Source organism: Panthera uncia (assembly GCF_023721935.1).
Source record: "Panthera uncia isolate 11264 chromosome D3 unlocalized genomic scaffold, Puncia_PCG_1.0 HiC_scaffold_8, whole genome shotgun sequence".
NCBI lineage: Eukaryota > Metazoa > Chordata > Mammalia > Carnivora > Felidae > Panthera > Panthera uncia.
Window position 1 is genome coordinate 47,882,254 of NW_026057586.1, and position 144,179 is coordinate 48,026,432.

The window sequence follows — 144,179 nt, forward strand, 5'->3', positions numbered from 1 at the left end:
AGCCAGGGAACATGCAGAGTCAAGAGGCAAAGAGAATTTGTGATAATTATAACACACAGTGGAAAACCCATACATAAACAATGGGAAACTGGTCGGATGTTGGTGGCCACCGACGCTGGCACGTTACACTGTGATCTTCCACTTAGATGCAAAAGCCCCTTGGCTCACCTGTTGCAGAAGCGAGTTTTCTACAAAGCCCCAGTTCTCCCAGGGCCCAGAAATGTGTCCCACATCAGCCTCGAAGCCTGCTCGTATCCCAGAGGACAGTGCTCTGGACTTAGCAGCTCCAGATCCCTTCTTCTTTCTGCCCGGAAAGGGCTGGTGGCTGCTGTGTGGGTGGGGGGGAAGGCCCCCCCTCCCCTGAGGGGCCATCAGGGCAGCAGTTCAAGGGGGACATCTGAGGGCAGCTGAGCAACGGCCTCCCGCTTTCTTAGCTTCTCTGTTTTGATCCAGCTTGAGGCAGGACGGCTGGTTGGGCTTTGGAATGAGACAGACCTGGATTTGAATCCTGCCTTTACCATTTCATAACCGTGTGCTCTTGGGAAAGTGACTTTCAGAGCCTGTCTCTCCCATCTGTGAAACGGGAGCATGACCCCTAATTTTATAGTTTGTTTAAGGGTTGACTAAGAACATGTGGTCTAAGTGCCTAGCACAGGTCTGGCGTGTGGAATCTGCTTGGTGAGTATGAAGTCCTCCCCGGCTCTGCCCCACCAGCCATCAGTGCCCAACGTCCAACCGCCTATCACAGTTCGTGACTCTGGCTTCTCATCAGTCCGCCCAGGCGCCCTGGTAAGGAGTCCCCAGTTTCATCCTGCCTGTCTTTGTGGGCTCCACTCCTAGGACCAAACAATGGCTCTAACTTGGCCTGCCTTGTCATCCAGGTACCTGCTGCCTTGGACTCCTCCACTCCAGGCCTGCCCTGGAGCTTGGCTTTTGAGCGTCTGCATTCAGGGGTCCCTCTGGAGATTAGTATCATGGCTCCTGGTAGAGGTGCCTTCTACCCACCCCCAGTAGTCCTTCCTTAACCTCTGGAAGCCCCTCGGGGGCAGGCTCTTGGGGTCCTCTTGTCACCCACAGAGCCCAATGTATTAAAAAATGGTAGGTGGACCCCAATGAAAAAGCAAAATGGAGGTGTGCTCACCCGTGATGTCCCCAAGGTCATGACTATCCAGCCCCCGCAGCAGCCCTGGGGAGTTGCCTTTAGTACCAAACTCTTCAGCCATAGGCCCAAGAGCCCGGGGCACAGACCTTGTCTGAGCAGCAACACCAATCAACATTAGAGGAGGCGATCTCCTGTGAGCCAGCTCCGATTTACAGTAAATGAGCTGTCGCTCTGTCCAGTTGAGATCTTTCTGGCCATGTGCATCCAGAGAATGTTAGAGGCAGTGGCTTAGGGAATCCAATGTCAAAAGTACCTTTCAGCGAGAGACTGGTGGTATGTTACTGTTGTTGAATTAACCATCTCCAGTGTCTGCCTCTTTTTCTATCTTAGATAACTCTGTATGATAGGTGGTTATTTTTTTTTAGACAAAAAGGTTTTCTGTGCTTATTTGGAACAGTGACTCTAAGACATTAATGTCTGTGGATCTTCATGGAATCTCGGGAAGCTGCAGATTCTGCCTTTGGAACAAGCCCCCAGGTGATGCCGATGCTGTGGTCCTTGGACCACACTTTGAGTAGCCGGACGGTAGTGGCGATGGTGTGTAGGCAAGCACCTTACTTGCCAGGGGAGTTTGCATGCTTCAGCCCTGTGTTGCAGACTTTCTGGAGTCTGTCCCTTTATGGGGTGGGGGCTCTGAGCTAGCACTCTAGCATTCCACAGGGAGGTCCTTTGGCAGCAAGATCATTTCTTTCACCGATCCTTGGTGTTAACGACACGTGACTCCGGATTTATAGCCTTGATGTTTCCTCTCTTCCCCGGCTGCCAGCACTCTCCTACCTGGCCCTGCCGTGACATGGCCGGCGTGGTCCTTAACAGCCCTGACAGCCTTCAGAAGAGAAACTCAAGACTACCCCTAGGATGCTCCCCTCATACACCCCATTCTTTGAAGGACTCCCCCCTCCACCCCATCACTGGACATGACTAACAGGTAACAAAACTACCTGGCTCAAATGTTCTCCAGCAGATTGCAAGGTGAGGGTGGGGGGCACGGCAGCTTCAGGCTCTGAGTCGTAGAGGTGGCCAGAGGGAGAGGCCTGCCGCCCTGAACCAGAGACGTCTGAAACAAGTCAGCAGCAGGGGCTGTAAGTTTTATTGTTTGCTGTTGGGGCATGAAGGGGACAGGACAGAGTAACAAGGAGATGGGAAGGGATATCCAATGTCACCTGCTCCCACATCAGAAGGGTAGGTAGGGGCTGTGGTATGGAGTGGTTTATGTGCAGTAAGGGACCACCCTGAAACGGGCCTGCTGGGTGAAGACCATAGAAACTGTAGTAGGGGGGAGGTTTAAGTTAAAAACAAGGAAAAACCCACAGAACGATCAGCTTTGCATTTGGCGTGTTTCCTGTGTCCATCTAGGTTTGACTGGGGGAAATGGAGGGAAAGGAGTGACCTCTGCCGTCACTGGGCTGGCTCAGGCCCCCCCCCCCCCCCGGGGGCAGCTGCTCTGGGAGGTGGGGGCCCCTCCTCCCCAGTGGCTGCCCTAGCCTGTCGGCTCGGTTGGGTTCCATCTCTTACCTAACAGTCCAGTCCGAGGAGAGGCCGGTCTGGGGGAACCACGTGAGGCAGGGCAGCTAGTGCTAGCCTGTGGGGCATGTGGCCGGGCGTGGCTTCCCCACAGACATTTGTGCATGCGGAGAGCTGGAGAGGCATCGAAGCAAGTCTGAGGAAGCTGGGCTGGCAAGGGCTAAACCCGCCCCTTGTGGTGGAGGATGAAAGGGCAGAAACTCACGGTCTTCTAGAACAGTCTGTGGAGTGGCCTCCTCTCCACACAGACTCAGGCTCCCTGACTCCTAGTCAAAGCCCTGGGATGTACCAGATTATGGGGGCTGCTCTGGCAATGACCATCCCTTACCTCGGTCTCATCCTCCTTTACCTCCAAAAAGCTCAGGTTAAGGACAAGCAAAAAGAAGCCTTTTGACAAAAATCTTTCCTTCTTAGCACCCCTCCCAACTAAATTAAAACTCCCCACTCAACAAATCCACAGGCCAAAATAGTTTAAAACTGTCTTAAAAAAAATGGACCAAGTTCAGCTTGCTAACTTTGCTAAAAACTAAATGGCCCCCCATTCAAAAATACTGGCCTGACTTAAGACACAGGAAGGACCTCGGTGGCATGTGTTACCCTATCAGATGTCCCTCTGTGCCTGGCAGGAGATTCAAGGCAGATGGACGGTGGGGAGCTCTGTGGGCAATTTTAGATCCTAGTGGCCTTGCTCCTCAGAAAGGCTTTCCATCTGCCAGGCACTCACCAGGGAGCCGAGCAGGTGGAGAGTCTGGGGTGGCTTATCAGAGAGCAAGTGACAGACACCAGGAGGGGAAGGTCAAGAGCATGTTTACTTCAGGTGACAGACGCTCCAAACACTATGCCTCATTCCCAGTTTGCTTCACGAACAGCGGGCGCCCCTTACACGTTGGCTTAGAGATCACGTTCGTCTAGCCCTGTCTTACAACTGAATCCAGCCAAGGAAATGCTGTGGCAAAGTATTTAGTACTAAGTTCAGTTAAATCTAGGACTCTGGAGCAGGGGAGTATTCAACCTGTTCTCTCCCCAGCTGTTCCTTGAATTCCTGTCCCGTGTGGCGATTTTTTTTTTGGCTCCGCTAACCAAAGCTGTGCCCGCTCAGCTCCCCTGTCACCCGTTCTCTGGGGTGACCGGAGAAGCTCCCACTGTGTGCACAGATGGGGACAGGGGCAGGGCATGAGGTGACTGGTGACATATGCACCTACACATACACACATGTATATAGAAACAAAATATTTTAATTCTTTTTACATGGCCACAGGCTTTCTTGTCAGGTGAACTCCAGCAGGCACCTCTCGTGGCTGCGAGGGGATGGTGTGGTGACGTCATCCCAGCCAGTCCGTATAAGCTACAGTCCCCATTCGGCACAGCCAGCCTTATGTGGCAGATACGTCGCTGCCTCCTCAGGTGACCGAACCACAGCTCAAGAGCAGTTTATCCCAGCGGTCAGAAGCCTCGAAACACCCATCATGCGTCTTACCCCTATTCTGGAATCTTATAAAACATTTATATATATATAGCACAATAAACGTGCTTATTATGCACTCTAACATAGAGTACAGGAACACACACCACGGAGCACAACCCCAGCCGTCTCCACGGTGGGAAAAGTGCGAAAGTCAAACGCATACACAAGGTGTGGCAGCAGAAAGGTATAGAGCACCACGCTCCATGCCTTTCCACATGACCCGACACCGCGAACTTGTCATCTTTGTCCCGTTGGTGGTAGGAGCAGTAACAGAAACTACGTCACCTTCTAAGGGCAGGGGATGCCAGACAATCTGGTGTGGAGCGGAGAGTGATTACGATCCAGAGCTGATCTAGAACTAACTGCTGAAGGTCAGCCTGGCTCACGACCCCAGGTGGAGGTCTGCTCTCTGGTGGGCGGGACCGGCTTTGGGGGCCGAGGGCTGACGTGATATCGGTCAGACACACACATTCTCACACTCACACGCTCCGGGGGAAAGTGCATTTCCAAGAGCTGATACGAAAATAGATTGGCACACTCTTTTGACACAGTGAGGGTATGTTTTCAAAGCGTTCCCCCAGCTGCTGCAAATTCTCTCCCCACTCTGCTCTAGAACTTTGCACTGAGTTGGACCAGGTCTGGAGAGAAGGCCCTGTACTGCACTGGCGAGGTCTGTGCATGCCCGGGAAGAACAGCAGGGAGGGGACAGCTGCAGAATGTCGCCAGGGGAAAGGCCCTGTACCATCTTACGCACGGTTCTCCCCTTCCCCCACTGAGTAATAAACTGCTCGTGGGTCATCCCAGCTAGCCAGACCAAGACTCCCTGAAAAGTTTCCGGTACTGCCCTACACGAAAACATGTGGAGAGGAAAAAAGGCTGGTATGTCGAGTTCTATTTTTGCATTTCCAGTAGTAAGTGCTGTTCTGCAAGCTCAGAGGAAGTGGTCCCTGGCCCTTCTTAGGGCCTGTGCTAGGAGCTCTGCACCAGGCGTCTGTAATGGGGCATGACCTCGTGCTCCGGCAGATGAAGAGCAAACTCCAAGGCCACTAACACTGGGAATTCAAAGGCAATCAGTTCTCGTCTATTCAGCCGGAACTTCTCTTCCAGTTTCTGCAATGGAATGAAAGGAAACCAAGAGCATATCAGCTTTGCAATCAAAGTCCTTGCCTTTCTCCACATGTAAGCTCTCTACCCACCAGCCAATGAGTGTTTACAGAGAAACCCATTACAGGCAAGACTGTGGAGGAAGAAAGGGAGGCAGGCTTCAGCTGTACTTCCCTCTCTCAGTCCTGGTGAAAGAATCGAACGTGCCCGAGGACCCACGGTCCCACGACTTCATTTACTCTCTCAGTAATCTTAGTACAAGATCAAGTACTTAGATCAAGTACATCCCACGACTTCATTTACTCTCTCAATAATCTTATAAGTTCAATGTGACATTTATGCCCACTTTACAGAGGAGAGAAAACAGGGTCAAGAGGGTAAATAGTTGAGCCTAAGGTGAAATGGGACAGTAAAGGCAACGCTGAGATACCAACTCAATTGAGATTTCAACTCCACCTGTTACAAGTAGCTTATTCAGGCTTAGAGGGAAGACTAAAAAGATCGCACATCATCTACAACAGGAATGACCACCTGGGAAGTTCAGGATTGGGTGGGCGGGCTCTATGTAGTTTGGTCCTTTCACACACGAAGACCCAAGACCTGTTGAGATCAGCTCCCTTCTAGGGTGTCACACAGCCTGAGTGTGTGCATGTGAACGGCCGGAGCACGCGGCTGTGTTTAGCTTGCACCCAGGGGCTCCCTGCTGCCACCAGAATACACACCATGAAGCACCTCAGCCATCTCCATGGCTGGGGGGGGGGGGGGAGGGGAGTGCAAAGGTCAAACACACATGGTTTGGCAGCAGAAAGCACCACGCTCCATGCCTTTCCACACAACCCAACACTGAGAATTGGTCATCTTTGCCCCATTGGCAGTAGGGGTAGAAACAAACTATGTCATCTTCTAAGGGCAGAGGATGCCAGACAATCTGGTGTGGGGCGGAGCTCAATCCACCCAGCTGTGGGCGCTGCTGGAGGAGAGATGAAGGAGAACGACCAGGGGAGGGTGGGCAGGGAAGGCCTTGTTTTTGCCAGGACACATTCTGCTCTGGCTTAACCGGTTTGGGCTTAAAAAACAAAACAAAACAAAACTCCCCCACAGAGCCACTGGTGGCCACTGATTATAACAGGGCTGGGACCCTGTGTCAAATTAACTGCTACTGCAAATGTCAAAACCACTGCCTGTATATCCTGCATGGACACACTGTCTGGTCTATTACTCGGCTACAAGTAAATGTACACAACCTCACACTTGTCAAGATTATTAGTTCAGTTAGTATCTATGTAAACCTGTTGATTCTCAGATTTAGTAACCAAAGTTCCCCTCCATGTTCCTAAAAGTATATACTATACAAGCTAGAGGATTATGCACCATTTCTTAGAAGCAGCAAAGCACTGACCTAAAGAACATTCTTTCTTCCACGGATGGATGAACGGATAAACAAAATGGGCAATACACATACAGTGGAATATTATTTAGTCTTAAAAAGGAAGGAAATTGTAACACACGTTACAAAATGGATGAATCTTGAAGACCTAATGCAAGGAGATAAAGCCAGTCACAAAAGACAAACGGTGTGTGGTTCCACTTCCGTGAGGTCCCTAGAACAGACTAGCTCAGAGAGGCAGAAAGCAGAATGCTGGTTGCCAGGGCCTGGGAGGCAGAGGGAGTGGAGAGTTATTGCTTAATGGGAAAAGAGTTTCAGTTTTGCAAGCTGAAAAGGTTCTGGAGCTGGACGGTGGTGATGGCCACAACAATATGAGTGTACTTAATACAACTCAACTGTAAACTTACGAATAATTAAAATGGTAAATTAAAGCAAAAAGAATGCTCTTTCTTATGTGGGGAATACCTACATTAGCTTCCTTTCTGCTCTCCTTTGCCACGGAGACAGCTGCACAACTAGACATAAAGGGCATCATGTTAGGCATGTCTTGTGTTTTCTGTATTCTGAGGTTTGACATCTGGGGCCATGCTGATCCTGGAGGCACGGCCACTTTCAGGGTCAGCCAATTCCTAGAGAGGATGAACAACCTGCCTGAGGGCACACCTTTCATACCCAAAACAACCGATCCAAGGCCTGCACCCCAACCTTCTCTGGGCCTCTATCCACCTGCCCTAATGACGCAGGGCCAGGAGGTAAGTAGGGCGGCCCCCATGCCCTAAAGTCCACTGAAATTAGTCTAGCTATCCAGTCCTAAGCCTGCTTAGGCTGCCTTGCCTGTTCCTTCCTGTGGAAGCCAGAGTGAAGACTCCTGCCCACATTATCCCCTTCTCCCTCCGCCTCCTAACCAACCCTGGTACTTCCCCACATGGCCCCCCCAAGGTATGCTGCCTACCCCGCCAAATGCATGTTGACACCCTATCCTCTAGCATGATATTAATCGGGAGGCTTTAGGACATGGTCAGGTTGAGGAGCTGATACGTGGAGTCCTCACAATGTAATTAGTGCCCCTGTAAGAAGAGACCAGGGAGCCTGCTTGCTCTTTCTGTGCAAGGGGAGGACACTGCGAGGAGGAAGCCATCCACAAGCCAAGGAGACGACTCTCGTCAGGAGATGAAGCAGCTGGCACCTTGGTTTTGAACTTCCCAGTCTCCAGAACTGGGAAAAACCAATATTTAAGCTGCCCTGTCCATGGTATTTTGTTATGGCAGATAGAGCTAAGAGACTTCTTTTGGGAACTGTGTAAGCTAACTTTTCAATGGCAACTGTCTCCTGATCTGTTGGCTTTACTATATCTCAAATTTTCTATGAATACACTGTATTTTAAAATGGGCATTCACATATCCATCTAAGATCAAGGTTGCTTTGCTTTGATGGGGCTCTCCTTTAAAAGAAGATACTACTGAATCAAACCCACACCCTTCCCCAAAGATGAGGCAACTAAGGCCACAGGAAGCCAAGGTCTGATGGACACGCTGTGGGTCACATTGCTCATAAGTCCCCTTTCCATTACAGTGGCTTCTGTGGCTTTGAGAATAATTTCACCCCTCATGGTGTCCAAAAATTGATTTTTATGGCCAGACCCAATATGGGGGGGGGATCTTGTCAAAGTGGATCATCCTTCTGTTCTAGGACAGCCTTAGATGTGGGGCCAGACATCTGCTGCAGGATGACCTCACGGCCCTGGTCTCGCAGTGGCTACTAACAATCGGAATTCTGGGCAGGATCATTACCAGGCTCTTCCCAGGTGCTCCCTCAGCCAACAGGACTCAGGTCACTTACGTCAATTAAATGCTTGACTTCGTGTTTTTTGAGGTCACTTCCGATTTTGGCTGCTAATAGTACACATGCTCCAGCACAAAGCTTCCGGTTCTGTTTGTTTAGCTTTCCCTTGAGAGCGAGCTTCTCAAAATAGACAAAGGCCATGGCCACCGTGGGCTCCTCAAAGCCGCAGTCCTCCTGGGCAAGCTTCCGCATCTCTCGCTTTAGACTAGAGAAAGACAGGAAGAAAGGAAGATTATTAGAACTTGGGAGTTTCAGAGGACCCCAAAGAAAAACATTAATCCATCCTGAAAGCATTTCCTTTTTCTCATTCCCAGAATGGTGACGTGGAATCGGACTAAATCCCTAGGAGTAAGAAAATTCCATTACATGTGGGCAACAGACTTAGGCTGCTGGGGCTCTTCTCTGCTGGTGGAATTGTATAGACGATGTCAGTAAGGGACACAGAGGACCCCAATGAACCCAGGTGGTGTCTGAGAGTCTCTGGGAACTAGGAGTAGAGCTACCCAAAGGGAAAGAGGAAAACTATGATGGGGAACTATGATCATTCCAGAGAGGCACTTTCAGAAATAAATTAGGTGCTTGGTATCAACTCTGCTGAGTATCAGTCACGTTCAAGAACCATGACAGAAGAGGAGTTTAGGCTAACAGCACAACAGCCAGTGTGCTTAGGAACGCTGCCCAGCTAACGGACAAAGTGTGAAAACTTTTTTTTCTTATGTCTCTGGCTTGGAACATGCCAGAATCAAATCAGTATTGGGAGACACAGCATGTAAATATTGGCACATACTCCAACACTGTGTTGGCGTATAGTCTAGCCCTCATCACTACGCGCACTGAAAATCTGTCCTGGCACGCAGATACAACATCAGTCAGCTCCTCTCCAGCCTGGCAGATGTGGGTCACCACAAAGTCAATCCAATCAGCTGTAGGGGAAATACAGGCCTGATTTTACTTTGGCTGTTTTACTAACTGCTTAAAGCTTAAAGGTAGGGCTTGGCTGTCAACTCTTGGGTGGACGACTGTGGGTGAAGCATTACCTCAAATGCTGTGATGCCTACCTACTCTTTTCTGTTTTGTCTACATTGGAGAAAACAGGGAGTGGTAGGTTTCCTATTCTGAGTTTTCTGTAACATAACTCTTACTGAACTGATTATTCTTTCACTTAAGGAAACCACCCTCAGATGCATGTCAGAGCTCATGTCAAGAGCTCTGCCATCGGTCCTGCTTCCCTTGGCTCTCACTCATGGAAGCAAGGGTCAGCCAGCATCAGATGAGCTTCTTTTTGCTGAACATGCCTGTGTTTTATTTCCCCAGAACTACAGGAAGAACCATCATACAAAGCGTGAGCTTAACGCATGCCAAGTGAGAGTCGGAATGGAAAGGAAAGTTCAAGTGGATGTCGATCCTCACATACCTCCTTATTTTGCTGAGTGTTAATTTAATGTGAGGAAATTTCTCCTTGAAGGTCTCATTCATGTCCTTCTTGAGATCTGAGGGCTTCACGTAGTCAATGACGGTGGTCTGTAACACATCAGACAACCTGGGTCACTCATTAAAATAAGGGTTCTGGGTGGCAGTTACGTATACGTTACAGCCACCTCACAACTTTTGACACCACCAAGCAATGGGGAAGCCAAGAGGAGAGCCACAGCATGGGCCCTGTTGAACCCGAGAGCCTGAATGGGACGTGGTCTCTGGAGGTAGATGGAATCCCTGTGACAACAGGACCTGGTGACATCTGAAAACACCGGCCTCGAGCCAATCAGGAGTCAGTGTCTGCAAGGAGTGGAGCCCCTCCTTCAGTTCCTGTAGTTCAGCCTGTTCGTCATACAGCACAGTGTTTACAGCATCGAGTGTGGACCCACACACGTGGGTTCAATCCACACTTAACTAGTCGTCTGGCTGTGGGACACTTCCACAACCCCAAGCATCAGGTTTCACATCTGTAAAATGAAAACGGCTAGCAGTGCCTACTTCATATGACTACAGGAGAAGTAAAGTGCTCTGTGCGGGGCATGGCATACAGCAAGCACTCGATAAATGTTAGCTGTTATTTTTTTAACTGTGGCAAAACATACGTCACGTAAAAGGTACCATCTTAAGCATTTAAAAGCATGCAGTTCAGTGGCATGAAGGACGCTCACATTGTTTTGCAGTCATCACTGCCATCCGTCTCTAGAAATTTCATCTTCTTGCAAAACCAAAACTGTGCACCCATTAAACAATGCCCTATCCCCCCACCCCCCACCCCAGCTCCTACTGGCAACCACCATTCTGCTTTGGACTGGACTTCTCCAGGCACCTCATTCAAGTGCGATCACACAGCATTTGTCCTTTTGTGCCTGGCTTGTTTCACTCACTATCGTGTCCTCCAGGTTCAACTGCAGTGCAGGGGTCACAATCCCCTTCCTTTTTAAGGCCGAATCACATTCCATTGTGCATACTTGATGTCAGCTATGGTTAACAGTCCTTTAAACCTTGGGTTTCCTCCTCTCCCCCCCACCCCACCCTTTTAGCAGGCTCCATGCCCAACGTGGGGATTGAACTTACAACCCCTACATCAAGAGTGGCATGCTCTACCGACTGAGCCAGCCAGGTGCCCCTCCCCTCCCCCTTCCTCATCCTATCCGTCCTTAAGACAGGTTCCTCCAAGCCTCTTCTGAGTAGCCAGGTCTTCCCTGCTCATCTGTGCTCTACACGGTTAACTCTGAATCAGACACAGTCTCTGGCTGGGTCTCACCAGCGTCACCTCATCCCCTCTCAGGAGCGTGCTTTCAAAGAAAGGGCAGCAACAACGCACGATGCCTCTCCTGGTTGGCCATAGCCAGAGGCAATAGCCTTCGCCAGGCAAAGCCAGAAAAAGAAGAAACAGATTCTGACAAGAAGGCCCGTTCCCATGGATGGCTGCTGCCAGCCTCTTCACGGGCAACAGCCTGGCCTTTTCCAGAAGATGCGTCAAAGGTTTCCTCAATGGTTCTAACAAAGGTTGGCAATTATCTGTAAACACCTCCATTCAGGAGATGCTTGGTTGGGCAGGATGTTCATTTTTATTTTCTTCAGGATTTTAATTTTTAAGCAATCTCTACACTCAGCGTGGGGCTCAAACCCTCAACTCTAAGATCAAGAGCTGCACACTCTATGACTGAGAGGGGCCAGCCAAGCACCCCTGGATGGACAGGATTTTAGCACGGGCACATGAAATGCCTCTAGTGTCAGTCAATAAGCAAGAGGAAACAAAGAGCAAGCATGTCCAAATTCACACTGATCTGAACGGCACCTTCTGAACAGCAGCTTTGGGGACTAAAAGCAAACCAGAGCAACAGTAACTCAAACAGTTGCACTGAACTTGTTCGGAACTTTCTCAAATTCTGGGTGGAAGTAGACTTGGGGCAATGCCCGGAGTCCTTCCTTGGAGCCATGTCTTTCTGGCCCTATCAAGAAGGCTCTCCCTCAGCTGGCCCGGGACATGCCTATCCTGGTAGCCACCGTGTGCACCTGCGACGTGCCAGCAAGGGGCAGGGGAGTGGTGATGTGGCAGCAGTGTGCAAACATACACATGCACACGCACTTGCGTGCAGCGACGTTCTGCTGAGCAGCGAGGCAGAGTGCACGGGACTTCATGGAGGCCACTTACTGCCAAGGTCTGACAGAGAACGCTTCCCCTGTGGCAGCCCTCCAAGATGGCTTTGTCATCCCGAACAAACATCTCCTCTGGGCCGAACAGGATGTAAGAGTTCTCACTTAGGAAACAGGCAGAATGGGGAACTACGTCTGACATTCTTATCTCAAGCTGGACCCACCGGCCAATCAGCCAATCCTTCTGTTTCCTAAATACCCAGCCCCCCACCCCTCTCTTCTACCCCTCCCCAAGCATCCTGAACTCTGCGACAGCCTCTCCTACTCTTCCTCAGCGGATGAAAGCTCAAGGTTTGCTGTGACGTAAGCAGGCTCAAGCAAAGACTCACGGGCCCTTGTTGGGTACTGAAGCCCTGTGAGCCCCAAGCAAGGATATCCTAGACTGGGAAGGGGTGGTCTGGATCCTTCTCTGTGGCAACCACAGCAGCCCTGCTTTCCTCGGTCTTCTATATAGATCACACAGCACTGCTTGCTCTCTCACCAGCAGAAAAGCAGCTTGTAGGTGCGTTCCAGCCACCTCATCTCACAGATGTGGCAGCAGAGGCTCAGAGGGGTGAAGGGGCAGGGCCAGCACTGGGAGCAGGGTCTCCCAGCTCGCCACACACACTGACTTCCTGTTTCCCTTCTCTATCGGGCCAAAATGAGAGCAGTGGACAGCCTGAGACTGCCAGCAGGTGGAAACGTCTGGGTGCTGGTCAGTGGCTCTGCCTCCAGCAAGCTGGGCAACTCTGAGAAAGACGTTTGACCTCCTTGGGCCTCACCTTCCCCTTCTCTGAAATGAGGGAAGAATACCTCCTGTGGCTGCTTCATAGGTTTGTTTACACTGAAGATCAAACAAAGAGAACAGAACGTACCTAAAGGACCCTGGAGAATTTTATTGAGAACACGGAAATGGGAGATGGCACAAAACAGGGTTCTGGTCCAGGCGCACAGAGTCAGGGTGTGAGGGTGGGGCCCTGGATCCGCATCACGATGTCACCCAGGTGACTTTCCTACGCATCACAGTCTCCTCCCCTGGCTAGCATCCAGGCCACTGTCCCAGTGATTCATCTTCACATACGCTGTGGCCTAGATACCCAGCCCTCTCCTGGGACATGCCTTTTGCCATACTTTCTACTCCTTTACAGCTAGGATTCCAAATACAATTCTGGTGCTTCCTGTCCGGTGCTCCGGCACGAGGAGGCAGCACTGAAGCTGAGGCCATGCTTCTGTTGATTCTGCTGCCAAGAAAAGTCATGGCGGGAGTCCTGGTTTCCCACTCTACCGGTGTAGACCACGGCAGGGCAGCACGGATCTGAAGCCAGGGGCAGTGGCAACTTCCTAGAGGTGGAAACACCACCATGCCTGAAACCAGCAGCTGGTGTAGCTTCCCAACCAGCAACTGTGGGGTGTGTGTGGGGGTGCTGATCAAGGATGAGGCAGGGCACAGCTCCCCTGCTGGCCTGGCTCTGCAGAGTGGGCTCGGGATCATTCCTGAAATCCCAGCTTAGGCTGTCTTGTCAGCCTCCACAGTGATTCTAGAAGCTGTTTAGTGTCCTGTGATAAATCCTTTTCTTTGTAAACTTGCTCACAAGGATGCTCTTCTTCGTAGTTGAACCATAACTGATGCACACACTACATGGGGTAAGGGCAGAGCTGCTGAGTCCTCTAAAGGCCCCAATGTCCTCAGTTCCCTGGGGCACTGAGTCTTGCCCCGGGCCCTCACACACCACTTTCTGACCAGTCCTAACTTTAGAAGGACCCCATGAAGACCAAGAACCCCACTCAGCCTGCAGCCCTGGGCCCAGTCCTTTCAGGGGGCACTCTTGTTTTCACAAGCAGCCCTGTCCTAGCTCTTAGGCTACAGAGCAGGGACCTACTTTTCCTGAGAGCAGGAGAAATAGACATGTGCATTTATTTCAAGGCTGGCCCTGGAGATGGGGGGGGGGCAGGGGGAGGGCCAGTGAGCTGATGCTGTGAATCCCCCGACCAGTGCCTGGCCCCTAGTGAGGGCAGCACACGGCAGCCACAGGGATGGCCAAGCCCTCGAGTTCATCTCCTAGAGCTGTAGAAGCGGCACTCCGTCACCCTGGTGGAGTTTCCAGCCATATGGCTGTGCCCTTGCCACTGTTCCCCCAGCATGGAGTGGAAAGCCTACTGGCAGCCTGGTCCTCCGCTTATTATTTGGCCATCACTGGGCTACTCTTTGGGTCTTTTCTAAAGTAGATATGGTGCATTTTGGGCTGGGGGATCTCTGCAAACCTCCACGTGTGTCATTTCCTGACCTCCAAGTGGTTGGCAGCCTCCAGGATAGTGTGGAGAGGGAAGATACGGGATAGACATGAGAGAGCTGGGCCCAGCATTTCCAGGGTGGCTGCTCTGACAAGTCCAAGGGCATCTGGGGAAGGGGATGGGCATACAGACTCCTGGAGGCTTCCTGCTGCCACACCTGAAGCAGGTGCCCAATGACACCGCCATTTCAGTTCACTTGCTTACATGGATGGCGGTGAGGCAGGCTGGCTTCAGGGGCGCTGAAATGCCTCCAAGACTCAAGACCGGTAGGACGGTGGTGGTAAATTGTGGACGTATCTGAGCACCTAGGCAGACTGAGAATGCAAAAGTGGTTGCATTAGTTTCCTGTGGCTGCTGTAACCAAGCACCATTAACTGCGAGGCTTAAATAACAGAAATTTATGGTCTCAGTTCTGGAGGCTAGAAGTCTGACATTAAGGTGTCAGATGAGTTCTGTTCCTTCTAAGACTATGGCTAGAATCCTTCCTTGCTCCTTTCCTAGCTTCTGGTAGTCCCAGGCATCCCCTGGCTTGTACATGCGTCACTACAGTCTCTGCCGATCATCACATGGGGTCCTCCCCATGTGTCGGTGTTCACATGGCTGTCCTCTATCTCTGTTTATAAAGACACCAAGTTGTGTTGGATTAGGGCCCACCTTACTCCAGTACAACTTCATCTTAACTAGTTTATATCTGCAAACACTCTATTTCTAAATGAGGTCACATTTTGAGGTACTAGGGGTTAGGGCCTCAACCTGTTTTTTGGGGACACCATTCAAGCCAGCGCAGTGGCGCTTCCTCATAATGGTGCTGCTACACAGCCTCTCTGTTCTTCCCAGGCTGGACGTAGCTGCCCCCACTGGCCTTAGCTCTGACCCAGGCAGCAGGTGTTTGTTGGCCTTGGCCTCAGTCTGAGGGAGTACTTTCCATGGCTCTCTCTTCGGTCTTACTTTTGTCTGTTTTTCTGAGCTGTGGCTCTGTGGGAGAAGATCACAAACTCTGGAGCCAGAACCCCAGGATTCCGTGAAACTGCTAAGTGTTCTCTGCTTCAGTTTCTTCTTCTGGCTTCTCCATCATCTGCTTTATGTCAACAGCTGCAAGGCAACTGGCCATCTGTAGGGCTCAAATTCAACTGCTTGGGGTACACAATCAGGGCAGCTGAGTGGGAAGCCCCCAAAGTGACCATCTGCTTCCAGACCCTTACATGCTGCACCCTTGAGCCCACTGCCCCATACTGGCCCCGCATGGACCAGACTCTGTGTATTGGGCAAATCACCCTGAGCCCAGGGCCGCTATGTCAGGCAGTTTCCAGAGGAGATGACGGTCCTTGCTGTCTTCAGCTCCAGTTCCCACTGAGAACCACTCTCTGGAATACAGCAGCCACAGTTCCACTGCGTGGTCCTGTCTGTCTTGGGGGGCCATAAGAGATTTTGATAGGCTGGACCTCCTGACCACCTGGAAGGCACCTCTCCTCCTTCCAGTGACAGAGGTGAGTGAAGGTGGCAGTACTGGAGGCTGAGATATGGGCATGGGGTTACAACGGGACCCCAGTTACTCATTCCTTCTGGCTTGAGAGACAATGAATTAAAAGTGAGGCCAGTGCTACGTACCAGCTCTCCTATGAGTCTAACTGTGTAAAGACTCCCAATGCCCAGGTTTTGCCAGCACACATCACTACAAATCAAAGTGCTAATAACCAGGCTGTGGTTCCTTCCTGGTCTGGGACAGACCAAGTGACCACTGTTTTCCATGCCACCTAATTCTAGGCCATAGGATTTGCCAGACGTAGGGCTCCTTGTGGCCCACTGCAGAGGCTGACAGCTGGGACAGGCTGCATGGCAGGCAGACAGCTCCAGCCCTGTGGTGCTTGCAATTTTGCAGAGAGGGCCATTCCACTCTTGGGATAAGAGGTAGCTTCAGTGCACTTTCATGCAACTGCCTGGCTGCAAGAAAGCTGTGTGTGCACAGCCACATAAAAGGGAAGAGAGGAAGGTCAGCTGGGAGGAGACTATCCCAGACGCAGAATGTCCAGAGACGCAGTTCGGAAGGGGCCTGGCCTGCTTGAGATAGGAGGCACAGTCAGGAAGGCTCAGTGGGGGGCTGACACCACAGCTCCCTTCTGAGATGACAGGAAAAGATGGTAAGACCAGAACTTAGTCATCTAGCTGGAAAAGTCTACCGTATCTATTGTGGGCATACTGAGACACCTTTTGCTTTTTAAAAAAAACAGAGATTGACTTATGTTAGGAGAGAGGGAAATGACCTTGACCCGCACCTGGCCCATAGCACCAGTCACAGCGCTGTGCAGTGGGGGCCTCCCAGTGGGGTTGGATGCAACGGGAGACAGTGGAGGCAGGCAAGGCAGGCAGGTGTGTGGGGGGGGTACATGTACCCCAATGACAATGCCAGAGAACAAAGAGGGGCTCAGAGCTGGTCTGGTTTCAACAGAAACAATATAAAAGGTGCTTCCATTTTGAACCTGAGAACTTTCTCCTTCCTTCTCTATCCTCCTGCCGTGCACATCTCTCCAAGCATTCTTACAAGCAGCTCTGAACAGATGTGGGCTTGCTGTAGACTCTGCTAAGGTTCCCCTCTGGGTCACAGGATCCCCTGGGGGCAGAACATTCCAAAGGAAGGATGGGTATCGGGCCGTGATCTCTGCAAGCTCCTTCCAACACCAACAGCCACTGCACGGCCGGCTGGGGCTATCCTGCCTGACTGCACTTGTCCCCCATCCATCGGCGCTCCGAGCTCAGCAGGGCACTGGGAAGCAGATGTTCTGTGCTCGCTAAGGTAATTAAGCAGAGTGGTGGCCCTCACCTAGATCAATCTAACCACGAACAGCTGTGCATTTCAGCTCTTCTACACATTTTTCCTTTTCCCTAAGAGGACAGTAAATCACAAGGAAAACTATGGGAATGAGCAGAGGGCTTTCGCAGCCCCGGGCAGCATTTGTTGCTATTTCTACCCATCGGATTCCAAATATATAATCCCGGATTTACTCTCCCTCCCTTCCCCTTAGGGGAGCAGCTCTTCAATTTCCCTCACCAAAACGAAACCGTTTGCAAATCAAGGAGAGAAACCACAGGAAAAACTGCTTTTGCTTCAGGGTTACACTCCTACATGGATTTACCAGGAAGGGCAAGGTAGGTATAGAGCTTCAGGTATTTGTCAAATACTTATATGGTACTATAGAAACTTCTAGAGTCCACTCACTTGAGAGGACACTGGGTAGGTGTGGCTTTAAGTTCACACACATACATAATGTATTTGGATGCACTTTTACTATTTTTTAAAATGTTTTATTTATTTTGAGAGTGAGCGAGAGCGTCTGCGGGGCAGAAACATAGGGAGAGAGAATTCCCAGCAGGCTCCATGCTGGAGATTAGGATTCTCTCTCTCCCCCTTCCCTGCTCATACTCACTCTCTCAAAATAAACAAACCTTAGGAAAAAAAAGATCGCAAAATGGGCACTAAACCTGAAATAAACACATGGAAAGGAAGCAGATGCTACAACATCTTGGTAAAATGTAAAGCTAGTATTTCATTTTGCATTATTTTTATAAGAAAAAAAAAAAAAGATTAAAAGAAAACCACAATACTGATGCATGCTACAGCATGGATACATGCTGAAAACATTATCCAAGTAAAAGCCAGACATAAAAGGCCACATGGTGTACGATTCCATTTTTATGAAACGTCCAGAATAGACAAGTGTCCAGAGACAGAAAGTAGATTAGTGGTTGCCCAGGGCTCAGGGGGGTGGAGGGTTAAGGGTACAGGGGCATCTTTTGAGGATGATGAAAATGTCCTGAAACTGATTATGGTGATGGCTACACAACATTGTGAGTATTCTAAAAACCACTTAATTGTACACTTTATTTAATTTTTATATTTTAGTAGGCTCTACGCCCAACATGGGGCTTGAATTTACAATCCCAAGGTCAAGAGTAGCATGTTCCACAGACTGAGCCAGACACCCCTGAACACTTAAAAAAAAGTGAATCGTAGGATATGTGAATTACATCCAACAAAGCTGTCACACACAACCCCTTCCCCCCAAAAAAAACCCTAAAACCAAAACACAAAATGCACCACATAATGCAATAGGGCATTTAAAAAGGCATTTTCTTTTGGGGCACCTGGGTGACTCAGTCGGGTGGAGCCTGCTTAAGATTCTCTCCAACCCCCCATTCTGCGCCCCTCTTCCCACCTCATGTGTGGGCTCTCTCAAAATAAAAAAAAATAATTGTATTTTAACACTTGCATCAAAAGCTGTGGGACAAAGATCCCACTGCTCAGCTTCTGTGCAGGTGCCTGACAGATTTTCCCTGGAGCTGGGGAAGCTCTAAAGCCCTTCCAAGTCTCCAGAAAGGCCTAGCACTTTGGTTATTGTAATGACACATTACTTTTCCTAGTGAGGGTCTCCTGAATTGAAGGAGCTTTTAAAGCACCTTGAAACCTGAGGGCCTTACAGGGAGGAGCCCCTGGGGCTCAAGCTACTTCATCTTCTCTATAAACCCACACTGCAGACAGGTAAGTAGGAAATCAAGACAGCTTGCAGTGAAAAAGACATACAGTGAAGGAAAGCTGGGCCAACTGCCTGCCACACAGAAGGCTGAATTCGTCTTCCTTTGATTGACTCTTTATTATCCACTGCTCAGCATTTCCTACTGTGCGGAAAAAGTTCTAAGACACATTCCCACAACACTGGGGAGGTCTGGGGGTACGAAGGAGGGGTTTTTCTGGGAGTATTTAGACTGTAATATTAAGTAAATACAGGCATAGGCACTTTATCAAGAAGATCAATCCAAGAGATGTCCTCTCAAGATTGATATAGATATCGTAAAGGTTATTAGTCGGTTTTTTTTCTGCTGTCAGAACAGGTCGAGAGGGACTTCTTCCTGAGAAAGGAAAAGGATCCAGAAATCCATTCAAATAACCTTAACTCTGTTGGCACTAGCTCAGTCAGCTCTTTTGCCTACTTTCTCCTCTTAATTGCTCTCCACACCCATAAAGGGAAGAAAAAACAAAACCACTACTGACTTCAGCTGCCAGGTTCTAATGATAAACAACCACTCTCTGGTGAAACTTTAATGACAGGCCAGGCGGCGCATAAGGCAGGAAGCCCCCGCTTCTGAGGCCTCACCGCTGCCCTCACCACACTGAGAAACACCATCATTAAGCTAAGGCCCTGTGAGAACCCACATGCAGCCAGGAGGCTCAACATACTTTCCTATTCTGTGGTCACCGTCTAGAAACTTTAGGGCCAAAACCACAGGCCCTACTTGTAGCTGAGACTTGGTTTCCAGAACTGCCCCAGGAATCTTTTTTTCTTTACTTCAAAATTTTCCCTTTGCCCTTTCATGGTGGCTAATAGTGGAAGTGACTTGCGTACATCAAGGTTAAAAACCAACCTAAGTCTATGTGTGAGGGCAGTTTTAAAGAGGTGCCACTTAAACTTTATATGTAACAGGCTTCTTTCTAGGCCTCAGGGAATTGTTTGCCTCTGGAACGCTTCCACTTTAAGACATGTCCCAACTGTGGCAACACAAGCAGCCTTTTTATATCACACTTAGAACACACAGGAATGAAAATATATGTCCAACTACATCCCGGCTCGTTAACATCACCTACATAATGACTCAGAAAGCCTACTCCTAGGTATTTATCTGTCCAAGAGAAATGAAAATATATGTCCACCAAAGACCTGTAGAAGAATGCTCATAGCTGCAATATTCATAGTGCCTCTAAACTGGAAACTATGGTATACCCATACAATAGAATCCTACTCAGCAATTAAAAAAAACAAACTACTGACACCTGCAACATGAGTGAATCTCACCTATTAAATCGTATGAAAGAAGATGGGCCAAAAAAAAAAGCACATAGTATATGATTCCACTTATTTAAAGTGCCAGAGTAGGCAAACTAGTTTATGGAGACAGAAGTCAAAAGAGCAGTTGCCTAGGGGCACTTGGGTGGCTCAGTCGGTTGAGCTTCCGACTTCAGCTCAGGTCATGGTCTCGCAGTTTGTGAGTTTGAGCCCCGTGTCAGGCTCTGTGCTAATCAACAGCTCAGAGCCTAGAGCCTGCTTTGGTTTCTGTATCTCTCTCTCTCTCTCTCTCTCCCCCTCCTCTGCTCATGCTCTGCCTCTCTGTGTCTCTCAAAAGTAAATAAACTTTAAAAAAAAAAAAAAAAAAAAAGCAGCTGCCTTGCCAGGAACAGGTGGGAGGGAGAACAGGATGGACAGGAGGGAACTAAGGGGAAAGAAATGTTCTATCTCCATTAAAGTAGAGGTTACAAAGATCATGGAACTGTACACTTCAAATGTGTACATTTGATCACATGTAAATTACACCTTCATATGAAAAGAGAAAAAAAGTTGGCTGCCACTGGATGTGATGGGGTGAAAGGTTTAGCTCATCACTTTCAAGGCTGCCTGATTCTGCAGAGGCCACACGTACATCTCAGACCCTGAATTTCCACAGAAACAGAACACTCCAAAACACTGGACAACAGTCCCTGGCTCTCCTGAGGACTCTGTTGGGCTGGTCTCACCTGAGCTGCCCTGGGGACCTCAGGGAGATAAGCATAGGCAGCAGGACCCCACAGGCCTTGGGAGTATTAAGGGAGATGGGCATCTTCCAGCAAAGGCCACTACAGGAAGCCCCAGAGAGGGGAGAGAGGAGCCGGGGTGCACAGACTTTGTACAGGTCTGACGTCCACCCGCCGGGGGTGCCCTGCCAATGATGAGGGTTCACATACCAAGAGGAAAGCTCCAAGGCTGGGTTTGTCTACACAGAGGGCCTCACACCCACCTACAGGCCAAGATGTGCCTCAGACCCTCAAAGAAGGTTTTCAACAGCCTGGGTCAAGTAACCCTATACCTCTGTCTACCCTGGTAGCCAGAGCCCATTACAAGCACAGTTCCCTGTGCCTGGGGTCGAGTAGGTATGGAACGTCTGTCAGGATCATCATCTATGGGCCTGCCTTCTCCACCTGTGCGTGTGTGGGAGTGTACATGTATGTGCATGTGCGTAGAGGGAAGGACAGTGACTTTTACTGTTAAAAATCTTGATTTTATACACTTGCTCTCTTCTACCCCTTCACGTGACAGTCTTGTGCATGGGCCCCTCCCATCAAGGCCTGGCAAGGCTGCTCCTTCTTACCCCTCACACTCCCCTTCAATGCTATGTCCTCAGGGGAGCCTTCCTGCAGGCCGGCCTCCAACCTCCACCCCCCAACCCTGCCCCCATCATCTCCTAACCACTTTTCTTCACCCTCCTCCTGACTGCAGTGACTTGTCTACTTGTTCACTGTCTGACTTCCCCACCCACTAGAAGGTTGACGAAAACACTATGTAAGGGAGCACCTGGCCTGACACATAATAGGGCCTCAGTCAGTATTGGCTGAATGGACAAATTCTATGAGTTCAAGCAAACCAACACGAATCAAAAACAAAACCCTCGCACTTAACTCGTGCAAGTTCGCTGCATGTGAAACAGCTCTATTCCATGCCTGCTTCTAAACAGGAAGTTTCCTGGGAGCCAGTCTGAGGCTCTTTGTAACACATGACATGCACATCAGTGACAGAGGACTATGCTGGAAAGCAAATGCCCCACATTTTATCAAAGTACCAATATCTGTGGCCAGAGTAGGAGACGTACATCTTATGGAGCTGACCAGGAAATGCGGCTCACAAGCAATTTCGTTCTCTAAAACGTGTACTGTTACAGGAAGCACAGGCTGTAGATTCAACGTGGTGAAATGAAAAATGAGCCAGTTGGGAACATAAAACAAGGAGGATAGGACGTATATGCTGACTTGGCGAATCATCTGGCACACCGTCCAAGGACGAAAAATCATCTGTGTGCACAGGCACGCAAATGTAGACTGTGGCCCAGAACCTTAAAGCTCACAGTGAAATCATTTAAAGAAAAGAAGATGTAGTACCAGCCTGACACCAGGCCTGTAGAAGGTCAATGTTATCACCAGACAGAACATGATCTAGAAAAGAGCTTCCTACCAAACCCCAAGGTCAATCAAAAATAGTGCCCCCCTCTTATTCTCTTGGTTACCTAGAAATCTGGTAACCTGTTGGCCCAAAGAACCATTTTCATGCCCTACTCCAAGGTCAGCAGTTCTGCCACTGACTGCTGAGGGACATGGGGGTCACGGGCCAAGTGAGAAGAGGACCAAGCCAGGAGTTCTAGCCTCGGCCCCCACTTCCTGTCTGGCAACTATGACAGCCTCACTCAAACTCCCCGAACCACAGTTTCCAGCCCCGTCACTTAGTGAATAAAAAGCAGTGAACAAAGAATCTTAGTCTTACACAAGCCATGACGTTTCAGTTGCTCCCTCCTTAACATTAGGGCAGTGATTCTGATAATTTATTACACACTTGTGGGCTAGCTTACATGAATAAACTCTGGCTTTGTAAAAGAAGTAAATCATCTTTTTTTTTTTTTTTTTTAAGTTTATTTTTAGAAAGAAAGAGTGTGAGCACGGGGGAGGAGCAGAAATAGAGAAGAGAGAATCCCAAGGAGGCTCTGCGCTCTAAGCACAGAGCCAACATGGGGCTCTGTCCCATGAACCGTGAGATCGTGATCTGAGCCGAAATCAAGGGTCAGAGGCTCAACCAACTGAACCATCCAGGTGCCCCAAGAAGTATATAATCTTAACAGGTCATAGAGTGGAATAAAAATTACACATGGCTCTGGTCTTGCTTTCTGTGTTTAGGAGGTGGGGAAAGAGGATGGGAGAGTAAGAAACGGGCAATTTTAAACTAAGTACCTCTGGTAATTCATTCAGACTCAGCACAGTGTATTAGAATAGGATATATGCTGGAAAGCCCCCGGGAAGGTCCCGAGTTCTGCCTGCTGTTCCTCTGATGTCAGCCACTTGCCAAACGTTCAGGGGAGAAGGAGAGGCTGGAGCGTGGAATGCTACTGCTGAGAACTCTCAGCTCAGAGCGCGTGTGCAGGGGCTCGTTCAGTAAATGGGCTCCCGGCCCTTGCTTTTACAGAACCATGAGCCCAAAACAGAAGAAGGACCCTCTGCTCGCTCCCGAAGTTAAGGCCGTGGAGAGCAACAAGGGTGGTGGAGGAACAAGGGAACCAGAGCCGGGTGTTGTGAACTGTGCCCGCCCCATCTGGGCCCATCAGGGAGGCAGCAGGGGCATTCCGGGTCAGTGCTCTCCCACCCGATGTGTGTGGCAGGCCTGGTGTGGCAGGTTTCCCACAAGCCCAGCTCTCTCCTCCTCCCACAGCTGCCCAGGATCTGCCGGCCGCTGAGCTGGGGCAAGTCCGCCCCAAGAAAGGACACACGACCCCATCAGGCCCCACTGGTGTCTGGAGAAACGGCAGCCCAAGTGGTGGGAAATGGTGGTCAGCCAAAAGCAGAAACCGAAATTACACAAAGGGAAAAACAGGAAGAGTCCATGAAGTAAAAATGGCAAGGGAAGATTTTGCATTTAACGCCCACATTGTCCTACCTTCACTCTCCCAGGAGATAATTCTGTCATCGGGAGCCCAGTGCCAAACGTTTGCTCGGAGTGCACATGGAGGCCTCCAGTCACCATGGATCTCCAGACAAAGCTGAGCCTGATGGGCCTGGTCCTCCCCTAGTGGGGCCTACGAATGTATAAGCTCAGTTGTGTCCCCTCAGAGGTGAGGTCCCCAGCACCGAGCTGGGGGCCAAAGTGGTGTACACAGGCCAGGTGACCAGCCCGTGCTGGTCCTTCCGTAAGCAGCTCACACTGGGGAGACCTCAAGAAGCTTCCCTGGCCAACCAGCGTTTGAACAAGCCCCCCTACCCCAGAGAGCAGCCATCTGTTAGGGTGAGAATATCACCTCCAAGCTACTCCTCAGAGGCAGAGGGGGTGAGCAAAACGGACTGTTTCTCCCCCGCTACTCACCATGTATGAAGGAAAGATCAGAACTCGCTTGTGCTTGCCACAAGGCCACTGGGGGTCATCCAGGAGATTTGGGTCATAGTCCGTGAAGTCTCCCAGGTCACTACCTAAGGATCACACACAAAATGATCAATAGGGGCCCCAGACTCTCAGAAGCAGAGGCGGGGTACAGGGGGAGTGCAAACGCCCAGTACAAAGTTACACCGATGCAAGGCTGGCCTCAGGCCATTTAGCCCAGAGTCACATCGCACACTCTGACCCGCAGGAGACGTCTCTACATGCCAATGAACTGTATCCCCTGCAAAAGGGTTCACCAAATACTTAACATTCCATTGTGACAGGTTTTCCACCTTAGAAAATTATGTATGAATCTCCCTGACCTGGGAGAGCACAAAACCTCAATGGGCGTGAAAGATACAGCAAGCAATGAGATCACAAAATGTGGCACTAAAAAAATGCATTTGCTAAACCTGCAGATCGAATTGGTACCTCCAGTGGTGCCATGTGAGCAGCACATTTGTGGTGTGAGCGCCTCCAGGCAGGCCACCATGTCTGTACAAACACAGACAAGAGCAGGTGCCAGTGCAAACAGCCGTACGTGGCCAGAGTCGGTGGATACACCAGGACAGTATGGCCAAGCTCAGCACCTGGGCAGGCCTGAGGAACTTGTGGCTCACCTGGAGTTTCTCCAAGAGTGGAAATAATACTGCCTCATACAGTTTTCTCCCTTGTTCACTTCTTACGGAGGTGTGGAGGCCAAGCTGGAAGCAAGCAAGCCTTCCTTCACAGGCCATGTTAGTTCACCCACCACGAGACTCACAAAGTTCTCACACCTGATCCTGTGTTTCTGGCCCATTAATTGAAAAAGCCAAATCTGAACACTGTGAAAATACAGGCAAGAACCAGGTTGAGATAAGTTGGTAGATTATCTCTGAGTGGTAGAGAGAGGCTGAAGGGAGCGGGGTGGGTCCAGCCATATCTGCACGATACAGCATATGGCATTTCTCCTTGTGGGAGCTTGAGAGTCAGTGGCTGAAATATCTCAATGGTGGGGTCCCCCTATGGCCTGGCTGCATGGCCACATGCATGGCCTGAAATCGGGCTTGCCCAAAAGTCATGTCACCCGTGGGATGAGCTCACGCTCCAGAGGCATGCTTCCTCCAGCCTGCACACAGAGAGACCCACACACACTGCGCACCGAGGCACCTTCCACCACGCGCTGCCCGGGGCCAGCCCGGCCCAAGGTTACCTGTGTCGAGGCTCCCCTGGGTGCTGCTTGCGCGTCCTATGGAGAGGCTGCGGTGGCTCAGGTTACGGAACTGGGAGAAGGAGGAGGTGGAGTCTATGGTATTTCTCCGGGCTCCGAAGGCATTTGTGGGTAACAGAAACTGGGTGTAAGAAACAGTCTAAAAGGTGAAGATGAAAATGGACAAAATGGATTATTCCCAGACAATGTTAGGTTTGCATCCTGACCAAGCTAAGTTATCACACCAAGTTCACATCCATATTCTTAGCTCTGCCCAAGGAGACCTGAAATTTGTTTTTGGCATTTATTGGTGCCAAAACCTAAACTCAACTGACTTAAGGCTAGGTAAAAGTTTAAATTTATTGTACTTTGGGTGAATGCTCATGTCCTATAACAGAAATATTAGTGTTTGGTAACCATCCCAGAAGCTGTTGGGATGTTGTGTAATACAGGAGGCACATACCACACATGGCTGTTTTTTTCTGAATAGCACACGAGTTTTAATAACCCACCAAGTACGGAATTCCAAAACACGTCAGGCTCCAAGAGTCTCTGATAAAAGGGCTGTGGCCTCCTGTACGTTCTTTTGGCAGATGCGATCTCTGATGCTTGTCTCTAGCTCACCTCTCTCATTCCCAGGTGAGCACTCAAACTTCAGGAATGGAGATGGAACAAGTGTTTTTTTGTTTCACCTGCTTGGAAAAGTGCACCTCATGCACGCCTACTTGTGGCTCGGGGCTGATGTCGTCTGGGTACAGTGGGGACCGGTTGTTCCGGGAGAGGGGCTGTGGGAGGTCATGTGCTGCCCCAGCAGCTTCAGCTACCCTGAGACAGCTTCCCCAAATACTTGCACTGTCTCCACAAACAGGCTTTTGAAGCGCTTACAAAGACCACCTGGATCAAGCACCAAAAGGTCAACTTCATCTTTCAACCTTCACTCCTCAGGCTTCCACCCAGCAGCTCACTCACTGGGTCGTGGACAGGGAGGAACGTGACAGCCCTCCTGCTAGGTGCTCACTATGGCTGACAGACTCAGCTGCTCAGGACCACAGGAAGCCCTCTTCCCCGCCCCTGCAAACTTTCTAGTAGCAAGAATGCTGCTGGCTGACAGCATCAGTTAATGCATGTTCAAACCACCCGTCACTCCATTCCAGAAGAGGCACAGGTGTGCTTGTCTGAGACAGTGGTCAGTATCATGGATTCCATCATAAACTGTGCTGGAGGAGAAATACGCGTGCTGCTATTTCATCACTGGCTCGGGGGTGGGGGGAGGCAGGGTTCCACATGCACGCTAGGGGAACAGGGATGGGCTGGCATCACCCACCAGGAAGGGGCCCCAGACTCGGCTCCTCCACCACGAGCAAGGGTCCCGGTCTGTCACGCTGCCTCTGCTTCCCAACCCTGGAGGTGTCGGCACAAACCTGCTGGGTGGAAGCCAGAAAGCCTTACCTTCCCGTCAGCTCCCAGCTCCACGCCTTCAAGGCCAATGATCTCTTTCAAGCTCACGGCACCTGTTGACTGTTTCCCTCCATCCAACTTCAAATCCCTGGGAAGGACAAGCCCAAGAAAAAATGCTTTGGTGTGTACCCAAAAGAGCCATGATGATGTTTACTATACACGACACCACAGTCACACTGACAAAAATGACCAAGCAGGCCCTGGCCAACAGCATGTCCCTTTGTCCTGCCTCTGAGGCCCATTAGCAATACTGAGGGCAGTTCTACCTTGGTTCATCCACTTTGACATAAATGAAATCCAATCAAACAGAAAGCCTGAAGATGAAAGTCAGTTTCAGAAGCCGATGGACCACTGATGTCCCTCTCTGCTGCACAAGGCCCCTTTGCTGAGAGTCATCCTACCGGAAGCTAGACAGCAATCTCTGGGTATGGTGGGACAATGGTTCTCTTGGGCTCCCGCTGCTGGATTCATTTTAAAGCTGGGGGAGACCTCCTCTCCTTGCCGCCCCCTTTTTTAGATGGGAGTTAATAAATTCGTGTCTAAACAGTTCTCATTATTACTGCATTAATGAAGGAATTAATGCCACCATAGTCACCCTAGCTATCTCACCAAGGGACCTAAGAAGTGAGTATTTTTCTGTAAAAGAATAATCTCCAGTATTAACAACAAGCATTTATACAGCACTTCCCAATTTACCAAGACTTGCACACACCATCTTTCATTCTTTAAAATGATCTTATTATAAGGTATTGCTACGATCTTATTTTACAGATGAGAAAGACGAAGCCCCCAGTAGGTTAAGTAGCTTGCCAAGACACAAGATAGTATGTTGTAGAGACTGGTTTTGCATCCAGTGTTGCTTCCAGTACATCACATTGCCTAAAAGATGCGAGACAAGCTGGCTGCGGTTATGCTCAGGCGTTAACTGCTCACATTGTCAAGGTCAGTCCCCCTCCTTACAGTAGTCCTCAGACTTGGCTGCAGATTAGAATCACCTGGAGTTCTCTGACCAACTACCACTGCCTGGCTCCCGTCCACAGACATTCTGTTTCAGTTGGAATGGGGTGCAACCTGGGTATCAGTTTTAAACACTTCCCACGGGATTCTAAAACACAGCCACATTTGGGAAGGACTTCCAGTTTCTGTGTCTATGGTGCTTGTTATACACAGCCACCTCAGGCTGGTAGTGTTCTTGCTGTGTGGCCTGGAGAGAAGCACCATATTCAGGGGCTGTCTTCCACAAACTAAGCAAGAGAAAAATGTTAAAGGCAAGACTCTCCAGGCCAAAGATCAAGAAATCAAAGAAAAAGAGAGGGAGCCGGGTGAGTGAGGGGAAGAGAGACAAGAGACGTCCCCTTCTGTGAAGGAAAACAGGCATTTTCTGATTTAGCTGAGCAATCACTAGCTCTAAAACCCTACCTTATAACGAAAGCTTGATTAACAGCTGTAAAAGAAATAGCCCAAATTTGCATCAAATATTGCATTTTTTAAATATTGCAGGGTACTTGGGTGGCTCAGTCAGTTGGGTGTCTGACTTCGGCTCAGGTCGTGATCTCACAGTTCGTGCATTCAAGCCCCACATCGGTCTCTGTGCTGATAGCTCAGAGCCTGGAGCCTGCTTTGGATTCTCTCTGACCCTCCCCTGCTCGTGTTCTGTCTCTCTCACTCTCTCAGAAATAAACATTAGGGGAAAAATTAAAAAAATATACATATATATACATAGGGGAATAAAGGTACTCTCCTTGGGATGCCATGGTATTGCCATGTTCAAAACTCTCTGGAGCCCCTTTGGAAATTGATAAAGTCTTATAAAAAAAAAAAAAAGGCAAATAACCAACCTTCCCAATCTTCAAGCTTTATATTTATATATATTTTTGCTCTGAACACTGTTGCTTGAATCAGAATGCCCCCTCCCACCCTCATACCCTACTAGCCAGATTTGACTGTAAATGACTTCGGGTAATTTCAGACCTCAGACTCACCCCTTAGGGATGGTGCAGAATTAGGACATTAACATACAGAACTGTAAACACTTTGTCAGAAGGTGCACATCATCCCGTCCTGAGCTCCAAAAATATTCTGAGCAATGGGAGTCCTTTCGGGATGTGCCTGCCTTTTCCCAGGGGCACCTTCTCTGCGGGGGGGAACATGCTCACTGAGGGCCAAGGCGTCCAGGATGATTTAGGTCACATCACTTTATAAACATGCTAAGCGAACAGTGACCTGCATTCTAGTCTCTGACCTCAAATCGGCAGCTGGAAGGACCAAGCAAGCAGGTGGAAGCAGAGTGGGGCTCAGCGAGGCCACCAGGACCTTGGGATGGCACACGCCAGAGACCACCTGCCCTTCTGCCCTGCCTCCTATGTGAGCCATCCAGGCTGTCGCTCAGGCTTCCTCAAACGATGGACAGAGATGATGCCTGCACTAACAAAGGGAAACGCCTACAGAGCAAGAACCTGAACCAGGCAACCAAGGCAAAAGTAGCCATGGTGGGCAAGGAGAAGGGATGGCTGCGGCAGCCCAGGAGGCAAGTGGGTACAAAGACAGCAGCGCCTTGTGTCTTATTAAAGGATCTACAGCTCGCTTCCGGGACTTCCTTCTTGCCTAGAGCACAACCCAGCAAGCACGTGCCTCAAATTCCCAACTCCCAAACAACTGTTTCCTTGTTTCTATTTTGCCAGACAGAGAATGTTATTTAGGGCTGAAACTAATTTAAAAGCAGGGCCTATCTTTATGGGGTGAGAAAACAGAAAGAAATGAGGATGACAAAACATGCCCATTTTAAGAGTGCTCTGGCTGCAGGCAGGGACAGAGGCTCATTCCACGATTGTATCCTGTCTACACCATGTCTGATGTGTAGTATTGACTTAAGAAGCCAGGCAGTCTGGCTCTTTGCTGTCTTACCAGTGCTCATTTATACAGATGGCATGGGACATGGCTGTCTATCATGTCCCTTAACATCAGTCTCAATTTGCTCACAGGCTCCTGATTCCCTGGACAGCCTTGCCTTTGCCAGCGGGCCCCCTCCTTGCTGTACGTACACATCCCAGTTCACAGAATCAAACCAGCCACGCTCAAACCACGCTCAAACCGCACTCCCCTTGCCGATGCCACCCCCAAGGGAAATGGAGCTACAACACACATTAAATTTTATGTGCTCACATAAAATCCAAGATCCCTCTTAGGAGATAAATCCCAAAACCCATTTAAAGATTTAAACAGGGATTCTTAGACCCAGTGATTATTCCAATACCTCAGGACACTCTGGACAACATGGGAGAGAGAGGGCAACAGGCAAAAGCCCCACCACACCTAACCACAGGAACCCATCTCTAGAGAGTGTGTGAGTCTGCTCACCATAGCCATCCCTGCCCACCACCCTTCGCTTGTTACCATTCTCCTTTGTCAATAACCAAAGCCAAGCAGAGTCGGAAAACAAGTCAGGAGAGTAGTAGATCCAACCTCAACTGTTCCTAGAAAAAACACACATTACTCACTGTAGACCAGCTCTGTCCAATAGCACTTCCTACAGTGAGGGAAACATCCTGTCTGCGTGGTCTGATGCAGTAGCCACTAGCTCTCTGTGGCAACTGGGTGCTTGAAGTGTGATGAGTTGACTGAGGAACTGAACTGTTTATTTTAGTTCATTTAAATTCAAATAGCTAGCTAGCAAGGGAACATGGCTAGCAGCTCCAGTACTGGACCACGTAAGACTTCCCACAAGTGGCCTGGCCACTGCCTCAGGATATTTACTTCCCAGGCCCCAGCTCACTGAGGAGAGATGGTGTCAGGTGTCCCAGAAGGGGTGGGAAAGAGGCAGGACCCTGCAGATGGGAGCCAGCACAGGATTACCCTCAGTGGGGAGGGAAAGGATTATGGGACCCAAGTTCAAAGGGGACCCACACCCTGCACTCCAGCACCTTGGGAACTGGGCTCCTGGCTGTGATCAGATGCACATCATATGTGGGGCACACAGCAGCACATCCTTTTGCCTCGAAGGCCATGGGGACGGGGTGATAAGGGTTTCAGCAACACCAAGCACATTCGCGAACAATGAGCAGTGGTGCTCCCCAAATCCGAGGCATTACAAAAGACTCTAGGTCCTTTGCACATCCTGGTGGGGAGAAAGGAGGATGCCCAGTGATAATTATCTTTTAATTTCCTTTCAGCCTTGGAGTGTGGGGGATGGGCCAGCTGTTCATATTAAGTAGATTTTTTTTTTTTTTTTTTTTTTAAGAAGAAATGAGGCATTTCCTGCACACCACATCTGGTACACTCCTATCTGCTCCATTTGAACTTCAAAACTTCACCCACATGGTAATAAATATCACAACCGCTCCAGAAAATTGATAGCTTCACGGCAGCGGTTGAGGGCATGCTTTCCCATTTTTTCTGGCTCAGGTTCAAGATGAGGTTGTTGCTAACTTCAGGACTGCCACTTTGGTGGAACTGAATTAGAAGCACACTCGTGCACACATCTGCTTGCATAGTGGCATGTCCATGGAACATGACATCCACATCTCGTGTAAGCGATTTCAATATGTTGGTTTCTTTTACTGGCTTTTGAATTTCTAGATAGTAAGACTCGTGGCAACTGACAAAAGACGGCTTTCACAAAGAGGCTGACAAACTTCTCTAGGTTCCTTAGCTAAGTGCTCTCGTAAGAGTTGCTGAAATCTTGTATTAACATGAGCCATACAAAAATGCTGTTGCTTGCCCGTTTTGACCTACGTACATAGCGATTTCACATCGTGCCACCTAATTTACAGACAAAGTAACTGCTCAGGACTCACATGTGAGTGTGAAGCAAATGAGAGACCTATGACCCAAGAAGCCCCACTGTTTGGGGAGCCAGGAAGAGTTGCCTTTCTGTAAAAGGAACTCTGAACAGTGTTGCTGGTTCATCCAAAAAGAATCTGTAAAAAACTCCAGTGAAAAAGAATTAGGCAAAAGTCCTAGGGGAGTAGTGATAAAATCTTGATGTTTTCTAAGATCATTGTTCTGAATTCTCATTAAAATGGTGTATGAAAACAGTCTGGCTCAAAAGCCAGCATGAACCCTCCAGTACCAGGAGACAGAACTGAATTAACACGGAGCTGCAGCTGTAAGTAATTAAAAGCAAACTGAAGTTGGACTTTCCAGTTTCTCTGAAAAGCCTGGAAGATTATTTTTCCCAGATACATCCAGAGTCCAAATATTAATTTACTTATGTTCCACCTCCTTCTAAAAATGGAATAGAGACAAGTTCAAATACCCTATATGGATACTATCCAAAATTGTGTGCATTAAGGTTTAAATGCTATAGCTTGCATTCAGAGATGAACATGGTTAGTTAGTCAGGTCATAGGAAAGGATCTCATGTGGGCAGATGCACTAACAGAGCCAGTGGTGAGGAACCACGGACAATGCAAGGGTCTGTTTTCTTCTCTTCCACAGGCCTGAGTGACGCTACAGCTCAGACCTACTTAGCTGTAAGAGCTCATTTCTCATCCATTCAAGTTTCTTTTGCAGAGGCTGTAGGCAACAGACAACACTTTGAAAACCCAGCACAAAGGTTTTCTTACAAAGTCTGGCCACTGGGAGTGGATGGGAGATGGTTTAAGGGGGGACAGGGCAGGGGCTCACAGAAGATGGGGGAGGGGATGAAAACAGAAGATGAAAATGCATCTGGGGAGACAGCCAGGCAACAGTTCTACCCTTCAGCAAGGGGCAGAAATATAGGTTGGTTCTTTGTGGAATGGAGCCCTATTCTTCACAGGATGGCCCCACAATTCTTTTAATGTAGCTCTCCTCGAAAGCCTATGACTTTGTGGTTGGAAACCCCCTGGACCTGTCTCTGTTTTGGCTCCCACAGCAAAGAGTGGATGAGTGTGATTTTGCAGTTGTGGAATCATCTGGTCAGAGCAGATGGCCAATCTAGATATCCTGGTGCCCAAAGGGGATTACCTAGGTTGTTATTAACCTCACAATGTCCCAAGTCCTGATTTCATCCCGTGTAACAGGTAAAATGATCTCCCATTACCGATGCTCACGAAGCAGTAATGCATGCAACTGATCAAACAAGATTCCTTGTTAGATAACAAGAAGTTCAAGGTTAAGGCCCTTTCCTAAAGGAGCATGTGATTAGCAAACCAATATTACTCCTAATAAAAAAAGATATGATTTAAATACTTAACACCTGGGAAGTGGAAATGTGTGCGTAATCCAATTAACTAGCTTCCAGGGCTTCCAGCTTCCAAGATGGCCCAACCTCCACTTGTGATCATTTCTCTAATGGCGCTCTAAACTCGAGACCTTGTAATGCCAGACAAAAACACCACTGGGCACTCGCTCTTTAAGGAACAACAACAGGTTGAACGCTTTGATGCATAAATAATTTAAAAACCAATTAAATATTAATAGGATTTCCAGATCCTTTTAAAAAAGAGAGAGATTTGCTGCAGAGAGTAAAGCTTGAAAGCTGGATTAAGAAATACCACTTGTGAGCTAATTTTAATTAAGAGATTACGCATCCGCTGGAACCCTGTGATATAAAAACATTTATCATCTTTTAAGAAATCCTATTTCTCACCTCTTCAGATAAAATACAGCTGCCATCTTGGATTGAGTCTGCTTACTTGTAGCAGAGCTGAACGTTACACCACCATAGTTCAGAGTCAATGGAACAAAGCCCAGGGCTGACAGGAAAAAGTGAAATCAAAGCAGCTTTTAGTCTACAAGTCCTGCCCCTGACACTCAGCACTTCACCGATAAGCCATCCCCCAAGGGTAACTGGCAGACAATGAAGGGGCCCTAATGTAGCTTACACCAAAATCTTTGTCTAATGGCAGCTCCTATAAACAGCCGGATAACGGCATGATTCATCCATGAGCTCATTCCAGAAGATGTCTGTGTGTGGGAATATGGTTGGTGTGAGCAAAGAAACACAATTTGTGAGTGTGTAATTTTCCACAATGAAAAGAGACGTTCTGGGGGAAACTGGGTAGGGAGGAAGGAGGGGGATAGGCCAGAGCCAGGGAGGAGGCTTTTAGGCTTGGAGGCCCTCTCTCAGAAGAAGTGGTTTTGTATGTCACAAAACAATCAACGCTCAGGAAACAGACCCAAGAAGATGACCTCATCTGAAATGTCCCCATGACAAAAGCTAAAGACATAAGCAAATATCACGTGGGCACTGCTATTTTAAAACATGCTCCCAGAGATACCTTGTGCTCCACTGGGAAGCCATTTGCTTTATCACATGGTCTCAGATACATCTGTAGGAGAATCCAGAGATTATCATTCAATCAGGTCTGGTTATATGAATGGGTCTGTTCCTACACACATCATCATCAAGCTGGAATCATCTATTTTGATTATTTTACATAACCCTGAGTCACAAGTTAACTGGATTCACTGCTACCTCCTGATCAGATCTGTACATACAGAAATACCTAATGATGTCTGTATGTTTCAGGAAATAAAGTACATCTGGGCATTTGTGTCAGTCCCCATATACAGAGATAGTCCTGGGACTGGCCCCCAATACAATGCCTGTAGTCTCTCACTCACCAATGGATTGTGTTCCAAAGCCTTTGAGTTGGCCGTCTGGAACTTGGAATGTATTTTCCCACAGACGTGATGTTACAAATGGAGATGGCCCACACAATGCTCTTTTAGCCTCTAATGTCACCAAACTAGCCCCATAGTAAGAGCAAGAACTCTGGTTGTAGGAGCAACAGGTCAGAGGGTGAAAGAGGGTGAAGAAATAGGAAAAAGCTGTCTCCCTCTTGGTTTCCTCATTTGGGACTAACCTTCAGTGACATTGTAAAGGGGGTCAAGTTTGCATTCTTTCTACCTCTCTCTCTGAACCTCCTTTTCCTTCTCAGGACCCCAGGATCCTTACTCCTAAGCTGTTCCAGTCTTTCACAGTCTCTCCCGCTTTCTACTTCATTTAAAAAAAATTTTTTTTTAATGTTTATTTTGTGTGAGAGCAAGGACAGAGAGAGAGAGAGAGAGAGAGAGAGAGAGAGAGAGAGAAAGAGGGAAACACAGAATCCAAAGCAGGCTCCAAGCTCTGAGCTGTCAGCACAGAGCCCGATGCGGGGCTCGAACTCACCAACCGCAAGATCATGACCTGAGCCGAAGTTGGAAGCTTAACCTACTGAGCGGCCCAGGCACCCCTCCTGCTTTCTACTTCTGAACCCATAAATTCCTTTGCAGCTCCTGGCCCCATGGTGATGGCAAAGCAGTCCAAGGGGACAGGGCTGGTGGCACAAATGGAGGGGCAGTGGTCTTAGGTAGAGATGTGGACGAGTGGTTTATCAAGTGGGGTCTGCCTACTTAAGAGAGTCGGGAAACTTGCTTGCAATTCATTTTGTAAGCAAAAGGTTGCCAAGCCAAACCACAGATCCACACGAAAAGAGAAGGCAGTGACTCATGTGGATAAAAGGCAAAAACACTCAGTCGGGCCTTGGCAAACTGTTGATTGAAAGAAGAAGAGCTGGTTTAAGGCTGGGACTCTTCCCAGAAAATAGTATAATTTACAAGCTTAATCTGAGAAGGGTGTTTACAGCTATGGGAAGGTTTGATGTTACAGTTATAGTGAAAAAGACGCGCAACATCTGTTCCTCTTCTCAGTGACCAGCTTCTGATAGCTTGTTCTGAAAGGTGGGATGTGGCAAAGCTTCTTCCCACCGGGAAGATCAAAACAAAACAATCAGCTCTTCATATTCCATACAAGCACATGCACTAGGGGATAAGAAAGAAAGAAAAAAAAGACTGGAAGGAAATAAACCAAAATGTTAATGAAGGTTTTGTTTAGGAGCTAAGGCTCAATAATTTTTACCTTCCTTTTATTTTTACATACATTCTAGATTTTTTAAAAATAAGCAGTTAACCACCGAGGAAAACAATTTAAAGACCAAATGAAAGCAGATCTGAAGATGAATCCCTTACGTTCGTAGAAACAAAGCGCTGATGAACTCATCACGAATCGGACTGAGATTTGCTGTGTTGGGGCAGATTTAGGAAGAACAATGAAACAGCTCTGTGACTGGACAGAACAGAACCAAAGTGAACATTTAACGAGTATCTACTACAGCCTGGCAGGGTGCTCAGAGCTTTCATATGTAATATTTCATTTAACACTCTCAAAACTCTAAAGCTGACATCATAGCCACTTTTACAGATGAGGAAGCCTGGGATCAGCAAAGCAAGTTAATTTGCAGGGACCGAGGATTCTGCCTGACCGCATCTCCATCAAACACAACCTATGCTCCCTGGCTTCAGATGCCCACCGGCACCAAAGGCAGGGATGTTAGATAAGGACTGTGGTTTTCCTAATGGGACCATGAAGCACAGAGTAAAAGTGAGTGGGATCCTCATTCTCACCCACTCTTCTGGAGTAACTCTGTGGTTAGCTATTTATTGGCATTTTGTGTAAACTTATATTGGAGGAGCGGTTTCTTCAGCAAAATGTCTGAAAACCACAGGACTGAACAGTCTCCAAGTTCCTTCTAGCTCTGAAGGTACATCTTTGGAGTTTAAGGGTGCTCCTTGCCATTGAATTCTGAGAAAAGGCATTACCTGGTGTCAGGTATCCTTTGGTGAGTTAGCCTGGGGACACCCAGAGAAGAGGCAATGCCCTTATGACCAGAAAGGGCTTCTACACCCTTACAAGTGGTTTTTGCTCACTAAACTCAGCCCGCAGGCCTGCTGTTATGAGTAAAAATCCACCCCTATTCATGATTAATGGAACTCAAATGCAGTTTACCTGAAAGGAGTTAGTGCAGCCTGTAACCAGTCTTCAATCTAAGCATGCCAGCAAATCCTGACATCTTCCTAACATGTGCACTTGATTAGACATGGCCATGCTGGTCCCCAGAAAAGGCCGGACAGTGAGGACCAGAGTGTGTGCACGCGCGCACGCGCGAAAGTGTGGGTGGTGGGGAGAAGGACCAAGGCAAGAGCTTCACTTTACCTGACATGGAAAGGGGCTCCAGAGACAAGAGGAAGCTCCCCACTGCCTGGGAGTACTGGGCCAGGGAAAACCACCTCCTTCTAACTCTATGCAAAAGTCAAACCAAAGATGTCCTTGGTTTAAGCTTTAAGCAAGAGCAGTAAACACAAAAGGAAAATCACATGTTGATCACGGGCTAGATAAGCAAGCCAGCTAAAAGCCAGGGAACTCTGATGGGGCTTGGGCAGACCAAGTGGGACATCAGCAAAGGGCCCTTGGCATTCTTGGGTTTAATATTCAGAGTGTTGAGTATCTGTGAGCAACTCAAGCAGCACAGCAGGAGTGATCCATGGTGTTGGTGAAGCCAATAAGAACTGCCCAGACTGCGAGGCTACCATGTGGAGGAGTCACCTGGCCGGGTATGTCAGGTGAGGGAACCTAGTTGGGGCTTAGCACCTGTATCCTGACACCTCTTTTGTCACTGTAGGCTTAGCAACTTTCATTGTGGATGTGGTCATCACCTGCAGAAAAGCAGGGCCCAGAGATCCATGACAGATCATCCTTGTTGGCACCTTCCAGGCCCCTCCTTCTCCTTGCCCATCCAGCACCACCATTTCTATCAAGTTGCCAACAGGGATGGGGTGCCAGGTGAGGACTCCAGGGAGTACTTGCTCCTGTTGAAGCAGCCAATCTGGCCATCGTTTTTTGGCACAACGATACATTCATAAAATTAGCCATTCTCAAAAGCCCAGAGACACAGTCCTCAGACATACTGTTTTTACTCATTCATTCAACAATTACAGAGTGTCTACTATGCACATTGAAGTGCTAGAGAGGCCTTGAGAACTAAGACACAACCCACACCTTCAAGCAGGATGAGGACAAATTACAAAGGAGTTAAAATATATTTGTTAAGTGCTATGACAGGCCTATAGGTACCATGGAACACAAGTGGGCTCTTAGCAGGGCTTTGAGATGGGGCATTAGGAAGACCGTGAGGGTGGCCTGAGAAAGCTGCCCGGAGGCGAGATCTGAGTTCCATCTCAGTAAGAAGCTTAAATGGGGTGAGAGGCAGGAAGTCTTTCAACCTTTGCACCAAATATATAAAAGCCCCAAAGGCAAGAAGAACCTGACACGCAGCCAGGCATCTTGTTAAGGCCAAGAGAGGCCATGGGAAGAAGGGTTAGACAGGAGAACTGAGGCCAGCCCAAGGCCCTCTATATGCCGACTAGTCTAGAAAATCCTGAGAGACTTTTAAGCAGGGGTGATAAGCTTTGAGTCAGAAAAATGACAAGTAGACAAGAGTAGAACCGTCCAGGGTGCAAGGGCTCCCACATATCTGACTATGGTTGGGTTTTTCTCAGCTGAATGATAATCACAGATGAAGGCTGGGGTCAGGAGACAGCAGCGGTGATGGCGAGAACTGAAGGGGTGGGGAAGGGAATGGGAGGCTGGGGCCCAGGGCTGGGAGGCTGCTTCCACCTGCGGGGTGGACATGTATGGAGTCTGATTAGACATGGTCTTCTCATTAAATTGAAAAAAAAAAAAACCAAAAAACAAAATGAAGGTGAAACAGACATCTTCAGATAAAAGAAAACTAGAAGCAATGGATCTGTATTACAAGAAATAGTACAGGAAGAGCAATTTCTTCAAGATGAAATGAAAAGATATCCAATGGAAAGTTTAGAACTTTGGGAAAGAAGGAATGCTGGAATGGGTTAAGTATCTGGGTAAATGCAAAAGTCTTTTTGGTCCTTTTGCCATTTTCCTCTATCTCTTTACAAATTACATGCCTGTTTGAAAACACTGAGAGCGTCTTCTTTCAGTGAAGCATGTTTGGGTGAGGGGGAGGGACCCCTTACTTCCCTGAGGGTTCCCTCCTGGGGCTGAGACCGGGTTAGGGCTGGAGTCCTTTGGTGGCCTCCACAGGTTCAGTTTGGCCACAGGTGGTTCTTCAGTGAGCCACTACGGCAGAGATCACCGACTGGCCCGCAGTACCCAGGAAGGCCAAACACTCCATTTCCCAGACTCTCGAAGGCAGCAGAGGCTCCACGGAGCAGAAGCCCTCATGTGGAGGCTGGAGGCGGAAATAACATTGAGTGGGGGTGGGGATCAGAACTTCTGGCAAGTGTAGGTGGAGGCATAAACAGCAGGGTTTTTACAGAAAGAAGCCCAGAGTGTGGCTGCATGTCTGTCCCAGCCGCACTGCCTCCTACTGGGCTGCTCTTGGGTGTTGTTACTGGTTTCTCTGTCTTCCGGGAACATTCTCTGAATGCCCCCTCCCCCCAATCCACGGCCTTCCCACAACAGTCAGTGAGGATCCTGTTGTCAGAGTGTACCCCACCCTGCACTCCACCCCTCCGTGCCCATCAGAGCCACTGTGAGTTCATGAGACAGGCAAGACTCTGAATTCTTAAACTAGAAGAGCAGGAACAAAGGACAGTTATTAGGAGCGCTTTGTTTATCTAACAGAGGATTTCCTCAAGTGTTGTACGTGAACAAACTCTGTAAATCAAATGGTATTTTAAGCAATAAGAGAGATTATTAAGAAAGCAAACAAGCTTTTCATTTTTAAAAAGCCTTGTCACCAACCCTTTTGCAAGGACGTGTTTGGTGCTGTGATACAGTCCTCGACTGTAACTACTTAGCATACTTTCTCAAAGAGAGGCATTTTCCACACAGGATATAGACAGGAGAAGACCCTCACCAGCCCCTAAATCGCTTCAGTGGTGGTGTTTGTGGGGTGACCTGGCCGTGGCTGGGTAGCTACCGGGGAGATGTAAGCAAGTAGCACTCAGGGTCATGACCTAGTGATCCCCACAGACAGCCAGGGTGTCCGCACCATGTCAACACCTGCATTACGTGACCCCCCACTCTCCACGGGCATTCCTACTCTACAGTGGACGAACACTCAGATGAGGGGAATTATACAGATTCTTTTCACCCAAGGCTCCACCCAAAGATGCTGGGGGCTTGGCCTTGGAGGAGCCAGGCTGCAGCATAAACTGGCAACCTCTAAAGCCTTCGGAAGGTCACCACCCACCAGCACGAAGACCACTGCGTCCCCAGGAGGTGGCTCTCCTGTGGCACATACACAGACCTCCACCATCACCCAGATACACACTAGACAGCCAGTGTCGCCCACTTGTCACTAGTTCCGGGCCAGCAAGTGCGGCCCCAAGCCACAACGGTGAAGAAAAACACACTTGGCTCTCAGCTGTGTGTCAGTGCTTTGGGACCCGCACCTATGGGGTCTGTCTGCCCCAAAGCAGAGAACACAGCACCTCACAGAGCCTGCAGCCTGTCTGCCCTCCCTCTTACCTCTTGGCACTGCTGCTAGGGCAATCTCTGCCCCAACCTTGTAACTGCAAACTGATAACCCCAGAACCCACCTGATGAGGCTGTCGCGAAGATTCAACGAGCAGATGCGTGATGGCACTCAGCACAGTGCCTGGGATACTGGAAGCATGACTTCTGCTTCAGCTCGCATTACTTTCTCCATCTTGTTCACACAAATGCTTGACCTCATCAGCTCTTCCTAAGAAAATAGGCTCTTTTCTCAAATACCTTTAGCTTACATCGAGGCAGGGAAAACAGCTTGACGAGTGCGGCAGCTGCTAAATAACCAGGGCAGTCCGCGTTAAGCAGAAGCTCTAAAAATCACAGTGAGTGGTCCTATTGTCAGCTTGGAAGTATAAATCTGGTGGCACGCAAAGTGATCCTAAACATTTCACACCGTTCTCAACCCTGAGCTGATTAAGCCCCTGTCCTTGTAGCCTACACCAGGAAACCACGTACCAAATAAAACCGCAAGGTCACCAGACCTGCACTTTTTTTAAAAATCTCAAATTTAAAAATATTGAATGGAGAATTATTCAGAGGGGAACTCCAGAAGCACCTGATCACTAGTGGATGGGAAGTGTGGATGGCACACCTCATTCATAAACTCCTCGTTCAACCAGACTTCCAGCTTCCACATTAGCAAAATTGACAAGGATGACAACGTGTGCAGGACCTTGGAAAGTCTGGCCAAACGTCCATGTTGTACTGAGACCTGGAGCGGCTGAGTGATGGGCCTGTGGCAGTGACATCCCAGGACAGCTCGCTTCTGTCCCTACCCCCTTCCCCTTACTACCTAGGTCTAACCACTTAGCTGTTGGTCAGCAACAGGATTCCCACTTGGTTGGGGCTTTACCAAATTCTTTCAACAAGCCAAGCATCACAGAGACTCCCCACCACATCCCCCAAAGTTCCTAAGGGGCCAGACCATCTTCTAACATCCTCGGAAGTCAATGGTGAGGCTGGAATGTCCTTCCCCACTTCTCTAAGACCTCACGCTTCTACGTCTTGATGAAGAGCTGCCAACTCTGGGGAGCATTCCGTGATCCCTCCGTCTGAATTCACTGAACTCCCTCCTCTATGCTCCAGCTGCACACTGCTTAGGACTCATTTCGTTGTTTGCTCTTGTGTCTGATGGTCAGTGTCTTTACTACCTTGTGTCTCCTACCATTAGAGGGTAACGAGGAAAGACACATTTTCCTGTGCACCACTGTATCCCTACTGCTTAGAACAGTGTGCCTGGCGAACAGCATGTTCTGTGAAGGAGTGAATTCTGCTATGCAGCAGGATTGCCTGAATCTCTACCCAGGAGTCAGGCAGGGATGGCAATGTATTGGGAAGGGGAAGGAAACTCACATAACAAACTCTTGGCTTTTTACTGTTGATAGTAGACTCAATATAAATGTGGATCTTGATAAAGATTTGGGGGAAGTTAAAGCACTCTGTAGCACCTCTTTGGGGCTCCCCAGCTGTCCTGGATTGGTTGTTTACCTGTCTGGCTTCCTGGCTCAATAATAAGCTCCTAGAGAGTGGGTCTTCCTCATCCTACACCCTCCCAGCCTCGATCAAGGCCTTGCACCCGCAAGGGGTAGAAAAAATGCATGAGTGGACAAATAAGTAAATGAATAAATGAAATGGTAAAACCTCTCCTAAGACTGGCCTGTCTGCTTTGATCAACTGATGTCAAGGCCCAAAGTTAAGTGCTCAGTTCAGCTGAAAACCAAGAACAAAGCTTTGGGGTCAGGGTGGGAGGCAGGGCGAGCCAAGATAGGAAAGCCAGACTTGGGAAGCTCCAGTGCAGCATGAGAAGCCAGAAAACAAAACCAGAAAGAGGTAAGGCCATCCTGATAGATGCTTCCCTTGTAAAAGAGGTTCAAGTACACACTGGATGAACTTCTGAGTTTCCTGTTTTTAAAACTTCCTTGTGATGAAGTTGGAGCTGTACATCATCCCTTTTAGCAGTGGGGGTTTACGCGTGTCTGGCATAATCAGGCGCCTGTGGCTCAGTCCACGTGCAGAAGCACAAAAGAAATGTGGCGGCTGGAAACCACAAAGTCAGCAGGTTAAGATGGCTGGAGTACAGGGTTCTGGTGCTGCTGGTTCTGCTGGGCATCCACCCCCATGCCCGAGGGGTCCCAGCTCTGAAGCAGCGAGGCCAGGCCAGGTCATCTCTGAAGTCCTTTCCAGCCCTGAAATTCTAGGATTTGTGTCCCAGTCACAGTCACACAGAGTTAACTCTTAGCATAAAAGGAATTTTCCACAGCAGAAAGGTATTAGTTACTACAGGCATGAACTAAAGCACTGGAAAATATATATGTATATAATTTACTAGCATAAATACTTTTATTATTTGAGCACAGTGGTTTCCCAATAATTAGTGAAAAATAATCCTAAGTTTAAGTGGCATTCACTAATAAGATGTCTGCTCATCGAAAAATTTAAAAAGCAGAATCGCTTCTTCACCTTACCACTAAATTACAGTATTTTGAATGGTGTGCAGAGTTTCTCATGTGAGTATTTAAGTAGAATGTGCTGCAGAAAGAAACAGGCATGCTCTTTTCTGTTAGGTATTGCAATTGATCTGATTATGTTTTTTGTTATAGAAAATTAACCTTACTGCACTTTGGTTTCCTCATCTATAAAGTTTGAAAGAGTTTATTCATATCTAAAATGTAAAAGGTTATGTCCTGTGACCCCACAAACTCACTCTGCTTCTTCATCTGGGCCAACCGGCAGAACAGCAGAATCTGCCAGTAACCCTATGACAGATCTTCCTGAAACATCCAGGGCCTTGTCAGCAGCAGCCAAGGAGACTGCGGCACTGACAGACACCTGTTTCCCAGCACACTAGCTGGGATTTCCTCCAGGTGTTAAAATGGGGGGGAGGGCACATATTTCCAACAAGGACGTCAAACAGTTTGGGTGATCTCTTCCTGGGTAATTTAAATTTAAATGTGGTCCCACGAGTTCTGCATAAAATGCAATGATCTTCAAAGTAACGACACAGGTAGTAACCTGATATCCCCATTCTACAGAAGAACAAGCAGAGGCTCAGAGGCAAGTAATTTGCCCAAGCAAAAAACTACAAGTCTCCCAAGTTCTCCATGCTGACCCCCCACATTCTGTTTAAGAATTTGGAGACCCTGACAAGCGGGCCCCACCTACCTCTTTGTGTGAGGTGCTGTGCTGGACCTTGTGTACTCAGTTGCCCCAGGAGCCTCAGTTAACCCCTGCGAGGCAGTTACCATAAAAGCTCCATTTCAGAGATGGGTTTCTGTGATTATGAAGCCTGTTTTGCCCATTGGCCAGAGTGAGTCAGGGAAAGTCCTAGAGCTGGTCAGAGTTGGGTTCAAATTCCCATTCTGGCCCAAAGTCGATGTTTGAGACTGTAACTCTTAAAGATCAGTGGTCCTATCTATAAAACGGGGTAAGTACTTCGGTACCATAGTGAGGGGGCCCCAAAACTTGGAAATAAGATCACCATTCCAGAATGAAAACAGACATGAACAGTTCCAAGATGAAAGCACAGAGAAGCCAGATTATGTTAAAGACACTGAATGAGTTCTCAGCCAGGAAGACTTGGCAATCATCTGACTGAGTATCTTTAGCCTTAATTAGAAGTAGTAATTATGTGTGAAATTTCAGCGTGCCTTGGTTTAAGTTCCAGGGGGCAGGAACCAGGCACAAGTTTCACTACGTTTATCCCAGTACCTAGTCACATAGTAAGCACTCAATAAATGAACAAATGCAACATAGCTGAGGGAAGAATACATCAATCAGAAAGGCTAGCAAGGGCAGCCCAGAGAAATAAGGCTAACTCCACAGTGACCATCTAAGCTGGCCATGAGGGGAAATACTTAGTCTTCCACTGCTGATTCAGATCTCCGTGGAAATGTGCTCACAAGCTGGTCACACTGCAACAATCTGAGCCCTGGGGCCATTACTTGTATAATAAGTTTAACGAACTTGCCTTCTGGGTCACACATAGGTTCGTGAGATGGTACAATCTAGTCTCCGTGAGGAATAAGCCTGCTCTCAGGTGCAGCTGAACCTGGGACCACAGTAGGTTGGTAAGGTAAAGCAGGCCTCCTCACAAGGTCTCCTGTGGGCAGCCCTGCTGGCCACACCCAGGTGGCCCCTGAACCTCTGAGCCGAAGGATTTGCTGTTACTTTTCCATGAACACCTACTTTTGCAAGGTTGTTGTAAGGATGCAGGGAGTGAAAAGGACTGGCATAAAGTCCTCAATCAACAGTAAGATTACCATTGCTCTTTCAGACACATCTAATAAATGACTGAGTCACAATTCCACGAACAAAATGTGCCACTTTCTGTCCCACGAAGCTTATGGTGTAGAGTACGGATAGAAGTGAACTGAACGGATAGAAGTCTGACAAGTCTATGTAGGAAAGGGAAAGCCATGATGAGCAGGAGCAACCCGCAGAGCTCATGGAAGACAGACAACGGTGAATCCGCCCCAAGGCCACACTGCCCTCCCACAGGGTGGTGGTCATGAGCAGGTAGGGTGTGGTTGTCACAGTGTCTAGAGGGCACTTCCAGCATTTAGTTTATAGAGGCCAACATCCCACAAGGCTCCCGCATCCTATGCGGTAAACTGTCCTACCCTACATATCAGCATCTCCCTGACCTCAAACACAATATGCAGTGACAGGTGAGGGACAAAGCAGTCAAGACTCAGAGGAAATGAGCACAGAGTTCGGCATGGGGAATGAGGAGGAGAGGCTCTGCAAGGACAAAGCCTCACTTACCTACTTTTCTTCAGAGCGAAAGGAGGAGCTGGTTGATCTAGAGAAGTAAGCGTTCCTTTGGCCTGCGGTGAATCGCATAGGGCTGTTCCCGGTACCATTTTGCTTTGGTATTTGCTCCGGCTTCCTGGTCAGTTCCCAGCCCCAAGCCCGAAATGCAAAGAGGCAGGATGTCCACATGGTTTGTATGATTCCTTACCTCACCTACCTTTCTCCGAAAGTTGACATGGCCCTGAGGAATGGGGTGGGTCCCCATGTTGATCGTTTTACAGTATTGGAAGAGGTGACAAAATGCACATTTAGAAACAGCAGGCAATATGGCGAGGACTGGCACAGGCGCGCGCGCGCACACAAATAACAAGGAAGCTTTCTGGCTGAAAAGAAAGTGGAGTTTTTTTTCTTTCAAGTTTACAAGTCCTGAATTTGCAGTGTCAAAGGCAAGGCAAGTTCTTTGAATGGAAAGGGTAGCCACATTATGCACAAGGTGTCACAACTTTTCACCCAGAGAACTATAAAGCAAGCATGCATATACATACCCTGCTTGGGCACTGTCACGATAGGGCAGCACTGAAAATATACTACAGAAGGATCTTCTGCCACTGATAAGGACTATTCTAAAAAATAAAAATAAAAAAAAGAACAAACAACAAACAAACAAACTAAATGCGAACACTCTTAAAAAAAAAAAAAACATAGCAATTAAGCATTCATGGAATTCACAGCAATATTTGCACACTCCTGCCACCTCCTCTGGCAGATGGTGTTCTGTGCTCCTTGCAAAATGCAACCTCAGCACAGCACAAGTACATGGCTTTCTCCTCATCCGAAGGTTAGCGTGTGTGACACTGGCGAGAGTCTCTAAGGCGCACACACGCATCATTTCTCTGCTGAGAGCTCCTGGCTGGGGGCTGCACGGCAAGACACAGCAGACAGAGCCATGAGTCTGGGGGCCCAGTGCTGCCAACAGTCATGCCGCATTTAAACCACCCTTGTCTACTCTGCAGTGAACAATGCAAGAGCACTAGTGCCAGAAACCGTGAGCAAGAGAGACATTCAGATGCCATTACGATCGTCAGGTTTTTTATGTGCTGGCAGCATGTTAGGTTCTGAGAATAAATTAAGGGAACAATTACATAATCAGTCTTATCTTCCATTCCTGCTATAAAGAAACTACTGGAAACAGTTCTGCATGATGCTCTTATGCAATCAAAGGCCACTTAGGAAAATATTAGGAAAAAAAACCTCAAAAAAGTACTTATCCTAGCATATGAAAATAACTTTTGCCAAAGACAACTGCTGATTAAAAAAATGAGAAACAAGTGGAGGATGTTAAAAAAACTAACGTTCTTTAACACAATAGCAACAAACATCAGATACGGAACTTACTGACTTTTGTAATCTTTTCCTTCAATAATCATGATGATAACAACCAGAGAAACGACTACTACTAACTGTATCAAGGTTTGGAGATTCTGCCCTAACTGTATCAAGGTTTGGAGATTCTGCCCTTGTTTTAAAACTGTGATATTAAACTGTCGACCTGCCTAGCATAAAGTCGGGTTCCCCAGCATGGCAGAGCAGGCCCTCTGTCTTCTGGCTCTTTCTGCCTCTCCGGTCTCAACAAACATGACATCCCTTTGGCACTTCATCATCCACCCATCCTAAAGGACTTGCTGTCCCCCACCTTTAAAAGACCGCTGCTGTTTCATACCCCTGTCCTTTGCATGCTATTTCTTCTGCCCACTATGCCCAACTTGGTAGGCTTAGTGAACTCCTACGTAGTCTTCAAACCTAGCTCAGAAGTCACCGCCCCAGGAAGCATTTTCTCTCCCTTCACTGAGTTACTCCTTCCCTTTTTGGTGCCGTTGCTGGCTCCGGATTTCCACTGCCAGGAGTGCACCGATCACAGAGGGCTGCTCACCATTGCCTCCCTCTTCTTCTAGAAGGGGCGTCCAGAGGCTGAATACATGGCAGCCCCTCCATCAACAGTGTGGGCAGTGCTGTGCTTCAGAGCAGCACCTGAGTGTCCGTCCCCGGGAAGGCAGGACCACGGCTGTCTGTTCATCCCATGGGGATTCATCTGACATAGTTAAGGGGGTGGAAGCAACAGTCCCAGCTGCAAACAGCTGTGTCACCTTTGCAGGACTTCGGACCACTGACAAACTCTTCTGAGCCTCAGTTTCCTCAACTAAAACGACAGGATAAAACTGCTAACTAGCCTATTGGAATGCTGTAAAGAGTAAATGAGTCTACCCTGGGAAAGCCCTCAGAACAGTGCCTGGCAAATAATGCACACTAGATAAATATTAACTGATTTTACTGGGGACCACCTTCTTGGGTTGAGGGAGGTTTCACCCTCGATTCTGAATCTCTTGAGCTCTCTGCTAAAACACACAGGCCCGCGGGGCACCTGGGTGGCTCAGTCGGTTGAGCATCCGACTTTGGCTCAGGTCGTGATCTCACGGTTCGTGGGTTCGAACCCCACGTCGGGCTCTGTGCTGACGGCTCAGAGCCTGGGGCGGGCTTTGGATTCTGTGTCTCCCTCTCTCTCTGCCCCTACCCCACTCATGCTCTGTCTCTGTCTCCCAAAAATAAACATTAAAAAAAAAACAAAAACACAGGCCTGCAAGATGTGAAAGGTGTACTCCCAGGACAGCTGAGGGATGACACACGTGGCCCGTCTAACAACCTACACGTAACACTCACACGGGGGGGGGGGGGGGTCCTCTCTCCTCTCAAGGGAGAGGTTTCTTGTCAGATACCACGGACCCAAACCCTGTCACTGCTGCCAGAACAGAAGTGTCACAGACAGAGTGGACCACCAAGGCATCAAGGGCCAAGAGGTAAATAAATTGTGAGCACACCACCTTGCAAAACAGCAACCAGGCTCCTTGGGCTCTTACTCGGGGAGACCAGAGACAGATCCTGACGCTGTAATGCCTGTGTCCATTTATTTAAGCAGACATAATAATAATAGTTAAAACTTACTAAGTATCCATTAGATGCCCCATTCTAAATGCTTTAAATGAAGACAGCAAGTAAATGGCATGCCAACAGGGACACACTAGCAGGTGAGACCCATTGGGGATCTGAAGCCATGCTCTTTGCCACTATGTGCCTTGATGCTTTGCCCTTCTCTAAGACTTACTAGAAGAGTCTGCTCCTGTAGGTTTGACGGGGTATTCATGGACTTCCTAGACCCAAGAAGTCTGCCTTCATCCACATTTTCTAGGGTGGCTTTCCAGCCTGGCCTGCAGGTCACCAGGCTAGGAATGGGTGGGGCCAGAGGGTGACCCATCACAACAGCCCAGATATGAGTTGCCAGCACCACCGATGCCTCACTCTCCTGCTCTGCTCAGCCTGGGCCCTTTTCCAGACAGAAAGAGGTTCTTCACACAACCCCCACCATCCCTGGCCATCCACCCAAGAGAAAAGCCTGGAACTGCCCATTCCTGGTGGTGCTCAACATCCGTGTCTTCTGCAACACAGAGGAAGGAATGTGTTGAGCAAACTCAACTGGCTTAGTGTTAGTTCATTTTCTTCATTACTTTGTGTTAACGTACGGTTCCTTCCCACACACTGAATTTGTTTGGACATTTTTAATAGAACGAGAAAATGAGAGAACATAAATGCATGTGAAATTAAATATTCTTTCCAAAGTCCCAACCACGATGTGTCTATTAGCAAACAGGCAGCATTAGAGTTCTGCTAAATGAGTGCTCATCTGTGTGGTCTTCACCATTTAGGTCTATGAGAGGCTGACAGCCTGAGTCTCATTCAGAAAAACATGTTATTCTAACACATAGGTCAGGTTTAGCAACTATGAATATGGAACGTTTTCCAGCAATCCAGTAGGGTTGGTCCTTTCACAGATGACCATTCTCAAGCAGCTGGAGTGGGGAGGAGAAAAATAAGGACCACTGAATCTTTGGGCACTTCCCTCCCTTTTTGGGGTTGAACCATTCTGTTGACTTCCACTTTATGCGGGCTTCAGAGGAGGAATACAGAGCAGAGACCTACACAGCAGCTCTGCACAAGTTTGTGGCTGTTCCTGGGGAGTTCGAAAGAGCTGACAGAGTTCCCAGGTACGCATCCAACGTGTTTCCTGAAGTAGCTCTGAATCCAGGCGGGGCTTCGGCCTTAGCCAGAGCAGGCAAATAACAACAAGTGGCAAGCTCTCGCCTTCTGTCTCCTCCAAGAGCAACTCTGAGCAGTGTAAACCTAAAGGCAGGCCCCTCGTAACCAAGTGCTATGCCCCAAAGCTTCAGTGTTCCTGTGAATTTGCAGCTTTCCTCTCTGTGAGTACTGGGGAAATCTCCATCATCATGGTGATGTCCAAGAAGAAAATCAGATTTATTTGCCTTCTTAAAGTGCTTCTGTATTTGTGGAAGAATTCAATCAGATGGCAGTTGTCAAGAATGACAGAAGACAGCCAAACTCCATTTCCAGTGGGCTTTGGAAATTGGCCACCTCCATGTCTTGGCCTCCAACCGATAGTTATTTTCTTGGATGCCCAAATTGCATGCAGAAAGTCCACATAATTTTCCTTTCTGTAACGTTTAACACTTTACTTGGAGTCAAAATGACCAGAAAGCATTACACAAAAGATTGTAACTTCAAAAGAGGAATTAACTCCAGAAGGATAGGTCTTTAAGGAATTAAAGATCACATTTCCATACAAACATCTGCCAAAGGAAAAAAAAAAAAAAGACAAAAAAACAAAATAAAACAACAAAGGGAAAATCTCCTAGGGCTGCAGCCCACATGGGGAGAGCTGCTTCTGGATAGACAACATTTTCCAAACCCTTCCAGGAAGCATGAAGAGCACCGTCTTTCTTCTTCATAAAACTTCATTTCCTTGCTTAGGAAAGTGTTTCTGGTATGAGGAAACCAGGGCTTCAGGCCACAAAGCTTCCAAAGGCACACATTGCCTCTGAGATACTGGAGTGTTCCAAATAGCCAGGAGATACACAACGGGCCCCATGGCTAACAGAGCACCACAGACCACGGTCATTACATCCACTCTCGACCCTTTAGACCGGAGCCAGCAATGTCTGACCAGGGAATATTTCATGACATCCTGGACCCTCAAATATCCCCTCTTATGCCAAAAACTGGCTTTTTGTTCTATTTCCAGAATCCTGGGGCATCTCTGTTGGCTGTAAGAAAGTTCACTCTCTCCCAGGTGGAATATTCCATTATAGCAGAAATATGCTCTTAAGGACATAAAACAAGCAACTAACATTTACTCTAAAGTTAAAGAAAATCACACTCGCAACAATGGTGGATGAGCATGAACACAGCCCAGGGTGACACATTAGGTACTGGGGACAAGTGAATACCGCATTCCCTAGTTCTGTAGCTCATGCCCTACATGACCAGAAAGAGAAAGAACACACTTTTAAATGCTGGGGTCAGTGGTTGAACTGTGTTCCCCAAAAAGACACGCTGAAATCCTAACATGTTGAAGTCCGTGGCACCTTGAACTTTGCAGATGTCATCAAGTTGGGATGAGGTCATCCTGAACTAGGGTGGGCGTTAGAACCAATGGCTGGATTTCATCAGGACAGACATTGGGGGACCCTCCCGTACACACAGAGGAAAGAAGGCCACGTGACAATGGAGGCAGGGACTGGAGTGGCGCAGCCAAAAGCCAAAGATGCCCCGCCTGGGATTGCCAGCCACCCTCAGGAGCCAGAATGGGCGAGAGGTGACACTTCCCTAAGAGCCTTCAGGGGGCACACGGCCCTACTGACACCTTAATTGTGGACTCGTGGCCTCCGGAGCTGCGAGAGCACACATTTTTGTTTTAAGCCACCCAGTCTGGCAGCCCTGGAAAGTGAACACAGCTGGCGTGCAGTCACTTTATTCCCATGGCTGCGCAGTGCCACCCATCTCCCGCTCGGCCGTCTTCCCTGCACTCGTGCACGGTTGCTGGTGCACAGAGAAGGTAAAGCTGTGAAGACTGATGCCAGAAAACAAATGACTTTTGTGAAATCAGAGAACTAGAGCCTGCCAGGCACTTTCTCTTCCCAGCCCCCGCTCCCCCCACCCCCAGCTGCTTCCTCCTCCTACAGTGTATGTTACAAGCTGGGGGGGGGGGGGGGGGGCTTGACACCCCTCTCTCTCTTTCTGAAGGGCCGATTACATACTTGAATGAAAATTAAAACAAAACCAAAACGTTCTGTTTCCTCTATTTAAGCTCTCATTAGCCATGGGTGGGGGCGATGCTTTTCCTCCTTAGGAACAGGCCCCTAACCATGGCATGTGCTGAGCTTGGGAGGAGGGCAAAGAGCAGACAACCTGCAGAATTCCAAGCCCTTTCTTCACAAAGAGATCTCTCTTCCATCCTGAAATGTAAGAAAAGCACTCTCCCAATTCTGGGAGTCAGAGGGAGGGAGGGAGGGAGGGAGGGAGGGAGGGAGGGAGGGAGGGATGAAGGAAGGAAGGAAGGAAGGAAGGAAGGAAGGAAGGAAGGAAGGAAGGAAGGAAGGAAGGAGCCTGAGGAGAGGAAGGACCTAGAAGCCTGAGCACGAGGCAGGGCTGAGGCCAGGGGCAGGGCAGGCCATGGAGGAGCAGTGGGGTTCCAAGAGGTGAGAAGAGGGAATACAGAGCACCAGATGAAGGGAAACATGGTGGTCACAGTGACGTGTCAGGCCCCCAGCTGGTCGGGGTGAAGGAACTGGAGGCCCCAGGGCTGGCATGGATTAGACAGCAGAAAGCACCTGAAGGTCTCCGCTCAGTAGCCTGCAAATACAAGCTGGTGAGATTCTCATCAACGGACGTGTGCATCTCCTTCTCACGACTGCTCACACCGCCCCAATCTTCACAGCCCTCCGGGACTGCCAACACTGCTAGTACCCGAGCACAGCCCTTCACTGCCGGCTCAGGGGGCACACTTTATCCCACAGAGCAGGAGTGGTGGAGGGCTCCCGGGAAATAGCTGTGTGTGCTCTTCCGCTCCTCTCTCCCTTCCACAGATACTTTCTGAGCACTTACTCTGCCAGACCTTGGGGATCGGAACTGACAAAGCCAAGAGCTCCCTGCTCACAAAGCTTCCAGTTGGGTAGGAGGTACATTTACATAGGGGTGGGAGTGCCCTGACTGAGAAGTAGAGGTTGTTATCTGAGGGACTGGTAACCTGGCCTGAAGGAGGCAAAGTGGGCTTCCTGGAAGAAGTGACACCAAAGTTAAGACCTAAGGGATAAGGGGCAAGGAGAAGATAAGCTGGCGGAGGGACTGCCTAAGTCAATGCTGGCAGGAGAAAGAGCAGAAGGCCTCTTGAGGAACGCAGTGTGCAAGAAAACTCTCTGCTGACCTCCACGTGCCTGAACCACCAGGGTGAGTCACTCTGACCAACACTCACCACACACTCAAAGCTCAGGTGGGGTGGGGAGGCTTGTTCTCTAGAATATACACTCTGAGTTGTTTACTTACGAAGAGTTAATTATGCACATCCCCAACCTGTTTACTCCAGTTGTGCTTGCTACTTGTATTTGTTCAACAAAAGCTACACAAACTGATCAAATGTGAAGGGGGAAAGGAGATAATGCTATAAAAACACCAAGTGCTTTAAAACATATTCAAGCAAGGCAAGTCACTGAAAAAACTGGGCGGGGGGTGGGGGTGGTTACTAGAAAGATTAGGAAAACACTGAATATCCAATTGGATTTTGCACTTAGATTCTTGGGTCACTTTATTTTTTTTTAAATTTTTTTTTCTTAATGTTTTTATTTATTTTTGAGACAGAGAGAGACAGAGCATGAGCAGGGGAGGGGCAGAGAGAGAGGGAGACACAGAATCCGAAGCAGGCTCCAGGCTCTGAGCCATCAGCACAGAGCCCGATGCGGGGCTTGAACTCACGGACCGCAAGATCGTGACCTGAGCCGAAGTCGGACGCTCAACCGACTGAGCCACCCAGGCGCCCCTCTTGGGTCACTTTAAAGAAGTCCAATCTGGGGGTGCCTGGCTGGTTTTGTCGGAAGAGTATGTGACTCCTGATCTTGGGGTCAGGAGTTCAAGCCCCATGTTGGGTGCAGAGATTGCTTAAAAACATAATAATCTTAAAAATAAGTAAAATCTTAAAAAAAATTTTTTTTTAATGTTTATTTATTTTTGAGACAGAGAGAGACAGAGCATGAATGGGGGAGGGGCAGAGAGAGAGGGAAACAGAATCGGAAGCAGGCTCCAGGCTCTGAGCCATCAGCCCAGAGCCTGACGCGGGGCTCAAACTCACGGACCGCGAGATCATGACCTAAGCTGAAGTCGGACGCTTAACCGACTGAGCCACCCAGGCACCCCAGTAAAATCTTTTAAATAATAAAATAAATCCAATCTGGACATGGCAGCAATAGGTGGGAATAACGATATGTGGCTTTGATGCCAGAGACAGAGTCTGATCCATGGGCCCAAAAGCAAAGAAAAACCTTTTTTTGGCATCAAAAAACCGGCTGAATGGGGCACCAGAGTGGCACAGTCAGTTAAGTATCCAACTCTTGATCTCAGCTCAGGTCACGATCTCACAGTTTTAGGAGTTCGAGCCCCACGTCGGTTGGGATTTTTCCCCCCCCTCTCTGCCCCTCCCCCCTCTTGCACTTTCTCTCAAAATAAAATAAAAATAAACTTCAAAAATTAAATAAAATGTCCTCAATAAAACAAACAAACAAGAAACCTGCTGAACGGATGACCACCAATATGCTTTAAGTTAAAGCACAATATTTCAGCTCCATGTGTAATTTCTGTGGCTATTTCTTCCATGGATCACTAAACTCTTCTCATAACCATGCAACTACTGTAAATAATTCTGCATAGCTGGATGGTGGCTTGGCAGTAGAGGAGGAGCAGAAACAGGTTAAGGTTGCAGGCCAGCTCCTGAAAGGCTTCCCAAACTGGGGAGGGAGTGGGTCCTGAGGCACAAGAAGCCTGGGGGTGGTTAAGATGGTGACTGGTGACTGTGACGGTGACAGTGACCATGACCAAAACTGTGGCTAGGTGAGCTCCCCACAACAGGACAGGCAGTGGAGCGCCTAACAGCCACGTGAGCAAGAAAGGGAGTGTGTCTGCAGGGGCTGCCATAACAAGGGGCCACGTGCTGAATGGCTTACACACCAGAACCAGTGGTCTCTTGCTCCGGGAGGCCCAGAGTCTCAGTCCAAGGTGTCCACCAGGCCATACTCCCTCTGATGAAGGCACCAAAGAAGGGTCTGCTCCAGGCCTCTCTGCCAGCTTCTGGTAGTGCCTCAGCAGGCAGCAATATAACACACGGCATTCTCCTTGTGTGCAGGTCTGTCTCCAAATTTCCCCCTTTTAACAAGGGCACCAATATTAAGATTATGGGCCTACCTTGCTCTGGTACAATCTCAACTAATTACATCTGCAACAACTCTATTTCCAAATGAGATCACATTCTGAAGTACTGGGGTTGGGACTCAGCCTAAGAATTCACTAACAGGGAGATGGGAGGAAAACAAGCCGAGCGCGAGTTTAAGGAAGTCTCCCCTCGAGCCCTGGAGCCCTCTGCTACCTGCTCTTCTGCCCTTCCAGGATAGCACTGGTAGCTGTGTCGCAGGCCCTGGCCCGAAGCCATCTGCATTATGGTTTTCTCCTCCAACTGCTGCATACCACTGGTGGGGACCACGATCTGGTCTCCCCCGGGGTCCCCAAGCCCTCTCACCAAGCAGAGAATTGAAGCAGAACCACCCAGAGAAGGTTCTGCCCAACTCCCAAACTCTTTCTCTGTGGCTCATTTTACTTCCTGTAAATCAAACCGGTTGAAAAGCAACAAGTGCTTGTACACTTTGAATACATCTGTGCGTGCGAAGCACTGACAGTAATCCCTGCAAAGCTTGGTGCAGAGTCCCAGTATAACCTCCCTGTTTCTTAGACACAAATAATAGAAGCTAGCATGCGGTGCGCACCCCAAGGCACAAGCATCCCTGGCGGGTGGTCTACGTGCCCAGCTCCTCCCTCACTCCTGCCACTCGCAGCACCAGGGAAGGTGCAAAGGAAAGCCACTGGGTCAGCACACCGGAGGGTGATCCTGGGGGCCATTTCGGGCCGAATCTAAGGGAGGCTTGGGGATTGCCGAAGGCTTCTTCAGTCTGTCTGCTCGTAGCCCCCAGGCCTGAGGTTGTGCTGTCGGCTGGTTACAGACAGATGAATACAAATAAGGATGCCTCTGCGCCAGCCAGTGCTACTGGGGAATGGCGGGTTCTGGTTTTGTAAGGAGCAACAAGAGTTCTTTGATGGGAAAAGCCTGTTTGGGAAGGGCAGATGTTGCACGGAGCCTCACAGAAGAGGCTCACCATCTATCAAGTCAGATGCATTCATTTGAGGGAGAAAAGGCAATGCCATTTTTCCACTTTCAAGAAGGCCAGTCCACAACTTAACTAGGGGTTTTATTTTTTTTGAGATGTGCCATTTCCTCCAACTCATTTTTCAAACTAAACTAGGCTGACAGATTGGGACTGATGAGATCACAGGCAAGCTCTTAATTTAGTTATTACCCGTCCCCTGCCCTCCCTCCAAAATTTTCAGTATAAAAAGGAAAGGCTGCAACCTGACTTCAGTTACCATACTTTTACCAACTGACTTTGGAAAGCAGATAAAGGGCGCCGAAATCTTTTATATTTTTTCCTTCCTACTGAGTCCACACTTTAAAGACGCAATGGTCTAGCTCACTTCTTTGTCATTCTCAAACCCTTTCAAACCTCTTTGAAAATTCCTCCCAAAGGAGGAGACAGCCCAGTCAGTCACGGCAAAGAACATTTCTCTGCCTGTTCTGAGTGAAATGGTTCTCAAAGCAGACCCAGGAGGTGGGCACTTCCAGTGTACTTGGCAGCCAGACGTCTGAAAACCAGATCACTTCCAAACAGTGCCAAATAACGGCTATACGCCTGAGGGAGGGGGGTCGCCCATCTGAAATGACGGCTCTTGTCTCCTATCATTCTCAAAGACAAATGTTTGTGGCTCGGGAACTGGAAGCACCAGGAGAAAAGGTCCTTTCCTAATAGGACCATGAGGGTCACTAAGACATTCCTGAAAGGTCACTAGGCCACCTGCTAGTCTTTGATCTTCAGGCTTAGAGGCTCCACTTTCCATTCCGATGGCCCAGTTCTACCTCCCCAGCAATCAGCTCTCCACTCGTACTAGCTGGCCTTGTAATGTTGGTCATTTTCAAAGGTGTATCTTGTCCCTGAGGACGAGGTTTGTCTTCACTTGTGTTTAACCTCTTGTCGCCAGCAGACAGTGGGGCTCTTGGCACAGATGCAGAGGAAATCGAAGGGTACCTGGCTTTTCTCTACTCAGCAGCAGATCCCGCTTGCCAACCACCCTCCTTCACAGGATTTTCGGGGGGCCTGTTCCAGACACTCTGGCATGGGATCACTGTTGATCACTGGTCACCTCTCTTTTGTGACAGAGGGTTTTGCTCATGTATCTGTAACAACTTTCTAGAGGCCTCAAGTCATTTTTAGAAGTTTGTTTATTTTGAGAGAGACAGAATGAGTAGGGGAAGAGCAGAGAAAGGGGAAGAGAGAGAATCCCAAGCAGGCTTGATCCCGTGAGCCATGAGATCATGACCTGAGCTAAAATCAAGAGTTGGACGCCCAACCAAGGCACCCAGGCACCACTCAAGTCATTTTTAAACTTCATTATCAGGGGCACCTGGGTGGCTCGGTTGGTTAAGCGTCTGACTTCGGCTCAGGTCATGATCTTGTGGTTTGAGCCCCACATAGGGCTCATTGCTGACAGCTTAGAGCCTGGAGCCTGCTTTGGGTTCTGTGTCTCCCTCTCTGCCCCTCCCCTGCTCATGCTATCAAAAATACATAAATCTTAAAAAAATCTTTGAAAAAACTTGTCTCTTTTAAAAGACAATACAAAATATACACATCCCTTAATTTTCTGTAAGAATAAGGTTACCAAAAAGGTCCTGCAATGCTTGCCCTTGATGGTTGGTTAAGCTCCTGTTCAAATGCAAGTCAGACCACACTGGTCCTCTCTGCTCGGCACCCTCCATGGCTCTCATCTTGCTGACAATAAAAGCAGACATCATCACAATCTATCCTGCAGGACTTGTCAGGGTTTGTCTCCTCCTCTCTCCCTGTCTCTACTCCACCGACACCAACTTTCCTAAAGTTCCTCAGACACACTCGTCAGTGAACGATCCAGCCTTAGTGACTCCGCAGTTGCCGTCCCACCCACCTTCCATGTCCTTCCCCACTGGCGGGGACGGCACAGGGTTGGCTCCCTCGCCTCCTTCAGACCTCTGCTTAAAAGTCTCCTCATCAGTGAAGCCTTGGCCCACCACACGCCCTGTCTCCACACCCCCAACCCCTCAGCTACTTCAGCTTTCCTCCACAGCACATCTGTCCCATCTCTGACAGGACAGGTTTTCTTGGCTGCCTCCCCAGCTAGCCAGTAAGTCCTTAAAGCGGGATCTTTGTCTGCTTCATTTACAGATACATCCCATCACCTGAAGCAGTCCCAGCACAGGGCAGGCCAGTACCTCTACGGGTATCACTCTGCATTCTGTGTAGTTAAGGAACTACTCTACCGGCACCTTCTGTCTGGATGCACATGTCTCCTTCCCTCAAAATGGCTGTTTATATATAAGGCAGTTCACTGAAACGAGATGGACAACCTGGCTGTTCCCATTTGCTACACGTAATCATCCATCCTTCCGTAAAGAAGGGGCTTAGAAAATCCTAGTCCGCTGCAGTGAGGCCATCCCAATACAAATCCAGTGTTCTAAAACAGGGCACTCAGGCTGATCGCAACATGGCAGATGGGACTGACCCAGGCTGGGTGTGAAAGTGATACATTTCCCTCCATTAGGACAAGTTAATTAGCTCACTCTGTAGTTCCAACACACTGCTAGGCCCTCTGGAAAACACGGTCTATCTAAATTCCACAAGATTTTTCACACAAACTTGTGAAAAGCCTTTATCCTGTACTGTAAATGATCATCTACCTCGACTGCATTTATTATCCCTGCTGGGTTTAATCTCGGTGAGCTGGGCCTAGCATTTCCAGCGATTGTGGGGCTGAGTTGCGTGGTCCTCATCTGTAACACATCCTCCTTCTCTTCCTGCCTTTGGTCTCCCGTTTGAGGCGTACTGGCCTTCCCTCTGCAGAGGAGGCAATACGCTCAAGGGAATACCATGTGCTATTCTTCTTCAACCTCCCTTCAGGCTGACTAGAGCCGGCTAACAACTTCCCGCTGCCTGCAGGTTCTCCAGCTTCACAATCACCCAGCAAACGCTGGCATGTGTGATAATGACGAACAGTCTAACATTTCTCCGAGATCAAGAAATGTCATGTCTATGGCAGTCTTCTCATTTACTACCCTAGTTATTCCATCAATACAGAGATGAAGTTAACTTAGCATGACTTTTTCTCAGTGAAGTCATGCTGACTTCTGAAAACCATCTGCTTCCCAGTCCCTTCCAGAGCTTTGCTCGCAATCTGCTCTGGGCTTGCTTGCTAGCCTGTGATTATTAGAACTCACCCTCTGCTACCACCTTAGTCTCTTTTTGACTTTTTGAAGGCAACATCTGGCTGCCATTCGACTTAGAACTTCTTTTATTCTCCATGGCATCTTAAAGATCATCTGTGTTTCTGAATTCTTTCCATTTCCTGGGATCTAGTCCCAAAGACTAGAACTCACTTAAAATGTAAGGCTTCTCCATTTGCTTCTTCCACAATAAATGATATCTGTTTCCTGAGTGCCTCCAGTATGCTGAGAACACTGCTCCGAGAACACTGCTCTGTTTAGAGTCTGTACTTCACAGCTGTACTTGAAGCTAAAACAGCCAGCAGCGGACATTTGCTCTGTCCTTGTACCATTAGCCCCAAGAAGTTTACCATCCCTCCCCTCCCTCTTTTGAATATGGTTTTAAAAGGACCATAGCTATCGCTGGCATTTTCTTTTATTGGCACAAAATACATTATATTTATATGTAATATACATTTGACCATTTTTCGGCGTACAATCTAGCATCGTTAAGTACGTGCACAATACTGTGCCATCATCACCACTATTTCCAAAACCTTCCCATTGCCCCAAACAGCAACTCTGTGTCCCTTCACCCAGTCCCTGGTAACTGTTCATCTGCTACTGTCTATAAATTTACCTATTCTGGGTATTCTGTATAAATGGAATCATACACTATTTAACTTTTGTGTCTTATTTCGGTCAGCATAATGTTTTCAGGGTTTATACATATCATAGCATGTATCAGCACTTCATTCCTTATTACGGCTGAATAATATTCCTTTGTATGAACATACCATATTTTGTTTATCCACTTATCTGCTCATGGACACTGAGGTTGTTTCCACCTTTGGGCTGTTGTAAATGATGTTGCTATGCTATGACCATGGGCATACAACTAGGCGTTTGAGTTCCTCTTTTGAATTCCTTTAGGCATTAACCTGGTAGAAGAATTGCTGGGTCATAAGGTAATTTTATGTTTAACTTCTTGAGGAACTGCCAAACTGTCTTCCGTAGTGGCTTTTACATTCCCACCAGCTACGTATGAGGGTGCCAATTTTTCTTGCATCAGTCTTTCCTTCACTACGGACTTTAGGGCCCTTCACACTATTCTTATAAGTTTTCTTAAGCCATTCCTTTATTAGTCTTTAGTCTTTAGCTAATGGATTTTAAAAATTAGAATTCAATAGTTTTCTCAAATTTCACCATGACATGCTGTCTTATATTTGGATTTTTATCGCCCACCTTTCCCTTATTAGGAGAATGAGTTTTAAAATCCAATGCCTAGATGTGGATTCCACCCCCTACTTTCCAGCCATGCACTCCAGCTTCCTCCCTTGTTAACTGGGATGATGAGTGTTTTCGTTTCCTATGGCTGCAGTAACAAATTATCACAAAGTCAGTGGCTTAAAACAAAGGAGTTATTATGACTCTGGTGGTAAAAACTCTGAAACGGGTCTCGTGGTGCCAACACAGAGGGGTTAGAGCCAGTTCCCACTGAAGGAAGGCTCAAAAAAGTACCTGTTTTCTTGCCTTTTCCAGGTTCTAGGGGCCACCATATTCCTTGGCTTATGGCTCCTTTCTCCATCTTCAAAGCCAGCCATGGCCAGTTAAGTCTTTCTCACATCACTCTGACACTGACTCTCCTGACTCCCTCTACTGCCTTTAAGAAGCCAGTGATTACTTTGGGCAAACCCAGATAATCCAGGATAATCCTGTTATTTTAAGGGCAGCTGGTCAGAGACCTAGCCCCCCTCCCCTCCCCTGCCATGTAACCAGCATATTTACAGGGTTACGATATGGACATCTCTGGCAGGCATCATTCTACTTAACGCAACAGCAATACCTTCCTCATAAGATTGTTTCAAGGATTATCTGTGTTTCTAAATTCTTTCCATTCCTCAAAATACATAGTTCTGAAGACTGAAAGTCATTTGAAACCTCTGTCCACTCACTCCACAAACACCTCCTGAGTTGAGTTAATGAAATAAAGTACTTAGAGCCTGGTACCCAGTAAACACTCCATAAATGTTACCCATTATCACTTTATGATACTCATACTTTATAATCCCTTTGGACATGTGGTTGCAGCCACCAGAATCGACTTCGTAGTCTGAATTTTCTGAGATCTATCTTTCTAAAACCCAGCCAAGCACTGCTTCTTTTCACAAACATCAAGTCCGACACAACTTTCCCATCACCAACCTGTCTTTGTGTTAGAACAGAAGTGAAACCAGAGCACAGCAGCTCCCTTCACCACTTCCCCTAGCTGCCAGGAGCTGAAGCACCATGCAGGGCTGGTAAAGAACTCATGATGGCATGTGGTCCCAAAGGCAGAGCTGAAGCTTCCATCACTGGGTCTGTAACCTATACCTAGGCTCCATCCTTCGCAGCCCCACCTTGCTTAAGGGTCTGCAACATGACCCCCAAACACCCTGAGCTTGGTGCTCTGTGCTTTATCCGCACACAAAGCCTTCCAGCAGGTGCCCAAGGCCAGTCACACAAGCTCCACTGATTCTGAAGAAGGTGAAGATAGTTTTTCATTAAAGCAGATTCCATCCTCCATCAGAACCACATCTTCCATTGAAGGTGCTCACCTCTGTTTCACACATCAGTAGAGATTCCTCTAATGTCACAGAGAGAAGTGGGAGAACACGAGGCTGGCCGAGACCCCAAAGTTTGTTTCTAAGTGATTACCTTTGATATTACTGATCATTTTATACCCACTTGGGCTGGATGCAAGTATGGTCTTTTATCATACTTGGTTCTCAGTTTTTCTCCTTCTCATCTTAAGCTGTGCTTCACACTCACAGGTCGGGCACTGAGTCTCACAACAGATGCTCTCCTCTCCCGGGGTCAGCCGCACTGGTCCTTGCTGAGCTTTGAGCTCAAACCCCCAATCTATACTGGTGCCTCAGTCTCACGGTCAGCGGGCTTGGGGACAGAGCAGCCTCAACACCGAGGTCTTCAGTTCCAGAGCAGCAAATGGGCCCCAGATGCGGGTGCAGTCTTGAGAGGCTGGTCTGTGCTAGTCAGTGGTCACAAGGTGACTTGGGAGCTGGCACAACCATGAGTGGGAACCGCTGCAGGACTGGGCCTGGGGACTCTGCAGGCCCCTTCTCAGTCTCTTTCCCCAGTTAAAGAGGAGTCAGGATACCAGTACTGAGGCCATTCCATTTTCTGTACAGCCCTCCAAGCTCTTTAATGAACACCTCCAGCCTTCTCTGTAAAGCCTCATTCCTCCCAACACAGGCAAGAAACCTGAGTTCGATCCTCGCTGCAGGAATGCACCCTCTGGTGTGGTGTTGTGCATGCGCCTCAGTACGTGGAAGGTGGGAGATTCAGAGACCCCTGCCGATGCAGTAGTCCTCTCTTCCAAGAGCATGACCAGGATCCCTCCTCTCCACCGCTGTTGGACCAGAGCTCATCCACATGTCCCTCTGCCAGGACGATCTCATGCCTGCTGCCCGGGGGGGGGGGGGGCAACTCTCCTTTCCTTTCTCAAAAGGCTGGTCATATCCTCCTCCTATTCATCAGCTCTTGACCACAATTTCCTTCTGTCACCTCAGAAACCATATTATCTTCCTGGTGCCCTCTCCAGTTCTTTCTTTCATCCATCTAAGGTCGATACACCCTTGCTAAAAACACAGAGGAAGGAGGGAGAGCACCTGCAGCCCTTTCATCTTCCTCTGGCACAGGAAAAGCAGCTCCTACCTGGGCAGATACAACCGGCCGTGGCACAGACCACAGCCTGTGGCCCCACAACAGCTCTCAGCTTGCTTTCCTGCCATCAATTCCAGTTCTCAGATCTTCAGATAAGCTAATAATCCTTCCTGGCTCCCTCTGAAAATTCCCCAGCAAAACTGCTAGCAACTGAATGCTTTCTGGACTGTTTATGTTGTTCCTGGGTCAAGGGTGTGCCGGGAAGGCCGGCTCTGTCATGTGCGCTGGCAGTCCCATCGGGCCACACATTTTATTAACTACGTCCTGTCACTACCCCACCAGGCCAGGTGGTCGGCTGCCTCTGCGACCTCGACAGCATCCCCACCTTGAGAGGTGGGGAAGGCTATCCTATCCGTTTGGCACACTCCTTTGGCTTGGTCTTGACTGGATTTAGGAATTAAAGGCTATCTGTTTATTTTATGGTTAAAGAGATTATGAAAAGAACACAAATGTAAATAAACAATGAGCAATTATACTAAAAATGGCATGAGTGAGGTTTAAGTTAAGAGCCTCAAAGGAAGAATAAAACGCTATGGTCAAAGGAATAAAGCCCAGTAAGCGTGAGGGTGAGATGCAGTGAGAGAAATTCAGAGCAATCTCTGCAACAGAGGACAGCCGGGTATATTTTCACTAAAAGCTCTATTTAAAATAGGAATATACACTAACTACGTAAACATTATTTGATGAAAGAGCGCAGTTCTGCTATTCTGAAATCACGGAAGAGCTGTAAAATTATGTTCCCTATTTAAGTCGGTTTAAAAAATCAGATATTAACTTCAAGAAAACAAGTCTTTAAAAACTGTAATCATCAGTGTTATTTTGGGGGTTATACAGTGTTTTTTATACCAAATAACAGGCAAGTATGCTGGGCCTTAGTCATTCCATGAGTCTAACTACACACTTGTTTACCAATTTGCACTTGGTATGGATTAGAGATTAGCAGGGCCCATACGGTTTTCTGTATATCAGGAGGCAATAACACAAAATGGTCTTTGTGGCAGGACCTCTGCTGGGGCGATATCTCTAACTCTCCCATTCAAGAGAAACCACTTTCCAGGTCATGGGTCAGTGGGAGGGAGACATTCCTAAAAGGTAAAGGGCATGAGGGACCCCGAGAGTTATGGGGCTCTGTCCCCATGCTGTTGTCAGGCTCCCATGAACGGACGTGGCTATTCAGTCATAAGCATGCCAGCAACAAGGATTCTGATCTATTTGTTGCGAGAGTTTTAATACCAAGGTTATATGAATTTCAATTACGGTAATTTTCATTTAATAGTACTTTCCAAAAGAGCAATGGAAGAGCTGGAGAAACATGGGCTCCAGATGTCAGCAGGCCCAGGCATTCGAATCAGCGCCCAAAAAGAATCTGCTGGCAAAGTTGTCATTCTGCTTTCCTAAAGACAGTCAGCAAAGTTAGCACCAAAACCAAGTTCAGGCACAGATCTGATGGGATATTTACTGACCAGAGCATGTAGCCCTCATGAAAAAAAAAAAAAAAAAAAAAAGAAAACAAAGCCCAACAAAGCAGAAAAAGAAAAAAAAGCAACTTTCTCTCTTCAGTTTTCTATAAAAATATATTTGAGTGCTATTTAATATTCCATTTGCGGTTAACCTAAAACTCTCACCAAGCTTTTGGGCGCTATCAAGCAGCATTATTTTTTATAGACTTCTGGTGGGAGGGGGTTAGAAAAAGTCTGGGAAGGTTCCATGAAGTCCTGTTCATCTTAACAGTGTGGGTTTCTCTTTGCAGAGCTCTGGCTGTTTAAATGGCCCCCCTCCTCCCATCCACACCAGACCCTCCCTCCCCTCCCACAACAGGGAGGCTGGTGGGGCAGCTTCTGTCACAGTGGTACCTGCCATTCCTGGTATCGTGCTGCCGCATGTTCTTGATAAAATGAATCTTCTTAAAGTTCTTTGGTCTGGGCGAACCTGAGAGAGTTCGACATCTGAAAAATAAAGTCATTTCAAAAACCCGGTCAGTTGCCTGCAGGACAGCTGAGACATCTCCACAAAAAGACAGGAAGGAAGACCAGACAAATGGTTTGAATCATCCCTGAGGATAATGAGGACAATACGGCTGGAAGCAAGGAAGCTTTAAAAAAAAAAAAAAAAACAACAACAACAACGAAAGACAACTTCCTTGATAATCCTGATGATAATTTATATGGGTCTCTGGAAAGCCAGCTAATGAAAACTATTGTCCTCAGTTACAATAACATAACCTACACGGATTCCAAAGTCATTATTCTTTCTTGTCATCTTAAAAAGAATTCTCCTGTATCAACAACAGTAATGGGAACTGAAAATGGTAAATTTAAAGAATTTAGAGGGGGAAGAAAAACACTGGAAAATTCAGTTTAAAAACAACACCAAATCATTTTTCTTCTGTAGCAGGACTCTGCCCTGAGCCACCTGGACAGCTGCTTCAATGCTTAACTTGACTATGCCTGGAAGCAGAGGCCCAGCTAGTGGCTGTTTCCTTTCTTTCTTTCTTTCTGTTTTCAAGATAAATTGTAAATGAATATTTGTTGAACAAAATGACTTGAATTCCAATTACCTTTTTCCTGGAATATACGGCATTTGCTTGCACTACAGGACTAACAGAACTGACCCACAGGCTAAAAAGAGCTTATTTGTCTATTTTTCAAAGTTCACCTGGCAACTGCAAGAAGCAAAACAGCAATAAAAAAAAAAAAAAAAAATCAACAAACAGGAGTTTGAAATTTGGTCTTGTCTTGAAAAAGGGAGCTGTGACATTTCTTTTTTTTTTTTTTTTTTTTTTTTTTAAATTTTTTTTCAACTTTTTTTATTTTTTGGTGGGACAGAGAGAGACAGAGCATGAACGGGGGAGGGACAGAGAGAGAGGGAGACACAGAATCGGAAACAGGCTCCAGGCTCTGAGCCATCAGCCCAGAGCCTGACGCGGGGCTCGAACTCACGGACCATGAGATCGTGACCTGGCTGAAGTCGGACACTTAACCGACTGCGCCACCCAGGCGCCCCGTGACATTTCTATTTGGGTTTTTGCTACCAAAATTTTTGTCTTACTCAAGCCTTTCTGACCGTGGGTCCCAAGGGCTGGCTCCTGCCATGGGGCCTGGGTACCTGGGACCTTATGCTTCAAGAATGAGTTTTGGAGTAGCAGTGCCTGGCTTCCCAAAGCTACACTGAGGTCTGGGCTGGGGCCACCAGCTAAGTTTAGTCAGTTCTGAACTTTGAGGCTTCAGGTAAGACTAACAAGATAACCCAACAAGGATGTACAGTTGAGCGCAGGTGGGATGTGGGGACGGGCTAGGGTACAGGACTGGGGAGCGGGCAAACTAGCAGACTTGCATACCCACTCTAAGGGCCCAGCTCAAGGAAACTGGGTGTTGTCCCCAGTCCAGACCTCAGGTGTACATCCCTCCAAGCCCCCTTAGCCAGCCTCTAGTAAGGGCCAGTCTTCCTAGAAGCCATTCCCTGAGAGTGCTGAGAATGATTTTTTTTTTTCCATTTAATTTGAAGGAAAAAAAAAAATCATACTGAAGTGGATGCAGTACAGGCTAAAGCAGAGACATCAGATCAGATATCTGGTAGCTTTCATCAGGAAAACAGGGTTTCCCAGTCCTTTGGTCTACAGGAAGGAAAGCCTCCCTTCAAGTCATGTCCACTACATCAAGGCAGGGTCCGTGGACCATGCTCAGAGCCTGTGTGGCCCTGCAAGACACTTCAGAAACCAGTCTTCCCTTCCTTCAGCCCCAAACTCACCACCAATTCCGACACCCTGACCTATCACTAGTAAGATTTCAGATCCTTCCTGGCGTTGTTGTGAGGATGAAATGTTAATAATACATAGGAGAGAGTCATAAACTGTCAAGTGACACATTCAAATACAAGCACTGACACATTCAAATACAAGCATTCACATTCATACGTGTGTATACACATGTAAATATTCATACACAAATTTCAGTGTTGTGATTAACCAACCATTAGATACAAAGGATGCATATTTTGTTATTATTTGCTTCCTATATTCTTAAAATTGCAGCTGTGACTAAGGGTCCTGAATTCTTGATTTAAGACATATTCTTTTAAAGACCTGTATTTAGTAGATGCTTCCCTTCCTGGCCTTCAGGCAGGGTTTGAATAGACGGCACCCATCAACCCCTTCCTAATCCAGGGTTCCAAAGTTAGATTTAGTCTTACTGAGGTTCAAGGGCATGGAACCTCACTCTGCCTTCTTTGGGCAGCTTCCCGGAGGCAGACCCAGGACCCTAAACTGCCTCAGGTCTACCTCCAAAATGACTCTTTGAGGCTGCAGCCCACCCAAGGTCCCCAATTGTCTCTCACACACACTGCAGAAGATTCTAGAGATAGCCACTGGAGAGAGGAGAATCTCTGAAAGCAGAAGGTTATGCTTCCTTTGGTTTCTGGATAGGGCCTAAGTATCCAGGAGTGTCCTCACACCCTTACCCTGCTTCCTCCCAAAAAGGAGAGCCTCCTGAGCCACCCAGATGGAGGGCAGTGAGCCAAGAGCTAGACTGTGGGGGTAGTGGATAGGTACTCCTGCCCCCAGCAGCAGGAAGCTGGTACCCAGCCCAGCCCAGAGGACAGAAGACCTGAGCTTCTCTCTGCTTCCCATGCCTGCAAAAAGAAGAGCTGTTTGTTATCCTTCAGGTTGGAGCACAAACTACCCCCCCCCCCCAATCTTCTGCTAGAACTGGAAGGCGGCAAAAGGGCCACAGGTGGTTTTGCCACTCACAGGGAAGGGAGGAGGCATCAGTTAACACTTTATGGTGCAGTAGCCAACTGAGACAGGCTGGAAAATAGGAGCAGGTGGAGACAGCTGCCAAATTTGCCACCACTGAACTGAGGTTTTTCTGGGCACCTGGTAGCAATGTCCCAAGTCCTTAATACTAGGATACAAGGTAACCACCAGGCAGGCGGAAAACTCCTCAGTCTAAACACTCTGTGAATGCTTAATTCATTCTAGGTAGGTGCAGGACCCTAACTTACTAGCAAACTGTGATGTGCCAGAGACAAGCAAGCCTTTGAAAAAGATAACACATCAGCACATGATTATAAGGGAATATGCTATTAATCCAGCCTCTCCTTCAGCAAGTTGTTTGTTGTCATGCATTTTTTTTTTTAAAGCATTCAACTCAACCACCAGAGAATCTAAGAAATGCTTTAAAAGAGAACTGTGGCATTAGCAACAATTGCCAAGGAAACTGGAAGACTAAGCACTCAGCTTGTGGCAGGTTAAGCAAAGAACGAATTAATTTCAGTACCCATTTAAAAACATACATTTTAAGTGATGCAAAATTAAATTAGGATAGAATTAAATTAAAAACTAATTTAATGAAAGATTAGCTCTTTCTTGTTAGCACTGATTACAGGATACACTTAATTATGCAAAAGGTTTTTAATAGATGCCTTGCAGCCATTTGTTCAATGTGCTGAGTTTAAAAGCAAGTTGGGCTAATAGCCTTCCACCCCCACAGTTCCCAAAACAGTTCAGTGTCATTACTGGTACATTCATTTCACAAAATTGGGAGCTGGAGAGGACCTTAGAGATCAATTTCCCCTCCCATTTTACAGATGGGAAAACTGAGGCCCCAGAGAAGCTAAAAAAAATGTCCAAGGCCGTAACCAGCTAGTAGAAGGATCAGACCAAGAATTCAGGCCCCCTGACTCCCAAACCAACATCCCTTCTATACCATGTCAATTTTACTTCCTAGGAATAAGTACATTTCTAAGGTAGTTATTATTTTTAATTCTAGTATAATTAACAGTGTTACATTAGTTTCAGGTGTACAATATACTGACTCAACAATTCCATACATCACCCAGTGTTCATAATTTCTAAGTGAATATTAAACTTTTTTTAAGTTCAGAAAAGTCTAATAGGGAAAATAAAGCCTTCTCAAACTGCCCAAATTCCTTTGGTTTCAGACTTGTTTTTTAAATTTTATATTTACATGAGACTTTTTGGAATTTAAGTATAGTATTCTATAAGTAAGCATTGGATAAAGTTATAGTTAAGGCAGATAAGCCCTTTTCAGTATGCTCAAACGTGGTATGGTAGGGCTGAGGGGTAGAGTGCAGAGGATCAGCCTGAGAGATTCTGAGAGGAGGGTACAGAGGTGACCAAGCAGCATGTGACCAGAAACGTGACACGTGACCAGAAACACAGCGCGTAGTTCCTCCTCGCCCTCCCCCACCCCTGCTGTAACCACCTGGAATCCCCAAGGATGCAGTAACATTTTTTTTACCTGGTTTTCCTTGACTCACAGCTATCACACTGCTTTAACCGAGGCTTCTCACAGCCTCTAGAAATACCAGGAGCTTTTTAGTGCTACTCATTGATTTCCCGTTTGTGGCAGGAGTGACCTTACCTGCCCAAATGCCAAAGCCGCTCAGTGCCACCTGAGAACCTCTCTCCTCCACTCTCGAGGATTACTCTGGACCAGAGCCAGCTCCTTAAGTGGACTTTTCATGCAGCTTTTTGTACGGCTACTTCAGGAAAGAGCTTCTCTCAACATTTAATAGTAAGGGATAGAAGAACACTTGCACCCAAGCCACATTAATCCCACAGCCACACGCTCACCCTACGATGATCCCAGAGGTTACGTACGTTTTCAGAAAGACTTCGAAAGTGGCCCGGACTTTCTCTTTGGGATGACATCACCGGCGAGACTCACAGTCACCCAATACTTTCGATCAGATCCCCCCACCTGTCTATGCTCCACATTCCATCCAGGAGGTCTGTGGACAGGACTAACCCGGGAGTGAAACCTCCGGCGGGAAAGGGAACGGCTCCAGGGTGAGACCTATGCCGGCACCCTCCCAAATGCCCGCACTCCCCTGCCATAGCCAGGGCCTAAAGGACAAGGTATGCAGACAAGGATTCCGGAAGCTGGTGCGAGCCAATGGGAACGCACGTTCTCCCGCGGGCCTCCCTCTGCGCCATCAGCCACGCATGCCCCGTGAAACCTTGGCGCATGCCCTGTGAAGCCACCGTGTTCTAGGCTGCCTCACCTCCTTCGGGAGCAGGCCAACCTAGCTCCCCTGCTGCAAAGACTAAAGGAGAAGTCCTGTGTGAATACGGTCTCCTTCACTGACGGAGGGCCAGGGGTACCAAGGCACAGAAAGGGGTTGGTGGTAAGGTGCAGGATTAGAGGAAGGAAAGCTGCCAGAGGCCTGGCACAGCTCAGCAACTGCTGTCACCCAAACACAGATGCCTCGCAAGCACCTTTCTAATCCCAATGGAAAAATCACTTTCAGCCCCAAAGAAGCCCCCAGGGCGATCCTAATTGAGTTTCCCCAGCAACTACTGATGGCACTTGCTAATGAAGTCCAGGACTGTGATTACTGTGTCACTGAACCTAAGAAAGCTGAGACAATAATGGGCTCGTCTTCATCAAGAAGCAGCTTTCAAATTGAAAAGCAAACAGCACCCAAATCCACATGCAAACTGCGCTTTTCCAATACATAACTGAGATTTAATAGTGCCCCAATGGTCCTCAGGGTTGGGATTTCCAAACTATGAGTCTGGAGATGAGGCCATTATTTAAAAATTTTAATTCTGTAGACCAAGGACAAAAAAAAAAAAAAAAAAAAATATCAAACTTTGCTGTATTGTAATGCAGGCCATTTACATGCAACAGTAAAAACTTACCTCCGTAGAGGGGCATTCTCCTCAATATCTTCCAGGGTTTCCAAGGATGATCTCTGGGAAATGAGGCGACGTCTGCAGAGAGAGGGAAAAACCTAGGAGTTAAAACTGCATTGTAAAATGGATCACACATTTCTGTAAATCTGAAACTGTTCTAAAAAATAAAAAAAAAAAGACTGGACACGAGCTATCTTAAAGAGGCTGCCATGTTCCCAGCCTGCACCCTGAATGCCAAGCCCATCTTGCCTTGCTGAGTCCTGAGCATTCTCCCTGGTTAATAGGGCCGCTTTGTGGTGATCAGGGAAGGTGGTTCTTTTATGCTGTGATTCCCTCAAAAAAGACAAGGTGCCTCTTACAGTATATAACTTGGATACTGTGTGCAGTTTTTCTAAAGCATTAGATAATACTGTTAAGTATTCAAATATCAGTTGTCTGAACCAGGTTAACTGATAAATACTAAATTTTAAAATCATGTTAAATAAAATCTGAAAATCATTAGGATGTGATTAAAAAAAAAAAGTTGTGATCTCTGGAAGACATTACTCCTTTGGGAGAGTTTCTCACACACCAGTAAGAATAGATATCAAGGCACGATTAGGCAAAATATGGACTCTTCCGGGCTGCTAAAGAATTGCAAACCATCTGCTAAAACCTCCTTAATCTAGTTTCTTTTGCCAGATTAAAATAAAAACAGGTCCTAGTTAACAGAATATCTGGTATAGGGACCAGGGTTGCATGATGGCTGGTAACTTTACAATCAATCCATTTGAACAAAGACCATCATTTCATAATAAATGGTTTGGCTGAGGAGGGTGGATAGAAAAAATCCGATTGGGTCTTTACTTTGAAAAAAAGGGACTAAAATGAGAAGGATAAGCCTATTTTATAATACATTTGATAAAATTAGGTTAAGAACATGCAGTTATAACCATGTTCTAATTTGTCCTAAAGAACAAGAAATGAAACATGTTTTAACTTCTGTCTTGTGTGTACTTTTTCTGAACAACTACCTTTCGCTTTATGTTTTACTTTTAATAAGATAATCAGAAAGGTCATTTTTGCCAACTATTCAAGGGCTTCATCAATTTTTGAAGAACCTTTCTTAATCTTTCGGTATCAAATCCTTTCTAAAGCAGTCATCTAGAACAGTCTTTGCTCTTCAACAGTAAACGGGCATTCTCTCAGACCTTCATTTGTCCGTGTGGGAGCACCAAGAGTTCTATAACGCTACCTTCAGTGTCTTCCTGACACACTGGACCTTTTGCAAGATCTGCAGTGTCACTCTGCAATTGACTTACAGTAAATTTCCATTTCCATCATATTCCCAGATTTCTAACAGTCAGCCCAGATCTGAGGCAATGGTTGTGAGGAGACAATGGTCTTAACCTGAGAGGGTCCACAGGTGCTGAGGGGGATGGGAACTGATTTTATAGTTTATAAGTGGCCAATTCATTACTAAGGGGGACTGTTGTGCGCAGCCCTATAACTGCAGGGACTCAGCTATCCCAGGGCCCCTGTGACAACACCTTGCAGCTGTGGTTTTGACCCATCTGGACCCTCAGTTGCAGCACAGCACTTCTGGGTACTAAATCTGTTTGGTGCAGAGTCCCAGGCTGGTATAGGGCAGATGCCCAGTCAGTCATACCCCCCCCCACATCACAGTTCTCGGGGATCGGGCCCCCCGCATTCCCCATCCAGAGGCAGGTGGACTTCCACAAGGACCATGCACTCGGAGTCAGACAAACTCAGATTTCAGTCCTGGAGTTCAGGGGCTTTGGATATTTAGAAAAGTCCTTAACCTTTGAGCCTCAGTTTCCTCATCTACGAAATAGGAAAAGGAGAATAACTAAGAAACAGAGAGTCCCTGGCACAGGACAAAAAATGATCAGTAGCTACCTTTTTTTTTTTTTTTTTTTTGAGAAAGAGACAGTGCGAGTGGGGGAGAGGCAGAGAGACAGGGAGACACAGAAACCGAAACAGGCTCCAGACTCCGAGCTGACAGCACAGAGCCTGACACGGGGCTTGAACTCGTGAACCCTGAGATCATGACCTGAGCCAAAGTTGGACACTCAACCAAAAGAACCACCCAGGCACCCTGCTACTGGGTTTTTCATGACACTCCAGTGCCCCCCACTGAGGCTGCACTCTGACCTGGCACCTCCCCCACCATTCCCTCACCCCAGCCCAACTGGCTAGGATTAGGCTGGCTGTCCTAGCTCTGGCCCCTCCTCCAACCCCAGTCAGTAGCCAGGGCACTCAAAATGCCTTGTGCCTGAGCCCACGCGCAGCACATGCTCCTTCAACACCTACCTATACCCTCTAAGCATAACTACGTGGCACCTTTGCTGATGCATTGGTCATCTATGAAATCAGCACCCCCAACCTTCTCACTTAACACCAGTATTCTCCTCCACAGCTAGAAGGGAGTCACTGAAATGTTTAGTCTGTTGATCTCTGGATAATGTTCTGACTTTTTAAATCAAAAGTCAAATATTAACTTAAGTATGCACTCCTAAATTGTCATTAGGCCTAATTTATATCCACAGGCAGAAATAAAGCATAGGTTTCAGATCCTGGAAATCTCAACAGATTCTGTTACACTCTGAGCCTTCTTTTGTGGAACAATATTTTCAGACGGCCAGTAAATAGACATTTTCATGTTCTGCACAATCTACAACCAGGGTGGGTGACAGAGCAACCTCAAAGCCTCTTCCCCTCCTACAATTATCCTAACAGAGGTCCACTGAGAAGTTCTGGGGTTGGCTCCTTGGGGAGCAAAGATACAACCCAAGGCCCCAGCAAAGGCCAGGCTTGTGCATTTTCTCAACACACCCTGTGCTGACCCACACAAACTATGAGCCTGACCTGTGGGGAACACAGAGCAGACCCAGGCTGGACTCCTGTCCTCAAGGAGCTCATATTCAAGGGGGAATCCATGGAACAACCTCCAAGGAATTTCATTAATAACCCCTCAATCTCCTCCAGCATTTGGGGCTGCCTCCCATGCTCTCCAAGAACAGCAAGGCCAGCACTCCAGCTGCAAATGCCAAGTGAATCCCATGGTGAACACACGAGGCCCTTGCGGGCAACGGGGACCCCACAGGCTCTCATCCAACATTGAGACCAGGGTGTTCACCCTGGAAAGATAGGTCCATTCACAAAAGCACACAATCTGATAATTTCCCTATCAAAAAGCTGCCTGTAGCTCTTCCTATACCAGAAAAGAAAGGTGCTTATTTGAAAAATAACCAAATTCAAATATATCTTTCCATACATTTATGAGGATTTTTAAAAAGTAATCTGTATGCCCAACACGGAGCTTGAATTCACAATCCCAAGATCAAGAGTCGCATGCTCTACTGACTGAGCCAGCCAGGTGCCCAGGATTTGTTTTTTAGAAGTCAATACATTTGATACTCTCTTCATGAGCTGAACAGGTATAGTTTCTCTCTCTCTCTCTCTCTCTCTCTCTCTCTCTCTCTCTCTCACACACACACACACACACACACACACACACACACACACACACACACACACACAGGAATTTAAGGTCTGGATTCCTTAAAGGGGAAAAAAAAAATCCCCAAACCCAGATATGCACTTGTTCCTCTAAATTCAGTGGATGTGACTCTCTTCTTCATGAATGGGACCAAACAATCTGCACTTTACCCTTGAACACCACAGGACTGACTGTGCAGGTCCACTTACATGTGAATTTTCTTTGAAAAATACCAAACGGTACTGTAAGTGTATTTTCTCTTCCTTATGGTTGTAACATTTTCTTTTCTCTAGCTTCCTTTATTATAATACAGTATATAATGCATATAGCATTCAAAATATGTGTTAGTCGACTATTTGTTATCAGTAAGGCTTCAGTCACCAATAGGCTATTAGTGGTTTGGGGGGAGTAAAAAATAACATGCAAATCTTCCACTGCGCACAGGAGTGGGGGAAGGAGGGGTAGTGCCCCTAAACCCCCATGTTGTTTAGGGTCAACTGTTTGTTTGGTTGTTTTGTTTTGTTTTGTTTTGTTTTAGAGAGAGAACAGATAAGGACAAGGGCAGAAGGCCAGGGGAGGAGGGAGTAGAATGAGAGGGGGGCAGAGAAAGAGAGAAAGAGCAAGAAAGAGAAAGAGAGAGAAGGGGAGGGAGAGAGAGAGAGAGGGAGAGGGAGAGGGAGAGGGAGAGAGAGAGAGAGAGAGAGAGAATATGAGAATCTTAAGCAGGCTCTGCGCTGAGCATGGAACATAGGGCTCAATCCCATGACCCTGCGATCATGACCTGAGCAGAAATCAAGAGTTGACACTCAACCGACTGAGCCACCAGGCGCCCCTAGGATCAACTGTATTCTTTGAGATGGACACACAGTCTGCAAAGAACATTATGGTCAAAGGCACCATGAAAACAAAAATGCAGTGCCTGCCCTTCCCACATAAAATAAGCCTTTGTTCACTGCCACAAGGGCATGTCCTGTGGTGTTAACCCAGCAGTGCTCATCTCTGCCCCTTGTTAGATCCTTTCAAGGTATGTAATAACCTCCCCCTTTGCTTTCTATCTCAGAAAGCCTGAAATGGAAGAGAAAGCTTAGGGAAGGTGGCCAAGCTTCACCAGGCACTTTTCACCCTGCAACCTGCCTCATAAACTAAGTCCATTACCATGCAAACTCCTCCTCATCAGGCACAGTTAACAAGCAGGGGTCTTCGCAGGTTTTAATGACCGAAAAAGAACACTTGGCCTTCTTAAGCAAGTAGACATTAAGTAAGAGCCCAAGCATTACGTGTGGACATGATCGAATGGGAAGAGTCCATGACTGGTCCTCAGGGCGGGTCGTCAGAACTCAAGGTTCCCTGCCCAGTCTGACGGTTATGATTTGGGGCCTTCCACACTGTCCCTTAACACTTTTGAGGCCAACGTGGCTCACATTCAACAACCGTACATGCCAGCCTCCCTAAAGTCCCCAGTATCTTTTGAACGCTGGACTCTGTCTAGATAAGGAAATGCTAATTCATGACAAGACTGCCTATCTGGATACACCTACCTGGACCAAATTAATCCACTTTATCATTAGGGCTGATGGTTCACCGCAGAGGAAGTCACTGTGAGCTCCTGGGACCCAGGGCTGGTTATAATAAATCCACTTACACTGAAAACTTAAGGAAAGGTCACTGGGAGAAGAGAAAAAAATCACACAGAAAAACAAGTGACTGGGCTAACAGGGGACTGGACAAGGGAAGACCCAGGGCCAGGATTCTGAAAGTGTCTTTTAGGCACCAAAATGTCAGCAGCTCCACTTTTAGGGCAAGAGCAATGACTACCCACACAAACTGATGGGTGGGGTAAGTGGGCCCAGCTGCCTGGCCATCCTCAAAGGCTTGACCATACCTATTGCCAGCCCAGCCAGCAGTGATTCTGGGGACCCCAGGAGAGTAAGGGGCAAGGTGGGAGCCGTGCCCGGGGCATCTTCATCAGAGCTTCTGGAAAAAGGGCATCGCTTCTTAGCACAGTAAGCAGAGTGTCTCAGAGAGAGAGAGAGAGAGAACGCTGATGTGGGCAGGGGGGCAACTGCCCAAAGAACCTCACCAGAGCTGGACTCTGGGCTCGCTGCCGTCCCTGCTGATCGGTGAGGCCAGGCAGGGTCATCCTGGGCCAGATGATCAAGGCCAATCCCCCTATGGGGTGACCTGAAGAAGCAGCTTGGCCCAAAAGCCAACATCAGGCAGAGGGCACCACAGGGGACAGCATGTGACCCTGACAGGACCAGCATTTGACAAGGAAAGTGGCCCCTGGCCTTAGGCTCAGTGTCAAATGAGGAAGTAAGGCTGGATCAGTGCTCTCTCCCTTGACTGCCACCGGAACCCTGGGGCCCATTAAAAATCTGAGATCAAAACATGAGCTTTGAGAGCAAGAAGGGACGTACGCCATCTGGGCCAACCAATGCTATCCTAACAAAAAGGCAATTTCCTCTGTGGCTCCAGTTTTCCCCCACGTAAGGAGCCCCCTTCCTGGCTATAAGATGGGCCACTGGCAGGCACAGTTATGTCTTCACACGTGTGAAGAAGTGAGGGCATCACGGATACTTGCTACACAGCTAATGGGCAAGCTGAGGTCATGGCTACCTCAAATCCATTCAGACAGTTATTATGACCCAAAAAAGGAAAAACACAACAACCATAAAAATAACCTATTAACATGGTCACAAGACATGTGCACACTTGTAATTTATTTGCTTTGTTACCTATGTCTCTATCTCTCTCCCTCAGACAAAACTGAACCACACTAGACAATGGGCTGGCTTAGGGAAGGGACCACTTTTGTGGCCTAGGGATGGAGCATGTTCAGCAAACAGTAGGTACTCAGTTCAGGCTGGCTGAATGCAACGACGAACTCCATCAACAGGCAGGTGGGTTCTTATGGACTTTTCCCAGAAAGCACCTGACCTTCCACTCAATGCTTTTCTATGCACAACTATTGGTAGGCTCTTCCTATTCAATATATGAATTCCCAGGCTGGTCAACAGAAGCCAGAAGTCACCCTCAGGAAGCTTTCCAATGCCTCACTGCAACAGGAAGTAGAGGGAGACAGCAGACGCTCATCTAGTGGGACGGTGGGAAGGGAGAAGGGACAGCTGGGCAGTTGGCAGGTAGAAGACGTGATGTTTAAAATGAGTTTCTTCTGTTTGAGCTTATTAAACATTCGTTTTCCCAAGTGGAATTTGTACTGCTTTTGTGACTATAAAAGTAATATATCTCACTGTAAAAAAAAAAAAAAAAAAATCAAATCAGGAAATGTATGAAGTAGAAACTAAGAAATGAAAAGCAAACCCCAAGGGCCAGAGGACACTCTTTATAAGTCTGGTGTATGTGGGGGCGCCTGGTGGCTCAGTCAGTTAAGCATCCGACTTTGGCTCAGGTCTTGATCTCACAGTTGGTGAGTTCAAGCCCCGCGTCGGGCTCTGTGCTGACAGGTCAGAGCCTGGAGCCTGATTCGCATTCTGTGCCTCCCTCTCTCTCTGCCTCTCCCCCACTCACTCTCTCTCTCTCTCTCTCAAAAATAAACAAGCATTAAAAAAACAAAAACAAAAAAACCCAAGAGTCTGGTGTATATCCTCTCAGGCTCTTTGCTAGTTCCACATCTAATTATAAATGTAAATATAAAGATTTGTCAATGATTGAAACCGTGGAAAGGAAAAGCAAGGGCAGTGGGAACGGCACTCCGCCTTGGGATAAAGCTGCAATCTGTCTCCATCACTGGGGACACTTGCGGCATCTGAGCAGGATAGAAGAATGGGAGCCAATAGGGAATCCAGGATTCTCTCCCAGGCTGGGCAGCCGTCCCTAGGGCTGGGTACCCTGTTCTCTGGCTATGGACCAGCAAGCAAGAAAGGCGGTCAGCAGAGATGGGAGGAGGGGGATCAAGGACCACCAGCGGAAGCAAGAAGCAGGGCTCCAACCTCACCTCGAGGCCTGATCCCGATGTCCACAGGTTCACAATGTCAACCTGTGGGTGTGGGAGCAGTGGTCTGAGACATTTCTGGGGTCTCAGAAAACTCTGAAGACTATCAGGATACAGACCCCCTTCCCCAGGTAAAGCTGGTGGTACCCGGCTGCGGGCAAGGAGACAGGGCTGGATATGAAGTCCCACTTCAACCAAGAGACTACGGGAGCCTTCATCTCCTAGTCTCCTTTTCAGACTTAGAGTTCAAAGCTTCCAAGGGGCCCAATTAGGGCCCAGCAAGAAAAGACAGGGAGCCCACTAGCCTAGAAACTAGCTGACCTTTTTAGCAGATAGAAAATCTCTGTAAAATGTCCTGAAATCCTACCCTGTTTTCTTGTATCTCCACATCACAGACATATTCTTTTGTTCTAAAAATAGCGCTCAGCTCATGCAGAAAAGGTGTTCTTGGAAAGCAGAGTCTAAATCTATAATTGGTAAACTTATTTACTACGGGAGCCTACTACTTAAAGGAACCCTAAGGAGAAGAACCTCCATATATCCAAGAATTACACTTTCATTGATATCTTTTGTGAAAATGCTGGTTTTCACACACTAGGCTCTCTGAAAGCCAAGTGCACCTCTAACATGCACTCCCTTCATTTCTCTAACATAGCTCTGAGTTGTTAACACCACGACATCATGAGCTTACTCTCCAGATTCAGCAACTAAGTTATGATAATTTCGTTCATGATTTGGCAAATGTCAAAGTCAAGATTCCAGATGCTCCTTTAGCAGAAGTCAAATTAGAGTGTGCTCAGTGAAGAAGCAAACTTCTTCTCCACCAATACATATGTGTTCACAGATGAAGAAAGAAAAGTCAGCTGTCGCCTCTTTTTTTTTTTTTTAACTTTTTTTTTTTTAACGTTTACTTATTTTTGGGACAGAGAGAGACACAGCATGAACGGGGGAGGGGCAGAGAGAGAGGGAGACACAGAACTGGAAGCAGGCTCCAGGCTCTGAGCCATCAGCCCAGAGCCCGACGTGGGGCTCAAACTCACGGACCGCGAGATTGTGACCTGAGCTGAAGTCGGACACTTAACCGACTGAGCCACCCAGGCGCCCCAGCTGTCACCTCTTAAAAGAAGCTACATCCATAGTCTTAGAGCAAAATTGGCCTTAGCTTTAGCACAAAGACATGTTTCTTAGAGCCATGCTTAATTCTGCTTTCCATGGATCTAAAGCATTGTCCAGCAGCAAAGGTGGTGATGGACTCAGCGTGGCCCTTACGTGCTCACCTGGCAACGGCTGCCTGTCAGACTGTGGAGGAAATCCCAGAGGAGAGCCACGAAATCTGCCATCACGGTGGCAGACTAGCTGGGCCCGGACACCAGGCTGGGGTGATCCACCAACACCCTACTGGGCCAGTCAGTCCTTGCAATGCCTGTGAGCAAAAGGCACACAGTTGGCTTGCCTGTGCAAGGAAAAACCTCCTTTGCCCATAACAGCTTGTGTGCCTAAAGCCAGATCCATACCCCATACCTGGAATACAGACAGAAACATGCAACCCCCCTCCCCCCGGCAGATCATGGAAGTCTTCCTTGCAAAAGAAGGAAAACAGATTATCTTAAGAAAAGGAAGAATGGAAACAGACTTTCAAAGTGGCTATGTTTTAAACCTTGGAGCTGATGAATCAGGCAAAAATCAGATTTTAAAATCCATCCACTAAGTGTTGCAATCAGCTTGTTCAAATAAGATCTGTTTCTACGTTTTTATACGCAGGTCAAGAAAGCAACTTTAAATGTTTCCAGAGAATACAAAGGCACTGGGCTTGCCTGAGTTTACTTTCGCTTCAAAGCTCTCATCAAACTCAACAAATCCTGGAAAACCAAGGTGTGAGGTCATCTTGGTATTGAGGGCTGTTCGGAGACAGACCTGTTGGCAGGATTTAGTAACCGGCCAGGTATTCACTCCTCAGAGGCCTGGGTCCACCCTGCCCACCACCACCCTAATCTTACAAAACACCCTTTCCATCATGTCATTCCCCAGTATGAAGATCCACGATGATTCCCTCTGGGGACAAGTTCAAACTGCCCTGACAAAGACAGTAGACAGGGAGGTCAGAAGACAGCAGTCTGACACAGCACACTGGCTACCGAAGGCACTGGTCCAATCTCCTGGGACATCCTCCAGGTATCAGGAAATAAAAGGGCCGGCCAGGGCCACAGGCTCAGTGACAGTGCTGCATCCTAATCCGGGCCCAGCCCCATCCTGGAGGGAAGGGAGGGGCCTTGCCCTGCAGCTGGAGGGAACAAGGCGGCCAAACGTGCAAAAGCAAAAACCAAAAGCAGGCTTATAGGTTGAAAAGAAAAAAAAAATTAGGATCCAGAGAGGTTTGGGGTTTGTGTGGCTGAGAGATAAGTGATGCTGTCCTTGCTACGAAACATGCTGGATACCAATGAGGGGGTGGTGGGGAGACAAGTGGGGACCAAGCCCCGACAGGTTGAGGGTGGGAAAGAGACACGAGCAATGGAAAACGACTCTAAAATAAAAGGGTTGGCTTCAGCCTGGAAGAAAAGAGCTCTGTCAATCTAATAACCAGTGCAAGAAGCACAGTGCCAACTCACATATGTTCTGGATAGCCTTCAGAATTCAAGCCCTCAAATCCAGGTGTTCTCTGCAGAAGGGATTCCCTGAGCCAGGTGGGAAGGGTGACTGGGAATCCAGCACCCGGTCCAGAGTTTAAGGCCAGCACAGACTAGGTACAGAGTACAGGGGAGACAAGGGAGGGCATGAGTGAGCTCAAAGGAGAACCGAGATTTAACTGGGAAGACACAACCAGACTATTGTGGGAGAGTCAAAAGGTAAACTCAGAGTGGATTTCTCAGACACATGCCTTACCAGGGCTGAACAGGATGGGCCACCAGGTAAGTAAGCACAAGACATAGAGGGATGCTCTGAAGCAAAGTCAGGGAAGAACCTATAAAAGGAGCCAGGAAACAGGCCCCCGATAAGACGGACAGGGTCGGTTCCAGGAGGAGCTGGACCAGATGGGTGGGGCTGGGGTTGGCACCACATAAGTGTGTGTGCAAGCACACTCGTGCAGCATTTCCTTCTGACACCAGAAGAACAGACAAGGTGCAGGAACACTGCAGGGCTTCGGATGGGAGAGGAGGGTGCAGATGCAGAGGCTGGGGTTGTTTCCTCAGAAAGAGGCTGACTGTAACCGTTTCCTGAGCCTTCTGAAGGCCCACGAGCACCGAATCGCGTCTGATGGACGCGTGGCCTCCACTCATCTCAAGCCTCTTCAGGAAGCGTGTTTCATCCCAGACCCTCTTCTCTGCACTCAGGACGGGGCCTTCTCTTAAATACTCCACGCTGACAATGGCCTGGGCATGGGTGACCGCACCTTTCTTTCCCAATCACTAGGAGGACTTACTGGTCCCTTTGCAAGAATGCCTATGCAGGCGAAAGACTTTCTAAGCCAGATACATACATATTTTCCATTCAAAAGCAAAATAAGGGCTCTCTACGCCCGGCTCTGTGGGGTCTGCCACACAAAGGCTGGGGTGCACACACTCCAGGAGAAAGCCCAACTCTGCCGACAGGTGCACTCTTCTCCCAGGCGCCCCAGTTCCGGAAAGGTGAGAGGTCAACGGGAGCTAACTTAATTAGAACCAGCAGGAAGTCAGGCAGGCTGGTTACTTCCACATCAGTATTTAAGAAGACCTTTAGGAGGCTGCCTTCCAGCATAATCGCTCCCCTGAGTTTCTCCCTTGGTTTCCAGTTTGACCTTTCCCTGTTCCAAAGGGCCTTCAGTAGAAATGGATTTTGACAGCTCAGAAACAGCATGCAATTATTTATAGCAAATTCAGGATTGATGGGGTTTCATCAATCTTTATTTTCTAGTTTTTCAGATTAACCTCGGCCCACGCTCAATAGCAGTTTATGGAAACAAAGATTGATGCTTCCTTGTCCACCCGGCCCCAAAGCAATTACGTCCTTTTTCCTAACAAGGGGCCCAAGTGATCTCATTCCTTTCTGGAAGGCTTTTTAAAAATGCCTGCTCCTCCTTCACCACGACGTTAACTCCCTCTATGGAAGCTGAGAGGAACCGGGGACTTCCGAATTGGCCTCATAACAGGTTTATGGGGCAAGGAATGCCTCAAGGGTGACCAAATCTTAGTTCAACAGAAAACTCAGAATGTGCTTCACCTGCTCTTCATCCTTCCAAATCCTACAGGTGCGGAACCACCTGCTCTGTGAAGCTGCCCCTGACTGTTTCGGAATTCCTACATTTGGTATCTTTACCGTATTAGGAAATACTCCTATCTAGACACTTGTAGAATGATTTCATTCTTATTTTACACCCTGTATCTCCAGACTGCCAGTACCCTGAAGACACATAACTAGGTCTTCCCTTCTTTGAAACCCCTTTAATAACTACGTTACTTTGCCATAGTAAGTACTCAATAAATGCTTAAGTACATCAGGGGCAACTGTTTGCAGCTACAGGTGGCCCACGCGAGGCAACGATGGATCTTAACTGCTCCTGGGAGTCAGATTAACATCACTCTGGGGGACTTTCCCGAGACCCTTGGCAAGCCAACAGAAGCCAAAGCCATAATGGGAATGAGGTCCAAAACCAAAGCCGAGACCTCAGAGTTTGTCAGATCACTGAGGTTCAAACTTTTGAGCAGCACATTTTTTTCAAACTGATCTATGTCAAATCCCAAAATATAAAACAAATTATAAATTTTATAAATTGACCATATAAAATGTACTTATAACTCAACCACTATTAGAGCTATTTTGATGTACAAACAATATGAAACCAGGAATTATGGATGACATTTCTACTCTTAAGATCAATCTTAGCATCTAATTTGCTTCTTTGGCCTTGGTTGTACAGTACAGAGATAATCTCAATTGACACAGATAAGTATGTGCCTATGGTAACCATTTCTAAAAATCTCAGGACCCAATTCAATTAAAAAGATGTGGCAGGTGAAGCTTAGTTACAAAAAAAATCAACTTACTCTGGCAGCAGAAATTAATGCATAATTAATGTACAGATGGTCACCCATGTGATAGGGTTATAGAACACTATTAGTTTATGTTTTACTGCAATTTTTTTTAATGTTTTATTATTTTTGAGAGAGAGAGAGAGAGAGAGATAGAGCACGAGCGGGGAAGGGGCAGAGAGAGAGGAAGACACGGAATCAGAAGCAGGCTCCAGGCTCTGAGCTGTCAGCACAGAGTCTGATACAGGGCTCGAACCCACGAACTGTGAGATCATGACCTGAGCCAAAATCAGACACTTAACCAAGTGAGCCACCCAGGTGCTCTTACTGCAATTTTTAAAAACATTTTATATACAACTACTTATATTATACATTATGCATATATTAAATATATATTATATACAACTATATATATATACATGCACTGTTTGTACATCTTTTATTGTGTATGTATATATTATACAACGTAAATTATACCTCAAAATGTTAAACACAGAATTACCCCAGGTAAGTGGCAATTCCATTCCTAGATGTAATCCAAGAGAAACGAAAGCATACCCATGCAAAAAACTTGCACGTGAATGTTCAAAGCAGCATGATTTACAACAGCCAAGATGTGAAAACTACCCAAACGTCCAACAACGGATGAGTAAGATGCAATATTACGCAGCCATAAAAAGGAATGAAGAACTGGAGCACCTGGGTGGCTCGGTCAGTTGAGCATCTGACTCCTGGTTTCGGCTCAGGTTGTGATTCCAGGGTCATGGGATCGAGCCCCATGTTTGTCTCCATGCTCAGGGTGGAGCCTGCTTAAGATTCTCTCTCTCTCTCTCTCTCTCTCTCTCTCTCTCTCTCTCTCTCTCTCTCTCTCTCCCCCCCCCCCCCGCATTGCCCCTCTCCCCAGCTCTCTCTCTCTCCCTCTAAAATAAACTTAAAAATTTTTTTAAATAAAAAAAAATAGAAAGGAATGAAGTACTGACACATGCTACAAAATGGATGGACCTTGAAAATATGATGCTAAGTGAAAGAAGACACAAGAGACCACGTATTGTGGGATTCCAATTATATGAACTGCCCAGAACAGGCAAATCTGTACAGACAGTACATTAGTGGTTGTCTAGGGCTGGGTGTGGGAAGTAGGGGGAATTGGGAGTGGCTGCTAATGGCCACAGGGTTTCTTTTTGGGGGTGATGAAAATGTTCTAAAATTATACAATGGTGGGCACCTGGGTGGCTCAGTCAGCGAAGTGTCCGACTTTGGCTCAGTTAATGATCTCACAGTTTGTGGGTTCAAGTTCCGCGTCGGGCTCTGTGCTGACAGCTCAGAGCCTGGAGCCTGCTTCAGATTCTGTGTCTCCCTCTCTCTCTGCCCCTCCCCTGCTCATGCTCTGTCAAAAATAAACAAACATTAAAAAATTTTTTTAATTACCCAATGGTGATAGTTGCACGACGTAGTGAATATGCTAAACCCACCGAACTTTAAATGGATGGTGGTGTGAATTGCAACTTAATCACGCTGTTAAAATACTTACATATGATATATAAATGTTAAGATATGTAAGCTATCTAGGTAGAAAAATATGATTGGGGGAAAATAAATCAACTGCCTATGGAGCTGCTAGGGCTCTTGCTGAGATCCTTGAAGCTCTAGGGAACACAATGTTGAAAACTATTGATCTGGTTCAATTTCTCTCAACCAGGGCTACGGAGACGGAGAGCTTGATGGACCGCCCAGGCCAGAGACAGACGGTAGGAGAGCCAGGGTGCAGACTACGTCACCCACCTCACTACAGGGCTGGTCCCTTTCCTTTTTAATGGGGGTCGAACTGCTCCTTTTGGTTTGTGTCCGGCCCACAGCAACAGGCAGCGGGTGGGAAGGGAAGGTGGGCCCAGGCTGACCTGCTTCACCCACCACCTGCTGACTGCCCACCCCCCTCTTTCTCCCTGCAGGCCAAACAGGCAACCTCCCTGATGTACACATCAAAGTGTTGTTTGTTTGGAGCTCTGAGACTTCAATTTCCCTAACTTCTCATTTCCCTAGCCTCTAAAGGAAGCCATGCTTGCAAAGGACTCCCTTTTTATTAAAGGCTGATCCTGTTTTCTAGGAGAACCAGAGAGCACTTTCAGGCATCCAAGAAGCAAGACGGAAGACAATACCCGCTCTAAGGTCCCTCTGTGTTCCTGTCAGCATCTGGGGAGGTAGTTTAATTTTTTAACAGCTCTTTCGGAGCCCTTTGAAAATATATTATTAGCACATCTGCCTCATCGTATAGGTAATTAGCAACCACAGTTCTAATTACCAGGCTGTTCAGGAAAGGTTTCCAAAGTGAATTTGTGGCACAAGAGCTGTGCCTAAAACCACATGAATATTCACTTAGATGTAACTGGGTTCAACAGCAGTGGAATTGCATTCTTTGCAAGAGCCTGTCCCAGGGGTCTGAATGGCCCCTCATCGGCAGGGCTTCCGTGTGATACCGCGTGGTTATTGTGGAAAATAAAATATTCGTAACAACCTGGAAGGTGGGGGATACATTGTTTGCAACCAATGTTTTCAGAAAGCAGTGGGCTAAAATAAATGCAATCAGCTACCATTTTATTTCCCTAAGGATGTTCAGTGGTGTCATTCTTTAGCACAAGATCCTTAAACCTGGGTGCCTGACCTCCTAGGGGTTCTGTGCACTTTTAAAACCAGAGGTGAAGTGTGTATGTGTGTATGTACATATGCCCATTTTCCACTCTTTTCTAAAAGAAAGTCTATGTGATCCCAAGAAAGATTAGAGACCACTGTTCTCAAGCAAAGGCTGGTGATAATGGGGTGGCAGGGGAAACAGGCAGGGCTCCAGATCCAGCCGTCTCTATTATATGAATCTAAGCAAGATGGCATTGTCGGCATTTTTAGTGTCACCATCACATACACACAAGTGTTCACAGTCCTAGGTGTTAGGGACAAAGAAGAGTGAAGAATCTTGGTCCCTGTTCTGGGTGGCTCCTGACATAGTATGGAGACAGGGGAAACATAGCTCTAAAACTTCCAGATTACTCTCACAGGCCAGAGCTTGGAATGCAGGTGAGCTCTGAGCTGTGCCCATTTGGCAGGGACACAAGGCCAATGGAATCATGGGGAACCAGAAGTCCAGGGAAGGCACGTGTGGTGGGTGGAGGTCTGGTGGGGGCCAGCCCCAGGTGGCTGGGGTTCCAGGGAGTGGCAGAAACTGAGGGATGACATCAGACTAGAAGTGAGAGGGCCTGGGTGGCTCAGTTAAGCATCCAACTCTTGATTTTGGCTCAGGTCATCGTCTCACGGTTCATGAGATCAAGCCCCGAATCGGGCTCTGCACTGACAGCATGGAGCGTGCTTGGGATTTTCTCTCTCCCTTTCTCAAAATAAATAAACATAAAAAAAAAAGAAAAAGAAAAAAGAGCCCTCTCTGAAAGCTGGGTAGATTCCTAAAAATCACAAGGAAAAATAATAACACCTTGATCTGTCAAAAGTTAGATAATAACAAAACAGAAAAACTTCGTACAGCTTTACCAAGAAACAGAGGCACAAATGAAAAGACATGCAGGGCTGACAAGAAAAGCATATATACCATGGGAAGGTTCAATGCCACACCTTCTCCCACACCACCTGGGACAAAGCTCACCGGAATTGTAAACCATCCCTTGGGTATGCATTCAACCATTCATTCATCACTTGTTACACACCTGAGACAAGGTACTGGGGAATCAAGGATGAAAAGAGCATAGTGTTGCCTTCAAGAACAACCTGGCAGAGGGCACCTGGGTGGCTCAGTTGGTTAAGCATCTGACTTTGGCTCAGGTGATGATTTCACAGCTCGTGGGTTCGAGCCCCATGACAGGCTCTGTGCTGACAGCTCGGAGCCTGGAGCCTGCTTCCGTTTCTGTGTCTCCCTCTCTCTGCCCCTCCCCTGCCCACGCTGTCTCTAAAATACAAATAAACATTTTTTTAAAAAAAAGGTTTTTTTTGTTTTTTTTTTTTAAAAAGAACAATCTGGTGGGGAGACACATTAGGAGAGAATTTAAAAAATGGAGAATGCCCCAACAGGTATGTTCAAGGTGTCGTGGGAGCAAGAAGGAGGGAAGACCCTTGCTCAGGCCAGGTGGGGCCAAGGAGGAGCAAACCAGGGAAGTCTTGCTGGGTGTTAGCACTGAGAGGGACCTAGGCGATCACTAATCCAGGTGAGGGGACTGCCCAGCTGCCCAGGTCACATGTTAGCAAAGCCCAGGAGACGGCCATCATGTACAACACTATCTGATCATCCCTAAAGGGAAGTGCAAACTCTCACGTTCTTTGCAGCCAACACATGTGAAAAAAGGTTTTCATCTTTACTCTATAACCTGAAACAGCCCTGCTCAGTCTGAGACATTCTGTTCCTGGATTCGGACACCTGTCCTTCAAACCTGAAGCCTGTCAAGATTCAGGACAAATAAGGCTCACTCTGATGCTGGTCTGTGCCTATTAAATTGGCTCTAAGACTTAATGCCTCATAATCATCAAGAGCCCATTTTCCCAGGTTCATAAAAACCCAGCAGTTGGCTTCTGCATTTAGACTAATAAAAAGCATGGGGGGGCATAAAGGGAACCAAGGCCCATCAACATTCTGCCTGAGGAGCCTTGGCTGAGTGGTCTTGGAACCCAGAAACATGGAGTGGAAGGCTTGGAAGCATCCCTGCCACCCAACCCTCCAGAGGCCAGAGTGAAGGTGTGGAAGAAAGGGGACAGTCATGCTGTGGGTGCTCAGACATTCCTTCCAACAGCACTAAGGCTCTCAGGAGGAACATCACACCAGATCAAAATGCCGGCAGATCCTGGTTACACTTCTATTTCATCTTCTGAACATTACATACCAAGCACTCTGCCAAAGGCTTTATAGATATCTTGGTTTACTTTTTTTAATTAATGTTTATTTATTTTTGAGACAGTGTGCTGGCATGAGCAGGGGAAGGGCAGGGAGAGAGAAAGAGAATCCCAAGAAAGGTCCCAGCTGTCAGCTCAGAGCCCGATGTGGGGCTCGAACTCAGGAACCGTGCGTGAGATCATGATCTGAGCCGAAATCAAGAGTCAGATGCTTAACTGACTGAGGCACCCAGGTGCCCCTCTGTGTGTGTGTTTTAGGGTTTTATTTATTTTTGAGAGAGCACAATCAAGGGAGGGGCAGGTGTAGGGCATCTGAAGCAGGCTCTGTGCTGACAGCAGCAAGCCCAATTATCGGGCTTTGAACTCATGAACCACGAGATCATGACCTGAGCCACCCAGGTGCCCCCCTCTTTGTGTTACTTCTAACCACATCCCTGTAAGGTAGGTACTACTCTGACTTCCATTTTACAAATGGAGAAACTGAGGTCCCAACATGGTGTGTAATTTGCCCAAGGCCTCAGAGCCAGGAGGTGGTAGGTAAGGAACGGGGCAAGGTCTACACTACACAGTCTGAGGTGGCACTTTGGAAATGCAGATTCATTCTCGTGTCTCGCCTCTTCCAGAACTACGGCTCACAAGAAGGAGTGGGGCTGTCTTCCAGAAGGGAGCCGGGAAGGATGGAAGGCTGCTCGGTGATCCCTCCCTCCCTCAGGGCTGGCTGACCCACTCAGGGCCACCGCCAAGCCAGGCAGGAGCCACCTGCCTTGAGGCCACCCGTGACCCCACAGTCGGCTGGCTCCAATTAGGGGAAACCAACGGAATTTCAAAGGAGTCTCGGGAGAATCTCTGCAGGTCACATACACCACTTCAAACCCCCTCACTACTTATGTGAGCACTGGGACATCTGTCCCACAGTCCTTTCAAATTCTGATGAGTTCTCCAGAAGTTTATTTCAAAAGAAGTGAAGCTCTTTCTGTCTCTGCTACCTTTGAAAGCTCTTTTAGCTTCAAACAACTTCAAAGTTTACTTTCCAATGAGAGCTATTTTGCCAAAGAAATAAGAAAGTTTTACCCAACTGGAGAAGAATGATGGGTTTTCAAAAAATTAACTTTGGAACTTTGGACTGGGCCAAGGCAAGCTTTGCTCTTGGAACTCTAAGGCTCCATGAACAGAATAACTGTTTTCCTGACAGAGGCAGCTTCTTTGTAAAAGGTCTGGCGTTACGGGTTTAATGTATTTAACCACCAGACCAGGGTTTTAGGCGGCTGGAGCCTAGTGGAGACCCTGTGTCCCGGGTACCTGTTGTGGGGTAGAGGGGACCCTCCAGCACAGACGGCTCGTGCAAACGTCTGACTGCTCTTCTGCCGCAGGACAGCCTGGTCCTTGTTGTCATCGGCAAGGATATGGAGGGGGAGTTCCTCCTGAGGAACCAAGCGGAGGGGCCAGGGACTCTTCCTCCAGGTTCGACAGGCAGCCCCAGCCTGGAGCGCAGCTTTGCTCTGCCTTGCTTTTTTCTGCCATTAAAACGTTTTTTTATTGGGGCGCCTGTGTGGCTCAGGCAGTTAAGAGTCCAACTCTTTGATTTAGGCTCAGGCCATGATCTTAAGGTTCATGGGATCAAACCCCACGTCGGACTCCAGGCTGACAGCGCAGAGCCGGCCTGGGGTTCTCTCAGCCCCTCCCCTGCTTGTGCACACAGGCGTTCTCTCTCTTAAAAAAAAACAAAACAAAGCTTAAAGAAAAACTTTTTGTTATTGTGATAAAATTTGTGTAACATAAAATTGCCATGTCAGCCATTTTTAAGTGCACAATTTAGTGGCATTAAGTACATTCACACTGTTATGCCACCATCAGCAGCATCTCTAGAAATTTTTCATTCCAAACTGAAACACTGTGCTCTTATTAAACACAGACTCCCTAGTCCTCCCCCCCCCCCCCCCCCCCCCCCCTCCCTGCTGGCAACCTCCAGCCTACTTCCGGTCTCTGATTTCTGAGTAGGTCAGGTACTCCATGTAACTGGAATCACTCAGCATTTGTCCTTCTGTGTCTGGCCTATTCACTTAGCACAATGTCCTCAAAGTTTATCCACTTCATGTATGTGTCAGAATTTCCTTCCTTCTTAAGGCTAAATAGTAGGTTCAGCCTTAGCAGTTTCAGCTATTTGGTTGAGATATGCACCCATTGATAGAGACTTGGGTTGCTTCCACTTTTTGATTTTTGTGAATAATGCCACAATGAATACGAGTGGGCAAATACCTGATTGAGTTCCACGTCTGTTTTTTTTTTAATGCTTATTTATTTTTGAGAGAGTACGCATGAGTGGGAGAGAGGCAGAGAGAGAGAGAGAGAGAGAGAGAGAGAGAGAGAGAGAGAATGAGAGAATATCTGAAGTAGGCTCCATGCTGTCAGTGCAAAGCCCGACATAGGGCTTGAACCCACGAACCTTGAGATCATAACCTGAGAGGAAGTCCGATGCTCCACCAACTGAGCCACCTAGGCCCCTCCCCCCCCCTTTTTTTTTTTTAACTCTTAAAGAGCAAATTGGCAACAGTCCCATCAGATACCTCAAGGGTTGCCCTTGGGTGACCCTGAGGGGCCTCAGGTGTGAAAGGGGCAGCAGTAGTCCCAGGAGCTGCCACCGTCTGTCCTGCCCACAGCCATGGCTGTCACCCAGAGAGCTGCCAGCTCAGCTCTACAGTGTTGATGAGAAACTGCCTGTTGCTTCTAAGCGTGAGAATGGACAGAAGGGCACAAGCCCTTGCACGCCCCGTACCTTTGCACATCCTTCCACTCCCCCAGACACACCCTTCCTTCCAATGAGGGCAAACAACCTGCTGAGCTCCCCCAGGGCATAACTTAGGGTTCAGGGGCTCAGGTTTAGAATGGCCCCTTCCCTGCCCCCTCTTGCCTCTCTTTGCAGACAGAGCCCCGCCTTGCTCCCATTGTCTCCTGAGCATTGCTGTCACCGTAGCCCTGCACCTTCCCAGTGAATTTTCTTGACTAGCTCTCTAAGGGATTCACAGGTCCTTAAGTCCAGAACTAATTCATATTAGGTGTACAGTAAACCCCTGAAAAATGACTGAACAAAATAATCAGCACTTCACAAATCCCCAAAACAATCAGCACCAAATTAACACTATACAGATTACAACCAGAATCTAACCAATATGATTTCCATAAGGATGGCACCTTGCTAGCCTTTTAAAGAGGAGTATTTTGAATGAATGAGCTAATAAAACCGCCAAAAAAAGGAGGCATCTGGTAAGTAAAACAGACTCTGAATTTCCAAACAGCTTTTGAAAAAACTGGCCTGCTGCTGGCCTGAGGATTCTCAGTTCGGGCGGTGAGGGGATGGTCCCAGGCTTATACAGGTTTCCAGCCACGTGAGAGGAAACATCCCCAAGTCTCCCAAAGAAGTCTGGAAAGTTTTTTATTTTTTTAAGTGAAAAAAAAACAAAAAACAAAAAACAAAAAAAAAAACAGACATGGAATTGAAATTACCATTAAGCAAACAGAAAAATATTAAAGCATACTCCCAGGAGATTAGGGATAATAATTTCCGCTGATAGTGATCTTGAGATTAGCTTTATAGAGTGAATCAAGCACCAGGCAGTGAATGAACGATCTGGTTTCTATTTCCAGCTTCCCCCGTCCTGGTTAAGTCATTCAGACCTAACTTCTACTCCTTGTTTTTTCTACTGTAAAATGAGGGAAATGCCACTCTCTCTCCTCCATTAAGATCTTCAGCAGAGAAATCACGCTCCACACAGAACTCACAAGACACCTGACTCCCACGGTGTCACCTCCACCGAGAGAATTCAAGACATTTCTGAGAATGCACTGCTACCCAGGCACCAACAGTCACACTCATCAGGATATGATTTAATGGCAAGGGAGGGTGTTCATAAGGGCTTCCTCAGTGAAAGAAGAGAAACTTACAAATCGGTATGTGCAGTTTGGGGGAGGGGCAGAGAGAGGGAGAGACAGAGAACCCAAAGCAGGCTCCAGGCTCCAACTGTCGGCACAGAGCCCAACACAGGGCTTAAACTCAAGAACTGTAAGATTGTGATGCTTAACTGACTAAGCCTCTCAGATGCCCCCCTAGTATTTAATAAGAGAGGATACAGGGGCACCTGGGTGGCTCAGCTGGTTAAGCATCTGACTCTTGATTTCAACTCAGGTCATGATCTCACAGTTTGTGGGACTGAGCCCAGGTCGGGCTCTGTGCTGACAGCAGGGAGCATGCTTCAGATTCTCTCTCTCCCCCCCTCTATGTCCCTCCCATACACGTTCTCTCTCTCTCTCAAAATAAACATTAAAAAAAATTTTAATAAAATAAAAACAGAGAACACATACATATACCATAACAAACAATAACTGACAGATAATAACCCACCCATGTGTGTGCATGTCCTATACCAAAACATTAACTGGTCATCTCTGGGTGATAGGTTTATGGGTAATTTGAATTTCTGTTTCTTCTAAATGTCTCAAACAGGTATTCCTTTTTATTAGGAAAAAAAATACGGAGTTTTGAAAAATGATGTATTCGTATTACATACAGATATAAATACATACTGTTATGGTATATCTAGGTAGTATTAAAGTATCGATTGACATCATTACTGAACAAAAAAAAATAGGGGGAAGGGCAAGAAATAACAGGTTGATAAGATAGCCCATTATGATTAATTTCTTAACCAGTTGCTTGCACACACATGAAAAAAAATTCGCTAGAATTGCTTCTTTCCAGCAGACAGGAAATCAGTCATTTCCCTTGAAATGTGAACTTTCAGGCACCAAGTTTGATGAGAAATCATTTTATTCAAACCAACCAACCTTTGTAAATCACCCCTAAGTGAGAGATCGTTTCTAGTTGGTGAGGGGAAAAAAGAGCAAAATCTTTAGTGTGATTTTTACCAACACTCATAGCACTATTTTCACAATAGCTGAAAGGTGAAAACAACCTGAATGTCCATCAATGGATGAATGCATAAACAAAATGTGCAATATCCACACCACGGAATATTATTCAGCCTTAAAAAGGAAGGAGATTCTAACACATGCACAACATGGAAATACGTTATGCTGAGTGAAAAAGCCAATTATAAAAGGCAAATACTGTATGATTCCACTTATATGGGACACGTGGAGTAGGCAAATTCCAAGACAGAAAGCAGAATAGTGGCTTTTCGGGGCTGGGGGGAGAAGGAGCAATGGGGAGTTACTGTTTAATGGGTACAGAGTTAGAGACTTGCAAGATGAAGAGAGTTCTGGTGATTAACTGCAAAACAATGTGAGTGTTTAACATCACTGACCTGTATGCTTACAAATGGCTAAAATGATAAATTCTATGTTATGTAAAGCTTAAGCATGGCGGGCTTACACGCTCTGTTCGGTTTGGTTGATGGATGCAGGGAGCAATTTCTGATGCACAGAAACCCATCTTTTCCCGACATCACACCCGTCTTTCAGCAGAGGCTGGCCTGTGGTTAAACCTCATGCAGGAAAAAAAAATCTCATTCCCACGTCTGCAATCGGCCACTCAGGTATAGATGCTTTAAAAAATACACTGGAAAACACAGCCCACAAGTGGCCCACGCACTGCCTACACTGCTGGCTGATTTGGGGGCCCTGGGAGGTCAGGCCGCACACACTTGGGGCAGACCATCGCCATGACAACATTAGCCCGCATCAACTGGGAGGTGGGGGCACTGGCCGAGAACAACACACACAGTCATGGGCTAAAGGGAGACAGCCTCACCCTAACTTGCAAAGTGAAATTAACCATTCATATCCAGATTCATATTCATTTCCGAATCCAAGTAATCAGAGATGAAAGAGCCGTGAGATACTTCTAGGGTAAGCAGTGTTCTAGACTACAGAAAGTTTCTGAAACGATTCAACTTCCTTATGATGTTGCCCCCTTCAAAGAAGAGCAATGACAGACCACCTGGGTGGCTGCAGAGCCCCAGTGGTGGCATGGCACACCAGAGGAGAGCCCTGACTCTAGAACTTGTCTGGGTTCAAACGCCAGCTCCCTAACTGCTCAGCCCTGGGATCTTGGATGAACTAAACAATCACTCTATCATCTCTCTGTACCTCTTCCCTGGGTGAGTCCACCCTCTCCCTTGGCCTTGAACATGATCTACAGGCTGACGATGCCTAAATCTGTTTCACCAACCCGCTCGTTTTGGAGCTCCAGGCCCCCATGTGCCCAACTGCCTTTCTTAAACCTCCACGAGGCATTCTCAAGGGCAGCTCAAACTTCATGTGCCGAATTCAACCTCCTCCTCTCCCATTAAGCCAATCCCCCCTTGGGCTGCCCTACCTCAGCTAGTGGTACCAGGAAGCCAAGTCACAAACCCAGGACTCATCTTTGACTCCCCAACACATCCACGTTCAGTGCCAACAAGTACTGCCCGGACTACTTCTGAAACAAACCTTGAACCCTGGTTTCCCAGCCTGGTCACGGCTCATCTCCTGGGTAGCTGGTGTGAACTAACTGGACCTTGTTGCCCTGGGCTTCAAACCCACTGAATGTCTCCCACTGCACGAAGAAGAAACTACAAACCCTTTAAAGAAGCCCACACAGCACGAAAAGTGTCCATATCTCCCCCGCTGACCCCATAATTCTCAGCCACACTGGCCGTCTTTCATTTCTTTCCCCAAATAGGATCTTCCTAGCCACATGGCCTTGGAACATGTCATCGTTTCCTCTACTGTCCGTATGTCTTTTCCACACACTCCTCACGTACCGGTGGCTTCTCTTCCGGCTGCTGAAGACACCTCTTTCAGGTAGCCTTCCTTGACTCCACCCCGTGGAAGCCGTTATGCCTCCTCCACTAATCTCTTCCACAGCCCACATTCTCTTCTTCCAGGACACTTAGCAGAACTTATACCCATATGTGTACTTACTTGTTTACTTCTCTGATTGTCTACATCCCGTCCAGAACTCTAAGTTCCCTGAGGGTGAGAACCAATGACATTTTGTTCAACCCTCTCTGCCCAGGCCCAGCAAATGGTGTTTATCATCAATAGACATTTCCTGAAAAAATGAGCCTAATGGAAACCAACATCAGGTACATGCCCCCCTATGCTGCCTAAGTTTCTGGAAGGACATCAGGACATTAAGGGTACTAGGACATTAAGTAGCTGGTTATCTAAACTAACAATATCTTGCTCTTGCTTAAAAAGAACATAACACACCCAGAAATCATTAGAGGTGATTATCTAGATTATAAAAACTTGCTTCCAAAGGATTTATCACAATTTTATTTATTTACTTATTTTTGAGAGAGAGAAAGCATGAGTGGGGTAGGAGCAGAAAGAGAGAGAGAATCCCAAGCAGGCTCCACACGGTCAGTGTGGAACCCCCTGCGGGGCTCAAACCCATGAACCATGAGATCATGACCTACACCAAAGTCAGATGCTTTACTGACTAAGCCACCCAGGTGCCCCTATCACAATTTTTTTTTTTTTTTTTAAAGAGTCTAGATGATATGGGGGCATCTGGGTAGCTCAGTTGGTTGAGCATCCGACTTCAGCTCAGGTCATAATCTCAGTTTGTGAGTTGGAGCCCCGTGTTGGGGAGCCTGGAGCCTGCTTCGGATTCTGTGTCTCCCTCTCTCTCCCTCTCACACTCCTCCCACTCACGCTCTTGCTCCCTCTCTCTCTCTCACACACAAAAATAAACATTAAAAATTTTTTAATAAAAAAAAATCATGTTGCTACTTTACAAATGTGGTTCTTTTTTTGCCTTAGTGAAAAAGAAAAAAGCAATCCAAAACACATAAAGCATGATGCCACTTACAAAATACAATATGCAGGCACACGCACATCTTCGAACTCTGAAAGCACAGTTTGTGCCCACATCCTGTGACTGGTCTAGTCCCGGTGGTCACGGGTCCGAGAAACAGGGGACAGAGGGTGGAAGAACGATGGAACCCCACCCCAGGAGTAACACCAGTGTTAGCAGTAATGGGGCTACCGCTGATTTTACTTAGATTCTGTCATTCGTTTTTAACACAACTGTAATTTAGATACAACTTTTCTGACACACAGATTCCCAAAAAGTATCAGCAAACCGTTTTATGAGAAAGTATGAAGGCAAAACATAACAGATAAAGCGAGTATTGGTTTCTGGGTTTTGTTTGTTTGTTTTCATTTTTCAAAGCAAGATTTTTATCCCAGTCCACAGACTGGCTCGTGTTTAGAAGGGCCCTTCACCTGAGCACCTGGCTGGCTCAACTGGTGACGCATGCAATTCTTGATGTAGGGGCTCTCAGCTCAAGGCCCATGCTGGGTGTAGAGATTACTTTAAAATAAAATCTTAGGGGCACTTGGGTGGCTCAGTTGATTTAGTGTCCAACTTTGGCTCAGGTCATGATCTCATACTTCATGAGTTCAAGCCCCATGTCGGGCTCTGTGCTGACAGCTCAGAGCCTGGAGTCAGCTTCAGATTCTGTGTCTCCGTTTCTCTCTGCCCCTCCCCCACTCATGCTCTGTCTAGCTCTCAAAAATAAACATTAAAAAACATTAAAAAAATTAAATCTTGGGGCGCCTGGGTGGCTCAGTCGGTTGAGCGTCCGACTTCGGCTCAGGTCATGATCTCATGGTCCCTGAGTTCCAGCCCCGTGTCGGGCTCTGTGCTGATGGCTCAGAGCCTGGAGCCTGTTTCAGATTCTGTGTCTCCCTCTCTCTCTGACCCTCCCCCATTCATGCTCTGTCTCTCTCTGTCTCAAAAATGAATAAACGTTAAAAAAAATTAAAAAAAAAAATTAAATCTTAAAAGAAGGGGACCTTCACGGACAAGGGAGTCTCAGGATGAAGACCAGACAGGAACATATGGCCCCTGCAAAGCATGTCTGGGAACCATTTGGAGAAATGCCCGGGACCACCACCTCCCACCCTGACATTGGGCCTTCTACTGACTTCGAACAGCAGATGGGCTGAGGTCCCTTCAAGAAGGGCCGGCTGGACAGGCGCGCCAAGGCAAGGACAGCGCACGGCCATGTGGCATCCACTCTGCACACCGTGTGCCTAGCCCCAAACCTGGGCGCAGGGCTTACAAAAGAAAACTGGAAGAGGACTTTGCCTGTGACTTTTCCCATTTCTCAATTCAAGACTTTAGTAATCCATCACCAAAACACCTACTTGAAAATCAACACATCTTTTCGAAAAGTCCTTGCTTGGAAGAATTTTATCTTACGCAGGCAATTTCAAAGGAGCCATAGATAAGAATTACCTTATAATTCTCCAGAGACTAGCAAGAGTCCAGGCACGATGTGAGGATGTTTTAACTTGACAGCGAGTTTAAAAAAACAAAACTCAAAAACCTTTATCATTTTTTTCTACCTAGACCTTTCGATGAAATGGAAAAAAAAAAAAAAAACCACCATGAATTCTTTTGAGAAAAATATAAAGAACCTCTATAATATAGCAGACTAATTTTAATCTCACTAGGACCAACAACCTTTAGTCTGTGCATGTGTTTTAATTATTTATTTTTGAACTTAAACAGAGGTCTTTTATAAACTCACACAGCCAGGATCATCTGACTGGAATCTATTTAGCAGTGTTATCTCACACCGTTGCCTCGGGCTGAGCAAACGCAGCCTCTGAAGAAAGAATTACTTGTTCACTGATAAAAAGCGTATACTAGAAAAAACTATTCTAGTGTAAAAGGTCTACTTCAGATGTGTCACAAAACACTTGCTTATAGGAAAGGTGCCCTGTTCTCTTGCTAGGAGTTTTCAAATAAGACAACTTTATACTTTATTATGGGCTTTGACCATGAATCCAAGCAGGTTAGGCAAAGCAAAATTTACTATTTGATAATAGGACAATCATGACTTCAGGTCTGCGTTTTTCTGTAAGCAAATAACAGAAAGCCTCCACCACCATCCTCCAGGGCTGGCAAGTTCCAAACCCTATTTCCAGGGAGCAAATAGGAATCTCCTGTGTTGCTCTCCTAGTCTACTGCCCTATGTCCTCGCTCCAGACTGAAGCATCTCCCCTAAAGAGTTTTGTGAGACCTGGGTTCATGGGGGCGGGGACAGAGAAATGCAGAAAATTAACCTGACTGCCCCAAATCAGGGCTTTGAGAGAAAAGAAAAAGAATCGATTTTCCAAATAACTACCGTACCAGAATTGTACAGATCTGGAAATATCTTTACGTTCTTTGCAATTGTCTTATGCTCGTGACACCAAAGGTATTACCAAGGAAATGGGCTGGCTGCCGCAGGTCTGCTTAGAAAGATACAGGTCTGATGGGTCCGGGGACAGCTTCTGTTTGAGGACCTTCCACACGATATGGTGTCCCCATCCCTGTGGGGCACACAACTGCTTTTTACTGACATGGCTACCAGATGCTGACTAGCAGAAGGAAGGAAAGGAAAACTCTGGCAATTTTAAATACTTAGTAGCTGTAAAGATGGAGATCTCGGGGTGACATGAAAAGGTGCTCTTTATAGGTGTTAATCATGCTCTGCCTTGTGACATCTCATATTCTTGCCTTCTATCACTCGAATGTTCACTGGCAGGGACTATTAAACCCAGCAGGTGCCCACTCATATTTGCTCATCTGATTAGCTGTCCACTCACCAAAAATGACACAGACTTGACAAAAGTCTGTTTAATCTGCTGACTACTGACAGTCAAACTGGATAAATAAATCCCTAAAACAGACTTTCCAGGTCTGAACCATGTCATCCAAACGGATCAAAAGGACTGGAAAATCGCAAAATCTCTTCTTAGCTCTGGGCTGTGAAATTACAACCAAACGTTACCATTTGCCTAATTTTTAGAGTCATCATTGATGGACTCAACACGAATCTCCTGAGTACCCATCCTGCTAAATGATAATCACGGCTAACACAGAGGGTTACAATGTGCCAGGCACAGATCAAAGCACTAAATATGAATTAATTCACACAATTCTCACATGAACCCCACACATTGGGTGCCATTACTATTTTTATTTTACAAACCATGAAATCAAGAGTCACAAAGGTTTTACTTTACTCATCAATTACCCAAAGTCATACAGGTAGTGAGTAGCAAAGTCAGGATTCAAGGTAAGTCTGGCGCCTAAATTTATGCTCTTAGTCACAATGCTATGCCACCTTTATCTAATGAGATCACTGAGAAACTGTTAGGAAGATAACTTTCTGGACAGTATTAAAATATGATGTCAGCCTTCAAATTCTATTGTTTAAAGCACTTGTCCTATGTTGCACCTACACCTCTCTGCACAGCATGGTGGGAAGAAAACAGTGTTCAGAACCAGAAACGCAGATTCGATTAAAATACTGGGACCCGGGGACAAGTCAGCTCTCCAGTTCTTGGTTTCCTCATCAATAAAGGGAAGACAATAAAGCCAGCCCTTCCCCTGTCAAGGGTGGTATCAGGAATAAATACGAGAAGGCATGGAGGCAGGCCTTTGGAAAACAGAAAACACACTCCTTCCAAGACAGCCCCCAGCACACGGCAAGCACTTAATACGTGAATAAAGTCCAGTTGATTCTCATTATTTGCCGATTCTATACCTGTGAATTCACCTACTTGCTCAAATTTATCTGTAACTCCCAAATCGATACTTACAATGCTTTCACAGTCATTCGTGGACAGGTGCATAGGCAGAGCAGAGGAAATTGTTGCAAGCTGAGGTGACAAGACGAGGCTCTGCCCTCCTGTCTCAGCTCCCATATTGTAAACAAGTGTCCTTTTTTGATGGACTTTCAGTGTCACATTTTTCACATTTTTGTTGGTGACTTTGCTGTTTAAAATGGCCCCCAGGCAAAAAAAACCTGAAGTGCTATTTGCTGTTCTGTGCAAGACGGCTGCAATCTGCCCAATGGAGAAACACGTGTCTGAGAGAAGCTTTGTTCGGGCATGAGTCACTGCTGGCTGGAAGTTCAATGTGAAGGACTTAATAGCTATTAAAAAAGGTATCTTCACACAGGACCACACATAAAACAAGGTTATGTATTGACTGGTTGATGAAAATGTGACCAGAGGCTCACAGGATCCCAACTCCGTCCCTCTTTTAGGAGCTCTCAGTGCTCAGTGTCTGCAGCTAATTCAGACTTTCAGAACAGAACTTGCTGAACTTTCAGAACTTTCAGACTGTTCAGCTAATTCAGAACAGGACTGCCGGAACAAGAATAACTATACATGTAACCCCAGAAAAATGTGGGTTTGAATTTTGGGGGTCTATTTATACAAGGATTTTTTTTTTTTTTACAGTACTATGCTTTAAACTCGCTTTTCTCTTATGATTTCCTTAGTAACATTTTCTTTCCTCTTCCTTACTTTAAGAATTTGGTATATAATACATATAACATACTGTTTATGTTATTAGGAAGGCTTCCAGTCAACAGCAGACTATTAGTCAAGATTTGGGGGAGTCAAAAGTTCTATGCAGATTTTTTTAAATGTTTATTTGTTTTAAGAGAGAGAAAGAGCACTCATGTGCATGTGCATGGAGGAGAGGCAGAGAGAATTCCAAGCAGGCTCCATACAGTCAGAGCAGAGCCCAACACAGGGCTCGATCTCACAGCAGGGAGATCATGACCTGAGCCAAAATCAACACTTAACTGACTAAGCCACCCAAGTGCCCCAAGAATTTGGTATATATTACATATAACATACCAACTTTGTGTTTCTTGACTGCTTATGAGGAAGGCTTCTGGTCAACGGCAAGCTATTAGTAGTTAGGATTTGGGGGAGTCAGAAGTTATACGCAGATTTGACGACGGGGGGGGGGGGGGGTCAGCACCCTTAACCCATGTTGTTCAAGGGTCAACCGTATAAGCCAAAAATGTTATAATAAAAATCCATTCCCTCAGAGTAGATGCAGCTAACAGAGGAGGACAAAACTGGGATGGGCTAAAGAGGAAATGTAAAAGTATTTGCATCACTCAGTCTTGGCACCCTCCAGGTCTCTGGCCACAGCTGAGAAGACTTTGACCAACATTAGCCCCAGTGAGCAAGGGCAAGGGCTCTCATCCTTTTGTTCCAACATACAGGGAGCTCAGGAGGGCATGGCAGCCTCACTTCTCTGGGCCTCTTGAAGGTCCCTTCTCATCCATTTGAAAATCTGCAGCTTGGCCCCTGTAAGAAATACCAAGGCCCATCCGGGGGCTGTGGAGTGACCTCACTCTACTCTACTCCTGCAGTTCTCCAACCGCTCAGATCTGATATTCCTGTTTTCCAGACTGATTCTCACCAAAGTCTGACAGCATCCAAGGTACAGAGCCAGAATTCAGACTCCGCTCTCCCAGCCATCCAGGCGACTTTGCAACAACTCCAACGGGAAAATCAGCACATACTCTCACACAGCAGCACCTTTTAGAAAGCATTCGGGGAACACAGCAGAGGCGTCAGGCCACTCAAAACTCATTTTATGAGTCATTCAAATGCCAGCAAGAAAAACGGCCTGTAGGGGAAGGGAACACTGTTGAGTCCAAACCGAAGGAAGACTCAAGACCAAAGGCCACGTTTTTGAAACCATAGGGGGAAATGGACAAGCCATCCCATGAGCCGGGGTCCTGCCACAGGGAGACCACACGAAGCCGGCTATCCCAGACAGAAGTGTTCTTGTGCTTCTCTTCTGACCTGAGCTTGAAGGAAAATGGAAACGAAACTACTAGCTCTGGGCATGGTTACACGGGGCTGAGCCAGCTCCCAGTGCAAGTGGGAGATGCCAATGTTAATAAAATGTCACCTCAACTGCTTTTGCCAGGGTTATAAAAAGAAACAGGAGACCTCCTCCCTTGGGGATCTTCTGTTAATTGCCATTTATAAAAGTTCTGTTTGCTAGGCCTGGAATATGCATTATTTTCCCTTTGAAAACAAAAAAGAAACTTCTAAAATATCAATCAGCATTCCAAATGGCAAAGTGATTTGTTTTCCAACTCACACTCTCGGATCAGCTCGGTAGTCTGAAATGCAGGCATCTGGTAACAATTTGTGACAATATAAAATCAAAGCTAAACTCCCGTGTAAATATATATATTTTTAGCCCAGATTTCACCAGCCTGCACGTATCTTATCCATTTCCTTATATTCCAGCCTTGACTTTTATTTTCCTGGCTCCAAAAGAACTAGAGTCACACATAACGAATGTCACACCTCTTAATAAGCTCCACAGGCTAAATTCTTTCCAGCTCTGAGAAATACAGCTTGCAGAGAGGGTGTATCCAGCCTGGGCGACTGGATTGAAATATATCCTTCCCATCTCTTCCAATCAGCCTGGCCTCAACTGCAGCATTGCATTTGCAGCAAACAGGGCCGAATAAAAAAACCCCATTTAGTCCCTCTCTTTACACATAGCTGCTCCCCATGGACACATCCATACTCAAACATGGGCTGAACAGGTAAACGACACCAAACACCAGCGTATATTCTTAGACAGTGACAAGTGTTGGAATAGTACAAGCGCCAAAAAACACCACCTGGATCCTCAGACAAAACCCCTTTTGCTCGGGAAGGTCACAAAACTTGTTTGGATAAAACGATGCACGTGTCAAAGGCAATAAAGCACAGTGGCAGAAGTATGGTCTTACGGGTTAGACGGGATCCCTGCTCTGCCCAGCTCTACGTGACTTGGCGGGAAAAGTAAACTCCCTAGAGTTCAGTTCCCTCACTTACAGGGTGACGTCAGTCCCTACAAAATCTGCAGAGAACCAGCAGGGTACATGGGCTGCGATAATCACGTCAGATTTTTACTGAGAACTCACTATGTGCCAGGCACTGTGCGAAGTGCTCTACAGAAATCATCTGGTTTCATCTCGGCAGCCATGGCATGAGGTATCTGATTATTAAGTGCTATTTCCTCCTCTTTAGAGAGGAGAGCTGGGTTCCACAGGGATTACGGAATCTGCTTAAGGTCACACCCGGGAAGTGGCAGATCTGGGATGTGAAGCAGTTTCCGTATGGCTCCATCGCTCAGAATGCCAGTGTTCAGTAAGCATGCCGCGATTATGAGAAATCACCGATAAAACCAGAAAAAGATGCGACTGTGGCTGGCATCCCGGCCGTACTGAGAATCACCGAGCAAGTATGAAATCACCCCGACACTGCGTCCTTGTCTAGTTCCTGCAGCCGACCATTGTGCAGATTCGCAAGCACATCTTTTTCTCGTGGAGATCGTATCTTTACCCTCCACGTTCCAGATCACCCAGACTTCAGCACCTGGTAATTAACTGCAACTATGTGCAAGCGGAATTAGGAACTGTTTGAAAAATCTTACGATCTCAAGGAGGTTTTGTTTTCTTTAAAAAAGAAATTGTATGTCTTCAACTGAAATTAAATGAATAAAAACTGATTTATGGGGTTTTTTGCAAATCGAGATGCTCAACATTCACCTTAAAAGGTAATTATTAGAATTTTTAGGCCAAAAAACTTGGAAATGAGCATTAACTTGAAATGAGCGTTAACTTCTGTCTACGCAGAAATATCATTCTCCCCTTTGAGAGAAAAAGGAAAATGTATGCACTTCAAGCTATTTGGAGGGTAAAAGCATAAGCTTGGTGGGGTGGGGTGGGGTGGGCGATGGAGACAGTGAGAAGCGGGTTTTCAGGTCTGTAATTTGTCTTCAAGCTAGTGTTTCTTTAACCCCTTGGCATTGGATCATGCCCGTGCCCCCCTCCCTATACCAGGGCTAGCACTACCATCCTGTCGGTCCACACACTAGAAACCTGGGGGTGTCCTGGATGTCCCGGTCTCTGGTCTCTCCCACCCTCCACGGCCAATCCATCTCCAAGACCACTCCGCCACATTGCGAGCCCTAAATCCCTGTGGAACCCACCCACTTCCCCCCACTCCCATCACCACCAGGCTCATCCAAGCCATTTCCTTCCTGGACCACGGTGGTGGACCCTGGTTTCCTCCCTCCCACCTACGGCTCCCCACATCTCCTCCTCTTCCATGCTGCAACGGAACAATCATTTCCAAACAGAGGTCTCATTCTGATTCCACCCGGATGGAAATCCTCTGATGGCTTCCCAACCAATCTTATGATGACAATCAACATCCTCGGTGCAGCCCTGACTTCACCTGCTTTCCTCACTCTCTGTGCTCTAGTCACGGCCCTTTGTCTGCTTCCTCCAGGGCTCTGAGGCTGGTCCTGTGGACTGCCCCAGTCCTCCCAGCCCCACTAACTACGCGCCCGACACCTGCTCACCCTTTGGACCTTAGTTCAGTGGAAACCCCTGGAAGCCAGCCTTCCCCACCACACCTGGGTGGGACCCACCATGGCACTTATACCCACCTCCAACAGACCCGAGGACCTCCCCACTGCAAAACACACCAAAGCAGCCATCTTACACTTGCTGGGTGATTATCCAAGTCTGTCTCCAACTGGATGTAAGCCCCATGACGATGGGGACCACCAAGTCACCTACAATTTCTGTCAATTCTGTTCAATTTGCAGTCCGTCACCCCCTCACCATCTCCACCCTAGGCCAGGCCACCATGTCTCTTGGCAGGATACTCACCTGGAAGCAGGAGGCTCACAGATTTCTGCCCACATGCATGCCTGTCCTCCTTCGAGCCGTTTGCCACACAGCCATCAGTGGGCCTTAAAGCGTAAGCCAGGGAGCACGGCTCCCCTTTGTAACTCTCCAACCGCTTCTAACTGCAGTTGTAAGACAGTGGGAACGCCCCACCATGTTCTATGAGGCTTTGCTGGCTGTGGCCCTGCCCAGTTGTGGGGCCTCAGCTCCCTCTGGGCCCCCATTCACCAAGGTCCAACTACCCTGGCCTTCTTTTTCTTCCTTAAACATACCATGTTTCCATCTCAGGGCCCTAGGACACATTGACCCCAGTGCCTGAAACCCATGTCCCACCCTAAGTGGCTAACTGCTTTCTCAGAAAAATCTTTCTTGGCCACTATGTTTAAGAGATGCTTACAGACCTCATTGATTCCCTCCACAGCATTCTTCAGAATTTGCTTTATGTAGTTTTTTATGGTTGTTCCTTTTTTGCCCACCTCCCACACTAGAGACTAAGACCTATCTCTGATGGCAGGGACCCCCAGCTCGCTGGTGCCCCACAGTATCCCCAGGCCTTGGCACAGGGCAGAATGCTTTCAACAAACCTGTTGGAATACTTGGACAAACAGCTAAGACCTTCAAACAGAGGTAAATAGGAAATGCTTTAGGACACATAAAAAAGAGAAGAGATACTATCACCAGAGAGAAGAGGCAGGGAAAGTTAGTGTGAAAGGGACCCCTCAGAGCCGCGTCTAGAAGTTCACCAGATGGATGGAAGGGAAGGTACAGAAAAGGAGGGATGAGCCTATGGCACTTGTGTGGAGCCTCAAACCCGAATTATCTGGACTTTCGGCAGAGCCCCACATCAGGAGAGAGCTTCCACTGATTTGCACCAGGATAAATGCGGTGAAGCAAAATAAAAATGCTTCACCTAACACCAGACACTGTTTACATCTTCCAGGAGGTACAACAGAGCGCGAGACACACAGAACTTTGTCTATAGTGCTGTTCCCAGACCTTACATGGGCCCCAGATGCACTTCAGCGGCCTTCAGAGACAGACTGCTGGGCCCCACCTCCAGAATTTCTGATTCAGGACGGCTGAGGTGTGGCCTGGGAAACTGTATTTCTAAGTTCCTAGGTGATGCTCGGGCTCCTGGTCCAGAGACCACATTTGAGAACAAATGGTTTACAGCCAAAGAACTGAACAAAAACACAACTGCTCACCACAGAGTTAAGGTTTCCCCCCACCGCCAAATAAATCCCACAGAGCCCCAGCCACCCACAGACATGCCTTCAGGCTGTGCTTTGGGACTTGGGTCCTTTCCCACAGCCAGGGAGAGAAGGCTGGTCCATACGGACAGAGAGCCAAATCCAAGTCTAACTCTGAGACCCCACCATGCCCATTTCCTAGGGCTGCCATAACAAATTAGCACAAACTAGGCACCTTCAATACACAGAAATTTAATCTCTCACAGTTCTGGAGACTAGATGTCCAAAATCTGGTGTTCCCAGGTTGGGTTCCCCTGGAAGCTCTAAGGAATAGCCCTTCCTTGCTTTTTCCCCCGCTTCCGATGCTTGCTGGCAATTCTCTGGCTTCTATCTCTGTCTCCATCTTCCCTGGGTCTGTCTCTCATGCGTTCACTTGGCCTTTTGAGGACACCAGTCACTGGCTTTAGGACCTACCCTACTCCAGGAGGGCCTTATCTTAACTCATTACAGCTGCAAAGATTCTATTTCCAAATAAGGTCACCTTCTGAGGCTCCAAGAGGACATGAATGTTAGGGGACACTATTCAACCCACTCCACACCTCAAGAGCTGCACAGGTGGGTGACCCAAGGGACTTCAGAGATTATAGGTAAAGCTGAGACTGGGGCCATGCCCTGAATCCATGTCACTACGATGACAAGCTAGGGTCCCATGTCTGTGATGGTCAGAGGCCCTGGCACTGCTTCCGCATTCAGACCTCATCTTCCTCTGGGACCCCTAAACCAGCTTCATCACTGAGATTCCCTCCCCACAGGGAGAAATTTCTAAGCCTCCACGAACCCCCTAATACTCTTCCTAAAATTCTGCATGTGTAAAAAAGTAAATGAACTCTCTAAAAATGAGAGATCGTGAGGGCTATAGCATCTTCAAGGGAAGAGAGCAAAGGTACACCTTCTAGAATTGTCTGTGGAGGTAGCAGTCCTCCACGTATGCCCTAGGGCAGCATCTTCCACATGCTTGCGTGTGGGCCAGACCAGCTGTTGCCCTTAACCTCACCACTTTGCTGTTCCAGGAGGACAATGCTGAACATGTGAATTCAGCCCTCCTTGATTCTCTGTCCCTGAGACCTTTATTTTGGCAACGGAAATTGTCAAGACTCCAGTGTAAATAGAGGCAAAATGCAGTGCCTAATGGAAGGGGTATCATTTTCCTTCACTGCTCTGATTTTACTTTACTACTATTTACGAAGTTAAAACTGCAGCAAATTATCTGTTCAGTGTACCACAGCATAAGCTCCACCAAAGCAAACACCTCCACTCCGGATGATCTTAGCAGACCTTGTCAGGTTTCTCAACTGCTTCTCGACAGACCACATAAGGCACTAGGCAATTGTGAGTGGAATTAACAGCTACTATTTTACTGATCAAACCACCAAGGGTCAAAACTCTGCAAGGTGGTTCGCGGTACATTCTCATTTCAGTGCTTGCAATACCCCAAAAAGGCAGGAATTCTTATCCCCCTTCTACAGAGGAGGACACTGAGGTTCAGAAGGATTAAATGAGAGAGCTGTCTAACTCCAAAGCTGGTCTTTCCAGTCTTGAATCTGTTCACCCAATCTGCTGAGAAGTAAGCCAAGCAGTGAGCGGTGAGAAGCAGGAACAGGCAACAAACTTATTTGGAGCAAGATGTTGTTACTGGGGAAATTTTCCACAACCAGGCTTCTTTGGCCCGCCCCAGAGGTTATCACGTGAAAATCAGCATCCACGCCTGCTGAGAGTCGCTGGCTAGCCAAAACCGTGGCACAGAATTTTTTCGTACTTTAACACACTGAATACAAAATTCCTGCTCTGCCATATACACAGTTCATGTTCTTCATGGTCTTGATTTGCTAATCTATAAAATGGCTACCACACTGCCTTTCTGAAATGACTTCATGAAATTATATGAAAATATTCTGCACCATGTAAAGCCCCAAACAAGCATGTAGAGCTTCCATCATCAGATGTTTTGTCTTGTGATGGAGAAATCGAGTCCCTCAAGTACCCACACATTACTTTGGACATCTGTAATCTTATCTTCCTTCTTCACTATTCCCCCTCCAAAAGCAAACTTGATTCAACTCATTAAACGTAATACTTACTGAGAACTACCTTTCAACAGCAGATCAACCATTTGTCCCCTAACACGCCAATGTTTGTCCTTAAGCAGAACTATAGACTTTACTTGTCCTCCAGCTACTGACATCCTTCTCTTCCTAAGACAAAGTAGACATTTTGTTCTCATAAATCATTGGGTTAATGAGTAAAATGCTTTAAAATTAAAAAAAAAAAATCAATGTGCTATGCATATATAAATCTTTGGTATTCTCAGGATTTTAGTATTTTCTTCTTGAACGGTTTGTTATCTACCATGGAATTGAACTTAGGCATAAGTACACCCTGGCCTTTAAATCAAGCACAAGACCGGCCCTTTCTTTCATGCATACACATTTTATCACGATATTCCAAGTCCTGAACTTCTAGCACTTGCATGTTCCGCTTTACAAGCTTTTGTCTTTGTAACTAAGCGTGCAGCAATAAACTCCAAACTACGTTAATGATAACCCTGTTAAATATAAACTAGCGTGCAATTATCCAAAATGCTAACACAAACAAAAAAGGGGGAAAAAAACACAAGGAAACTCCGACTGGTTTTTAAAAGCCTCCAAGAACATATAATCAAACAAAAATAAAAATATAATATCACATAGTTTGTAAAAGAGAATAATAGCTAATACTTTTGTGATTCCCACACATAGTATTAAACAGTGTGTTTGAGCCCCATGGTTGTCTGTGAAAAGCTTGCTTTTTAAATTGCACGTAGGCTGAAACTTTTTTTTTTTTTGAGATGAAAAGTAAGTGGTGGTGACCCTTGGGAAATTCACAAAATTATGTCAAGTAACTGATTCTTATAAAAACCTCTGGTTTTCAACACTCTTTCCCCTGATGGTGACATTTTGTACAGCACTCCCAAAGGGAGAATGGAACCAGAAGATATGTAGTGTGGCCTTGGTACATGTGCGGATAAACCAGCTCTCTGGAAGAAAGGGAAAAAAAAAGAATCCCTGATTCCCTGAATCATAAAGCTGACTGATTCCCACAGTGTAAATACTCCTATTAGGACTGATTTCAGACTATCAACCACCTCAGATTCCCCAGTTGGTTGTTTCTGCCACGTCCGTAGGAGCCAACTATCACACACCAGGTCTAACAGAAACCAGCTTAGAATCCAGAGAAACCGGAGTTCAAATCCCAGCTCTAGATCCCAGTTAGGCCTTAGGCAAGTTTCCTTAACCCCTCCAAACCTCAGCCTCCATAGCTCTAAAATGGATAGAATCCCTGTTCCTCAGGATTGATGAATAAATGAAACAAAACAATGCATGTAAAGCACACAGGTCATTGAGAGGCACTCAGAACTCCGTAAGTGTTCCTCCCCTCCCCGGGGAAGGGGAGAGGCAGACATGGATGCAGTGGGTGGGATGGGGCTACAACTTAGATCACCTGTCTCACCCCCACGACGGGGACAGAAACACTCAAGTGGGGAGGTTCCTTATTGTAAGATTGAGGAAGGAGGAGGTGGTAGGGAGACTGTGACCAGTGCATGAAAATACAAGACCTAAAAGGTTGGAGGGGGTTACCAGGATTATCAGGGGGACTTTGAGGGCAACGTTTTAAGAGGTTTTGCCAAATTTCCCTACTAACAGGCTCGGAATGTGGGTTTTGTTTGGTTCTGTGGTCGCTCTATAGAGGCAGCTGCTCCATTTTGCTGAGAGCCAGCCCTAGGTCATCACCAGCAAGCCCCTAAGGGGCCGGCAACGAAGGAGGGGCCTGGCGGGTATGCAGAAACCCACAGGGAAGGGAGAAAGTCTATGCTTCCAGGAGAGTGTGCTCAGTGCCAAACGTGAGGGCTCTGCAGGGTGACGGGTCAGAAAGGAAAGGGGCATCCGATGGGAGTAGAACCAGGACCCTTCCCATGGAGAAGAGTGTGAGTACCTGACCCTGCGGGCCCCATGGAAAGCCAGCACAGCATGGAAATGGAGGGTAGCGTGGGGTGGGGCGGTGGGGGTGGCATTCAGGGTGGGGGGGGGGGGCGGTGCGGTGGTTGTGAGAGGTGGCCACACGTGAAATATACCGAATTCAAAACTGACAAGAACTGAAAGTTCCCTCTATCAGCCAGGGGGAGAAGGAGTAGGTCCAAACAGAAGCCAGGAGGCTCCAAAGGCAGAGACAGTGAGGGCAGGCAGGGAGGGACAGGGGGCCAGTGCACACCTCGGCGGTACAGAGTGCGGCTGGGGCGGGGGGTTGCACACTTCTGTGAGGACTCAGAATAAATAGTTTAGGCTTTGTGGACCATGTGGTCTCCGCCACAACTACTCAATTCTGTTCGCGGAGCACAAGGGCAGCCAAAGACAATACAGAAATGAACGGGTGTGGCTGTTTCCCAGAAAACGTTATTTATAAACAGCCCGTGGGCCACAGTCAACCGACCCCTGAGTTAGGGGAAAGGGTACGGAGGGAGAAGATTCAGAGGGTCCAAACAAAGGAAACACACCCAGAAAGGAGGTAGGATTACTCCCATTTCATGGATGAGAGCCTCATGACAAGGTAAGGGGCAGGGCCAGGGCCACAAACAATTCTAGGAGTGCCAGGCTCACGCTCCTGTGCCGCTCCTATTCTGTAAACTACAGAAGGCACTCCGTAAACCACAAAATGCAAAAAAAACAACAAAAAAAAAAAAAAAAAAAAAGCAGCAAGAGAAGTGAGAAGGATCTAGATGTGGCTGAAGAGAGTTCTGGAAGCAGGGCAGGCACTGGGCAAGGCTGGATTACTGGAGTCCCAGGAATCCTTGTCCACCTTGGACCGTCCTCTGGGCCCTCACCCACAGAGGTCCTCCCTGAATGACAGAAAGGCAGACACCTAAATAAGGAAACCACAGGGTTAGCAAATGCCCTTGGGTCACTTAGGCCACCTTCTGCCCAGTTCAGCTGGAGCCAACTGAACAAGCATTTACAAGCCTGACTCAAACCGCAGCACAGAGTGGAGCGAGCGGGTGAGGGCACGGACTCCGGAGCCAGACTGCCTGCGTTTGAACCCGGCCCCCGTGTACGGGCTCCGGGACCGTGGGCAAGTAATTCAACCTCTGCTTCAGAACGGGGGTGACGCAGGGGCACCCGGGTGGCTCTGTCGGTTAAGCATCCAACTCTTGATTTCGGCTCAGGTCACCATCTCACGGTTTTGTGAGTTCGGGCCCTGTATGGGCTCTGTGCTGACAGTGTGGAGCCTGCTTGAGATTCTCCCTCTTTCTCTGCCCCTCCCCCACTCACACTGCCTCTCTCAAAATAAATAAATAAATAAACTTAAAAAAAAAAAAAAAAAAAGAATGAGTGTGATCCAGTAGTGCTGTCATCTCAGGGCAGTTATAAATATGAACTTGCTTAATCCTCATGTAGTGCCTGGGACATGTTTGGTAAATAAAAATACTGTGTCAGGGCCCTGAGCCAGGTCCCACAGGGGAGGGCATTTAATGCTCCTGCCTTGGTAGGGGCTCAAACAAGTGCACCTCTAACCAAGCCCTCATCACTGGAAAATTGGCCTGTTTCTGTGATTCAGGTCTCCCGACAGACAGGGACCACCTTTTTTGTCTGTATCTCTCATGACTAGCACACCAACAGCTCATAATCGATAGTCATCATGTTCACTGTTTGTTGAATGAATGACACAAGGCAGTATTCCCTCTACTACATACCTGACAGATGACAAAGCACCTAAGGTCACCCTGTGCCCACTCTGTGACCTTGGATTCCTGCCCCTCCATGGTGTCAGGGGCCTGGAATCGATGTCCACAAAGTGCTTTGTAAACCCGTAGGCCCGTGAGCAAGGGAGGTGGTAACTCCAGTTCACTTCCTCAATGGGGTGGTGTTGGTTGGGGACTGACCAACTCATGAGGGAGTGGTTTCCAGCTTGGATGGCTTCCTAAAATGGCCATTCCAGTTATGACACCTTCACTGCCAGAGGGAACATAGCTGAAGGTGTTTCGTAAAGTTCTCCCTTACACCAGGGGAAACCCATTCATTCTGTCGTTCCTCACTACGTGTTCTGCCAACCGGAGCCACGTGAAACCAACTCAATGCCACTTCTACATCCGATGCTAAGGTTAGGTTATCTACACATCCCAAGCTAAACACGCCCCAGCCTTGGCAGCAGGCCCAGGACTGAGCCGCCCAGAGCCCTAGACCAGGAAGAACGGCAGCTCACCTAACCCAGCCCTTTAAATCCATAAGGAAACTGAGGCCAAGGGTGTAAAGTGACTTGTCCAGGGTCACCGGGCATGGCAGGGGCTGGCCCAGCATCCAGGTTTGCCAAGTGCCGATTGGCATTCCTGATCCACAACCTGTCACCTCACCTGGCCTCACCTATCTTTCCCTCCCAGTGTGCTTTAAAGGCCACCTGCCCTACACCCCTCTCCCCCCCTTAACAGCTCTCCTTCCCATGGGAAAAAGTCCATGCAGGCGAGGCTCCCCAGGACAGGTGTGGGGACATGGTACAGAGCCATGCTGAGGCTTCCCCACCCCCTTTCCAAAGGGCAAAAGGTCACACTTGAACTAGCTGCCCTTTCTGGGCACACGCCAGTGGGGAGCAGGCTTCCGATTTATTTCCCCTTCTGCGTTCACCCATATTACAGGCTTTGTGAGTGCAAAGGGGAGGGCAGCAGGTGCGCCTCGGGCCACTGACCTCAGTCCGCGGCAGGGCATGGCCTCCGCCGCGTCTTGGGGAAGCGTCCTGACCAGGGCCTGGCCGGCCTGGGACTGCAGCTTTGGCCTCTGTCATTCATGGTGCCAGAAAGATGACTTAACAGTAACCTGGGTTTGCCTACTGCTGGAGGAGATCAAAGTCCTTCACAGGTTTCTAAAATCCAGTCAAGTCAGGTGGCTTACAACAGGAAAATGGAGTGGGAACTTGCCTGAAATCACAAAGCAAGGAAGCGACAAAACCTGGGGGAAAACGTCCATCTCCTTTCTCTTACTCTGGCGGTCGATCACCTAGTTAGCCCACATCTTTCTTTTCAGTGAAGACAGGGGCCACAGATACAGAACCCGGACATTCACCCCAATAGGGGCAATACAGAGGGAGGAGTACTTAGAAGTTCCAAAGCAGTGTGAGCTCTGCCCCAACAAGCTGAGTGACCTTGAGCACTGTTACTTAACATCTCTGAGACCTCGCTTCCTCAATCTTACAATTGGAACAATCCTAGTACCCAGCCAAGCCTTCCTTCTTAAAAGGCTACCCATTAGCATCCCACACAGCTGTGCAGAATTGAGGCCCTCCCAGAACTGCAGGATCAAAATCCTTGCTTTTTCCAAGGTCCTAGGGAATTCTAAAGACATTTACATTTGAGAAGCCCGGATATAAATTAGCATTTGGGGCATGCCCACGCAGAGTCAGCCCTCAATTATATAAGCCCAATTCACACTTGACAAAGCCCAAGACACAGGCCAAGGCTCTCTAGAGGAAACAGAGCCAGAAAGGCTGATTAACTTGCCCAGGGTCATGCAATGGCATCATGATTTGAACCCAAGACTTGGGAATTCTTTTGCACCATACGTCCTCTTTCCATGTACGAACTAACTCTCCATCCATAAGGCATAATGCTAACTCAGGTGCTCTAAGAAGCAAAACCCTCATGCTTTTTAAAATTAATTCCCTGCAAATTGGTGCAGCCACTCTGGAAAGCAGTGTGGAGGTTCCTCAGAAAATTAAAAATAGACCTACCCTATGACCCAGCAATAGCACTGCTAGGAATTTACCCAAGGGATACAGGAGTACTGATGCATAGGGGCACTTGTACCCCAATGTTTATAGCAGCACTCTCAACAATAGCCAAATTATGGAAAGAGCCTAAATGTCCATCAACTGATGAATGGATAAAGAAATTGTGGTTTATATACACAATGGAATACTACGTGGCAATGAGAAAGAATGAAATCTGGCCTTTTGTAGCAACGTGGATGGAACTGGAGAGTGTGATGCTAAGTGAAATAAGCCATACAGAGAAAGACAGATACCATATGGTTTCACTCTTATGTGGATCCTGAGAAACGTAACAGAAACCCATGGGGGAGGGGAAGGAAAAAAAAAACAGGTTAGAGTGGGAGAGAGCCAAAGCATAGGAGACTGTTAAAAACTGAGAACAAACTGAGGGTTGATGGGGGGTGGGAGGGAGGGGAGGGTGGGTGATGGGTATTGAGGAGGGCACCTTTTGGGATGATGAGCACTGGGTGTTGTATGGAAACCAATTTGACAATAAATTTCATATACTGAAAAAAAAAATTAATTCCCTGGTCAACTTGCAGGGTCCTCAATCAGGCCTGATGGCACACACTGGCTCACCTGGGCTTGACTTTGCTTCTGGGTGGCTGTCTGCCATTCAGAAGCTCAAGGAAGTGGAGTAACCCAGGACTGCCGCCAGCTGCTGCCAGAGATGAAATTTTTAAAATGGAAGTAAGCCTTAAAACACACCTTATAAATTTACACTCCTTTCCACCTACTAACACTTTCCCTGTGCGGCTGGCACTGCCTAAGCAGAGCGCACGACAGGGTGTCAAGCTAGAAGGCATCTTTTTGGCTTCCCACCTCTGACACCTAGCCAGAGAGCAACCCCCAGTGTGTTGGCTTCCCAGGGGAGGAGCCCTGCCCACCAGGCTGGGAAGATGCCCAGGCCTACAGGACTGGGTTTCCTAGGTGCTCTAATGGAGATGTGAGCAGAAGCTGGGGGCTCAAAGGTCAAATGGCAGGGGAGGGGAGACTAAAAAGTACAGAATCACATCAGTATGACTAGCCTGCTGTATCCCAAACATTTGCACTCAATAGCTCCAAAATTCTTCTTGGGCCTACCACATGCAAAGCATAATGATACAGTTGAGTGGCAGAGGAAAAGACGCCAGGCTTGGATGTCAAAGATCCGGGCTTGTATCTGGACTAAACTGGGTCTGTCAATCTACACGTGGGGTGGCTGTGAAGCTTCAACCTAGGCAACCAGAAATGGTGCCTAGGCCTGGGCTGAGGAATTTTCCCCGAGTCGTATTTCAAAGTTTGGAAGTCCAAGCAATTACTGTGATTGGTTATACAAGTGTCCAGACGGAAATAACAAAAATGAAAGCATTTCACGATTTCAGACTGAGAAATTCTGATTTTTATATATTCATAACAAACCCAATATATCTCAAGTTGATTATAAAAGGCAGATGATTTCAGATTAACTACGGCAATGCTTTCCAAACTTTCACATGTATATGAATCATCTGGGGATCCTGTAATCTGGAGTGGGACCTGAGAGTTTGCATTTCTTTTTTAAAGTTTTTTTTTTTTTTTTTTTTTTAACATTTTTGAGATAGAGAGAGACAGAGCATGAACGGGGGAGGGGCAGAGAGAGAGGGAGACACAGAATCAGAAGCAGGCTCCAGGCTCTGAGCCATCAGCCCAGAGCCTGACACAGGGCTCGAACTAACGGACCGCGAGATCGTGACCTGAGCTGAAGTCGGACGCTCAACCGACTGAGCCACCCAGGCGCCCCTATTTTTTTAAAGATTTTTGAGAGAGCACTGAAGGGGGGGGGTGGCAGGCGACGGACAGAAGATACGAAGTGGGGCTCTGCGATGACAGCAGCGAGCCCAATGCAGGGCTTGAACTCAGGAACCGTGAGATCATGACCTGAGCTGTGAAATCATGAGGCTCAACCGACTGAGCCCACCCAGGCCCCCCCTGAGAGTTTGCATTTCTAAGAGCTCTGGTAAATCTGCAGGTCCCAGAGCCCAACTTTTGAGTAGCAAGGCTCTATGGAATTCCTTAAATAGTAAGAGACACATCCGAGGCAAGTATAATTTGATTTGAAAAGGATATCCCAAGAGAACATCCATGAAGTAGGATCTAGAACTACCCTGGCTAGCATGGTTTCTTAAAGGGAGGCACAGCAGGGAAAGCCAATAGCATTCTTCTAAGTTGGCCTTGGGCCCAATTCAAATGAGTTTGTACTCTACATCACACTGTCTAGGCAGGTGAAAAGTACTCTTTAGTGGTCATAAAAACAGCTTGCTTCTGACAAAATTCTCAAAAGCAGGATGGTGTAAGAAACAAAGCATCCTAGAATATTTGAAGTTCATGACCACTGCAACAGCTATAGCCAAGCTAGGCTTTTTAAGGCCTTTCTTAAATCCCTGTTTCACCCATTTACCTCCTCTCTGTACATGATATTTCAGGCTGTTACTGTTGACAGCTGTAATAAAAAAAAAAAAAATGCATCTATCAGGTTGCCAGATATGGATAATTCCTAAGTAGGAAGATGAATGGGACTATCAGGAAGCATCTTATACTGACTGACTCATCTTACTTAAAGCATGTGCTGGGGAGTAGGGGGATCAATAAAACAACCAAGGGGTTCATATTTATGGGACTGGAAATTAAATTCTGGCTATTCTTTGGATCAGAAATACTAACACAGGGGCGCCTGGCTGGCTCAGCTGGTGGAGCATGCGACTCTCAATCTTGGGGTTCTAAGTCCCAGCCCCCATGTTGGGTGTACGGAGTACTTCAAAATAAAATCTTAAACAAAAAAAAAATGCTAACACAGAAGGTCCTCCATATCCCCTGAAATGAGATTCTTGGAGACAAAGTGTGAGGTAATCTGATCTCCAGCTGCTTTTAGCACAGGAACACATCTGTCTAACATGAGACACAGGCCAGCCTTGCATACTGGCTTAGAATAACATGTATGTTTATTACAATTCCCGTCATGACCCTCAGGCCTGGCTGGGCTTATGCTCAAACTATAGAGTCATTATGAGCCAGAGTGTGATGTCAAGCGGTAACACCAAGCTGCCCAGAAACTGCTGAGTATGCACCACTCACCCAGAAAGGAAGGGATTCCCCTCCTGTGCACTGGCCCGCTAATGGAGAGATGCATGCTCTGACAAGAAATGCCAGAGCCAGACTGTCACCTGTGCCCAGCATCGCTAATTCACCCATGCAATCACAAGGCTGCTTCTCTGTTCCACACCCCTCCCCGCAGCCCCTGTGCACTCACAACGTGAGGCTACACACCAGACAGGGTCATGATTTCACCCATTTGGGAAGAAGGAGACTCAGGCAAATTTCTGGATGAGACTGGCTTGTTTTTCCCCATTTGCCTGTTGGGGGAGGAAGTTAAGTTTTCCAGTAGGCCACCTTCTTAACTTAGGCCAGCAAAAGCCTGAGCTTTCCCAAGAGCAGTACAGGAGAGAGACTGTAACAGAAAAGGTTCTCCCTTCTCATCTTGAGGCCTGCAAAATGTTTCCATTTAGGAAGGGGAAAACTGAGGCCCCAGGAGGTTAAAATAACTGACCCAAGGTAGAGCCCAAGCTATAACTGACTTCACAGGAGGCCTTATTACACTAACAAGGGAGAATACTCCCTCCCAGGAAGGAAACAGGCCTGCATTTCTCCACTGCTCCCCACTCAGATTCTTTTCCAAACTCCGGCCTTACTGCTGACACAGACCTAACTCCCACCTGTCCTTTGAACATATGGTGACAAACTCCAGCTATTTCCTTCACAATAAGCAAATGTCCAACATTTCATATTTTTGCTAAGATGCCTAAAACCAGCAGATGACATAAGCTGGCAAATATAACAAGCTTCTAACTAACTTTAGCAAATTCATCTTGGAATGGAAAAAAAAAATCATCAAGCCCTATTTCCTCTCTGTGTCCAACCTCCAAGGCCCATTGCAAGGAAACGCAAGGATTTTCCGTTTCTTAGGAAAGCAAAAGGAAAACCCTAAGGTTTCCCGGGACACCGGACTACTATGAGCACAAGCAGGAACTTTTCTCAGGAGGGATTCACCGCGAGTCTGCAAGAAGTTCAGGCTTACACGCGCCACTCAGCCACCAGCTGAACCTTTGCGCCCCGCCAAGTCTTGCCTGGCGTGGGGAGAGAGCGCCTCTGGGTCTGAACCCGGTTTCTGAAAGTTGGTGATCTCCTTACAATGGGAGGTTTGGGTGCGGCTTTTTAATGGACTCCCGCAACTCCCAACTCCGGACTCAGCGTGAGCGTGATGCTTCTGCTCTTTGAGTGCCGGGCTCATGCACACACCTGTGAACACAAGTCCCTGGGGCCCCTCTCTCTTTACGGGCCCTCGTGGTTTGGAATTTGGGCCAGAAGCTCAGGGTTCCGGCAGGGCGCGAGAAGGTGGGAGCGATCCGTGTTCCGCGGCCAAGAGCCGGCTGGGAGGGACGCGGGGGCGAGGCGCGCGTCGCATCCTGGATACTCACCGGGACCTCTGCAGCTGTTCCAAGGCGCTGGTGCTGGCCCCCTGGCCCGGCTGCTCCAGGGAGCAGTAGTTCTGCGAGGTCTGCCTGGAGAAGGCGATGGGCAGGATTCCCTGAGTGAACGAGTTGAGGCGACCTCGACTGCCGCTCCCACTCCCGGGGGTCCCGGAGGCCAAGAAGGCGGCCGTCGGCACCTGCACGCTGGAAAAGGCATCGTCCTCCTCCAACTCTTCCTGCCCGCCGTCCCCGGGCCCGTCGGGCAGCTGCGGCGAAGCACAGGAGGCGAAAGGCGCAGACCGGGGCGGCTGTAGCTGCTCCCCCGACGCCCGGCCAGCGCCCAGAGGGCTCACGAAGCCCCGTGCCGCCCCGGGACCGAACCCCGGAGCGTGGCCGCCGGGGGCCAGCGGCGGCAGCGGCGAAGGCTGCGGGAGGCAGGGGCCCCATCCAGCTGCTACCGCCGCCGCCGTGCCCGCTGCAGCGAGCGCGTTGCAGCCGCCCCGCTCGGCGGCGGCAAGCAGGCTGAGCCGAGTCCTCGCGCCGCAGGCGCTGCCGGCGCCGGGCTTGGCCGCGCCACTCTCCTCGCCGCCGCCCCACTCCTCGTCTTGCAGCGGCGGCCGTCCGTCTAGCGAGATGTTGGTGAGGAAGGAGAGGGCAGCCTGGCGGCGCCGCGGGTCCATGCGCGGCTTCCTAGGGGGCTCGGGCGGCGGTGGCTGGGCCGGCGGGGCGGTCGCGGGCTGGGGCTGCTGCGGCGGCTGCTGCAATCTGCTGGTGCCCGCGGCGTCGGTGCCGGTGCTGCTGCTGTTGCTGCTGCAGGCGGCCGTGCCGGCGGTGGCGGCCGTGGTGGCGGCAGTCGCCGCCATTGTGTCCGTCTGCGGCGGTATTTCCGCGATGCCCGGAGAAGCGAGCGGCGCCCGAGTGCTAAGCAGCGAGCGCGAGCGCCGGTGACCCGGGCTGGGCAGGGCGCGGGGCGCAGGCGGCGTGCGCGGCGGCCCGGCCCCCCCGCGGGCGGGCCATGCTCGCCCCTTGGTGCTGCGGCCGGGGACGCCGCCGCCCGGGCCCACGCGCGCGGCTGTGTAGCTCGCTCGCTCGGTCGCTTGCTTCCTTGCTGGCTGGTCGCTGATCGCCAAGTCCCAGGCCCTCCCCACCCTTACGGTCTTCGGCTTCCCAGACCCGGTGTCCGTATTTATAGGTGCGCGCGCCCTGCGCTCGCGCTCCGAAGCGCTCTTTGCAATAACACAGTATCACGTGTGGGGAATGAAACCTGGGAGGAAAACAAAGCCGCAGGCGGCGGCCGCGGAGGCAGGCGGCGGGAGGCGAAGGGCCAGAGGAGGAGGAGGAAGAGAAAGCCGAGCGGGTGACGGGGCGGGGGTTATCTGCGGCGGGTCCAGGTACTCCGAGCTTCCTGCGGGGAGTTCTTGGCTCCCGGGGTGCGCGGGCGCCAGTTAAGGGAAGCGAGCACGTTTTGCCGCCGCGCCCGCACAAGGAATCGGGAATCGCGGGCGGGGGTGCAAGCAGAACCCTGGAGTCCCGGCTTGAGGATGTAGTCCCGGGAGAGTTATGGGTCTACAGGAGGGTTACTCGGAGGGAAGCTGAGATCTGGCCCACGAGCTTGTTAACTGGACCCCGCGCTGCCGTTGGGCCCTGAGAAGTAGGTCCTTATTAATAGTTATACGAGTAGGTTCACAACCCCTTACGTAGTCAGTCCCACCTTAAAGCTGTTGCTTAACGACTAAGGTTATGTCTCATTCATTCGCAGGCCCCTGAGATGATTGCGCACCCCTGGGTGCATACAGAGCCCAGGCACAGGTGAACATCTTCTGTACGGGCTAATTTATACATCCCCACTTGATGGTGCTGTCACTTTTCATCTCTTTCTTAGCAAAAGCCAACATCAATTTTTACTCTATGAAGACCAAAATAAGCTAAAAAGGCCTCACGCCCTTTTCCTCTAGTCACCCTGCAAATGTTGTGGAATATGATCTCTTTTTATCCCATATAAACTGGAACAATATGCACAGTTACTTTCTGTCATTTAGTTCATAAACATTCGTTTGGCATCTACCATGTCTTCTTTTAAGATGGGTTCCTGCCCAAGGATTCAATGACTGGACAGCAAGTCTGGACCTGGGAGGAGACACAGAATGCTGTACCTTGGCTCCAGCCCCAACAAATGCCTGTGCTGGCTGAGGGGGGTGGGAGGCCAGAGGGCACCAGAAGCTCTCTACAAACGTGTACCGGTTTCCCTATGCGGTAAGGAACAATTGTCACACTTTATTAAGCTCTGTGATGTCTAAGACACCTCTATACACTTTTCTGAGGGAGCAGCAATGCATTTAAGATCAAGGGATTAATTTAATTAAAGGTTTAAATTTAGCCCTGGAACTAATGGGTAACTCTACATTGAAATTCCACTCCACTTCAAGTTCAGGAAAGTAAATTGAGTAATGGAGAGCAAATACAGCCTGTCCAGAGATGGGCAGCCAACCTGGAGTATATGAGATATGGGTGCGTTTCAGGTTACATTTGCTTAGGACAAACAGGCACATGGCCCTTCGCATGAAAAATTGCTCATATTTTATTTTATGCCATTTTTAGGCCTTTTGAAACAGTGGAGAGTGAGATCCATTTATAGCAGCCTTATAGCAGCTAAGTCAAAGCTTGGTGACCAGCTCTGTGAAATTTCATTAGTTTAATTATTTTGTTTAACTAACTACCTTGAAACTTCCAAGAGGCTTTATTACCATTAACTTAATTTGCATGACCACTGGCCTGGTTGTGCTGGTAGGTAGCGTTAAATGAAAGACACCCCATGAACTATTTTTTATTACAAACGTGATAAATCTTAATTGCACAACATTTAGAGAATAAGGTAAGTAGAGAAGCTTGGGGTTTTTTTTAAGTTTATTTATTTATTTTGAGAGAGAGACAGCACATGTGTGGGAGGGGCAGAGAGAGAGAGAGAGAGAGAGAGAGAGAGAGAGACTCCCAAGCAGGCTCCAAGCTGTTGGCACAGAGCCCCACTCTGGGCATGAGCTGAAATTAAGAGTCAGGGGCTTAACCAACTGAGCCACCCAGGTGCTCCAGTGAAGAGAAGTTTTAATAAAAAAAAAACCACTAATGGTTTCATCTGCTACAGAAATAACTTGAACTTTTTATTTCTATCCTGTATTTTTAACCAAGTGAAAGCACACAGTTTGTGTCTTGTGATTTTTGCTTGCTGTGTTAAGATCATCTTTTCATTTAGAATATTCTTCTATAGAATCATTTTAATGATTAATAGTGTTTAATTTGATGGAGAGATTATAGTTATTAAATCTGTACCCTAGGGGCACCTGGCTGGCTCAGTCAGAAGAGCGTCTATTGATCTTGGGGTTGTGAGTTCAAGCCAGCCCCATGTTGAATGTAGAGATTACTTAAATAAATAAGATGTTCAAAAACTAACAATAATAAAAAGAAACTGTACCCTACATTGAACATTTAGGTTGTTTCCAGTGTTGCTTTTAGGAAGAGTATGGTGATGACTTCCTGTGTTTTTCTAAATCTTCTTACTGTCCAATATTTTCTTAGGCTAAATAGATATGGGGGCAAATGGCATATCATGTTTTTAAGGTTTCCCATCCAGAAAGTTTGTCCCAGTCTGCTTCCTCACACTCGTGCCAGCAATATCAATTTTTTCATCAATATTCATTTCTTTGTCCATTTGCTATAACTCTGCCTGTTTTAAGTGTCAAACATGCAAAATAATTTCAAATACTTATTTAAGCATCAAACAAGAATCAATATTTTATTTAACCTACACACTGTTCCTGTGCTCAATCTTCTTGTAGGGATCATGAGAGGTATGGTTTACTGTTCACCTACTGTGTGCCAGCCACAGAATATTTCTAATCTTTTGCACTCTGCAAGTTGGGGTGGTGGTGTGTTATTACCAATATTTACAGATGAGGCTCAGTAAAATTAAACAATTTGCCCAATGACCCCCAGCTCTTATACTGGGCCAGTATACAAACTGGTCTTAGAATAAGACCCATACATGGTCCTGCGCCCTCTGCTGGTGAGGATGTATGATGGGGGAGTACATCTCCAGATTTATAATCTTATATTTGTACTTAAAAGTCAACTGTACTGAAATAGTACAAAATTTGGAGGAAGAGGATCTGAGTTTCAAGAGCAAGTCTCTTAACCTCTCCAACCCAATATTCTCGGCAGTTTATTTTGAGATACAAATGAGACTGCTCATGAAACATTTTGATGAATCTTAAAGTACCCTTTAAAATGTCTGTTGTTGGGGTTTCTGAGTGGCTCAGTTGATTGAGCCCCCCAACTCTTGGTTTCAGCTGAGGTCATGATCTTGAGGTTTGGTTTGTGAGATGGAGCCCTGGTCGGGCTCTGCGCTGACAGCGTGGAGCCTGCTTGGGATTCTCTCTCTCTCCCTCTCTCTCTGCCCCTCCCCTACTTGTGTGCACGCTCTCTCTCTCTCTCTCTCTCTCTCAAAATAAGTAAATAAACTTTAAAAAAGTAAAATTTAAATTAAAAAATTTTTAAAATGTCAGTTGTTATTTGTACCAATCCAATCAACCTACTCCCTGAATTATTCCAAATTCACTTATTTTTCACCTATTTAATCACTATTTAAATATTACTGAGCAACTTCTATGTACCTGGAAGCTCCTTGCTACAAAAGCAAAAAAAGAAGCGGTGGCTCTTTGCCCTTGTGCATTCTATAGCAAAAATATGGGAAAGCAAAAAGCTCAGAACACATTTAAACAAAAATGCAAGGCAGGCTCCAATTAAGTGATCAATCAAATGAGCAATCAGACTGGTACTGTGAATGTTATCAAAATATGAAAAAGAACCTTTTTATTTGAGGTGAGGTCTGTGGGGGTGGCCTCAGGGAAGATCCTGGATTTCAACTGACCTGGATGCTAAGGAGGGAAGGAGGGGAACGCTTTAGGAAGAGGAAGTTCTGCATACAAATTCCTCGCAGAATGTGGGCACAGAGGACTAGAACTTGAAATGTAATTATTGGTCTGCTAAAGGTTTTTGTTTTGGGGTCCCCTCCCATTTACTTTAATATTGCCCCTTTACAGTGCCCATTCTAAAAACTTTTTTTTTTTGTATGCACCCAACAGTTTTGATTGACACACACAAGAGTCAATTTTTGAAGGAAAGAAAAAGAACCTACAGGTAATCACTAACCCTTAAAAAAAATAATTTTCACAGAGGGCACCTGGGTGGCTCAGGTGGTCAAGCAACCAACTTGGGCTCAGGTCATGATCTCACGGTTCATAGGTTCGAGCCCCACGTGGGGCCCTGTGCTGACAGCTCAGAGCCTGGAGCCTGCTTCAGAGTCTGTCTCCCTCCCTCTCTGCTCCTCCCCTGGTCACGCTCTGTCTCTCTCTCAAAAGGAAATAAACATTGGGGTGCCTGGGTGGCTCAGTGGGTTAAGCGTCTGACTTTGGCTCAGGTCATGATCTCGCGTTTCAAGGATTCGAGCCCCGCATCGCAGCTCCAGAGCCTGGAGCCTGCTTCGGGTTCTGTGTCTCCCCCTCTCTCTGCCCCTCCCCTGCTTGTGCTCTGTCTCTTAAAAAATGAATAAATGTTTAAAATTTTTTTTTTAAATAAACATTAGAAAAATATTTTTAAAAATAATTTTGCAGACAAGAAGTCTGAAAATTAGCTTAGAGATGACAGTGGATATCACTCGTAACAAAAACCATCTGACGCTGTGGAAATAACAAGGGGGTCTGATGCCAGCTTAGGTTCTTACAAATGTGTGATCTCTGGGGGCTCCAGCTTAGGAAAATTACAAACCTTTTGCATTGGTTGCTTCATCTGTAAAGGTAGGTTTAGTAATATTTTACCTTGCAGAGCTGTGAGGATTAGTGATAATATAAATTATGCAACTAACAGAGTATCTTAAGTAGGTAGCTATTATTAGAAAAATGCAAAATATAGAAGGTACACACAACAAAGGCTGGGATATTTTAGCCTCTAGGTTTTTGCAGTTTTCACTAATCCTGCCAGGCCTGCAGGACCATGAGAAACATCAGATGCGGGCTTCAGTTCAGATCAGATTATTTTATTGCATGTTCCATAAAAGTGCTGCTGCTGCCCACTGCTAGAACTCCCACCCAGACTAGTAGATCTAAAATACAGGCATGGTGCCAGTGAGAAACCTGCTGCTGGCCTCCATCAAATCAAAGTTAGACCACCAAGACTAGAAATGGAGAATGCCCAAGAGGTCGTTCTCAGCGCCCCAGCTCTTCTCCCTGAAATTTACCTTCCCCATGGGGACTTCTGATCATTTCTGTTGGCCAAAGAGAAAGGCAGGGAGATGGGGGTATCATTGTTTTCCTCTTGACAATTTGACATAGATACTTTAATTTCCTTCCTTAATTTCTCCAAGACATCTGAGACCAGATGCAACACTTAAATAAGACTTGACTAGGGGCACCTGGGTGGTTCAGTCAGTTGGGTGTCTGACTCTTGAGCTCAGCTCGGGTCTTGATATCAGGGTGTTCAAGCCCCACGTGGGGCTCTGTGCTGGGCGTGAAGCATACGTAAAAGAGGGAGAGAGAGAGACTTGACTAGAAGCTCAGGGATATTTAATGAAGAATTGAAGTCCGTGAGTAACATAGAGCCATAGATAGCAGCTTACAAATTGTGACTTGCTCATAGTCCTCCTTCCAGTATTTCCTAAATGGCAATCCCCTGCTAGGTTCTGGGTTAGGTTCTGTGAGTGCCAAGGAGAACAGGCTACAATCCTGTCCTGGAGCCCTCAAGCTAATGGCAGAGAAAGCCACATCCATATTGTCACCAAAAATACATCAGAGTACTTAAAAGAAAGGGCTGTATGCACAAGGTTCAACTAACCCCCAGCAAACCTCCTGGAACTGAGGCTGTTTCAACCTTTGCCCCTACCACCACCCACCTAAGACTTCCTCCTCTCCCTATGCAAGAGATGCCCAGGGGAGACTGTGTTCCTGCCACTTCTTGACATAGGGCCAACTTCCAAGTCTCCTTGTCCTGCCTGAGGTCCTGCTCTTCCCTCAGTGCTTGGTACCGGCAGCCCCTGACATTGTCCACACCTAGGCCTAGGTCCACATAAGACCATTTTGCTTCCAGACCCCTCGCACTATGTGGAAGAAAGAAGGAGAATATTTTACTGCAGTCCCTGCCTAAGATGATGTAGGGCCTCCAGGCTCTTACAATTTGCATGAGAAGTTGAGAAAAATAGGTGATGGGGCATGTCCATGGATGTAAGGACAGTCAGGTAAGCCTGTGTTACTAATTTGTTAAGGACAATAGTTCAAGCCAAGAATGGATTCAAATACCTCGTTAATCTGGGGAGATGTGTTTCAGTAACTCTTCCTCATCTCCACTATATGTTTAGAGTAGATATCCAAAGACAAGAGTGCAAATGCATTTTCTCTTCAAATTCCTCTGATCCATCAGAAATCTCCACTGGATACAGCCCAGCAAACTGTGAACAAGAAGGGATAACCGTCTAGGGTGAAGTGGCCTATCCCGCCAGCCCACCATGGGAAGGACTTAGGCTTGAGTTTGCAGATCCCAACTCTCTCACTAACTCTGTGACGCCTGAGCCTCAACTTCTCCGTCTCAAGGCTGAAGCACATCCTGTCTGCCTTGCATGGTTATTGTGCAGATTGGAATCAGAGCGTGTGTAAAACACTTCCCAGGTGTCCAGCCCATAGTGGGTGATTGTTGAGTGCTGGCTGTTGTCATGATACAAGGAACCCCAGAGAAGCACACTGTTGAGCTAGTGGGCAGAGGAGGACATGGTAGAAACCTGGCATCGGACTGTGTTAGGAAAATACATTTCAGATGCTTCCGTGAGATGTCCTCAGTCTTCCAAAAGGGTATTGTTCTTGCCCATAATGCCACCCATCATCCAACTGTGGAGTTTTTATAGTATTAGCATTTCAAAGAAACACACTGAATTTTCTTTGTAGTATTACCTTTATACTTAAATCATAGCAAACACTTAGCTTTATTGTCTGAAAAGAATAAATTTTTTATTATACTAGTATGCATGTATAGCCAGCCCATGGACAAAGAAGAAAGCACTTCTCATGCAATCACAGGGGCAGAACATGCAACTGACATATGGTCTGCATGCACGGGCCTCCAGAGGAAGGCTCCTGTCCACTCCGAACAAACAGGTGGGCCTATAGGGCTCTACATCTCCAGGCATAAAAGCATTATTTTTTAGTGTTCGCATTTGTTCAGGCCATTGTCACATCAGAGTGGGATGGATGTGGCCAGATTCTGGGGGACAGGGCGTCATTTTGCCTGCCACTGGGAAGTTCAGCTGGACGAACTGGCACAGTAACCTTGACTGTTAAATGGGCAAACATCATGAAGCAACAGCACATGATGCACACGATGCAAATACCTGGCAATCACTTGGAAGAGGGATGATTGAGAGTGATGGGTACCCATACTGCTGGTCGCATCAATTGGAACAACCTTTCTGAAAAGTCTGGCAACAATATGTATGAAGAGTTTTAAAAAGTTCATGATTGAAAGCATGATCTTTGGAGTCATACTGCCTAGGTTAAATTTTCGCCCTACTGTCATGGCTTTGAGCATAGAGAGCATGTAATTGATTTGTGCTTCAACATTGTCATCTGTGAAATGGGAATATCTACAATATTCAATATACTAACAATGCAGTAAATGCTTGGTACATAGGAAACTCCAGAAATGTAGCTGTTGTTTTTTATTTTTTTAAATTATTTATTTGACAGAGAGAGAGGCAGAGAGAGAGGGAGACAGAGAATCCCAAGCAGGATCCACGCTGTCAGCACAGAGCCTGATGCAGGGCTGGAACTCACAAACTGTGAGATCATGACCTAAGCCGAGATCAAGAGTTGGATGCTTAACTGACTAAGCTACCCAGGCACCCATATATATATATTTTTTTAAGTAGGCTCCACGCCCAACATGGGGCTTTAGCTCAAGACCCTGAGATGAAGAGTTGCATGCCCTACTGACTAAGCCAGCCAGGCGTCCCAGAAATGTAGTTATTGTAATAATCCTAAGAAGCTATTGAGAAACAAGGTCAAAGATTTATGCACAAAAATATTCATTGCAGCATTATTTTAAGTGAAGAAAACTTGAAAAAAGAAACCCTCAATGTGAACATTGGAAATACTAAGTAAATTATGGTTTACTCAAACAATGGGATATTGTGCTTCTATTTTTGAAAAAATTATCTTTACTAAGCTTTCTTAATGACATGAAAAAATTTTTTTGAAACAATGCTAACCAAATAAAGCAGAATAGAAACCAGATAGATCACAATATCTCAATTGAACCTCAATGAATGGGATTGTTGTTTTAAATACTAAGACGTGTCTAAAGGCTACATTGTGACCAGAAGTTAAATCACTGGCTACCAGGATTATGATGATTTTTATTTGCTTCTTTTTGCTTATCTAAGTATAAATAAGCATGTGGTCATTATAGGAACTGCTTATTCTCAATTAACAAAAAAAAATATTTTTCAGTGCATGGAACTAAGTTCTGGAATAAAATGTACCCAAACAAATGGTGGAATTATTGGGGACTTTTTTCAGTTTCTTTAGGGATATTTGGTGACATCTAGCTTTCTCTAAAGCTAGGGTAGGACGTGGTTAGTCAGAGAGAAGGAAATGCCTTTTGGTGAGGGGACCAAGTGTGAATGAAGGATCAGAGAGGAAAGGGCTTTTTGGAAGCGGCTGGCAATGAGTGGACCTGCCAGAACAGCTACTTTAAAAGAGCTGTGGTGGTGAAAAATGGGATATGAGGTTGAAACCAGTATACCAGGCCAGGTCATGAGAACCCCCACATCTGAAATAAGAAATCCGAAGGCGCCTGGCTGGTTCGGTGTGTAGAGCATGTGACTCTTGACTTTGGGGTTGTGAATTTGAACCCCATGTTGGGTGTAGAGGTTACTTATGAATAAAATCTTAGGGGCATCTGGGTGGCTCAGTTGGTTGAGCATCTGACTCTTGATTTTGGCTCAGTGGTGATCCCAGGGTCATGAGATTGAGCCCCTCGTTGGACTCCGTGCTGGGTGTGGAGCCCGCTTGAGATTCTCTCTCTTCCTCTCCCCTCCCCCTCAAAAAGTAATAAAAATAAAAAATAAAATCTTTAAATAAATAAATACATGAAATAAGGAATTTTAATCCATAGGTAGTAGAGAACCATAGAGGATTTTTAAACAAGAAGTAACATTGTATGTTGAAAGCCAAACTGATGGAGGATTAATTTGGCAAATGTGCATATGGGGTTGAACAGAGAGTGTGAAGGAACGGAGAGGGTTTTCTATTCATTCTTCCATTTATATGTTTGTCCATTCAGCATGCATTGGGCTCCTGCTCTATGTCCTGCTCTCTGCTAGGTACTCGGAGTAAGGTAAGAGCAGAGGCCTCAAAGAGTTGACAACCTGCTGAAAAAATTGGGAAGCAGAGCAAAGGGAACAAAGGTGGGTTCCCTTTTATGTGCAAGCCCTGAAATGGTCATTTCTACATACTAGCTTATCAAATTCTCACCACACCCCTGCTATTTATCCCGTCTGTTGGATGAAGAAATAGGCTCAAAAAAGTTAAGCATGGTGACGTGCCTCTGGTCACACAGCTGATCCCTGGATAGTTCCTTCTGTAACATCTTAGGGTGGAGGCCTGCGTCAGCAGGGGACAGAAGAATCCCAGGGGTCAAAGAGGCCCCGCAGAGAAGGTGATATTTGAACTTGGACTGCAGTATACAAGTGAGATGGGACATTTGGGGTCATGCAAAGGCACAGTGGCAATAACGTTAGGACTGTTACAACAGGCAGTAAAACTTGGAATTGGCAGAGGGAATGGAAAAGAAGGGTCAAATGCAAGAGACATTACGGAGAAACTGGCTTCCAGATTTCCAACGGCCGGGTGGGGGAGGGGGGGGCAGCTGTAATTCCTGAAAGAACCAAGACTACTCTAGGGAGAAGAGAATACATGAGAGCGTAAAATGCTGGCTAAATTTCGGCATGAGTTCCTGTCCTACACCACACAGTGGCCTAATGGAAAAGCTAAGAAGATATTTTTCTAAATCACAACTTTATTGGTCTTTATCACACTGAAAAAGAAGTAGGCTTTAGGTTTGCACTGGCACAGTCTTCAACGTGGTTACAGATGGGCTCACAGGGTGCCTGGCTGAGAACGCTGGCCGCTGGAGCCCCTGCGCTGGCCATAATCACACACTCCATTTGTCCTCTGAGACACAACTCGAAGCCGAAACAGCATTCTGGCCCCTGTTTGGGATGTGCTCCGGTTGATGCTTGAGAAAGAAACCCTTCTGGGATCAGACCAGGTTCAGCCATTTCCTGGGATCCCTTGTCAAAGCAGCTTAAGGAGAATGTATTCTAAAAATCTTGGGAAGAGTCTGGAGGAACACAACAGGGAAGCAGCTAAAGGCCAGCCAGGTGCACAGAGAACCGTGGGCATGAATGCTTGGGCACTTGCCCTTTCTTGCCCAACCTTCTTGGGAGCCTGATTCAGACTCCATCTCCTTCTACAGATTAGGGTCCTCTGCTTCTCTCCATGGGCAAGAAATGCGGCCTCTCGTAGATACCCCCCTGTATAACTCACAGAGCCTGGCCCCTCTAGGTTTCCATTTCAAGCATATGAAGAAAGACTGATCGGCAAAGCTTGTGGGAGCAGGCCCTGGCCCCCTGAGCTTGGCCGACAGGTGTCGGCTGTTGGAGGCGATGGACGGTGGAGGGGGGGGGTGGGGGGGGGGCAGCCAATTCCCAGAAGGGAAGCAAGGGGAAGATAAAACAGTAGGGGTCTAGCCTATTGGGGCACTTTCTTAATTTCTCTAGGCTTAATTTTCTTGCTTGGAAAATGGAGATACACTATCTATCTTGGAGGTTCTTATTTGAATATCAAAGAAGACTTTAAAAAATGTCAGTGATACTCAAACTTCCCACCAAGTGCTCCTACAGACAGAAGAGAGAGCTCCTAAATGAGTCTCAAACATTAAGAAAAATAAAAAAAGAGGGGCCCGTTGGTGAAACTTGAAGCAGGACATTTCTTTGAGGTCCTCTTTTTGGTTTAAAAATGCATGAGCTATGGTAATTTAGCATATGATAGAACTGACATCTCGAATCAGTAAAGGAAAGAAATTATTTAGGCAATGATGTTGAGACAACACGGTTGCTAGTTGGGAAGGAAAAAAAAGACCCCTCACAGTTTATACCAAATTGAATTCCCAACAGAAGAAAGATTTCATTGCAAATGTGAAACCATGAAAGTACTTAGAGAAAGTACTAAACGCCTTAGCAAAAGAACTCAGAACATGTACTGACGGTTTGTTTAGTTGAGCATTGTGACTCTAGTACCTAGAGCAGTGCTCAGCAGAGTCAGACCTCAGTACATTTTTGGCGGCATGAATTAATGAGAGAGTTTTTTTTTAATCACCTCAGTTAGGGGAGAAGCCTCTTTAAGAATGGAATAAAACCCAGAAGTTATATGGGCGCCTGGGTGACTCAGTTGGATAAGGGTCCAACTTCGGCTCAGGTCATGATCTCACAGTTCATGGGTTCAAGCCCTGCATCAGGCTCTGTTCTGACAGCTAAGAGCCTGGAGCCTGCTTCGGATTCTGTGTCTCCCTCTCTCTCTGCCCCTCCCCCACTCATGCTCTGTCTCTCTCTCTCTCCTTCAAAAATAAATAAACATTAAAAACAACAACAAGAAGCTGTAAATGCAAAGGTAAATTCTACCAAAAAATAAAATTATAACTGACTATATGGGAAGAGGGGACCAAAAGACAAACTAAGTCAAAAGACAGACATACTGGAGGGAAATATTTGTTATTCAAATCACAAGTTACCTTTCCTAAATATTGATAAGAAAAAAGCCAACAATCCAATGGAAAAATGGGCAAATGATATGAAACAACAACAACAACAACAAAAACAGTTCCCAGAATAAGAAATACAAATGGGTCTTGGGGTACCTGGTTGGTTCTTTCGGTGGAATGTGTAACTCTTAATCTCAGGATCATGAGTTTGAGTCCCACACTGGGTGTAAAGATTACTAAAAAACTAAAAAAAAATGAAATAAATGAAATAAAATCTTTCATTAAATTTTTTTGTGTTTATTTTTGAGAGAGAGAGAGAGAGAGAGGGAGAGCAGGGGAGGAGCAGAGAGAGAGGGAGACACAGATTCTGAAGCAGGCTCCAGGCTCTGAGCTGTCAGCACAGAGCCCGATGCAGGGCTCAAACTCACAAACAGCGAGATCAAGTCAGACATTTAACTGATCAAGCCACCCAGGTGACCCTGAAATAAAATCTTTTTAAAAAGAGAAATACAAATGAGTCTCAACTATTAAGAAAAAAAAAGAGGAGTGCCTGGCTGGCTCGGATGGTGGAGTATGCAACTCTTGATCTCAGGGTTGTGAGTTCGAGTGTCACATTGGGCACAGAGATTACTTAAAAAGATAGATACTCAAACGTCTCCATAATTTTAGAAAAGCAAGTAAAAATTCTAACGAGAGGGGTGTCTGGGTGGCTCAGTCGGTTAGGCGTCTGACTCTTGGTTCTATTCAAGTCACGATCTCGTGGTTCATGAGATTGAGCCTCTTGGTGGGCTCTACACTGAGAGCACATACCCTGCTTGGGATCCTCTCTTTCCCTCTCTCTCTGCCCCTACCCTGTTCAGACTAGCAAGCACACTCAAGTGCTTTCTCTGTCTCGCTCTCTTAAAATAAATAAACTTAAAAAAAAATTCTACCAAGATACATGTTTTTACATATCAGATTGGCCAAGGTCAGAAAGCTTGAGAACACATCATTGTCTATTGTATTGGCTAAGGGAGGAGGAAACAGATGCTCTGATATAGTGTAGATTGGAAGACTCTTCTTTTTCTTTTAATGTTTATTTACTTTTTTTTTTATTTAAATTTTTTTTTTCAACGTTTTTTATTTATTTTTGGGACAGAGAGAGACAGAGCATGAACGGGGGAGGGGCAGAGAGAGAAGGAGACACAGAATCGGAAACAGGCTCCAGGCTCCGAGCCATCAGCCCAGAGCCTGACGCGGGGCTCGAACTCACAGACCGCGAGATCGTGACCTGGCTGAAGTCGGACGCTTAACCGACTGCGCCACCCAGGCGCCCCTGTTTATTTACTTTTGATTGAGAGAGAGAGAGAAAGAGAGACAGACAGAGGTGTGAGCGGGGGGAGGAGTAGAAAAAAGGAGACACAGAATCTGAAGCAGGCTCCAGGCTCTGAGCTGTCAGCACAAAGACCAACACGGAGCTCAGGCTCGTGGACCATGAGATCATGACCTGAGCCAAAGTCAGACGCTTAACTGACTGAGCCACTCACGCGCCCCAGGAAGAGCTCTTCCGAGGGCTACTGGACCCTACAGCATACCCTGTGATCCACGTCTAGGAATTCTTCCTACAGATACACTAACACAGGTACAAATGAAGAATATTCACGGTCATATTTGTTGTGGTGTTGTTTATAATAGGAAAATATTGGAAATAACCATCATAGGGCTGGTTTACAAATTCTGGCACATCCGTACAATGAGATATTGTGCAGCTGTTACAATAATGACATAATTCTTGATGAACATGTTACGAGAAGCTCTCCAAGATGTACTGTTATCTGAAAAAAAGCACACTGCAGAGCAGTGTGTATTTTATGCTATCATTTTTTACAAAACAAAACAAAACAAAAAAACAACCATATACATAGGTATTTACTTGTACTATGTTTAGATTATCTCTTGGAGGATTCCCAGGAATCTGGGAATACTGGTTGCCTCCTGGGAATAAAGCCAGGTGGTTGGAGAACAGAGGGCTACATTTTCATTCTAAACTCTTTTTTATACTTTTCAGATTGTGTTTCATGCATGTATTACCTCTTCAAATAATACATTGAGGGGAAAAAATGTGTTAATTTAGTATCCTGCTCCATAATCTCTCCACGACTGATTTAATGTAAAAATGTCTTAAATTACTTACCTTACACTAATTAACTTTCCCTCTCAAATCTTTGAGTGAAATTAGCATTCTAGAAAGACAGCACATTTACCCTGGGACTCTGTCCCCTGGGCACACACCAGCAAGCGTCCCCTTTCTGAAGAGAAGAGAACTTTGTGGAGCGTCTGGCACAAAAGTAGCTGTGCCACAAGTGTGAGTTCCTATCTCTGTGGGAACGGAACTGCTCCTGCTGGGGCAGCACCGAACGGGACCTCCGCTCCCTTGGCAAGAACAGAAGGCCGATGAATGTCTTACGCCCTAAGCAGGGCCCTGGGACACGTTATCCTGTGAAATCTAAGGTTCTACAGGGCCCACATTCTTCAGCCCAGCCCAGTGCCTGGCACATAGTCGACACTGTTGATGTAATGAATGAACGTACCAAGAGTTACAGGATCTCACCTGAGGGAGGGACAGATGCCCTTGGGAGGCTTTGGGGAAGTCCCATGAATCGGCTTAAAAAGGAATCCTCACCCAGCAGGCAAGGGGGATAAAGCAGGCATTTCGGGCACGGAGGACAGCTTACCTTTGGGATGACAGTGGAAGTGGGGGAGGCTAGCTGGGAAGGCCAGCAGAGCTGAACACACAGGACTCCCACCTGCCCCGCTGGGAGCAGTAATCAGATGTGGCCAGGCACCTCGGGCATCACCTGGGGTGGCGGTTACCTGACAAAGTTATTTTACAAAGGTCCGGGAACTGACAGACAGGAAAGAAAATAATCAGGCCACATTCACTTGAACGTAGAGGAGGTTTGGGAAGGGGAGAAGCTCAGGGGTAAGGTGGAGACCCCCAACCCCAGGAAACGGACTTTGAGTGGTGGGTGGAGCTGTGGTCTCAGCCTATCAGAGCTGCCTTATCAGCACCTCCGCCTCATGATTCCCCTTCCTTATGGCCAGAGTGAGAGCCACTTGTAATAGAAGCCTGTAATCTCTTATCCAGAATGCAAAAAGTGTTGAAAATCCAAAGCAGTTTTTTTTTTTAATTTTGTCAGCAAAACCTGCCCTCAGCTCATCTGAAGCTTCGTATAGACTTTATTCATCCCATGCTAAATGTCTATTTATATGTTTTGCTGGAGAAATATTAGTGTGCTTGATTAGAGGATGCCGTTCCAGACCTCACTGAGGGGTTATATAATACATCATATGTGCACCACACTACTTTTCTAAAATCTGGAAAATTCTGAAACATATCTGGCCCCAGGAGTTTTGGACAAAGAGTTGTGGTCTAATATAATCGACCGACTCATATAATGTTTAAAAGTAAAAGTGATGTAATGGCCTTGAATGTAAAATAAAGAAGAAATAAAAGACTAGAAAACGTTAATAACACAATGTATATTTCAATATGTAAATGCTAGAGCAGGACTACACTGGAAGACCTAAAAACTGAGTTGGATGCTTGCCCCTAAAGGTGGACTCTCCTGAATGTGGCAATTCAATTGTATGTGATAGGGGCGCCTGGGTGGCTCAGTCGGTTAAGCGTCTGACTCTTGATTTGGGCTCAGGTCATGATCTCATGGTTTGTGAGTGTGACCCCCGCGTCGGGCTCTGTGCTGATAGTGCGGACTCTGCTTAGGATTCTCTCTCTTCTCTCTCTCTCTCCCTGTGTCTCTTAAAACAAACAAACAAACAAACAAACAAGCAAACAAACAAAACCCAACAGGGGTGCCTGGGTGGCTCAGTTGGTTAAGCTTCCAACTTTAGCTCGGGTCATGATCTCCTCGTCCATGGGTTCCAGCCTCGCATCGGGCTCTGTGCTGACAGTTTGGAGCCTGGAGCCTGTTTCAGATTCTGTGTGTGTGTGTGTGTGTGTGTGTGTGTGTGTGTGTGCGCGCGCGCGCCTCCCCACTCATGCTCTGCCTCTGTCTCTCAAAAATAAATAAATGTTAAAAAAAAATTTTTAATGTAACTGATAAGGTTGTATATGCTTTTTTTTTACTCAAATACTAGGAATGGCATTGCCATGATTTTACAAAATGGTGAACAACTCTAAGTAAAGTTCCAAGTATCATAAACACAGTCTCCCTCAATGTACTCAATAGTTGCATTCCTGGAAAATCTGGTGCATGTAAAAACCAGGCAAAATGTCTGTGTGTTCATTTGTAAAACATAATTAGGTTTTAGGCTCAGATAATTATAATGAGGTTTTCACTTACAAGATACATTTTAATGAGACGTTTGAAAGTGATTCAGGATGCAAAACAGTTCTTTGTTGTGGGCCACTGCCTCACACATGGCAGGGAGGCTTGTGTCCCTGGCCCCACAGATTAAATATCAGTAGTGCACCCAAACCAGACCATATGACCACCAGGAATGCCCCTCACATTCCCACAAAGCCCCTGTGGCAGTGCCCCCTGGGAGGGGAACACTGCCCACCACTCAACCCCGCTGGGAGCCACCAGGTGGAAGAAGCCAGCAAGGGGCTGGCAGATGAGCCCGTGGTGTCCCAGAACAGGCTCTGGTCCAGTTGGAGAATCCTGCAGTCAAGTCTGGACTGAGAAGTTAGGATTGGAAAGCCCTTGTCTTCCCCAGAATGTAAGTCTCAGGGATAGAGACTGGAAGTGAACACCGAAGTTCCTCATCGGGTGTGCCAGCGTGGCCCTGTGGAGCTCCAGTTGGCTAACCCAGAGGACGTTCTGGCCTCAGCCACCTTTTTCCCCTGCCAGCAAGGTGGCACCTTCTGGAATGGGCTGATGGGCCGACTGCATGGTACTTGGCTGGTCTGCAGGTTAGTGGTGTCAGGCAGTCCGTGGGTCGTGTGCCCCCCTTTAAGAGTCACTCAAAGTCTCAATGTGTCTTAGTGGTTAAGAGTTAACCACAGCAGCATTATTCACAACAGCCACAATAGCCAAAAGAAGCAACCTAGGGGTCCCCCCTTGGGTGAATGGCAAACAAACATGTTGTATATAGATAATGGAATATTATTCAGCCTTAGAAAAGGAAATTCTGATGCACGCTACAATGTGGATGGACCTTAAGGACAGTATGCTAAGCGAAAGAAGTAGTTTAGAAAATACCACAAAAACCCACTACCTAGAGTAGTGAAATTCAGAGAGACAGAAATTGGAATGGTGGTTGCCAGGGGCTGATGTGGGGGAAGAGGGAATGGGGAGCTGTTGTTTCATGGGGACAGAGGTTTCAGCTCTGCATGATGGAAAAGAGCTCAGGAGATGGACGGCGGTGATGGCCACACAACAAAGCGAATGTACTTCATGCCACCGAGTGTACTTCATGCACACTTTAAAATGCTTAAGATGGGTGGCCCTGGGTGGCTCAGTCGGTTAAGCAACTGACTTTGTCTCAGGGCATGATCTCAAGGTTCATGGGTTTGAGCCCCGCATCAGGCTCCATGCTGACAGCAGAGAGCCCACTTCGGATCCTCTGTCTCCCTCTCTCTCTGCCCCTCTCCCACTTGCACTGTCTCTCTCAAAAATAAGTAAACATTAAACAAAAATTTTAAATAAAAATCTTAAGATGGTAAATTTTATGCGATGTGTATTTTGCCACACATATAATGTAGATAATAATAAATTAGAGGAAACATAGATAACAAAATTAAGAAAACAAGTAAAAAGCTAAGGCTATGATGGAAAGACTGGGAATCAAGTTCTGGCTCTGCTACTCAGGAGGATATGGTGGATCTTGGCCAAGTTACCCTCTCTAAATCTCAGTTTCCCTATCTGTGAAACAGGAATAATGACTGTACTCTCCCTTTGGGGCCTGATGGAGCTCACTCCAGATGGTGTGTGTAAACCATGGGGCACAGCACCTGCCTGGCATGTTGTCGGTACTCAAGAGGTGTGATTATTATCATGCGTGCAGATTTTTTTTAAGTTTATTTATTTTGAGAGAGACAGAGAGAGCCAGTGGGAGAGAGGCAGAGACAGAGGGAGGAGAGAGAGAACCCCAAGCAGTCTCTGCACTATCAGCACAGAGTGCGATGTGGGGCTTGAACTCACAAATCATGACATCCTGAGCTGAACCGAAATCAAGAGTCAGACACTTAACTGACTGAGCCATCCAGATGCCCTCTGCGTGCAGATTTTACATATCCGCTGCTCATGGAAGCAATCCTCCCCCTCAGACACTCCCATAGAAGCATTTAGGGCATTTGCCTTAACAGCAAGGTTAGAAGGACACTGACAAAGAATGACTGGGGACCCAGGAGCAGGGGTGGTGGGGTGGTGTGCATGTGTAAATTTCCTGAGCCTTCCTGCCTGTGGGTCAGCATCCTCTGGGGCCACAGCCAAAGGTCCTCAAGGGCACCCAGAGCAACTTTGCTGTATCTAGAGAAAGGCTTTCTTAACTGGCCCCCAGAGGGACACTTCCTAAATTTAAAACTGCCACAATTCCCATTTAGACTCAGAGGGAGAGTTGATCATTGTTGTTGACAGCAGTAAAAGTCCATTTTCTTTTATTTTTGGTTAAACAATAATTTGATTGGAAAATGCTTCCTGGGGCAGTAATTAATGGCTGGTTGGAGGTAAAGCCAAAAGCGTTTCACCCAGAAAGTCATTAGTTACCAGGAAATGCTAGACCTAGAGGGGATTCACCGCTGGTACAAACTCTGAAATTGGTAGGAAGAAAAAGAGAATAAGGAAAATGTAAGCAATTTCTTTTTATGCAGTGAAAAGTTTAAAAATGGAGCGTTGTGTTGCCATAGACACCACTTCTGGCTCTGGGCGGCTCTGGGCGGTCCTCGGTGCCTGCATCCAGCCGCACAGCAATTAGACACGGTTTTCAGCCTGGCGGCTGTGCCTTCCAAGTACCTATAATGAATATCTGCGGCTCCAGGCTCCTGCGGAAATCCTCAAGCCTTGACTTGTCATCGTAATTTCCTTGGGAAGTGTTTCTAATTACACATTTCTTACTGCCTGCCCCAGGTCAAGTCTTCTTGTATACAGTATACGAATTGCATAAAACCACAAAGCAGTGAGGGTACCTACTCCACCCCCTGGAGTGGTCCAAATTGCTATGTGGTTGTTTTTAACCTAGTAGTTAAGCATTGCTGGGTGTAATAGGGCGTCATTTGCATGAGCAAGAACAACATTAAAGGAGCAGCACGCGCCTCATTCTTTATAACTCTGTAGAGGTTTGAATCCATTTCAGCAAGACAGCTATATAATAACAGAACTTCCAACTCTAACACACAGACTGTTTATTTTAACTATTATAGCAGGGTCTTTGAGAAGAGGGACTTAATTATTTTGTCTTGTTCCCTGGGACCTGCCATTTAGGGAACTTCTGGCGGTTGAGTTTCCTGGAGGTGAAAGCATCATTACCTTTGGACTCTCTTGGTTGAGGAAATTCTCCAAGACTTGAGACAACATTTGCCAAATACTTTTAAAGGAAACTGAAGTCAAGTTAAATCTAAATCCAGATGCTACTGTTTGGATGTTAAGTTTTCTTTGAAGTTGAGCGAAATGGAGGCTTCTTTAGCTCTTGAAGAAGGGTCAAAAATGGTTTTCTAAAAGAAGGGTTTCTCTGGACTTGGGCAACCGCATCTCCACAGGAAGGGTCTATGGACACTACCCTCCCCTCCTTGCGTGTGTTTTGGAAGACTGAGAACTTGCAGGAACCAGCGGTACTGACTGATCACCTTGGTGGGGCTGAGGAGTTGAGCTCAGCTGAGCCCCTAGGTAGTGCCCACTGGGAAGGGCTGTTTGTGGCCCCATGTAGAAACTGCTGGCCAATGCAAGAACCTGCCCTGACCCCACTTCCTAAGGAATTTCATAAGGAAGGAGGAGCAGTTGCTGCAAAAAATGACTTTTGCTCTAAGCTTCCTTCTACCCACTGGCTCCTCTTCCTCCCATTCTCTAAATGTTGGGTGCCCAGGGCTCAGTCCCGGACCTCTTTGGTCTACATTTGCTTCTTAAGTGATCTCATCAAATTGCAAAGCCCTAAACAATTACCATCTGTAGTAAGTTGTATTTCCCAGGATTGTCCACAAAAACATTTCCATCCTACATGCTCTTCTATAATGTAATCTTCACATTCCTCCATCAAGAGAAAGGATCTATATCTACTCACCTCGCCACCTACTTTGAATCTAGACAGGCTGTGACTGACTGTCTTGTAGCCCTTAGAATGGAGTGGAAAGGGTGCTGCATAGCTTTCAAGGCTAAGTTAGGTAAGGTGATGCAGCTTCTGCCTTGTTCATTGGTACACTCACTTATGGAGCCCTGAGCTGCCATGTACATAGTCCAGCCATCCCAAGGCTTCCATGCTGTAAGGAAGCCCAAACCACATAGAGAAGCCACTATGAGTAGTCCAGTTGACCACCTCTGCTCAGGTCCCAGTAACTAGCCAGCCTGAATTGGCAGATTTGTGAATAAAGATGCTTCCATGTGATTCCAAACCCACCTTACGTGTTGCCTCCAGCCTTAAAGTCTTCCAAGCTGAGACCTCATTGTGGCATAGAGACTAAACATTCCTGTTGTGCCCTGCCTAAAATTTTGTTTAAGTTTCTTTATTTATTTTGAGAGGAGGGAGAGGCAGAAAGAGAGAGAGAGAGAGAGAGAGAGAGAGAGAGAGAGAGAGAGCAAATCCCAAGTAGGCTCTGTGCAGTCAGCATGGACCCCTATGTGGGACTTGATCTCATGAACTGTGAGATCACGACCTGAGCTGAAACTGATGGTCAGTCACTTAACTGGCTGAGCCACCCAGGCACCCCAGCCCTGCCCTAAATTCTTAACCCATAGATTGGTGGGCAAATGAAATAGCTGTTTTAAGCTAAGTTTTGGGGTCATTTATTACACAGCTATTGTATCTGGAACACCATCTATATGCCATGACTCCCATGTTTGTATCTCCAGCTAAGGCCTCTCAAGGCTCTAGACTCACATTTCCCACTATTTATTTCACTTTTCCACTTGGATATCTAACAGGCTTCTCATAGAACATTCCCAGGATCAAATTAATGACTTATCTTGCCTTGAAAAGCTACTCTTTCCTTAGGTGTTTTCATCTCAATAAATGACACACCATCACTGACCCAATACCTAACTTCTCAGGCTAACAATCTAGATATTATCAGTGACTCCTCTCTTTCCCTTCCAACTCCCATCCAGTCCATCAGCAAATCCCATAAGCTCTACATTCAAAGCATTTCCCAAATAGGACTACTTCTTAACTATTTCACTGCTATAACCCTAACCCAAACCACTTCATCTCTGTCCTGGGTTATGGCTAAAGCCTTTAACCTATTGTTCTTCCTACGTCCACACCTGATCTGTTGTCCCTTTCCCCCCAGTCAAGTCTCCAGAAGCCACAATAATCATCTCAGATGTAAATGACATCATAAGCTCCAACTCTTCCTTGTTCACTTGTCTGGCTGTTGACCAGGAATCTGGTTGGTGCTATTGACCAGGAATCTGTGTGGCCTTTGTGTGGCCTGGACTTTCTCACAATATGGTGTCTGTGTTCAGAGTGCAAGTGTCCCAAAAAAGAGAAGGAGAGCCAGCCAGGAGTGCTTTTTAGGCCTCAGCCTTGGATGTCATGCCACAGCACTTCTGCCACATTCTACTGGTTGAGGCAATTATGGAGATCCACCCAGGTTCAATGGCAGGGAAAAGAGACTCCACCTCTCATTGAAGCCTGTTACAGTCACCTTCTAAGAAGAGCATGTGAGATGGGATATATATTAGTGCAGCCATCTTTGGAAAGTACAGTCTGCCACACCATTTGAAAAGATTTAACTATGTAACAAAGAAAATTTTCTACACCCCCCCCCCCCCAAATACCAGAAGCAAATTGTAAATACAAAAGGCAGTATAAAGACATGCCAACTCTCTTCACTGAGCCCCTCCTCTGGGCATTGTGGGTTGGAAGCCTTTTTTTATAGTACTACAGGGAGAGATTGGGTCAACCGCGCCTGTTTCTTCTTCTCTTTAAGGGCAGGAGGAAGAGTGTTCTCTCCTTCATTTCTACCTGTAAAGCTCACCTCAGATGCCATTTTCTCTACAAGCCCTCCCTGATCCCCATCATGTGAGCAATGAGAGTTTTTACCCATCTCACGGGCTACTTCTACTTTCTCCCTTGTACTGCAGTTACTCACTTGTCTCTTATAAATCTTGCCTCTCCAAGGGTGCCTGGGTGGCTCAGTCAGTTAAGCATCTGACTTGGGTTCAGGTCATGATCTCACCACTCACTTGTGGGTTCAAGCCCTGTGTTTGGCTCTGTGCTGACAGCTCAGAGCCTGGAGCCTGCTTCGGATTCTGTGTCTCCCTCTCTCTCTCTGCTTCTCTCCCACTTTCTCTCTCTCAAAAATAAATAAACATTAAAAAAAAAGTTGAGGGGCGCCTGGGTGGCTCAGTTGGTTAGGTGATTGACTTCAGCTCAGGTCATGATCTCACAGTTTGTGAGTTCGAGCCCTGTGTTGGGCTCTGTGCTGACAGCTCAGAGCCTGGAGCCTACTTCAGATTCTGTGTCTCCCCTCTCTCTACCCCTTCCCTGCTCACGCTCTGTGTCTCTATCTGTCAATGATAAATAAGTGTTAAAAAAAAATTTAAAAAAAGTTGAAGCCTTGCCTCTTTAATCCCCTCAAGAGTGTATTGAACTTTAAATTTTCAGTGTGCCTGGGTGGCTCAGTCGGTTAAGCGGCTGACTTCGACTCAGGTCATGATGTCGCAGTCCGTGAGTTCGAGCCCCGCATCAGGCTCTGTGCTGACCGCTCAGAGCCTGGAGCCTGTTTCAGATTCTGTGTCTCCCTCTCTCTGACCCTCCCCCATTCATGCTCTGTCTCTCTCTGTCTCAAAAATAAATAAACGTAAAAAAAAAAAAAAAATTAAAAAAAAATTTTTTCAAGGGTCAGGGAGTTTTAAAAATTCCTCCAGTTCCCTTCCTGCCCTGGTCTCTGTACTCGTCACATGTGCTAATTATTCAGTTATTTGCTGGGAAAATTCACAAAGAAGCAGTTGCGTACAGGTGTCTGATTCATTTACATTTGGAATGCAGTGGGTGCTCAGTTAAAACATGTTTTTATTTTTATTATTTTTTTTTTAATTTTTTTAATGTTTATTTATTTTTGAGACAGAGACAGAGCATGAATGGGGGAGGGGCAGAGAGAGAGGGAGACACAGAATCGGAAGCAGGCTCCAGGCTCTGAGCCATCAGCCCAGAGCCTGACGCGGGGCTTGAACTCACGAACCATGAGATCGTGACCTGAGCTGAAGTCGGGCGCTCAACCGACTGAGCCACCCAGGCGCCCCTAAAACATGTTTTTAGTGAATGGACTGTAATCGACTAAACGCAGGACACTTAAGGGGGAAGTAAGAAAAAGAGCTGGTCCTGGCCTTCACAATAATGGAAGAGCTATTAAGACAGTAGCACATGGCTATGATTTATTGACAAAAGTCTGTGGGACTTAGAGAAAGCTTTTTAAGCCTATACAACCAAAGTCAGAAAACAAAAGGGAAGATTAATATAGTTTCTACTGCATAAAACATGAAAACAAAACACTTCTGTACATTAAAAAAAAAAATCACAAATACAATTAAGGCAAACAGCAAGCCAGGGAAAACTTGCCAATATGTTAACAAAGGGTTACTGGGGCACCTGGGTGACTCAGTTAATTGAGCATCCAAGTCTTGATATTGGCTCAGGTCATGATCCCAGGGTTGTGGGATTGAGCCCTGCATCAGGCTCCTGGCTGAGCTTGGAGCCTGGTTAAGATATTCTCTCTCTCTCTCTCTCTCTCTCTCTCTCTCTCTCTCTCTCCCCTCTCCCTCTGCCCCTCTCCCCACCTCTTGTGCCCTCTCTCTCTAAAATAGAAAAAAAGGGGGGGGGGTTACTATCCTTAATATTTGAAAAGGTCTTCTATATCAGTAATAAAAAGACAAGTATTGCAACAACAACAAAAAAACCCCTAAAGAAAGCATATAAATAGTCAAAACAAAAATAAAAATATAAATGGTTAATAAACACAGTGAAAAAAGCCCTTCAATGTCATTAATAATCATGTAAATTCATAGTAAAAACACAGTGAAGTCACGTTTTTCTTTTATCAAATTGGCAAAGTATTTTTATTAAAATAACTTGCAATGTTGGCAAGACTAGGAAGACTGAAAATTGATGTTTAAACTGCATGTCAGTGGGGTTCCTGGGTGGCTCAGTTGGTTATACATCCGACTTTGGCTCAGGTCATGATCTCATGGTCTGTGAGTTTGAGCCCCGCATCAGGCTCTGTGCCGACAGCTCAGAGCCTGGAGCCTGCTTTGGATTCTGTTTCCCTTGCTCTCTGCCCCTCCCCCACTCTCTCTCTCTCAAAAATAAACAAACAGTAAAAAAATTTTTTTTAAAATAAATAAAGTTGTATGTCCAAAACCTTTAAAATGGGCGTGTTCTGCGACCTGGAATTTCAACATCCCCTAACTTACGCCAAAGGACATATTGCTGAGGTTTATACAAAAATGCCTCAGAAGAATTAATTTTAATAGCAGAAAATTGGGATTCATGTCCAGCAATGGGGATTAATTTAAATTGGTTAAATAAATCATAGTACTCCTTTCATGTAACCATTTCAAATCACCATTTCAAATGCTGATATGAGATAGTATTGAATAAAGAGGGAACATATCCATGTTCTATAGTTAATTTAAAAAATCAATTTAGGGGCGCCTGTGTGGCTCAGTCAGTTCAGCGTCTGACTTCGGCTCAGGTCATGATCTCTGGCTCGTGGGTTCAGGCCCTATATTGGGCTCATTGCTGTCAGAGATCCTCTGTCCTGCTTCGGATCCTCTGTCTCCAGCTCTCTCTGCTTCTCCCCTGCTTTCCCTCTCTCTCTCATTCTCTCTCAAAATAAATATATAAACTAAAAAAAAAAAAATTTATCTAGCAAATGTAGAGTCATTTTATTTTTCATTACATGTATATTCCATAAACATAAACATGCATAAAAGCAGCCTAGAAGGATTCACCACCAAAAATTTTAGGATTCTGAGATTTTCTTTTTTCAGATCTCTTTTTTGTGTTTTTAAACTTTCTACACAAACATTCTTTTCTATTCAGGGGAAAAAAATACCATTATTTCTTGTAAGTGGTGTGGAAGTGCCCCTGAAATCTAGATGGGAATGCGAGTTCTAGCTGTTTCCCTTGAAAACATCTCTAGGCCCCACAGGCACACATTAACAACAGCCTGTTCTCTCCCGAGGGTCGAGTTGGGGTGGGAGGAATTTGGGTGAATGTTTGCACTTGCTGCTGGTTCTGCAGTAAATCTTGAAGACTGTGGGAATAGGTGCTTAGCATTCCCCAGGGTTGGAGAATGTGGTTGAGGTTCTCTGTCCTTCAGTCTCCATCATGCAGAAAGATCTGTGAGTGAGGGGTTTCGGAATTGAAACGCCACTCCACGGGAGCTTTTTGGTTTCACCCAAAAGTGATTCGCTTTATTTGCTTTATTTCCTCCCTGCAGAAATAAGGGGATGATAGAATTAGTTCTTGCACTGAGCGTGGGGGTGGAGGTTAAGCAAATTACATTTCTGCAGCAAAGTAAAAATGAGATGGGTGTGAGCATTGGAGCAGAAGAGGGAAACAAAGTTGCCTTATTTTCCCCTTTATTTAGCTCCCAGTTTTATGAGGGTACACAAAAATCACACAAAGAAATCTGATGGGAATAGTCCCTAAAACTAAAAAGTAACATAAACCAATGGTTTAGCCTTCATAAATTCCTCTGACTCTATTTCCAAATTTAATTCTACATAAAACTATCCCATGCCACTTTGGGGACCACTAAAACCAGTGAATATTATGGAACAAAAAAAGGGAGAAAGTTTTTAAAAATACGTTTGTTCAGATGCCTGCATCAAATATTAAAAACCTGTCAGTTCACAACGGAGAATACTCACCT

At 47.0% G+C, this 144,179-nt stretch overlaps 1 protein-coding gene across 3 annotated transcripts; it reads right to left on the bottom strand.

Moving 5' to 3' along the window:
- Positions 1–3,903: 3,903 nt before the first annotated feature.
- Positions 3,904–118,176, bottom strand: CABLES1 (Cdk5 and Abl enzyme substrate 1). 3 transcript variants are annotated; one of them, XM_049620362.1, is made up of 10 exons: positions 117,305–118,176; positions 69,928–69,999; positions 64,118–64,210; positions 45,586–45,663; positions 27,001–27,097; positions 25,555–25,711; positions 24,309–24,412; positions 9,899–10,005; positions 8,482–8,689; positions 3,904–5,261 (listed from the first exon to the last, which is right to left on the bottom strand). In XM_049620362.1, the coding sequence occupies exons 1-10, from the start codon at positions 118,159–118,161 to the stop codon at positions 5,121–5,123; spliced, it is 1,914 nt and encodes a 637-aa protein (XP_049476319.1). In that variant the 5' UTR covers positions 118,162–118,176; the 3' UTR covers positions 3,904–5,120. The 3 variants fall into 3 exon arrangements, with proteins under 3 accessions (XP_049476319.1, XP_049476320.1, XP_049476321.1); XM_049620363.1 differs by lacking the exon at positions 45,586–45,663; XM_049620364.1 differs by lacking the exons at positions 69,928–69,999; positions 117,305–118,176 and adding an exon at positions 68,884–69,547.
- Positions 118,177–144,179: the final 26,003 nt, after the last annotated feature.

Bases quoted from the DNA above. Each gene is read 5' to 3' on its own strand.
- CABLES1 (XM_049620362.1), bottom strand. From the start codon at position 118,161: ATGGCGGCGACTGCCGCCACCACGGCCGCCACCGCCGGCACGGCCGCC. The intron at 64,211-69,927 runs GTAAGTTTTTAC...TTTATTTTTCAG, and splicing joins GAGAATGCCCCTCTACGGAG to ATGTCGAACTCTCTCAGGTT. The intron at 10,006-24,308 runs GTGAGTAGCGGG...GATGTGTTACAG, and splicing joins TGATCTTTCCTTCATACATG to ACCACCGTCATTGACTACGT.